Here is a 121,896-nt window from a genome sequence, read left to right on the forward strand (position 1 = left end):
ACAACTTCAAAGTGTTTTGATTTCCCGTGCCCATACTCCAATCTTGGTTAAAAGCACGGTCTTTAGCTGTCCTGGGGTCGACTTAATTAAAGCTATACGTTGAGATAAATCGTGCCACAATTTATGGTGCATTGACACTCGACCGTAAATTACTCCATAGACTTCATCTCTGAAACTAATTCGAATCTTTTGTTTGCAACACTATTTGTTTTTAATTGTATGTTCCTGTATAGCTTTACAGGTCGCTATCCGTTCTGCTTTCCGATTTAGTAACCCTTCCCCTACTGCCACCCCTCTTCCTGTAACTCATCTTTGTATACATGAATAAATAGTCAGTGCCATGTTAAAAGTCTTGTTCAGTCCGTGAATTACCTCAGTTTTGTTTGTATACATTTTTAAACGCATCGCGGATGACAAGAATTATCATTGTAGGCCCATTTCCTGATGATATACCATAGAGTTTCTACTCGGAAGCGACGTTGTTGGTTTCTTTCGGCCATGTTTATGAGATGAGGTTACTTTACCGCAGTCTAATGTGCCAATCCAGCAGTAAACACGTTTTCACCTTTCCCTCTCTTTTCTTGTTTTTTTCTCCACCCTTTGTTGATCTGGGAGATGACGTTATAGTTAGAACTAGTAAAATTATGCTCATACTGCAGAAAGCATTTCACAAACAAACTCAAACATGTTTAACCCCCTCGCTGAGATATTCATAAATATACGCAAACAAAAAATGAACAATTCCTTAATGTCTGGGATTATTGACCTCCCCTGACCTTTGTGTCAGATAACCTCATATTTAGTGTGTATATATATATATATATATATGCAATGGAGGTAAACGACAAAGGCAAATGAATATATATAAATGAAAACCGTAATGAGTTGGAAAATCAAGAACAGTGAAAAAACTTTCAGCCTCCACCGGGATTCGAACCACGGGCCTCCCGCTCTGTACGCGGACACCCTAACCACTAGGCTATGGACGCTGATTGTATGTCCAGAGGTTCGAAACCGGTAAGGAAGATCGTAATTCCACTGTAGGCGTTTGTCACCTATGTCGAACAATACTAGTTCTGTTTTTGGTGACATATTTTGCCCTACTCTAGAGATCAAACATGATGCTATCCAACTCGAAAATCATTTGTGATTCCTAAAGCCGGATCTCGAAAGAGATACTTTGAACAGACTAAATATGGAATATATATATATATATATATATATATATATATATATATATATATATATATATATATATATATATATATATATATATATATATATATATATATATATATATATATATATATATATATAGAGCAGACAGTAACAACTTCCCATACCTTTTTGGAAGCTCTCACGTTGAATCAACTTGACGGATTTTTGTGTCTGATATTTTCATTCTTGGTATATATATATAACTATATTTGATTATTGGCAAACTGGATTTGACCTTACGACCTCACTTTCTGCAAACATCTGTGGTAATCTGTCATTGGGTGCGAGACGTTTGTCATTGAGAAAGAAAAATATCAGATACTGTCTGAAGGTCAACGAGTATTGTTTGCAAATGTTTAAAGTTTTCAATTTCGCTCTATATATGTCCTCGATTCGTTAAACCTTCCATATCTTCTCATATATTTATCATGTGAATGATATGTTAGACAGACTTAAGTACAATTTAAAGACATTCCTTAAATCTCTCCAACACCCCCCCTCCCACACACCCCTGTTTGAAACTACATGGATCGAAGAGATAGCCACAGCTTCGCAGTCATGCATGGCGCCACGCATCTGTGCTTGTTTCAATAGATATGGAAATTTAATGTTTGTTAACCCGCATGTATGTTTAAGTTTGAAGCATATGTTTTATACTTTATGTTATAAACATCGAGCGTATTCGAATAACAAACCATACATGCATACATACGTACGTACGTTTGTACGTACAAACATACCCACACAACTTACATACATAGATACGTACACACATACTTACATACATACTATATTCTTATCTAAATGGCTGTATGGGATTCACTCGATGTTGTTATGCCACGTTTGCCATGCATGCCATGCTTCCTGATCAAATCCGCATTTTGCTCTGAATTGGATCTTGTGGTACCACAAACATTCTCGTCGAGAGCCAGTGGGTTGGGAAAATAACTATGCTACCGGGGCTACCTTCAATATACTTTTGCCGAGTATGTTATGGAAATCACAACAATTATTAATTCCATTTTTCCTGGCGGGCATCCTAATGCTCGCCCCCCCTACCCCCGACTCTCGTCAGGCCTGACCACAATACCGTTTACTTTGGAACCCTTGGAAAGAAATATATGGAATCTGACAACATAATCTGTTATGTTAGGTTCACAGGCTCGCACCAGCAATGGCAAATTTAGACATGAACGTCAAAGGTGTGCAGAGGAACAATTAAGCGAAGTGTTAAATATGTGGGACACAAAATGCCCTCTTTTAGAATGAAACAGTTGGTAACTCGCTTCATAATTATAGTTGCAACCAGTTTGATTGTAGCTTTATGCTAATCTCTTAGATAGACCGAGGGACATCGAATTATGTGTGAATATTACAATTGTTTGCTCTCCGCGGGAGAGACACCGAGGCCCCAACACAAAATACAGCTTCCTTTAAATTGAAGCCGAATAAAGCTCTGTCTGTCCTTCAACAGTCTATACCGTGACATATGTAGGAATGATTTTCAGGTATATTTTGTAACATAACTTTCTTGAGCATTTGAACTAGCAGCAATGGAATATTTACTCATCGCAGACTAGGTGCATTTGACAATACGATATCCATTTGTGTCAATATATCGTAAAGTTGACGGTCACATTTGATTGTACTAATGCTGTACAGCAGCCTATTGACATGGACTCTTCGCAGGATAGTTTGCTTTGGGAAAAAAGAAGAATTTCATATCTGACGATGAGATATTCTCTTCTCAATTAGTTTAGGAAGATGGTTGGATGGGTGTGAAAGGATGAGGGACAGCTGCCAATATATATCAACCCGACAATGCCTTCACCAGACGTGACTTATTTACAAGTCATTCATATATGTACTCATGCATGCCTATAGTGCATCGTTGCGTGTTATTATCCATGCAACACGTGCAGGAATGTGGAAATGATTTGAGTAAGCGTCATACTGGGACTGATTCTATTTCACTTTTATGGCTATGATGCACATCAAACACGCTATAGGTATCTTTGTGTATCTTGTTATATATGTAATGTCATCTGATATACAAAACTACATTTCCAATGCTGGCTCCAACTCCCCGACCCGTCATATACCGTCATAATACCGTCATTATACCGTCATCATATCGTCATGATACCGTCATGATGTGTAATTCCGTGTCGTGATCGTCATCACTCCTCCAACGCTCTTCCCCGATTTAATGATCCCTTGATGAAAAGGTGGTTATTTGTTTACATTTTTGTACAGGTTTACACCACAACATTGAAGTACCTTGTCTAGCGTCGATACGATGGGGGGAGAGAGGGAGCCGTCAGCCGTTGACGGGGGTTTTGGCTGGGTAGTCTTAACCGCATCATTTATCAACCAGGTTATACTACTTGGTAAGTTTGTTCTCGTACGTTCTCGAGAGACAAAATGTAAGCGAATGTGGGAAGATGTCAGTGGCGTAGGAAGGTACTGCTGAGTGGGGGGGGGGGCTGAAGTCTGATGGCCGGCCTGGGGGAGGGGTCTAAGGGGAGGGGGTGTCCCCCTCCCTTTTGGATTTTTTTGCATTTCCAGGTGGCCTCAGATGCAATTTGGTGCAATAAAGCACACTTCAACACTCACTCCATTTTGTAAAGAATTTTGCATTTTCACCTGGCCTTAGATGCAATTTGGTGCTCCAAATGAGATTTTCATCTCATTTGGAAATGAAAAAGGGGTTTTCTGACTTGCGGAGCGGGGGGCGGAATGATACTTCCGCCCCCCATATTTTTCACTGGGGGGGGGGGCGCCCCCCAGCCCCCGGTTCCTACGCCCTTGGAAGATGTGGATGACGGACAAAAGTAGTTGAGGACAGGAGGGATGGGGGGGGGGGAGCAAGAGGGATATATATATATATATATATCAACTCATTACGATTTTCATTTATATATATATAGATATATATATATATAGATATATATATAGATATATATATATATATATGTATATATGTATATATGTATGAATATATATATATATATATATATATATATATTTTTTTGTAATATCTGTTACAGTTACTGCAGTCCATCTCACTTTTATGGAATCCTAGACAAGTTTGCTGACCATTTTGTCGATTCTAACTATCCGCTCATTTGCTATTTGTTCTTTCATTGATATAACGTATGTATATGCTCCTTCTGGGTAATACACTTTCTTCTGTTTATGAATAATGATTTGACAGGTTACGTCAAGGCTGCTGGAGTGTTGTTTGTCGAGTGGCAGGAATACTTCCACGTAGGATCGAAGGAAGTCGGATGGGTTGGAATTATTCTAGCATTCTTTGGACCGGCAGCAGGTATGGCTATGTAAAAGCTTGAATGAATATTTGAATAATTAATAAGACCTGCCTATATATATGAGCGGCAATGGTTTCAGATAGCATATCAAAAAAGCTATATTGGCAATGAATACGATATTAAATCATTTTGCAAATACGGCAGGTTTCAAGTGATAATACGTGCAGTTATAGCATATCAGATATCTCCTCCATTTGGTCCACTCGCAGAACTGAAGCAACCATTAGTTTTCCAATGCATGATTGAGGCTATATAAAGGTTGTAATAATCTGGGTGTGGGCGCAGGGTGTCTCACCGGACCTTCTTTCTTTGGAAGTAAAAGATACTTTGAACTATTTTATGGGGCCGTGTCTCTTGTAGTTTGTAGGGAATTTCAACCATTTGAGTCCCCGATTTAGTTTACCGAATTCTACAAAAATGATAACACGTCGTTAGGATTTAAGTTTCCTACAACAACATCAACAACAAGAACAAATCAAGAAAATGGTCAAAAAGTGATAGCCACCAACTAAGGGCTAGATAGGCCTTACAAAAGGGAATACAGTTTGCTTCTAGAAAACGACAATTGCTGATTGCATGAGGAGACTAAGGTAGCGTTTAAGTACCATGTAAACATCATATTCAAAATGAACGATTGACCAAGTAGTTCAGAGTAAGAATTTGAGCAACTTAATTTACTTAATGATGAAATAGTCAGCTGATTATGTAGTGATTTATATAATCCATAAAGTCAAACTTAGTTCATTTACTCATGATACACTCTCCATTGACCCTTTAAATGATCTGTGTACTAAGGTACTGGATTACACATATCACTGATCAAAGTAGCGTTTTGCTTTCAATTTGTTGAAACATCCCTGTTTGTTGTTACAGAAAAAAATCCGTCTGTTATTTGTCAATTTATGCAATGCTGTACTTCCAAGACTTAATCTTCCTGATATGGTAAGAGTGACTGAAGGTAGCTCTTTCTTCTACGATATAAGTCGCTATGTTATTATGTCAGTTTAATAAACAATATCAATAGCAAGGTGGTAATCTTTCTTTGCTGTCACTCTAACAGGTTTAATAGCTGGCGGTCTAACCCCAAAGTTTGGCAGCCGACCGATTTCCGTGTCGGGTGGCGTCATCGTAGCAGTATCTATTGCGGTCACAGCTTTCTCAAAACAGCTCTGGCATGTTTACGTTCTTTCCATTACAACATGTAAGTATGTGTAAAAGTAAGTTGGCCTGACGTTTCGATCCTAGCAGGATCTTCTTCAAAGGCTATATGACAAGTAACAGTAACAGAAGAGACAAAAACACGCACAGAATACAGACAGGTTAATGAGCATGGTGAACAAATGATAAAAATGAAATGAAAAACTGAAACACAAGAATACAAATACAAATACAGAGTAGATAAGGAGGATCACCCGAAGGGATACAGTAACAGAGCAGCTGAAAATCAAAATAAAATAAAACTGTTAGCAAACTGCTTATCCACTAGAGAGCCTGTGTATAGGAGAATGTGTAAAAGTAACATGTAAGTATATACAACATCCCAAAGGCCCAATGTTGATGTTGACTAATCGGTGACCACATTATCGACAGTAATGATGTATCACATATCCCTTTACCTCTCATATAGGCTATGTAGTAGAGTGACCGTGAATATCATGGATAGGCTGATATTGATTTTTGCATATTGTGACCACATCCTTCTTCATGCGTTTCTCGCATATCATTGTTCCATAACGAAATGTATGTTTGTGATAAAATATTATGACAATGTTGTATATGTTGCAGCTGAATTTTGTGGCTACTTTGTCACCTATCATTGTTCCATAACGACATGTCAATGTTGTTGATTGTGTTTTGCGTTGATTGTAATGCTTTTGTGGCAACATATTGTCTTATTCTCTTCATAGCAGCATTTAAGTAACTCATGTATGTATGTATGTATATGTGATCTTCCCGCAAGCAGGAACTCGCGAAAGAAGCCATGGAGGCTTGTAGACTCGCAAGCTGACCGAAGCCAATCTCTCGGCACACATCCATTTAACGTCCATGTCGGGAAGTTGTTATTGAACAACACCCTTTGCCAGACGACACACATTGCTGTCGGCGGGGAATCGAACCGGGGATCTCATGACTGGGAGACGCCGGCGTTAACCACTAGGCTATACACTCCGCCTCATACATACACTCATACACTCATACACTCCGCCTCATACTACAGTGCTAACCTTAACGTTTATCTTGAAATTTCTGTGGCCATTTCAACTTTTGAATTTATCTCGCACATCTTTTCTTACCACAACACGACTGATTAAAATGGGAAGAAACAGGTGTCTACCAGTTTATTCTGACTCGCTTTTTGTCATAAATTAAAACTTTCACAAGTAAATTCCTTTATAAAATGTCAAATAAAGTCATAATGTGACATTTGCCCATGCATGTACCCTGGCCAGGGCACCTCTAACAACACTGCAAAGTACTGTTCCCTCTTATACTAAAGTTACTTACGAACCCTTCCATACTTTACCAATACATTAGCAGTTGAGCTTTGGATTAATACTTAAGTTACTTACGAACCCTTCTATACTTTGAACAATACCTTGAGAGTGACCGTTCCAATCCAAGCAGTTTTCTGTTACAGACACATTTAATTCCTTCCTTTTTCGCCTCGTTGTGTGTGTGTGTTTTGGTGTTTTTTCTTGGTTTATGCAGCTTCATAAAATGATCATCGTCAGCTCTAAGATTTGATTTTTCTATTCCATCATTTCAGCATTTGGTCTCGGCTTTGCCTTTCAACCGTCCATTACAGTAATTGGCTTCTACTTTAAGAAGAAGATCGGCATAGCCAACGGTGTCGCCTTCTCTGGAGTAGGTGCTGGTATTGTGGTGATGCCACCGTTGTTACAATTCCTCTGTACCACATTCAATTGGTCGGGAGCTCTTTTAATATGCGGAGCATTAATGTTAATCACTGTGTTACTTTCACTCACATACAGACCAACGGATAGAGAAAAGTACTTTATGTTGCTCAGTGGAAGGGAAAATCAAACTGATGAAACTGTTGAGAGTAAACGAGCGTGTTCATGTATATGCGGATTTATATCTAACCTCTGTAATAACTTAGGTCTGGACTTACTTTGGCGTTATCCGAGATTTGGTCTCCTGTCCCTGTCTTACTGTCTGGCGGGGTACGGATACTACGCATGCGTGGTCTTTCTATCATCTAGAGCTGTATACGATGCTGGCATACCTAAGCAAGATGCGTCATTCCTTGTATCGGCCATTGGTGTAGGGAGTACCATCGGTCGTGCCGGACACGGGTTTCTCATTCATGTCAAGCTGATCGGTATTAGCCAACTTTACATCTTGGCTGGGTTTGGGACTGCTATAAGCTGCTACCTTAACCCATTGGCAAACACTTTCCTTCCACTCCTGGCCTGTTCTTTTGCATTTGGTCTGTTCAGCGGGTCTATGCTAGCGGTGTCTCTGATGTGTGCCAGACAGTTTCTGCCAACAGCTAGTGTTTCAAGGAGCTTTGGCGTTCTCATTTTAACAAACGGCGTCGGCATTGTATTCGGCACATTTACAATGGGTAAGCACACAAATGCATTTGTTTCTAATTTGTTCATAGAAAATCCATTTTCTATCACTTGTGAGCAAATCACCGATGCAGCCTGTGCGCGCGAATGGCAAGCCGTTTGACTTTACAATCTCTATTTAAGGATATCAGCAAATGATTACAGATATCATTAAATCAGTTTATGATATCTGAAGTTCTTGTAATGATATCTTAAATGAATATACATATCACTAATTAGAGAAAAAGTGAAACGGCTTGCCATACGCGCGCTAGTGTGTGACGGTATTGTTGACAGACCTGATATTTGGTATATAGGTTCCCTACAATGAGTTAAATGAACATGAAAAAATGAATTAAGTAATCCTAGAAATTACATGAAAATGGTTCTCAGTAATGTATCCACAGAGAAAAATAATATTTCTACAAAGAAAAAGTTTCATTTCGATGAAATTCTAAAAAGATGGAATATTGAGAGCGAACCGCTGCAGTTATAGAACATTTCAAATGTATCACATCCCAAGATATAAATCACACCGAACTTTTGAACTACGCGTACCCTGATGACATCACAGACTACCCGCTGTGATCCACTGCAAAGGAGTGTCCTCTGGGAGCGCCATCACTCTAGATTTAATACTATTGTTAAGAAATGCGATACCTTCATCACTCAGTTTTACAGGTTGAAAGTAATATTTAGAAATAGATGCATTTCCAAATCTATACGTTTTTAGGCCTTGAAAGTTATTAACGAATTTCAGATGTTGAAAACTTAATGGATTGATATTTACATATGAAAATAACGTTAATTTGTTTCATGAAAAAATATTAATTATGTCTTCCTGTTACTGTTGTTTTTGTTACAGGTTACTTGAATGATATCTCTGGTAGCTACACCCTCTCATTCATCGCAGCAGGCGTTGGGTTTACTCTGGCTTCCCTTTTACCATTAATTGATGCAATTTATAGGGCCTGTTGCAAAAGAGATGAAGATAAAATTGCTGAGAAAGATGAAGAAAGGAATTATGACCAGGAGAATGAGGAGGAGGAGGCGGAGGCGGAAGAAGAGAAAGAATCATTGAAGAAGACGGAAACGTCGATAAAAGGCAGAGAGGAGATAACAACTTTGTTTGGAGTAGAAAGAAAGTTCATGGTGAAAGAGCCAGAGACGAGCGTATAATTCAAGATACAGGATTTTCATCTCTGTTTGATGTTTACCTCCTGTTTACGAGGCTTTATCCATGACTGATGTTGGGTGCCACGTTATCCATGACTGATGTTGGATGCCACTTTATCCATGACTGATGTTGGATGCCACTTTATCCATGACTGATGTGAGATGCCACTTTATCCATGACTGATGTGGGATGTCACTTTATCCATGACTGATGTGGGATGCCACTTTATCCATGACTGATGTGGGGTGCCACTTTATCCATGACTGATGTGGGATGCCACGTTAACCATGACTGATGTGGGATGCCACTTTATCCATGACTGATGTGGGATGCCACTTTATCCATGACAGATGTGGGATGCCACTTTATCCATGACTGAAGTTGGATGCCACTTTATCCATGACTGATGTTGGATGCCACTTTATCCATGACTGATGTGGGATGCCACTTTAACCATGACTGATGTTGGATGCCACTTTATCCATGACTGATGTGGGATGCCACTTTATCCATGACTGATGTTGGATGCCACTTTATCTATGACTGATGTGGGATGCCACTTTATCCATGACTGAAGTTGGATGCCACTTTATCCATGACTGATGTGGGATGCCACTTTATCCATGACTGATGTTGGATGCCACTTTATTCATGACTGATGTGGGATGCCACTTTATTCATGACTGATGTTGGGTGCCACTCTAACCATGGCTGATTTTGGATGGCACTTTATCGATGACAGCTGACAGTGAGGTCAGCAGCAGGTTTGCGCCAGTGATCTAATCACATGACTGTGGAGAACAACAACCGACAAATTCGATATTCATTCATTAATTATCAGTACTAATGCTCGTTTATCATTGTTACTGTCTGCACTGCCTCAATGGAACACAGGGTTTCCTATATTTGTTGTTATTGCGAAGAAACTGTTCGTCTTGCTGACTACTGTTAATAGTCAGTGAGCCTTATTTGTACTCTGAAGAGCTATTCTGAACACAACATTACACGACCAATCAATGGCCATGAAGCTTCGATAGTCTTCTGTCCAACATATATTTTGTTATGATCGTTTAGTACTGGTCTCTTATGGACGTATCAACGTAGTATATGCCCCTCCTTTCGATCGAACATCTGTAGCATTATTCTACGTAAAAACTTTGTGTATTCAATTTATTTTTCTTTATTCTCAGTGTGAAATTCAACAGTCAGACTAACGATAGGCGCAAACAGTTTATATTAAAATGTTTTTACATTCATTACGTGGACCTAACAGTAAATATCAATTTTCATTCTCTAATAGCCTATCTCTTTTTATCGGATGAGGATCTCGCTCTATGGTGTCTGTGAGATTTTTTTATTTCTTATAGGTAACACTAAGATAAACCAATCCAATCAATTCATATAGCAGTAACTGTTCGTTCCCAATAAAAAAACAACCCACCCAGGCGGCGGGTCCAGAATTTTTCAAAGAAAATGGGTGTGTTCCTGAGGTCGTTAGAGCCGACTTTTTTCCCCCTTAAAAAGTTAAATATTAGACGTGAAATACAGTTTACGAAAAGTCACGCAAGAGAGAACTTGGGGCACGAAAAACCAAACGATTGATCCGCTCTCAACCCCAGTCCCCTTGCATCGAGACTGTGACTGTGTGGTCATTGCCAGGTATGTATCACGATACCCCTACAAGGCGAACATAATGCTACACATAAGCTTAGCCAAATGGCCGTGAAGCGATTAGACGTGAAATTGTGCATACGGAGGCACATATATTTCATTTCATTTATTTATATATATTTTATTATTTTATGATATATATATTTATATATATGCTATAAACTAGATATATGATGAGGTGTACATTGAAAGTTGTGCTATATTTGCTACTCTTAAGTGTTTTTGTATCGCGCTGAAAAAAAAATAATGGGAGAGTGGAGGGTGTACACCCCACGCCTCCTGGATCTGCGCATGCTCATTTGTTTCTTCCATTTCATATCAAATAACATCTTGCTGTAATTGGGACCTAACGAAAAGTGTTTTCATTCCATAGATTGGACGCGTATAGAAAATTGTGAGTCAACCCCATACATACACATAAACATATTGAACGGATGAGGTTTTTTTCATTTAACTTCTTGTTCAATACTTGAATCAGAATGCTTTGTTATAATGTTAAGATTCTTATTGTATTCTCCAGAAAATACAATATTTGCTCAAAAAGAGTGGCATTTCTAATATAAATATCCTCTCCAGCTCTGAGCACAATGATGTTTTTACTGTACTGTTAATTTTATTTCTTATTTTTTTAAAAGGGAATTTTTTAAAGGAAAGATAGCGAGGCTTTGTAGACAAATGTGAATGATATTAATATAAAATATATTTAATAGTGATTTACATAAATAATATCTCAAGAATTTTCCTAGAAAAAAATGAAAAACATTTGTAAAATAGTCAAAACATACCAAAAAAATTATGAAACTAATATAAAAATGAAACAAACAATTTTACGTAAAAAGTTATGATTATTTTTTATAAATACCAATTACCATCATTATTAACCATAACCACACATCTTATATATTATGTAATAAAAATATCATGTTGAACTGTGCACACTTGTTGGTCCATTATCGAAGCGTTAAAGAAATTGGTTAACATTGAGTCATGTTATATTAATGTAGCTGTGATAAATCACGGAGTGATGTGATTGAATTTTGTGTGCACAATAGTTATTCTGTCTTACCTTATATATCTCTCACCATATTGGTGTTATAACAGAGTATAGCGGGTTACTTAACCATTGATAACAGTTATAGCTGGTTACTTGACCATTTTTAACAGAGTATAGCTGGTTACTTGACCATTGATAACAGAGTATAGCTGGTTACTTAACCATTTATAAAAGAGTATAGCTGGTTACTTGACCTTTGATAACAGAGTATAGCTGGTTACTTGACCATTGCTAGCAGAGTATAGCTGGTTACTTGACCATTGATAACAGAGTATAGCTGGTTACTTGACCATTGATAAAAGGTATAGCTGGTTACTTAACCATTGATAACAGAGTATAGCTGGTTACTTGACCATTGATAACAGAGCCTAGCTGGTTACTTTAACATTGATAACAGAGTATAGCTGGTTACTTGACCAAGTGATAACAGAGTATAGCTGGTTACTTGACCATTGATAACAGAGTATAGCTGGTTACTTGACCATTGATAAAAGGTATAGCTGGTAACTCGACCATTGCCAGCAGAGTATAGCTGGTTACTTGATCATTGATAACAGAGTATAGCTGGTTACTTGACCAAGTGATAACAGAGTATAGCTGGTTACTTGACCATTGATAACAGAGTATAGCTGGTTACTTGACCATTGATAAAAGGTATAGCTGGTTACTTAACCATTGATAACAGAGCCTAGCTGGTTACTTGACCATTGATAACAGAGCCTAGCTGGTTACTTTACCATTGATAACAGAGTATAGCTGGTTACTTGACCAAGTGATAACAGAGTATAGCTGGTTACTTGACCATTGATAACAGAGTATAGCTGGTTACTTGACCATTGATAAAAGGTATAGCTGGTAACTCGACCATTGCCAGCAGAGTATAGCTGGTTACTTGACCATTGATAACAGAGTATAGCTGGTTACTTGACCAAGTGATAACAGAGTATAGCTGGTTACTTGACCATTGATAACAGAGTATAGCTAGTTATATGACAATTGATAAGAGAGTATAGCTGGTTACTTGGCCATTGCTAGCAGAGTATAGCTGGTTACTTGACCATTGATAACAGAGTATAGCTGGTTACTTGACCAAGTGATAACAGAGTATAGCTGGTTACTTGATCATTGATAACAGAGTATAGCTGGTTATATGACAATTGATAACAGAGTATAGCTGGTTACTTGACCATTGCTAGCAGAGTATAGCTGGTTACTTGACCATTGATAACAGCACGTCATCAACATTCCACTGACAATCTGTTTCATGTTTTAGAAGGTAAGCTGTATAATATTTCTTTTGACCCGTTTCTTATAAACAGAGTAGGCTATATCCGACTATATGTGTGTGCGTTGGTATTTGCTTTAAACGTAACGTATCCTTTTATTCGACATTTTAATATTTTCCTTTTCACCAAAGAGGTTTAAACATGACCGTCAATAACTTGACCTGTTTTATGGCATTAACAACTGTTGTCCTGTTTCTTATTAACAGAGTAGAGTATACATCCGACTTTTGAATGTGTTGGTATTTACATTAAAACTAACGTATCATTTTATTCGACATTTTAATATTTTCCTTTCCACCAAAGAGGTCTAAACATGACCGTCAATAACTTGACCTGTTTATGGCATTAACAACTGTTGTCCCGTTTCTTATTAACAGAGTAGACTGTACATCCGACCATTGAATGTGTTGGTATTTGCATGAAAACTAACGTATCTTTCTAGTCGACATTTTAAGCAAGGGGGGAGGGGGGCGGGGGGCAATCAGTAGGTTTGGTGCTTCTTTCATAAATACGGAGTGCCTTTTTTGTGTCAAAAAAAGTACCGTTCTTCCACTTTTGAAATAAACAGTTCTCTTTTGTTGTGCTAAAAAAAGTGTTTTTTTGTCGTAACAAGATATACTTAAAGTATTCGTATTGTTGAAGAGGTAAACATTCAATTACTGTTATCATTGATACGGAAAATGTTGGAGTAACTTGTATTCTTTTGCCCCTCAAATCGAAGCCATGTTTTCGACCGTGTCTCATATGGGAAGGGTCACCTCCCTAAGACCGCTCTCCGGGACGACATAACATCTTAGCTCTCTAGCGCAAAAGTGGTTGTTGCTTTCCTGACCACGAGGGTGTTAGGGTATCATTTTACGTATGTATAATTCCATACAACTTCTACAGTGTGTCAAATAGAATTAAAATTAGTTCGTTCATATAAACTTTGTTTGTTTACATGCTAAGACTGAACTTAAGATTTAAGCCCAAATTAAGCCCAGCTTGCACCAGTTTTTCTACCCCGATAGTCAAAACCTAAGCATGGGCTTAAAGGTCTGCTGTATAGACCCCAACTATACAGCACGCTATCATGGAAAAGTTTCTAGAGATTACGTAATCGACCTGCCTTGGTCGTAAATTGACCTCTTTTTACCAATTAGTCTGCAACGCATGCCACATATTTTTCTTGTATTAGAGTCTTTGTGTGAACGCTGTATGATTAACTACACTGTAGACGTGAACATATTTCCACACAATGTTTACACAAAGAACCTAATGGTGTTAAGAAGCTATGCAGGCTAATTGTAGAGCCTGAGGTCGATTTACGACCGTGGCAGGTCGATTACGTAATCGCAAAACTTTCCTAGCTACAGCGTGCTATTTTTTTATTATTTTTTATTTTATTAATTGGAGCTAATAAAGCAGATCTTTAATACGTATATGCAGTAAAGATATTTGTATTGTTTACTATTTATTTGTGAATAGCACCACTTATTGTTTTTATTCAAACCATAAAGGTACAAATTAAATATTGATAAAAAGACAATGTTATCAGTACACGGTGTATTTCTTGTCACTTATATTTGTTAACACAATGACCCTTACATTGAACAGCTGAGGTACATCAGTCAAAACGACTGGGCTATTGTGTCAAACACACAGGTTATGTCAGTTCCTCAGCTGTGAAGTGAAAACTTACAGTAAGAGCTTTATAGTCTCAAATGACATGTTGTACGGCGCACTTCGAGTTTGTCAATGGCAAATTGCGTTGATTGTTATTCAAGGATACTCTGTTGGTTAATGTGAAGGCAAAAGAACATGTTTTGTGCGAGTTATTAGAATTTTTCAAAAACAATGGATTAACATTTAGGCCAGCACTGGGGAGCCGCATCGTCATCAACCAATAGCATTCCAAAGTCATATATATTTAAATCATGCATGGCGAATATCTTGATAACCGGAAAGTTATACAGAAACTTGGTATGCACTGAAATCATGTATCTTTTTTCTTGCACTATGACGTAATGAGTAAAACTCTGCCTAAAATGATATTCGCTTTTGCGTTTAAGTTGCATTACTCGTATGTGTTAGAATCTGTGACAGCTTCTACTCGATCGGTCGGTTAAAGAATTAACGAAAACAAAGAAATCGATTTGTTTACTTAATACCTTGCACCAAGAGGAATGATCTATCAGTATCAGGCATAAAGTTAAGGTCATTTACTTCTAAATGGAAAACTTAACCCTTCAATAAATTTGTATTTGGAGTAAACGGTAAATGAAGGGAGACGGGGATGGGGGGGGGGGGTAGGGGTGTTGTAATGAGGGTGGCGGGATGTGGTGGATAGCAAGAATACCGGTAACCAACAGTTGCGGTGTCATCCTAGTAAGAAGGAGATGTATGGGGTTTGCATATATATATAATTTATCATACCGTTCTCGAGCTGTGCGAGGTGATTCGGTACATCCCACTTATCGGAATTATATACATTGTAAGCCCCTCTTAACCCCCCCCCCCCCCCTTGACCCACGCACACACACATCCCAGCTGCTCCTTTCAAACCACAGTATAGCCAAGTCACTTGATTTGCAGACTATGATATTATGAGAACTTCACAACGATTTTTAGCATGGGGGTAGGAGCCGGGGGGGGGGTGGGCACGGGGGCACGAACCCCCACTTTTTTCCAAAATAGTAAATGTGACCTACTGGCAAATAAAATGTGCCCTTTGATGAAGAACTGTCTCTTTGGAAATCTTAAGCCTTTGTTAATTTTAATATTTTATTTTAATTATTTATTTATTTTTAGTCTGTAGGCTACATGCTATCTTTAAAATGGCATCCCATATCTTTTTGTAGCACGGTTAACAATAAACAATCTCAATAAATAGTATTGATAGCATACTATAGCACATTATATATATTTAAGTGATATGGCCAGTGTGTATCGGTTTATAGCATAACGAGTGGTGGTTATGGAATGAGAAAAGTGCCCTCTGATGTTGTGCCCCCCTACTTTTTGGAAGCTTCCTACCCCCTGATTTTTAGTTAGTATTAAAAGAAATGCTCTTCTTGATTCCAAGTTGGTCTGACTCCTTTAATTGTTTGGATTACAAAGTTGACAAGAAACAAAATAAAATGGTTTGTTCAACCATTTGTCTTGTATACATTTAAGAAAAAAAATCTTAATTGTTATAAATACAATATCACATTGACCTTGTCTGATATATATCTCTCTTTACATGAACATAGGCCCTATCTCTCTATTAATATTACTACTATGAGAAGTAAAACTTCTTTGATCATGAATATGTATAAATGAAGAATAAGAGTAAACAATGGAACAGTCACAAAGAAAGAACAATGAAACATGCAGTCACTATAGAATTGTTAACCTTGAAACACAGATTCACCACCATTGCACTTTATAGAGAGTTATAAAGTCAACTTTATCATACCTCTGACTAATATCTTTTCTTTTCCTTTTCTATAATGGGCTTTATACAGAAGAGGCAGTGGGTGCCACACATATTTAGTATACGGCCAACTTTCTCCACATGTTTTCACATCATTTTGCAAGAAACTTGTCAAACGTCAACAATTACGAAAATAATAATGAAATCAGCAGACATCGTTTATTTCCATCACGCTCCGTTTCCTGATTTCAACAACTTCCGTTATTTCACGGTTATAATTATAGCCTCACATATAACTGTCCAACCAGTATCAGTTAGTTGCCACGTCTATTATAAACGATAGTGATGGGTCATGCGGATTTAACGTTCAGTTTTAACACACGTTAGGTTGCACGAAACATATATATTATTATGAACGTTATACATAAGGGCTGCTCTCCGGCGCGATCAAGGTGAAGTTTAATTTAAAACCAACGTACCCGCACGACGGGTCAGTGCGTATATACAATCCACGAGTCGTATATATGCAGGCATGGTGGTTGATGACTAGTGCACCGACAGCGGCAGAGTGTAGATCACACTGCACCAAAGATAATACACTTTCGGAAAGAGTGTCACTCTCGTCAAAAATGTATCACGATCACGTGACTTATGGGGGAATCGCGCCCGCGTTCGGTTGGTAGGTAAAAGCTTTTTTTCTCGACGCTATCTATTGTAGCAACGAGAACATGACCAGTGTGAAAGTAATGGTATTTAGCCATTAATTGCAATCATTCAGGAAGAAAAACTGATATTTCGCTTTATCGATTCCCAAAAGATACACAGAGGTAATTCGGTAAATGGAATATTGTAATAATATCTAAACTTTTTAATTTTTTAATTTAAAAAAAGAGGAAATGAGACGTTAGAGAGGGTACGCCTGTACAGGCTGTAGGTCTATCTTAGGCCTACGCCTATGCAGCTAAGCCTTGGTAATATTGAAGCAAAAGTTACATAATGTAGCCTACCTATATCCAAGGACATAAGACTAGAGAAAGAGTGACCTATGGGGCCTGATTATCCTATTGCCCAAGTATATGCCTAGTCCGAGCAAGGCTGGAATCCTCTTGACTTAAGCCTATATAGGCTAGGGGATTAAACTTTGTAATTGGGGGGGGGGGGGGGGTGCATGGAATTAGATGGATGAAGTGACAAGCCCAGGCTTGCACTGATCGGAGACAAACCCTTTAAATTATTAAATCTCTCGAATATTATACAAACAACAATCTCAAAATGAAATACGACCCCGAAGAATTTCTAACCTGATAAAAAATGGCAAAATTAAAAGGCTACGAATGATGACAAGTGTAAGTTAAAGGTAGTCTGCATGTATTGGCCCCAAATTATATCATTCTATAATTGCTAGAAGTTTTCAAAAGTACTTTTCTGGAGGTCTTTACTCTCCTAGTTGTTCTCAGACATTATTTAAATGAACACATGGACTGCATGTCCCAGAGAAGTTAATTTCCTCCATGGATGGTAAAAAAAAAACAGTTTAAGAATTGTAACCACGATTGATCATATTTATAAATCTAGCATATTTGGGGCTAAAAACAGCATTCTTTTAATAGCTCAATTGAAGGATGTATAGGCTAGCTAGGAAATTGAACATGGCATTAACACTAATAAATAATTAGCTTATACTGAAGATTGAAAACTACAATGTACATATATCATGTACTGTCGCAGGATCTGAACCTCTCATGACACCAATGCAGTTAGTTCCAGTTCCCAAAAACTATTTCTTTTACAGCTCTGTTCTAGGCTTCTGTATACAAATATTGCATCCGGCAAGTAAGCAAACTGTCTCTTTTATGTCTAGGTGTGCACTGTGGGTCCAGATTTCAAGACGTGCAGAATTACAGACTTCAACAGCCGAATATCTAGACAGAACGCTCCGCATTTGTAGAAGCAGTGGGCTAAATATATACATATGTTACATATACAGGAATGTATAATTCGTGATAATTGTAACCAGCAACAATTAATGTATGTAAACATTCAGCTTATGTTCACTTTTGTATTAACATGAAAGGGGAATTTATTGTATTGCTGGTGAAGATCTTCACTGTTTCAGTTTTTATATTTTATTGTTGATGAAACATTCGGTCAACTGAAATATTGTATCCCCTTTTCCATTCTAACTTAAATAATAAATCTGCAAGCAACAGATCAGCCTTATCTGAATACCCAGCAATTAAAGGGTGTGAAGACTCGCGCACAAAGAAACGTCCCATGCCGGTAATCTGACCTAGTTTCGAATGAGGTGTAACAGAAGTGTTAGACAACACCATCGATCCCAGAAAATACACACACAGCTTGCTACCGTCGGTAATTAGACACTAGTGTACAGTCAATACATACAGCTACGGTCAATACCCACAACACAGTGTACATAGCAGCGATGGACATCTCAGGTCTAGATAAAAGATAACAAGGTATCACATTTCATTACTGTCTGCATTTTGTAGCGACAAGCAGAAAACGTCATTTGCAAGCAACGGAAAGTTAACCTTTTCAGAGCGCGGTACGCGGTTTGGGGCGAGTCTTCAATGCCTTTAATTCCGGATATCTCTAGTGTTTCATTACTAAATTGCTTGATAACATTTTGACATAAAAAGAAGATAGGTACTGTGTTTAATCATATTTTTATATTTATTTATGAAACTACAACCTGAAAGAAGAAGTTAGTGGACATCCTTAAACACTCTTCATTCATTGTGGACACATTTTATTATAACAGACTGAAGGCAATGGCGGACGATCGACATTAGTTACCAGGCTGAAATGTGTGCTATCATAACGGACAATAAGTCTCATACTTTCTCATACTCATACTCATACTTTCTGCTGATTCGTGAGAATTGCTGTGATAAATAAATAAATAAATGTGGCTTTTTGTCTAATTTGTTTTGTAATTTCAGTTTCACATCCTATCAAAAGTGAGAATAATGCAATTACTATAATTCCGTGCATTTGCTGCTCAACCTTGACAAACCCTATCACTTTTAAATTCATATCTTCTTGAATGACTCCGAACACAAAGAATGCAAAACTGCCATTATTTATGATCTAGAAGTACCCGAGACTGTTCTCTCATAATGACAATACCAGAGCCGTTGGAAATATGAGACACGGAGTGATTGGGAATCGATGATTCCATGACTCTATACCGATCAACACACATATCGTTGCACTGTCTCTTCAAATCAGTTACCCACCAACCGAGTGTGGGCGCTATTCCCTAATGTATCACGTAACTCTCGTTTAAGCGTTACATAGTAAATCAACAGAGTGACATATCTTTCCGAAGGTGAATTATCTTTGACTACACGCAAATCATTTGAGTGTGACCTAAAATATAGTGTTTGTCTATCAGATGTATTCCCTGACAATCCAGTGCGACTTAACCAAATATGACGGCTGAAGTACCGGCGGCTCCTGATGGTGGCTGGGGATGGATAGCCCTCGCAGCCTCGGTATCTAATGAAATTTTACTCGCAGGTAAGAACGTTATGCACGATACAACTTTTTGCTTGAATGTGTTTACGTACTGTTGGGTTAGACTATACTTAGTACTAAGATGCATGCATGTTTCCAACATATTATAGGCCAACCGAAAGCGGATTATGTGTTTGCTGAACGCCACGTTATTGCAATATTCAATATTTACTTATAAAATTAAACCAAATGCAACATGCGATTTCGTAGCCTATTGTATCTGAATGAGTGCGAAGCCACTGCAGCATACTTTCATCAGGTTGACAGCAGCATTACAGTTCACACGAATCGCATGTTTAGGCTATAGTTATAAATCCCGCGGAAACCATGCAGTTCTTTACGTTAGCTGTCTGATATGTCCGTTCGAGTTGAGGACAAAGTAGCTTGGTTGTATGTGCATCGGCTGAGCGAAAGAGAAATGGAAAGTGGAGACAAGAAATTAATATCTAATTTGCCTACATAAGCTGTGTATTTTGGGTCACATGCCTACTGAAGTTACTATATCAGACAGCAGCTGGGTGAGCAGTTCAACCATTTTATTCTATTCTAATATTTTTTGGTGAACTCAAGGGAATGTACGCGAAGACTGCAAAACCGAAACTCTTCGATAGCAAACCATGTCTATCCTTCTAATGGAAACCAGTATTGCCTAATTTGCATTTGACATATTATGCATATTAATAAATTTAGTAACGATGTTCCAAAATGCTTTTCATTTATCAAAAATAAATAAATAAAAGTCATTAAAAACTAGACCATAGAAGGCCTGGTTGGAGAAAATGTCCAAACTGAATCAGACCGATACAGAGTGCAGTGTATGAGGGATTGTAGCTAGGGGGGGGGGGGGGTTGGCCGGGGGGGGGGCGAAGTCGCGATAAAAGATAACTCTCATGTAAAGGGAGGGTCTGAGGGAATCTCTCCCCAAATGAAAGTTTGAACGTGAACTGGTGCATTTTGAAGAATATTCAAGGAAATTATTTCTACATGCAAAGTTGTGCTATAATGCATTTTTATTACAATGTGTTAGGGTGAGGGGTTTATGGGCCTATAATCCCCCATACTCAGTCCGCGCCTATGTTGGGTGGTTTTTAATTTAAGACGGTAACTAACAAATTAAATTACGTGTTGACAAAAGAAGTTATCATGGAAACTAAAAACCAATATAGTCCACGGTAGTGACCTTAACAATTTGAACATGAACGTAGTACAACAGCCTGGAGAAAGTTAGATACATTATAGCAGCACAAAGTCGGCCCCCGATATCTCCAGTATTTGTGTTATGAATTAATTTGAATTAACTTAGAAGACATATGAACAAAATTAAACAAACTGATAAATAGGCTATGTGTAAAATTTTGGAATGGGTTAAATCGCTCCATGTTTACCTTTTCACCGGTACCGTCATCAACATACTACTGCTGCATATGCATGTTTAACCACAGTGCAGATGTAATCGCTAAGACTATATTATATAGCCTACCATTAAATTTATATTTGTTTTTTAAGCATTATGACGGTAAAGTGTTTCGTTTACTCGACGCCACAAAAGCGCTAAATAATGACCTCATCTAAGACTCTAAGAGCTACTTGGCCATAATTTCGCTGTTATTATCACTTCAAAATGTCCAGAAGTATCTTGCAAGTGATACCGTATACGTGGATTAAATCGAATATATACACGATCTTGGTTAGAGGGGAAAACGTTGTCATTTCATGACAATATAGTATATGTGTTTAACATGCATCTATTTCATTACAAAATTACTTCTACATTGATCTAAATAGCATGCACCCTTTCAATTGAATTTTCCTTTACTGGTCGGCGACAAGATCATATCCGAGAATATGCGTGTAAGCCGCTCCTTCCGTTTCAAATATGGGGCTTCTCCATGGGTCAAAGGTCGGCAACATCTGTCTGATGAGCGTTTCCGTGAATTACACTGTGTAATATAAGAGTTGCAGCTTAAGTAGTTACTTCTCCGAGTGTTTTGTTTATGCATCCACTAGCAATTTTTGGAGGGAAAAAGTACTCATTACCGTTAGGGTCGACGGGTATTGCTTGTAAATGATTATTCCAATTCATGAAACTAAACAATGCAAACAACATAGATATGCAACTCAACGTTAAAATATCAGGCACTGTTATCTGGTCTGACCCTATGACCTGATGTAACTTTATAGACCTGCGCTAGCCCTCTATCTTGATTGTGAAATAAAGTAGACAAATAAACATTTTGTTTTTATACTGATGTTTGGAAATATTGAGTGGTTGTTTCCCTCCACAGGTTACGTGGAAGGTATGGGAGCTCTGTTCGTCGAGTGGCAGAAGTTCTTCGATGTCGGTGCCGCCGAAGTCGGATGGGTTGGAATTCTGACTGCACTGAATGGACCCTTTGGATGTAAGTGATGTAACTGTGTCATAAGAGGAAGCTCTATGAAAACCTCAAGTGGCGGACAAATTTCATACTTGGTACATTTACACCTCACATATTACAAGAAAAAGAACCCTAAATAATGTTCTTTGGTGGAGGTTAAAGGTCATTTGAGGTCAAAATGTGAAAACTTTGTAAACAATATATAATATCACAAGAAGATAATCTCTGACATATATCTCATATTTTGATGTGGATGTACCATACTGAATTGAATTTTGGTGGAGGTCGAAGGTCATTTGAGACCACCATGGGATAGAAGTGTGGAAACGCTGTAAACCCAATATCTCAAGAAGGAAATATTGGATGGATTTGAAACTTTGTATGTAGATGTGCCACATAAGCCCCGTGGTTTCAAATTGAAGTCAAAGGTCAGGTTAGGTCATCAGAGGTGTAAGTCTGAGTATGAAAGCCTTGTAAACGCGATATCTCAAGATGAGAAATCAAACTTGTACGTATCTCATAAGTCAGAAATCGTATGGGATGTCATATGTCATAAACATGATCCCTGTTATTTTCATTAGATGTCAAAGGTCATATGGTCTCAAATTTCGGCTGAATTTTAAACTACATCAGAATTTCTCGTAACATTTGATGGTGTTTAGTGGATTTCAATAGCCATTTCATGGCAGTGTGAAACAGAGAATGTTATGTCGAAATCTCGTATGCATCATACCTCTAGAAGGGATCCTTCAGATGTTAGATTCCTACAAGATGCAGCTAATTACGTCATTGAAAATTTGAAACCATGTATTTTGGGCAATTCTAGTTTGATTGATTTCTTTTAAGCCTTGGATGAAACTCTCCAGCTTAGAACTAATGCATAAGCTTAATTATGCATCGAAATCGATTTGTCTCCGCATATTCCCACTCTGATATATCACTGCAGGCTGTATCGTCATGATTTAACTGCACGTGTTGTGTGGAATACCTTCTTCTTACTGATTTCTCCCGAAGGCGATACTTTGTGATCAGCAAACTAAGAAAGAATAAACCGAGGTTTTGAGAAATTCTGAGAAATTCTGCCTTCATTGTTCGAGACTGGGGTCGAATTCTGCGTGTCTCGTTTGTTTATAATTACTTCATGTTGTCAACACGTTTTACTAGCGAAATGGTATTCACGGTGTCGAATGGGTCACAAAAACATTCATGCGGACATCACAGACGTGCATGGTTATGCTTGTTATCATTGTAAACATGAACTTAAAGTGACTGTATGGGGAAAGCGCAGAGGAAGTATTTAGTGATGGTATCAAAATTCAAGAAGTGCTTCATCGGTTAGTCTGTATTCACTATAGCAACAGTGCGGAGACTCAAAAGTCGATGCCTATGCATGGATACAATGGAACCAAGCTCCATCATAATTGTCAAAGAAGCGGTAAATGTGCGTATCATGTTTTTGGTTTGAGATTGTGGCCATATTGACATATCTGGCAATTGATGGGATCACAATATACATTTATATCTACTCAAGGAAGTAGGAACCGGAGGAGAGTGGGCACTGGGGGGGGGGGTGGGGAGGAGGGGACATGCCTTCAAAAAAGTGGAAGGCATGTGCCTTCCACTTTTTTTTCCTCCAAAATAGCAAATGTGCCCTACTGACAAATACAATGTGCCCCTTTGATGAAAAACTGTCTTTTGGATATATTAAGCATATCTTAAGCCTTTGTTAATTTTAATATTTTATTTTAATTACTTATTTTTAGTTTGTACATGATATTTTTTTTAAAACGGCATGCCATATCTTTTCGTAGCACGCAACAATTAATAATCTCAATAAATAGTATTCATAGCATACTAACACATCTAATCATATATATTTAAGTGATATGGCCGGCCTGTATCGGTTTATAGCATAACGAGTGGTGGTTGTGGAATGAGAAAGTGCCCCTCTGATGTTGTGCTCCCCCCCACTTTTGGAAGTTTCCTACCCCCTGTATCTCCTGTAAAGGGTGGGATGTATCGCCCGTTTACGAACGCGTCAACCTATTTACATATGTAATTGCTACATGTATATACGCAACGGTTAACGGAGTAATTCGCTTCAGGCGCTGTAATGGTATGTCATAGGCCTATACATTGTTTTTACAATGGCATGTTATAGGCCTATGCATGGTTTTGTTTTTGCAATGGTTTGTTATAGGCCTACATTGTTCGTTGTTGCAATGGTTTGTTATAGGCCTACATTGTTTGGTTTTTTATGTTTGTCTGTATTTGTTATTTTATAATTTCATTTCAGTGCAGTCTTTGTTACCAAAGTAATGTGTGTCAAGTGGAAGCTATTGCGAACCTGTGGTTGACTCTGTTTCAACACAATATGAAGTATTATACGGCTATATTTGTATACCATGCCAGGGTTCAAATAGAGTGCACGCGCGCTGATGCGTGAAGATGAACGACCAGCGTTTATTGAACTGGCTGAAGGGATTAATTAAAGGCTTTAGAAGGTCTTAACTGATAAACATAATATATATATAACCGGAGACAGTGTAGATGTGCCATTTGTGCGGCTGGGGTTGTAGTTTGCCTGTCGGAATCGAATGAGTTTGAAACTACAGTGCTGGTCATACAACACAGTGTCCTTTACTACCGTACCTTGTTGTCAAATCGTTCATTCATAGGTTTATGTAAATCGAACTAGTATCGGAAATAGCCATTGTCAGTGGTATGCGAAAGACACGCGGAGAGGGGTGGGGTTACCTCCAATTACTAGCAGTTGGTGAACATGATTCAGTCGGGGGTTCCTACATTCAGTCGGGGAGAATATTACGGATGTACTAGCCCCCTCTTTCAACCTCACAAGAAGTCAAAGAGTATTTACATGCACATCCTTTCGTTAAGAGCTTATTAAAGATCTTATTTATATATAGTCTTAATATGCCCTACAATGCACCATCTGACATCAAAACTTTCATATTTTATTGTCGATAATGTTCATTCATTAATGGCTGAAGTGAAGGTGATATCGTCTTCTGAATTCATTGTTTAAGCTTTTATAGAATCTGGCTAACAAAAAAACAAACAACACACAAACAAACAACAAACAAACAAACTCAAAGAAAGAAGAAGAAGAAGAACAAGAAAAAAGAAGAACTAACAGCACTCTTCCAAAAAGGCTGTGTATTAGACTAGATAATCCAGCCGCTTAGTTGATTTATGCTAGTCACGGACATGTTAAAACATGTCTTTTCTCAACTGAACTCAGCGGTTTAACATTGAGCTTTACAATGATGGAAGTTAACTCTAAATTTTCTTTGTATCATAGCATTTTTTTGGAGGGTTGTCTTTAAGTCTTTTATTTCACTCAACTCCATGAGTGACGTTTGGAGACAAAACAACAAAGACAGGCTGCTATGTTGACGGCAAAGCCATGTTGCTTCGTCTCTGCTCATTTGGTATTTAATATGATTAACAACTAATGTCGCGGATTGCATTGAAAGTTGTTTAATAGACGGCTCATTAGACATAAGGGTGTTCTGGTTGATATGTTCATGATGCAAACTAATATTGTTATTATGTTTTGCGCTTTGGTGTATATGTTACTTTACTGCAAAACCATAAATCCTTTGAACATTACGCACAGACAGCCTGTATAGACATGGGCTTCAATATCATAGAGTCCTTTCGGCGTTCCATAATGTGGGAGTGCCCAAGTTTACTCGAAGCGAAAGTATAAAGACCAGGTAACTGACAAGAAAAAACCTACAAATAAAGAAACGGAACTTGCTTATATACTTTGGTCGACAAGAATTGACTGATATATGCAATAAATTGCAGATATTCGTAAATGTAAGAGTAAAGCAATTCATTAAGCAGTGCGACGCATACCATTTTTGTTGTTGTTGAATAAAACAGCAATGAGGAAAAATCGCTTAGTTTGAAGGAGTGGTATTCATAATTATGTATGTATATGTGCATGGTTAATCATTTGTAATAGTTTCGTCAGGAAAAGAAATGCTGGTACGGATCTGCCGCGAAACATGTTCAGTTATTAATAAGCTATATGATTAGGAAGGGGCCTCTTCTGTATGTTTTTCTGTATGATGGGCTTTATGTACAATAGACCACCGTAGTGTTACTTCATATACTAATCTCGTGTATATGATATGATATTCTGCTCGGTCGAATATGTATGCACTTTCCTGTTGAATATGCGTCTACTTTCTTGTGAATCAGCCAGTTGGGACAATTTCCTAATGCTGATACCACTCTAAACTGTAGTCCAATATCCTGCTCTCAAAGCACTTGTATTAACAGTACAAACAGTTCCTAACCTTGATCTGATACAAACATGATATTCATACTGCTCGAACTGACAATACCAGTGCTCTGAAGCGGGTATACACTACAGTATAGAAAAAATTGTCCCAACTGGGTGTGTGAATTTGTGAACTCAGTAATACAGGAGACCGATATAGTGTAGCTACTATTCTGGTACTGTGTATTGTGGTGAGGCCTTATAGGAGCCAATTTTCAAATGAGCGTATTCAGTCCAAGACGAAGCGGTTAACTTAAAAATCGAATATTAGATAGTTTTGAGGTTGCTGAATAATATCAAATTGTCTTTGATTCTCGCCTTCGTTATCCATTTAACTATATGACCACATGCCTGTAAGTTTGCGAGTATGAATGGGGATGCACATTCAGTGTGTATAGTTAAAGCAAGGGCGGCGGAAGCACTTTTAATCTGGGGGGGGGGGCACCGACATCAAAGGGCACTTTGCAGAAATTTGATTGTACTGATGCAGCCTTATATTTAGCACCCTTTATAACTCTTATTGTACCGTACCTTATTTGCGTATACGCATCACTCCATCAACCCCCCCACACCCCCCTCAAGGAAAATATGCATACTAGCACTGCAATATCCAATGTGCAAATTGAGAAACAATGAACAAGTTTTCTTTTGAGACAAAATGAGGTGAAAATCATGCTAGTTGCTAATGAAGGAATCTTCCGAATTAGAGTTTATTTCTTGTTAATATCTTAACAAATTTGTTTCCATTCGAAATAGCTTTGAGTTTGACCAACAGAAATTCATTAAAAAGTCAGGGGCGTAGCCAGGATTTGCAAAGTTGTATGCACGACTATCTGAGCGGAGCGCCACCATCGGTTGGCGCGGAGCGTGCAAGAAAATTTTTGGTTTTACAAACCCCTCAGATGGCCGGAAACGGCCCTTCCCGAGTGTTCATGCTGGTTCCCTGACCTCTTGCTAACTTGAGACACCCCAATTTTTATGTAGAAAAAGGGCACATTTTCATCCTGAGGAAAAGTGGGGGGGGGCACGTGCCCCCTGTGCCCCCCGGTTCCGCCGCCCTTGAGTTAAAGTACTATGTCATTGTGATTATTCCACAGGTCTTATAGCTGGGGGTCTGACTAGCCGTTATGGGACCAGACCAATCGTCATAATAGGTGGACTCGTGTTCGCTGCTTTAATGTTAGCTGTGACTTTTAGCACAGAACTATGGCATATATATGTCTTGATCTTCGTCCAATGTAAGTATACTGCTCTGCATATTGGTAATGTCCAGTGAAGTGCCCTGAATGTTTCGAAAGGGAAGTGGGAGGGGGGGGGTGCAAATTCCATATTTCCCCACGGTGAGGGGCAGAGGTACGAACCTTTACTGACGGATCTAAAATTTTCGAATGTTGGGTGTGGTTGTGGGTTAGATGATAGATCCTTAATTAGGTCTATAATTTGGTCTGAACACAATGTGCACTAATGAATTTTGAAGGGAAAAAAAATTCCCCGACTGAACGTTATCCGCCGCGACTGATGATGGAGCTGGTCGCCCCTATGCGCACGTCACTGGTAACATGACGTGACCTCATTGAAACGCAGTCGACATTGTCTCATACCTATATAGTACTGCTGGGTTTCTGTTATGGGGATGTACTTTTTATGTTAATAGTTGCGCATGTATATAATACCAGTACGTACATACCCTATCTAATTCATACACCTATAGGTCCAACTTTGTCTTACTCTCCATCTCATGCTCTGTATATCATTTACACTTATTCCAAGATAATATGCTCATTAAAACTAAATTTTTTTTTTAACTATGACTTATTCTTTCTTATGTTTGACAGCATTTTTCACAGGCCTTGCCTTCCAACCTACCGTTACTGTTATTGGGTTTTACTTCCAAAATTGGCTTGCTTTTGCCAATGGTGTAACCTATTCTGGGGTAGGTATTGGTATTATCGTAATTCCATTGCTAGTGGAGACGCTGAGTTCCAGGTACACGTGGAAGGGAGCAATGAGGATCCTGTCGGCCATATCACTCTTAGTCTGTCTCAGCGGAGTTTTATTCCGACCGTCTGCCAAAGAATGTTATTTTTTACGCCAGAACAAAATATCCCGTAAAAACAGAAAGAACACGAGCGACCATGAAATGAACTTTGCCCGTAAATGTTACCATTTTGTGGTTTCTATTCCTAGATTTCTCGGTATGGACTTACTTTATGAGAAACCCCGATTTGCAACTGTGACAGCTTCTTGTTGTGTGATGGGATATGGTTATTACGCGTCGCTTGTATTCTTCGCATCTAAAGCTGTCTTCGAGGCGGGTCTCTCTAAATTCCAAGGTGCGTTACTTCTGTCCTTTATAGGCATCGGTAGCACCATAAGTAGAGCTACGCATGGGTTCCTCTTAGACTGTAACATTGTATCCGCTATGCCCCTCTATGCTTTAGCTTGTTTCATCAATGCAGCAACGGATTTTCTAAATCCATTCGCATTTTCGTTCTCATCGCTGACCGTCCTCGCTGTATCGTTTGGTTTATCCTCCGGCCTCATCTTCGCTGTTTCGATCATGTGTGTTCGGACTGTCCTAAATGAAGACCAGGTGGCTAAAGGATTTGGTGTGATTCTAATGTTTAATGGAATCGGTACTCTGATTGGATTATTCGTTATGGGTGAGTAAAAGCAATATTCATATATCTCCTTTTGGATGGACAAAATCACAAATTTTCAGAAGTACCTCCCGGTTTCGGTTCTTCACCAGGCACTGTCAAAAGAAATTGAAATGTGACTCAACTCAGATAAACATTGACTATGGGAAGTATTGCAGAGGAGAGAGGAGATTGGAATGTGTCTGTAGAACGTCTGTATTATTAAGGGTACACTACATGGATAGCAGTAACTGAAATGCGCGCCTCGTATTTATATTTCGCGAGACTATTTGCGCGTTTGTGTTTTACATAACAAACCTTATCGTCAATTCCCACGCAAGCCTAAGACACTAAATAAAATTACCACGAAAGTATAGCGACTTAAAAGCAAATCGAAAGCGCTTCGCAAATGAGGTATTTGGTTACAGTTTGAGCAAAGCAAAGTGATATGGTGTTCTGCACCTATGAAGATATATGTGCATTTGTCTGTGGATGTGGTCAGACGGAAATGCGTCATAGTTTTAGGACATGAAATGTGCGCGTATGTTTTGTCAGTTCTTCAAGATGTGTGATTATATTATAATGTGGCGTATCCATGATTTTATAAATTGGAAGGGGTGGTCATGTCATTGACGTCGACGCCCTGCATGTACGGGATCTGGGGGAATTCTCACCCAAAATTAAAATTGGATATCAAAATGAAATGTACTTTCTCATAACAGAAAAGAGTACTCTGCGATTTGTTTTCAGTAAAGATCGGGGAAATGTTTGCTCTGTGTTAAATGCGAGTTCAATGTCGAGTGACATCCCGACATCAGTTGCAGAGAACCAACTCAGCTGTACTTCTTTACTTTTTTGCTTCTTAATTTGCTTCTTATTTTATTTTGATAGGTTACTTGGAGAAAGCTACCGGCAGTTACAGCATTCCATTCATCGTGGCGGGATTTGCCCTGGTTTTATCGGGCGTGCTAATGGCGTGTGACTATGTTTATATGGTTTACTTTCATGAAAGCCGCAATGCCAAAAGACGTGACGAAACAACGAACGACCAATCAGATCACGTACAAGAAGAGGTCAATGAAAAGTTAACCACACCCACCCAGCCGGTAAACCAGATACAAATGAAAATGTTAGAGTCAGATATGGAATCCGAAAATGGAACGGAAAGAGAGGCAGTTGCGGTATGAGATATAACTGAAGGTTGCCAGGCAACCCAGGATAGGAGAAAGACATAAGTACAAAAAGGGATGAAGTAAATGGAGCCTGTTAGTGCCATGAGAATAATAATTATAAATTACGTATTTACAATTTAGTTGGTCATTAGGGATTGTTCGTTTGTTATAATGCATTATTAAGTTGCCCTTGCAATTACATACTTGTTATTTATTAAGAATTAACTATGTTCTATTCATTACGAACTATTAAGTTTTCTCACTAATAATTGTTATTGCTGTGGCACTTATAGGCAGAAGGTTACTACCTCATGATATCGTAGTGTACCAGCAGCCTGAGAGTGTTCACTACAATGTGTATAGTTTATGAAAAACTGTTTTTACTCTTTATATGTTGATTGGTTATATCAGCAATTTATTGTTGATATTATATAGCAGCTATTGATTTCATGATATCAATAATAAATGTTTGGTGATATCAACAATCAATTGGTGATACCAGCATTTATTTTAAATGATATCATCAAATCAATTAATGGTATCAGTATATAATTAATGATATCAGCTAAGTTATTGCTGATATAACCAATTTTACAAATGAAGAGTAAAATGGTTTCCATTCAAGCGAAGAACCGACGATGTGGATTTTTGAGGGAGTTGCTGTTTCTGGAACTGTCACGTGTTTCGACTTGGAAGTATGAAACTTGGCAATAAAAGTTCGCTGCATATAGGTACACACTGAAGCAGGCATCGTTAATAGTGGTAACGTAATATATGAAACAATTTAAAAAAAACGAACTTTATCAGTTATAACTTGTCAAACGACCAAGACATTGTGTGTGTTCCATAACAAATATGTTTATTCAATATTACTTGTATTTATACCGTGTACTTTTATCCTTGTTTAAACTATTTCCAAATTAGATATGTCAGAGATTTTATGCAAATCATGACAAGTTGTGTATCAACATATATTAGTATATTGTGATGCCGTTGGTCATCATATATGTCGCCCTCTATTCTCTAGACTACATGTCACTGTTTTTAGCCACATATGCTTTCCCTTTGACGGTGTCCTAAGTATTGCAGGTCACGTGACGTCTGCTCACCAGCTCAGGTGGATCAGATCTCGAGACAAGTGAATCAGTCTTTGCTCCCGTTCTGATCGTTCTGTTCGGTAGTAGCCCTGGCTCCGATCATTGTGGTCGTATTTGTATCTGTTTTGTATTCGTCTTTTATATACTTTTGTACGTATCGTTATAGGACTCTACTGCGGTATTGAGACCTCGTAACCATTTTCGTTTCTTTTTCTATTTGTCATTGAGGGCTTCGTGCCGATGTATTGTCCGCACCGTGGCTGATTGTATAATAATAGATTACGAAATCTACTCAGCGCTCCTTCTTTTACCCGTTTATCTATGTGCTATATTATTTGCGTGTACAGTCACAGCGAGATTTAAGGATCGTCGTTACTAACATACAACCATCCAAGCCGCATTTGTTTCCATACCACCACCAGTCCTCAGTAGGGAATATTTTGGCCCCCCCCCCCCCGGAATCTTATAGGCTGAGGTAGCGTTACAATATCTTTCTTTGAATTATTATTACTTTTTTGTACCGCAATACACATGTAAACATATATATGGCTTTGATATATTTATTTGCTTAGGAGACATATTTTACACACTCATGAAGCGTATGAAGGTTAATTGGTTTCCAGTTTTGCCGTCAAATAAAAAAAACTAAAGAAAAACTATAATATCTAAATCAATTCAAAGGTACTTTGTCTGAAAATTATGACTATCATTCTCAGACGTCGAGGAGTATTGTAAATACTAAACTGTCTCAGTGAATACAAATTGGTTTCATGGAGATAGCATATTTCTGGGTTATGTCGATGGCCATGTAATTACAAAGGTAAAGAAAAAGGTTTGTCTTGAAATTCAAGGTAAAGTAACTCGTGTGTGAGGGGGGGGGGGGGGAGGGGCGGGGGTTCCCCGTCCCGACTACGGGACTGGAAACAACCATATGCACAATCTCGATGATACATAACATGCGATTGGAAACCAGAGTAAAGCTTTCATTCAGGTGGGTGAAATGTTAGTCAGAGGAAATACACAACATACACATGTACTTCAGTTTTAAATAATTTGTTTTTATTGCCGATTTATTTACAGACTGATATAACATTATTTAATGCGTGTAGGCTTACTGAGCTGTTAACAATCACTGGTAAATAGGCTTATTGAGCTGGTAACAATCACCGGTTAATAGAGCGTGCAGGAGGACTAGGACGAGGTTTGTCCAGAACGATTCTTCTATATAGTTGGTTGATTTCCATTTCCATACAATCTTCGTGACGGCGCCCTCTAAAGTGACGTTTATTTAAAGTATACTGGCAAATGTGGAGTATGCCTAGCTGGTTTATGCTGATGCGATATGCAACCATTTCATACACTGTACACCCATCAGTATAAAGTCCAGTACTGTACCGTGGTTTTTTTTGCATGTAGCTGACTGTATGCTTCAGGTAACTTTTAAAGGAAAGCTATTGAGATGCCATCGCTGTGCACTCCTTGAAGGTAATTCCATGACGCAGGCTGTATGCTGAGACAAACCCAGTGATGACCAAGATACAGACGTACAGATCTACCACCACTAACTGCACTGAACTGTGTGTTCGCAACCGCGCCAATTGACCCAACTGACCTTTCGCGTCTAACTGGATCGACACGATTCTTCCATGATCTGCCAACATCGGTATATAGTTCACTGCATGTAGCTTTTCAATCATATTTATTTACTCCATTGGACTATCGGGAATCAGGTGCACGTACATGCAGGCCGCATTCTCTAAATATATCACACTTGATGACAACTTACAGGATTTGTAAAAAAAAATAACTCCTAACTCGTGCCATTTCAATTTCTTTTGTTAATAAGTTCTCTCCGCGATGTCTAGCCCTTTATTGTGATAGTTGAATGTAACATCTTATCTTCTTATCCTTCATCTCTCGTGTAATTCTTTAGAGTAACTGCCATTCACACGATATAAATTACTAACTTGACCTCATAATCACAGTTCGAAGAGGTATATCTATGTAGTTTAACATCGCTTTTAGTAGATGAAGGCGTCCAACCAATATTATGTGGGAATTAGAAACAACGTCTTTACCGGCGAACACAGGACAACAAGTATAGAAACGAAACGGTACAGGCTACCAAAACACACAATTACCGTATAAACATATACCAAACCTTTATAACAATAGAACATCAGGCTACCGAAACACACAATTACCGTATAAACATATACCAAGCCTTCCTAACATTAGAACATCTGGTTACCGAAATACACAATTACCGTAGAAACATATACCAAGCCTTCCTAACAGAACATCAGGCTAGTGAACCACACAATTTGCCTATAAACATATACCAAGCCTTCCTAACACTAGAACATCAGGCTACCGAAACACACAATATCTGTATAAGCATTTACCAAGCCTTCCTAACACTACAACATCAGCCGATGACAGACAACAAATACATGTATACAAACTCATGGCATCCATGGTCCATGGATAGAACGTAAATAACATACAAGACGAACCGGAAGCACAGGACGAACCGGAAGCACAGGACGAACCGGAAGCATAGGACGAACCGGAAGCATAGGACGAACCGGAAGCATAGGACGAACACAACATTGAGACTTTTCTTGATGGACGTTACACGACGAAAACTAATGGGACGTTTCCTTGAACAAAGACGAGAACGAGACATCCTAACATACTTCTATAGGTTACACAAGTGCGATTAGCACGCACAGTTTTTTCATAGGGCAGTAAAATCTTGTCAAACTCAAGCAAGAACTAAAAGAGTTGAACACAGCGGCTTCGACGCAGGTTTGTTTAGGGAAAACTTGCTTTCCACCTTGGCTGTTGAGTCGGTACAGTAAGTGAGGTCCGATTCGGAGTCCAAAGAGCAATTCCACAGCAAAATCTTGAAGAGCACTCGGCACAAGTCGTCCAATGGTTTAATACGTCTGAAAACTTTGGGATTCGCGTATGCAGTTAAAGGCAGTTACAAATTCTCATTCTTTCATATACGAATAAGGATCTCATTCTCGTTCATGGTGTGATGTTTGAATATTCATGCAGTAGTTTAGTACTATAGCGTACCGGGAAATCCACGGTTCCTTCCGTCATCCCACAACCAAGTCGAAAGTCTGGTTTAGGTACAGCAGGTAGATGGGTGTACTAGTTTTTGAGATGTATGGAATAAACACCGCCGTCCGTTTGGGTGCACGATATGTCTCTTTAGTCACAGCTCCTTCTATTGATGACATTGTTGTTATATACTCTATATACCAGTGATGCTTCCAACTCATTGGGCCTATTCTTGTTATAATTTAACATTTCATTTTAGGAATTGTTTTCACATTTTTAAGATAAATATTCATTTTGTCGGCTTTTTGTATATATATATATATAAATTGAAATAAGTATAAAAAGGAAGAAAATTTATTGTATGTTAGTTCCTCATCGCCTTGGCTTTCCTATCAGCAACTTGGATCGCAGCCAACCTGAGCAGCTCCCTCACCAGCTTCGATTTGCACTTGTTCATCTCACTAAGACCTTTAGAAGGGGGAAAAAAAATACATAAACACATATTGAATCTCAGTGGTATAATATACCACTGGCACGTTTAGTACGAACACAAGAAAATTAGCACGAGTATAAATTACTGGCACAAAGATCCAGGCCTGAGTATACCAGTACGAGATATAGTATGTTGTATATAGTATGTAGTAGTTTACACTATTATATACTCCTACTCACAATACACCCAAGGAGGAGTACAAGTTACCTCTAAAATATGACTTCCGTGGAATGCCTCACTACAAGATTAATGATGCCTCATTACAGATTAATGTATGTCGTCCAGTTACAGAGTTGTTGACAATTGACAATTCATAACCATGTGAATGTAAGAGACTGACTTCGGTCAGCTTTCGGCTTTGATAAGCCAATGAGGCTTCTTCGCGAGTTCCTGCTTGCAGGAGGATCTAAAATACATACATACATACAAGCCTATCATATACATGTAAGATTACTGTACAGTATACATACAGCATCCCGACCTGTGTATTTTCGTGTCAACAAAATGGTCCCATCATGTACTGAGTATGTCAGTGTTATAGTATACCTATATATAATTGAGAATCTCTTAGCTTAATCTCTCTGTTTATGCTATGAAGTCATCAATTAATATAGTGATAGTTATTATATATATGTAGGGTCCGTCACGCGTGATTTCAGCACAAGCTATTTAGGATTTTAATTGATTTTGAATGTTGATAACAACAACGGAAGTACGCTTATCCGTTATGTGTTTGAAGTATAGGCCTATATTATGTTTGCTTGTTAATACAAATAAACATGCTTTCCCAGGACTTGAGACTTGCAAATCATGTCAATAAATTATATACTGCAACAAATCACCAGAAGATTGATACTTGCATAGAAAGCAATTTATTAATGAGTATAATTAATTAACTTTAAAGGTAAATTCATGGCTAAAACATCGACATCGCGCCATCGCACGATTCGTATGGAAATAAGTCTGTAAACTCTAAAAAGGTTTGACAAATAATTTAAACAAAACAGTGAACTTATAAGTGGAAATATTTACTCAACTTAAATTGGATACAAATGTATCCAACTAAAGTAAAAGTAAAATTTCGCTGGTGTAACGAATTTTAATTGCCAAAAAGTGATACTGTACATTGGTCAAAGTTGCCTGCATTTTACATTTTCTTGAGCAAAACTTCATAAAATGTTGGTAGTATATATAAGTACCCATTGGTGGGCAAAATATTTGCCCAACCTTTTTAGTGTATATTCTTGTTACGGGGTCGTCGCCTTTCAACGTTCAAACTAAACAATTTGTTTGGCTACTCCGAAAGAAACCAAAAGTTTTTGTAAAGTCAGTAACTTTTAGATAAAGTGGACCGTCTTGTTACACCCATGCCCTTAGTCTTGGTCAAGACGTTCGTTCTATCGTCGAATTATAACACAACTGAGAGCGCCCTTCCACAAATCTGCCTGTCAGGGGAATTAGCCTTAAATGGAACCTGGTTTCGACAGATTTTCGAAAGATGATGTGAGGGCGCACTGATATTAATTGTAACAGGCAAAGTAGTAGCAGAATGCCAGGGTCTTGAACAAGACTGCAATGTGCTTGACTTAATTCCTATGAATACCGAGTTCGAATAAGTTACTACGAATTATTCCAATTTACCTTTTGGTGGAATCCATTTCTTCCCGAAGCTTCCAGGACCCAACTGATAGTGAGCACGGCAACCTGGCTTACACTGGTTAGGTGTGCAGGCTGAGAATGAAGATATTTAAACGAGGAAAGATAATTAATTAGATTGAATCTCTTTAATTCCCCATGAATACAGTTAATGTATAACAAATATAAACACAATATATAAAAAGGAATAGTTTTAGAAATTCACAATGGATAAAATAACAGTATTTATCATTCTCAACAACGTGGAAGTGGAGAAGACTTGAAGAAGGAATATCTTATCGCAGGCCATATAGACACGACAAAGAAGCGAGAGAAAATAAATATCAATTACAGAGAAAATGAGCAACACATTTCATAGATCGGAAATAAATCATATTGTTTATTTCACTAAGAAATTGTCACAATAGTGATTTTATAATAAAAAAAAGGTTTATATATGGCTGATAGTTTTTCTCATGTAATAACGTCAGAGTATATAACAAACGTTGCACCGCCATATATTATGAATAGGTAGACGTGGTTGACCCTTCCCTTGAGGTATAATGCGATATGTATGTTTCTATATAGCTGATAAACTTTCTCGTGTAAGGACTGCAGAGTATATAACAAAAGTTGACCTGCATATATTATGAATTGGTAGACGTGGTTGACCCTTCATTTGGGGTATAATGCGATATGAAGGTTTCTATATAGCTGATAGCTTTTCTCATGTAATAACGTCAGAGTATATAACAAACGTTGCACTGCATATATTATGAATAGGTAGACGTGGTTGACCCTTCCTTTGAGGATAATGCGATATGAATGTTTCTATATAGCTGATAAATTTTCTCATGTAATAACGTCAGAGTATATTACAAAGTTGCACTGCACATATTTATGAAGAGGTAAAGGTGGTTGACCCTACCTTTGGGGTGGGAGGGCGAGATATTTGACTGAGGAGATCCCGCCACCTCCCCCCCCCCCCCGCTGGTTATACTCCTGAGATTCATGCATATTAATACAACAATAATTAAGAACAATATGTAGGCTATATAGGGTTTAATGTTACATGCAATACCTTTAAATATTTGCTCTAGATTGAGAAGAAGAAAAAGAGATTATACAGCAGAACTTGTGAGAAACAGTTTTTGTCATTTTCACATTAGGCCTATGTAAAATTTATAACGAATGTTTACCGAATATTGACAGAGTTACGATATAATAATGAATTGTTTTATATTTCTATTTACTTTTAGGCTGATTTCTAAGTAGTTGTTGACAGTTTCTAATAAGGGCAACATGAGATTTCAAAAGTCATCCCGAAATTAATCTGCATTTATTGGTATCTTTATAATTACAAAGTGGCTATTCTTACGACTAGTCATAAGAATAATTTATATATACGCATGCGCAGTTGCTTTAACGTTGCTATTTTTACAACTAGGAGTACTATTTTTACGACTAGGAGTAACAATAATTTCCGATTAGGGTTAAGGTTAGGGTTAGGCTAGTGTTTAGGGTTAGGGTTACCCCTACTACATGCGCAGTTGCTTTATTTACTTTACTGCGCTTGAATTCGCCGATGTTGTAAGAATAATTTATAAATAATTGTTACGACTAGTTGTAAGAATAGCCACGGCCTTATGATTAATATAAGCAATTTAACCGTGAAGGGGATTATTTCAGATCCCTTCCATCTGTTGTATAAAAGATAACTTACGAGTCATTGAATCCTCTAACTTCTCAATGACGTAATTGAGTCCGTAGTAAATACCGATGCTGACTGCAAAGAACATGATTATGCTGATTTTTGCTCGCGTTGGAGATAGTATAGGCCTATACACTTGGAATGTGTTGTCTGAAACTGCAACTGAAGTGTTGTTTAGCGAAAACATATAGCTTATGTTTTCTTCAGCTATATTCCTTTGTTACGACAGAGACAAAGGCGTACGGAAAAGTATCGCGTACTTTTTCAATTGTCTAGATTTACATACTGGTAGAGATATGTCACAGCGATAAACGCAATCTTTGATATGGGCTGATCCTATGTTAATTTCTACTACGAACATATACTGTGAAAGCCATCCAATGTGTGCAGCTTTTATAAACGCGCGCGTCTATAAGTACATAAGTCAAGTAACAAAACGCACGAGTGCGTTCATATGGGTTTTCGATTCATGATCTGGTAACGCGCTTGCATGAGACCCACATGGACACTGTGGCTCAGTGATGTAACTGGGTGCTATGGATACGTAAATACATTTTATTTGTGTCTCATCGTCCTTGACGGTTATTGTACTTTGAGTTTTTCACAGCGCATGCGCAATAACGGAGATGTGCTGGTTAGTGCGCGTGAGATGTTAACTGTACTGTATTGATGCCTGCGGCGAGACACTTGTAGGTGAAGCAGACTGTGAACAGTCGTTGCATAACTCGCTCTTACGCGAAATTCAATATTGTATATACAACATTTACGACTTAAGAAAAACTTACTGTAAGCGGAGGCCTCTTAATAAGGCTCGGTATAGATGTTTATTATGCATTTCACGGTGATTTAAATTTTATACAGTCTGATATGCAGAAAGCCTGCAAGCTTAATCAACTTACAACTTCTCAGCTCCTAACTCATCGAAACCACACACAAATTTCATGATATACCTATCACCTATACAAAATGTAATTCGTAAACATTCCGCGAGGTAAATTTGACGATTCGGCAAAGAACTGTCAATGGTGCACTCTGGACCTCGAAGTTGTATATTGGGTTGCTAAGCTTTAGAGGGAGGTATTCCGAAACAGCAGAGTGAATCACATCCGTCATTTGGTTATGTGTTGATTTTGCTTATATCATTTAAATACAATACTCGGGTCAAGTTATTGCGCATTGTTTTCATGCATGAAGCCTTGAATTCAGCCCCCCCCCCAACCAAATATTTTTGTGAAAATTCGGGCAACATGCTGAGATTTTTTCGGGCACCTACTGAAAGAAAAATAAATTGCAATGTGTTTTCAATGGTTAAGCTTATATTATTATTATTATCATTATTATTGTAACGACTTTCCCAACAATTACAACCAATATGGAAGGGTAATAACACGGCAATCGATTGTATGTAATTGGCATGCGATGTAATAACCGATCATGCACGCCTAAATGATATGCGCATTAAAATTGAACGCGCTCGGTGCGCTAGAAAAATTTTGGTAATATTTTTCGGGCAAGTCGTTACAGCCCCCCCCCCCTCCCCCAATAAAATTGGGGTCCTACGCCTATGATATTGGGCAAAAACTGGGGGTTCCCCTCTCGTTTGAGAAGTGTTTGGCCTCTATAGATGTAATATGGTGCAATATTGATAGGTTATTGTCCAGGACTGGTTGTGTATTTGAATTATGCTTTCTGCAAAGAAGTGTTGCCAGATTTATTAAGCGACATTAAAAGTAACAAATGGATTTAATAAGAATTGTCACAAGTATGAAAGTATCTCAGTTGCCATGCAGTATTGCTGTGGCATAACCAACCAAATTATCGACCGAACTGTATAAAACAAAAGAAGCCAACTCAAGATCTGGGTAATTATTCTTTTTTGGGGGAAGGGGGTGGGAACAATAACGTGCCCCTCCCCCTGTAATCCCGCCTATAGGGTGGGACCGTTGAATTTGGTGTTTTAAGGGAACATCACACTAATTCCTCCAAATTTTACCGTAACAAAATGAATCATCTGTGGATTGAAATTTCAGTCTTTGGCTGTTTCTTTTTGTTTTTTTCAACAATAGGGCGTCTTTTAAGAAACAAAAGTGACTTTAATTACGAAAATGAAAACTTGTACTTTGAACCGAAAAATTCGCCCTTCTCATTGAAAATGAGCCCTGAAACTTTTCACAGTTTCAAAACGTGTTTACGTTGTATTAAAGCCACAGTGCGAAGTTTATCTCAGCATAAAACATAGGGCAGAATATAAGAACTTATATTCTGCGCTAGGCCTATATGGTATTAACTGTCCAATGGTAATGGTAAAAATCATGTTTAGTTGAATATCACTATGAAATCCTGTTAACTTCAAATTCACTGCAAAAATGGCAGCATCCTTGCGAGAAAGAGTGACAGAGCTAATTGCAAAGAAAGACGGCATAGAGGCAGAAATCAAGGAGCTGCAAGATGTACTGCAAACAGTAAGAAAATACAGATTTTTTAAGACTACATGTAGTTGGCATGACTTAACTGTAGTGACGCTCCTGTAAGATTTTCTTTGAATTTGTAATTATAGTCGTGAGTCAAACCTGGCTTACAGTTACACTTAAGTCTTGCTCTTGGTTCAATATAGTACTAGTTCTGCGAAACTTCGATTGCCTTGTCGTTCACAATCTAAGCGAATAAAAAAGAACAAGAAATGCTTAAGTTATACATACAGTTTATAAATATAATTAAATCTTCGTTTTACAGTAATTCACTAGAATTCACTGCTTCAGTGGAAATCATCAGTTGTAGTATGTACAGTACTTTAGGAGCTGCCTGAAGAATGGTACTGTAGTCTGTAGTGTAGGATGTGGCAATATTAATATTACATTAGAATTTAGGCTTATCAAGTATTTAATATCAGTGCATCGATTTAACCATTTACTTCTGTTTTGTATTTCTAGCAACAAAATGTTGGAATGGATGGACCACTCATCGATGTCGAAGGTTACCCAAGGAATGACATTGATGTGTACTCAGTGAGGACTGCTCGTCACAAAATAATATGTAAGTTTTGTCTTATAGGTCATCAACTTAACCTCCAAGTTTTAAATTCTGCTAAAAGTAGCTAGAAGGTTCCAAATTTATTGTTCTCATGCATTGGAGAGTGACAATTTGGACAAGATGTCTGCAGTGAGAGGAAATGCTTCAAGGTGGGCAGCAAAATACTTGTAATAGCTTGAACAAGATTCAAAATGACTTTGTAGCATTTACTCCATCAGCAATATGGAAAACTACATAACCTAATTTGTTCAGCTTAATGGAGTGGTTTCTCTCATATTGTACCTTAGCTAAAGTGAATATACTATATAATTGTATCCATGTATTTTAGATCCTCCTGCAAGCAGGAACTCACAAAGAAGCCACCATTGGCTTATCAAAGCCGCAAGCTGATCGAAGTCAGTCTCTTAGATTAATATGTAACGTCCATGATTATGAATTGTCAATTGTCAACAACTCTGTAACTGGACGACATACAGTAATCTTGGGGTGACTCGAACTCGGGACGTTATGATTGAAAGGCACCGGCGTTAACCACTGAGCTAACACTCATCAATTCGTGTCATAGAATTCAGTGACTGTATATTGTAGACAAAAAGTAGAATACAAAATCAGAGTAGCTCCATAAGTAGTGAGGAAAAACAACATTTACAGTAAAGATAGATTGGCAGGTAGTTATGGCAGAGACATTTCCCAGAGATACTTTCCATGTGTATTGAAAGAGGTCCTAGAAATCAACAGAAATATTGTTAGTGTTATTTAATCATGTACAGTAGTACATTTCAAACTATTTCAGTGTTTAAAATTATTGAAATGATACTATTTATGCTGATGCACTTGATTTTTTTATATCTTGGTATTAATAATATTTACAATAGTCAATGCAAAAGCTGTCTTTTTTCTTGTGCGATTTTCCTCATTCCTTTGGAGACTTATGTTTGTAATCATCATTGCAACTGCGTAAAATCTGCAACCCATTAATTTCATAATTCAATAATCTGTATGAATACCTAAAATAAATTCACAGTTTTCCCCTTGAGGCCAGATCACAAGATAAGATACAACATTATTAGGCTTTTATTATGCTAGCAGATAAACTGTTGGGTGTATGGTTACATGGATTGCCTTTTCTTTGTACAGGTTTACAGAATGATCATAAAGCTATTATGGCTGATATAGAGGTCGGTTTGCATGAGCTTCATGCAGTAGAGAGAACAACAGCTGGTGCCGCACAGGCTCACCAAAATGGATCTAAAGGAACAGAACTTCCACAAACATTTGCTTTAGTGGATTTGGTCTCCACATCTTCACCTGCAGAGAAAGCTGTAAGTGCATGCTATAGAGTAGAGCAGGGGTTCCCTAACTGGGGTGCATGAACCCCCAGGGGTGCGTGAGTCCATCCCAGGGGGTTCGTGAGACGTTTCTGAAAGTCAAAACTAGAGTACTTTTTGTTGAACTAAAATCTGATATATCATATAATTTAGTAATGTATAAAAGTTGGTCGTCATGAAAACAAAGCTGTGGGCACGCCTTGACGTCGGCCCTGACATGAGGGTAGGTGGCCCATCTCCAAGACAGCTCCGATGATCAAACGCCTCGTGGAGGAGCATCCATCTCATCGTGTGTGATGGGTGATCGATGCGTGATACAATTCGTGATCTGATCTTGAAGTTTCCAAATAAATGTTTCTTTATCTCTTGTTTTTTTTCATTACAATATTACACTATAAACTTGATCTTATACAAAGCACTGTTATGCGTATTATTGTATATTAATGACTCAGATCGTGTCTCGAAAAGTTGGGGATTCGTGGATAACTCTGACATCCACAGGGGGTTCGTGGGGGAATAAAGTTAGGGAAACCCTGGAGTAGAGGTTTGCAATCAATTGTCTGAGCGGGTCATAAGAGAGATATTATTTGGAGAAAAGGCCAGAGAGGACCAAATTCTTACTGCAACTAAATTAAGCAATATGCAGATAGGGTAATCAAGATAAAAGCATATTGTACCAGATTAATGCAAGATTGTGGACTGTTTATAATATACTTTTGTTGTGTGTCGGTTTGAAATCTTGTTAAGAATCATAGTATTTAAAGCTGCCAATTTTTGTTCTCTTTAATTTGCCTCAAACAGGTAGTATCACACTGATTTATTAAAGGAACCAATAAGATATTTAAGCTTTAAAATAGCACAAAAAAAAAACCCAATCAAAGAAGACATAAAGTTGGATGCTCACTGGGCAAAAACACTTTTTTGGAAGGTCTTTCTCAAGTACCCCCCCCCCCCCCCATACTGTATGTAACTGATGTTCAAATACAACAGATGAGTTAGGAAAAAGAGAAGGAAGGGAATATGTTACAAGCTAGGTCATTTTGCTTTTTATTACATTGACATTAGTTGGGAACTTCCTTACTATTTGAGCATGCAAGCAAAGTATTCACAGATATATATAAACAACTTGCTTTATGCAATGCATTGTTGTCGCAAACACATTTCCAAGCGTTTTGCCCTGAATAAAATTTCTCCTTTGATGTTTCTCCGAGAACTTTCTATGGTTAACTCTATTGTTTTCCATTCTTCTCTTTCAATGGCTTCAGGGTCTTCAGGTTGGAGACAGGATTGTTGAGTTTGGATCTGTAGCTGCAGACAACTTTAAATCGATGAGAGATATTGGTTCCTTGGTACAGCACAGTCAAGGAGTAAGTATAGCGGTATTGCAAGTTCATTTTGTAATTGGTAGAGCTGGTTAGTTTAGCCACTATAAGGTTAGTTTAGCCACCATATGGTTAGTTGAGCCATGATATGGTTAGTTTAGCCACTATATTGTTAGTTTAACCACTATATGGTAAGTTTAGCCACGATATGGTTAGTTCAGACACTACAGTATATGATTAGTTCAGATACTATATGGTTAGTTTAGCCACGACATGGTTAGTTCAGACTCTATGTCGTTAGTTTAACCACTATATGGTTAGTTCAGACACTATATGGTTAGTTTAGCCACTATATGGTTAGTTTAGCCACTATATAGTTCAGACACAAGTTGGTTAGTTGATACACTATATGGTTAGTTCAGACACTCTATGCTTAGTTTAGACACTATGTGGTTTGTTTAGACACTATGTAGTTCAGCCACTTTATGTATATGATTTATGTGAACTTTTATTCCTATGCTCATAATGTAATAAATCTTTAAATTTTAGATGTTTTCTGGAGGAATACAGTAATGAGGAAGTGGTTCTGGGATTTGAGATTATTCCAGGTTTGGTATTGCTCCAAATTGGATTTGGGAGTATCCCTTGCTTTGTTGTGATTGCATTTTGTATAAAGAAAGAGAGAGGTACAGGCATGACCAAATTTTATGTGAGCAAATGGAAAGATTCATCAGACAGCTTTTCATGTACATGAGAGTATTTTGTCAGTTTTCATTATTTTTACTGATTATTGACAGATGAGAGCTTAAATTGGCTGCTAGCTGGTAATCTTGAAAGCAGTTTGCAATTATTTACGTCATGTTGTTACATTTAACCTAGAAAGCTTTAATAGTTGAATAAGAGAAACAGAGAGATGGTTTCAGGTTATAACCTGAATAAAAAAAGTTTTGTCACTCAAAACCTGTTTTCTGTTCACAGAAGTCCATCCGAGTGGTTGTAGTCAGAGAGAGCCAAGTAACAGCCTTGTCACTTACTCCAAGTGTATGGGATGGTAGAGGGTTACTTGGGTAAGTGTTTATAATACTCTTTCATCTATAGATAACAAAATTATTTGTCAGATTAAGGAGCTACTATGGCTGGCATAGGAGATCTCTTTCTTGAATTACAGAGTATCGGATGGTTGAGGTCTCAGCGAGGGGGTTCATAAAATACTCCTTGAGCAGATTGTTCTCATCAAGAGATATAATCAGGTAGTTATTTTTACGAAGCTGACAAAAAGAGAGAAATAATATCAATTTGTAAGATGAAAGGAAGAGTTTTGCAGTATCACATCCTTAAGATACAGTACCTGTGAAAATTATGTTATAAGGTTTACAAAGGTATTCATCTCTTTAGTAAAATTGAAAAAAAAAAATGCTTTTGTGGGACCTAATCCTTACCTTCCAGAGCCAAGGAAGAATGACGTTTACAAGAGTAAGCTTATAAAGTCCCCTCAAAGTGTTTTTGTCAGTGCTTCTTATAATTGTCAGCTGTAGCGATGCCAAGTCAAATGGAACTTCAATATTTATCAGTAATTCCATATTTTTTGTAATTTGCCCTATTTCTGCATATGTTTTTAAGAATTGAAATTTCATAACGTACAATTATACTTGAATGTGTGTATTCCTATATATGTCTGTCAGTTTGTGACTAACCATTTCAATCTTCAGAACTTAATTCTATTAGTAATTATGATATAACGTTATTTTCTTGTCAATATTGTACTACATTTTAGTAAAATACTTCTTGCTACATTGCAGACTACATGGTTAACAACCCACTATTATAAATCTGTTCATTCCCAGGTGCAACATCACTCCACTCAGATGAAACTCCAAGCTGCAACTTCTAGAAGAGGAAGTCAGAGGGGCTCACTTCTGCCAGCTTCCCAGTTAAAAGATGACACAAATATTACACTATGACAAGTTGTTTCTTAGGCATTAACATTGTACAGAGTGTGCTGAAGTTGTGTTTATGGCACAGCCAATCTGCCAAGTTGGTTTAGGTCAAAATACTTTGAAATTGCAACCTTAGATATTCTCAGCATGGTTAAACCGACAACTGAGTTTGAATGGATTATTAATGTACTGGTAGTTATTTTCTGATTGAAGGCTTGTTATGTATAGAGCAGACCTGGTTTCATCTGTACAGAGGAACAACAAAATGTTGATGTTGGATCCAGTAGTAACAACAGATGACAATTACTCAACTTTGATGCTGTCGACACACAGCATTGCATCACAATGTATGAATGTGTTGAACTGTTGATTGGGTCTTGAAATTCTAAATGAATCAAACATTGTCTTAAATTGTGCTAGCACAACACAGAATTCATCAGAGTTTGACCATCATGTCCATAGGCATAGGAGCCCAATTTGATTTGGGGGGGGGGGGCTGTAATGACTTGCCCGAAAAATATAACCATTTTATATCATATAGGCATGCATCGATTAATGCATCGCATGCTAATTACATTGAAATGTTTTCCGTGTTTTTTACCCTTCCATATTGGTTATAATTATTGGGGAAGTTGTTACAATAATAATGATAATAATAATAATAAGTTTAACACTTGAAAAACACATTGCAAATTATTTTTCTTTCAGTAGGTGCCCGAAAAATTCTCAGCCCTTTTTCCCAAATTTTCACAAAATTTTTTTGTTGGGGGGAGGGGGGGCTGCAGCCCCCGCCTCCTACGCCTATGATGGCGACGTATGCAGGGTTTCCCCTGGGATTTCTTGTATGAGAGGCTGTAACGGGTTTGTGACACTGGATGGCGTGAGCATACCGGGGGGGAGGGTGTCTGGGGAATGGTCTGCCTGGAATATTTTATAAAAGTCTCAGTACGTGTTTGCCAAATTTAAGCTTCGACCTTTACAGCTTACTACACTAAAATCCGTGAAAATGACACCGTCTTATGCAATTTTCATATCAATATTCATGATTTTTATTAGGTTGTCTGTCGTTAAAATTTTGAGCTGAATAAAATTCGCCAGATTTATGAACGAGTTCGTAGATTCTACAAACTTCAATCATAATTTGCAAGCCCCGCCCAACAGATCATGCACCAATCAAATCTCTCTTTTTTGTTTACGACAGTTAGGCTTACTTTTACTTTGGTGGTTAGCCTATCCTAGGTCGCTTCTCTTGAACATTATCTCTCTCGGTCTTACCAATGTAGCTTGCGAATTGTGTCATTTCCTTCTATTGCAATGAATTAAACAGGTGTTTTCAGACGATTCCTCCATGGAATTGTAAAAGTGGATGATACGAGTATAGGACTGCGTTAAAATTTTGATCGGACTGCATGTGTAGACTATTTTGTTTACATTTGTGTAATGAACATGCTGTCATGGGCGGTCACAGTGATTTTACGGTAAATCTTTGAATATAATATTGAATTTTCTTTGGGAGTTTGTTTTCCGAAATTCATCAGCAAACACGTATTGAGACTATAAACACCGTAATGTCAATCAACCTAACAAATAAATTAGATAAAAATGCTATATTAAATAGGCAGAAGAACTTTTTATTTGCTGCTGTAATTTATTTAGTGTTCACAACCAATTTTTCAATGTCAGATGATGGCAACTTGGATTGCAATCATTTCATCTTTCATTCCCTCTCTGAAACAGTGGGGCGGTTTATATTTGTATTTGTTATACATAATGATTATCGGGGGAAACCCTGTGTATAGTCTGTTGGCATTTATGGTGTTTCCAAAATTCTGTATTTGTGTTTTAAAATTCCATAAAAAATAACAGTGAAAAGTCTACCACTGTTGTTCTGACATGGTGTGATTTTTACTATATTTACACTGTAATGCTGTAAAAGGACATCATCTCTAACAGATGTATAGAAACAGTATAAATACAAGTGACATAATTCAAGTCCATGTTCTTAATATCCATGTAGTTTATTTTTGTATTAAGGATATACAAGTGAGATTGCTGATTCATACATACAAATTTATGAAATTATCTTGAAATATACAAAAAAAGGAAACAAAATATTTTTTGTGGGTCAAGTGATGGCAGAGATGTTGCATTATTTGGAGGCTGGGGAAGGTAATTTTTTTTGGGGGGGGGGTGGGGGGTGGGTGGTGACTTAACTGATGTTATCCTTACTAAGAACTGTTCTTTGCAGTTTCACTTAAAGCTGGCTTCATAAGTACCTAAGAGTGTAAAACTTAAGAACTTGATCACTCTGTTTCTCTTTGCTGATCTTCAGCCCCCTCCCAGTCCCGTACACACCATTTCTGCTAAGTGCTGATTTAAGTGCACATGAAGCATGTCCCTTTAATCTGTTTTGTCAGTTCCATGAGATACAAACCAACACCATCTTCATTGCAACCATGTAGTCTTAATGAATGTATAAAAAGTATCGGGTGCTATGTAGGTAATTCACAACCATGGCATCAAGAGTATTTTAGTGAAACTAATTCCAAACAATAAACTTACTTTTGCTCGCAACTTTTGAAAAGATTCCATATTTATTCGTTCTGGGTTACACCAAGGTATTTATCATTTCACAGAATTTCTGTTACAGGGTAGCCTGTACTACACCAGTTTCATACAGTTGCATTGAAATATCTTTGATAAGGAGTTAACTCCTACAATTTATATGATAATTACAAATGTAAAAGTTTAAGGGCATTTAAAGTGACAATGAAACAAACGGGAACCACAATACATTCCTCACTAATTACTAATTTAATTTTTTTTTAAATTTAAGTTAATTTAAATTACTAATACAAATATGAACAAAGAACACATTATATTTGAAGGTTATCAGAGTGAAAATAAGCTCAGCATTCTGGGAATTACATCCAAACCCACAGTGCAAGAGCACCAACTTAAAGAAGACAGTAGAAGGCACCATCTTTTGTTCCTATAAACAACTTTCTTGCCAGCATCACCAAGATGGTTAATAGGATACTATAGATGCCTCTTGCCCAGTGCAGTAAATTGAAACAACGGTCTACTTTGCTGTGTCTGGAGGTGAATTTTAGTGGAGTGGCGCCCTCTGTCCTAAACGGTCAAGCCCAATCTACAAGTCCAGAGGTTTCTTGATTGGAAAACAACCAGGGCCCAAGTTCTCTTGACCTTTAGTGGTAATGAACATTCCTAGATTGTTGAATCAATGGTCTGCAAACTGCAATCCCATACACACCCTGTAAATGCTGATTTTAGTGCACATGAAGCATGTCCCTTTTATCTGTTTTGTCAGTTCCATGAGATACTAACCAACACCATCTTCATTGCAACCATGTAGTCTTAGTGAATGTATAATTAGTATTGGGTGCAATGTCGGTACCATGGCATCAAGAGTTGTTTAGTGAAACAAATTCCGAACGATAAACTTACTTTTGCTTGCAAATTTTGAAAAGATTCCATATTTATTCGTTGTTGGTTACACCAAGTCATTTATTATTTCACAGAATTTCTGTTAAAGGGCAGCCTGTACTACACCCGTTTCATACAGTTGCATTGAAATATCTTCGATAAGGAGTTAACTCCTACAATTGATATGATAATTACAAATGTAAAAGTTTAAGGACATTTAAAGATGGAAAAAAAAGGAATGGTGGTGACAATGAAACAAATGGGCACCACAATATATTCCCCACTGAAACTAATTAACAATAAGAACAAAAAACACATTATATTTGAAGGCTATCAGAGTGAAAATATGCTCAGCATTCTGGAAATTATATCGAAACACACAGAGCAAGAGCACCAACTTAAAAGAATACAGTAGAAGGCACCATCTTTTGTTCCTATAAACAACTTGCTTGCCAGCATCACCAAGAAGATGGTTAATAGGATACTAAAGATGCCTCTTGCCCAGTGCGGGCTACTTTGCAGTGTCTGGACGTGAATTTTAGTGGAGTGGTGCTCTCTGTCCAAAAATGGTCAAGACCAATCTACAAGTCCAGAGATACTTCATCAACAGAGCAGTGTTACCTCCATAGCACCACCACCACATAACACAGAGCCATACAACTCCAGCAATGGACCAATCAAATCAATGCTAACTGTTCCCCGGCAGCGGATATCTCGGTTGTCAATTATAATATATCCGATACTCTTCTATGCTTCTTTCACTCGCTGCTTTCATTTGCCTTCTCTCTGCCTGCATCGACTTCTAGTGACGGACAGTCCGGCTTCATCTGCTGGAGTAATGGTTCGAGGTCGCCTGCAAGGACTTGAACAACTGTAAAGCTACCAGACTTATGAGAGAGGTAAATATAGCCTTAACCAATAACAAAGGCCAGGAACCCAGGCCAACTGCAAATATCAGCAACCTGTCATAAAAAAAGGATAATAAGTTAGCAAAAGATATGGCTGATGTTGCAAAAAGTGTTACTAACAGATATGGTATGGTGAGTACCATTAATTATCATTTCACATGCTGTAGATTATCATGGATTCTTATAGGGACAATATTATCCAGCTGTAGTTAAGCCTGTACTCTCAATGGTGAGTTAAAATATTTGCTGGTTCACCACTGCACCTTCACAATGAATAGAATGGTGCCCTACAACCAATGAGGTTCTTGATTGGAAAACAACCAGATATCAAGTTCTCTTGACCATTAGTGGTAATGAACATTCCGAGATTGGTGAATCTACGATCTGCAAACTGCAGGATGCAATTGTTTGTCTCTGTTTTCTGTGTCCTTAATTATGGTGATGATTAATGATGGTGATGGTTAATGAGTGCTGTGGTACGGTACACTGTTGTGCATCAGACAGGGAGGTTAAGTGGTGGTTGCAAGACCTGAGTGAAAATTAATATTTCCCTTTGAGTAACTTACTCCATGACCAGAGGTTTATAACAGCTTAAGGCAAGGATTGCGACAACAATTGGTTGTATGGACTGGTAGAGGTCACGTCTGGTCCACAACCAAACCAGCGTAGCAGTGGCTAAATGTTGCATCTGTGGGAATCAGAGACCAGATATTACATTTACAGCAACTGGTTACACTTTTCATGATACCAAACAATACACAACCATCGTTACTAGCAAGGGCTCTCACCTAATTTTCTACGAGGGACCGGAGAAAAACAGGGTTGGAGAAATTGACCTGAGAGAACCAGGATCTCACAATACCTTGGTTACACAATTTGAATGGTACAGTAGGCATTATAGGGTGTTAAAGCCCAAGGCTTTTACAGCCTGCATTATCCCAGTAGAACAATTCTGTGGGTTGGGTTAAAATCTTTCACGGGTTGGACTTGGTCGCCTGTTGAAAAACCATGCAGAAGGGCAACTGTGTGTACTGTGACCTACGTATACAACATTAAAGTTTTAAAGTATTTCTTCTCATTTTAAAAGTTGCCATAATCAGCTACTTAATTAGTTTTTATCCATTACTACAAACCTTAGTTAGTTATCCTTAGTTACCTTAGTTAGTTAACTACAAACCTTAGTTAGTTATCCATTACTACAAACCTTAATTAGTTTTTATCCATTACTACAAACTACAAACATTACTACAGACCTTCAGCCTTTATTCTCGTATGCAAAGTAGAATAATAATCACTATGCATATGTTATGACAAGGTTGTAATCAATAGGCTACGGTATTGATAGTTATAAATTTATTTTGTTTTTGGTTGGAAAGATAAGGTACAGTCCTGTCAGGAGATGTACCAGTGAAATACAACCCACTTATACCGTGACATACAGTAGCTCAATTTCTTAGCACGCTGGAACAAAAACAGCGAGATGGAAACACGATCAGTTGCCTCAAGGAGCGTATAGCATACAAATGACATATCATGAATGGCCAGGCTCATACACCAACATACCAGAGAGGATGAAAGGGTATGGTTAACCCCAACATGTACTGTATAAATGTAGCAAACACACAGTTGAAATCTCATTTTGTCACATAGGTTTGCTCTGTCAATCTGAGTATACAGGTGGTCAGAGGAGCTAACACAGACAATCTGAGAGAAAAATACCCGGGCCTATAATTTCTATACTGTGTTTATATTATGTCTTTGAGGATCTGCATCTTCTGGTTTGTCTTTTAAGTTAGAAACCCTGGCCATGTCCCTCTCTTGCTGTTATCGAGACGAGGACTACAATTGACGGACTTACCAAATTCAGGTTTGATTCCAGGCTCATCTGGATGTACTTCCAGTCAAACTCTGTTCCTCTGGCACCCATCCAAAAGGGAACAAATCTTGTCATCACAAACTCAGCCGAGGCCCATCCCATACCCGCGATCAAGAATCTCAGCTCGCCCTTTGCCGGGGTGTTATTCAGGATAAAGTAGAACCCTATCAAATCTCCCAGGTCCACGGTTGTCTTCATGAACTCCTGAAGACGGACAAGAAAATCACAATGTCAGCAAAAATGAGATCAATGTAGACAATGTATATTTTTGGAGACAATATTCATTGCAATTCATGGTAAAACTGGGAAAAATGGAATAACTTTGAACACTTTCTTCTAAACATTAAAGATATTTCAATCAGCTGACAACGAATCTTGTTACCAAACTTGTCAAGGGAACTGTATGCACTGCTGATCAAACTTGTCAGTTCAGTTCATTTCCACTTGTGTAAAACAGCAAGGATGGAACCAGTATCGATAGTGTTTCAGTTTAGTTTCAGTTTATTTCTCCAAATCACCTCAGTGACGTATGAGAGACATTTACACAGTGCATTTCAATTATAATCCAGAGATTAACAAAATGACAAATAACATTTAACTTAAGAGCAGAGGGAGGAAAAAGAAAAGAATGACACAGGGTTCTATCAAGGATTTGTGCTGAATAGTTTGAGAGGTGAGAGAGAGAAGGAGGGGAGAGGGGGGGGGGGAGAAGACTTTGGAAAGTCTAAAAGTGAAACAAATATAGAGGAGAGCTGGAGATGCCAGATACTTGAGTTACAGGCAGCTCCCTTTCACGGAATTGTTTACCATCGATAAAGAAAAACAAAACAACGAGAGGAATAAGAAAGAAAAGATGAGTAAAAAAAAAATAAAGGAAAGAAATTATCGACAAATACTTGAGCCTAGATATTAAGGTTCAAATTCTATCAATGCAAAACAATCATACTCACGGCAACAAAATCTATATTTCCAGATGAGAAATCTGACGTTGGAAAGAATGTTGCGAGTAAAAGCATCTGGAAAAAAGAAAAAACATTTCAACAAGGAAGGTTATTACAAACAGGAATTAAAAAAACAATAATAAATAATAAATAAAAACATAAACAAAGAAACAATTCAACAATTTAAACAAAGCCTTTTATGTCTTTAAAGGAAAGTCCAGAGGTAAATTTATATTTGGAATGTGAACAATAACTTTGTTGATTTTTATTCATCTGTGACAATTTATTGTTCTATGATCAAGAGACATAAGATCAAGAAAACCATAAAGTTAGAAGGATAGTCCAGGTGAAATTTGTATTGACTGATGAAGAGGAAAGTATTCTTGGCACCCTATTGCAATTCCTATTAATTGTTGTCAGGGCAACAACATTTGCAGTTGACATGTATCAAAATAGAACTTGAAGCAAACAGGTGTGATGTCATAGGTGCACACTGACTGCAAAATGGCAGTGTGGTACAAACTATCACTATCTATGCAATGTAGGAAATTGCATGAGAATCTCATCACGATGCTTAGTATGTGTTCTGCATGTCTACGCACATGCTTTTTCAATCAGTAATGTTCTCTTGATTATATAGAACAATAGTGACAAAGATGGAAAAACAAAAATGATTCACATTTTTTTCACCCATCAACTAAGATATTGTTGGGCATTAACTTACCTTACACAACTGTGTAAAGAGATATATAGCACCAGCTTGAACACATTTCCAGAAGGCACTGTACTCTGCACTGTAAGAGAAAAAATTCCAAAAAAAAGTTTTCACCTCATACGTAGGATTTTGCCATGCATGGAATATAGGCACAATTTTTAATGTAATGGCAGCACCCCCACCCTGCTCTTTAAGTTACTTAGGCCTCTAACTTAGGCCCTAGCAATTTTGCGTGTAATATTACACAGTCATAGACTATTCTCTGAGCTTAAATTTCAACCCTAGCCTGAAATATGCTAAATTTTGCGGTTAATATTATAGGAGCTTATTGAGTTACACTCGAGTAGGCCATGCCTACGTAGGCCTAGCGTTAAGCTGCTATAGTGCAGGTCTGTGTAACTGTACGTTTAACATTTATATACATGATTTAGGCTACGCTCCGTAACGTAACGTTAGAACTTACAGTCCAGAACATCTGTACACAATAAGGTAAGGAACGTAGCCAAGAGCTATACAATTTCCAAAATGAAAAAGCGTCATTTTTTTGAAGATTCTGAAACTCCTGCGGTTCGATGTTATCTGCACGGCAATAGAGTTGTAATTTTTCCACTGACTCACAGCGACCTGTAACTACCACAATAATAGCATTACATTTACACTAGGCCTAGGCAAACGCTAATTTCAATGCCTGCGTTTGATGCTCATGGTACGAAACTGCCCGTGGTTCGTGGATCCAATGTATTATTCTAGCAAAATATGCTATACCAAATTGGTCAACAGCATTAACATGTAAGCAGAGTCTTCGTCGAGATATCTAAACACCTGCAAATATTCTCCAGGTAAATATCTGTAATTAAAGAAAGACATGTCACAAATATTAAAAATGGCTGAGATTATGGCTTCTCACTGACACTTTAATGTGACCATTGCTTCGTGAAATTCAATGTAATGTTGTTAGGTCATTATGTACGTAGCCTAACATGAAACCTATAACATTAGGCCTTATGTTACTGTCATTTGGCTTTATCAATCCTAGGCCTAAGTCAAGCCTAACTTTAGGTAAGCTAGGTCTAAATAATGTAATAATAATTCTTTTCCATTGCGACTAGAGCTCCAGAATAAAAGTAAATTCAAAAAGTTAGAACCTCAAAACCTTTGATTAATGCTCATTAGGTAATACAATTGTATAAATTTCCTTCAACATATTTATTCTATAAAAAAAGTGACATGGAATAACTTTTTAAAACTTATGAAGTTTCTGACATAATTGAAGTTTGTAATGTAAAAGTCTGTATTAATTGGGATATTGTTTTTAGTTAATCACAACATAAGACTTAGGATATAAATAAATGGAATAGAAAGCAACGTCTTCTGGGCCTATTAGCATCGGCAAAGTTGTAGAAATTAGGCCATAATTAGTTCAGCAGGATTATTGGCTACGTAGCCTAACATTCACTTAATACAGGTTAGGCTTGCCCTGCAGGCAGACACTATGCTCCATACTTTTTAAGTTAAGTCACCCCAGATAGATCCGTGACAGGAAAACCAAACAACGTAACTGATCCACTCTCAACTCCAGTACTGTGTGATGTGACAAGGTTACGTCAAATGTGTATAGCGAGTTCCTTGGAAATTAACAGCTCATGACATGAGTTGCATGAATACCTTATGTGATGTGACAATGTTATGTCAAATGTGTATAGGGGGTTCCTTGGAAATTTAACAGTTCATAAGGGGCATGAACACTTTATGCATGGTGAAAAGGAGGGATGGGATTGGTTTTTCTCTGCTACTGTGATGGCTCAGAAGCATAATTACTAGGGTTTGCCTGAAATGTTTCAATTTTAGCCATTTGCCAAAAACCCAGAAACAAGTCCAAGTAGCAAGTCTTTTGGCTAAAATCAAGTAGTTCTCATTAGCATTTTCCTCACTTACAAAGCATATTAGTTACTGTACATACAGACCTTTCAGAGCATTGGGATCATATTTAGCTGATAATAAGCAGTAAATACATTACTTACTCTGGGCATTGAAACCATGCTGATTCTCTGACTGACGATTCTGAAATCGACACATCTTTGTTTATGTTCTTATCAGAAAAGCTTCCTACTGGCAAACTGGAAAATCCAGTTGGCATTTAGCCAGTAGATAGCTCAAAATTGTTGAGGTCTTATGTTAAGCAGTTTCTAACTTAAGTTTTGATTTATAATGGTACAATAAAACCTGTTAAGAAGTATCTATAGTACAACAACATTATTGTATTCTGCCCTGGTCATATTGCCAATACCAAGACTCGTACCGTTATAGTATTTCACACCGATGTGACCATGACTCATTTCTGATGTTTACCTTGTGTAGACCTCTTGAGTGGAAGAGAGGATGGAGAAGTCACAGGAAACAAAGCTCGATAATGGAGGCAAGTCAGCTGGAACCATCTCTGGCTCAAACACAGCACCAGCTACCGAGAAAATGTCCTCGTCGAATACAAAGAAAGAATCAGAACGCCAGAAAACAACGAAAGAGCGTGATGAACAGGACACCTTCAGTCCTTGTGTGTTTGGTAAAACTAAATTATGGATACCTCAGGAATTGAAGAACAGTGTAAGTGAACTAGGAATAAAAAACAATACTGACCTTTTATGGAGTGGTAGTAAGGTTTGACAGTACTTTGTCACTAGCAGTACTTTAGCCTGAATTAAGACAAGCGTATGTTGATGATTTTGTTTTCAATTCAGAGTAATGCACATTCCTTCATCCATATCGTTTTTGTAGTTACAAGATTTTGCTAATTCTTAAGAGTAGTCATGGGTGCTTGTGACTTCATCTTGACATTGTGGTACAGAACAGTTCTTTCCTTAAATTATGGTACTCCTCAGAAGCAGGATAATGAACATGTTGCCGATGGTCCAAAGCAAAGATCAGATCGCCTAAGACTGCATTTTCAGTATCTAATTCTTTCAAACCATTTTCTCCTGTTATTACATTGAAATAGTAATTTCTAATATTTTTTGATTTACTTAGCCTGGTATCTTGCGTGAGATTGTCTCCATGAAGACATGGGAAGATGTTTTGACATCTGAGGAGAGAAGTGCTCTTAGTAAGCACTTACCAACATTCACAGAGAATAATGGTGAAGAGCAGAAGGAAACCCTAAGGTAAGAACATTTACCATCCACAGAGATAAGAGCCTTCAACTACATATGGTTTAAGAATTCAGATAAAAAAATAGTGGGCGCTATTCTAAAATACATAGCAACTATGAGTGATAGCATACTGTTAAATGTTAAACCCTATGCCCAGCCTTGGAAGTGTGGTCCTTTCCAAAAATCCCAATGTTTGAAACCCATAAACGTTAGCTCTTGGCGTATCACGATAAGTTAGAGGTATGAGCATCGACCTGAAACTGACATAATTCGTATATTATGCAATAGTCACGTATTGTTTTGGGTGTCCTTAAAAATAAAAAATGTTGTAAAAGCGTGGAACTTTTTCAGTTTTCAAAAAAGAAATCAGATTAAACCTGGAATTTGGTTTGATTGATTTTGTACTATGGTACTATGGTAGCTGCTTAACACCTCCCCCCACCCCCCCCCCCCCCCCAATGAACTACTTGTATACATTGCATAATAGTATTTGAAAACTCACAACTGAAATTTATTAGGATTTTTAATCAGTTTGTGCCAGTGAAAGAATGACAGCTCATGAAGGTAACATTTACTTATAGTCCAGAATAGTTTAAAGCTGAAACTAAACACAAAATAAATATCTGTAGCTGCACTATTCATTGACGTTGCTTTCAAATGAGTAGAGCCTATCTCTTCTTGAAAACTTCATAGCCTCCCCCCTACCATCCCCCCCTACCATCCCTCCCTCTGATGGGGGAGAATTGATTAAAAAAACAAAAACTATTTGGTCAGGTCATAATAATATGCCTTCAAAGTCTTTGATTTTATGCACCCCACAGGCGACTTTTCGAAGGTGAGAACTTTAGATATGGCAATCCATTAGAACAGTTTGAACAAGACCTGAGCATGGGACGGTTTGGTGTTGACAGTGTGGAGAAGCAAAGAGCCTGGCAGCGATTACAGAGAGAGGAATGCCAGCTACAGAATTCACACAGGTTGCAAACGATGTTACCAGAGGTCCTGATAAAGAGACAGGTAGGATGTACAGTAATAGCAATCTGCTTATCAAGTATTCTGTATCAAGTACCAAGTATTCTGCTTATCAAGTATTCTGTATCAAGTACCAAGTATTCTGCTTATCAAGTATTCTGTATCAAGTACCAAGTATTTTGCTTATCAAGTATTCTGTATCAAGTATCAAGTATTCTGCTTATCAAGTATTCTGTATCAAGTACCAAGTATTCTGCTTATCAAGTATTCTGTATCAAGTACCAAGTATTCTGCTTATCAAGTATTCTGTATCAAGTACCAAGTATTTTGCTTACCAAGTATTCTGTATCAAGTACCAAGTATTCTGCTTATCAAGTATTCTGTATCATGTATCAAGTATCAAGTATTCTGTATCAAGTATTCTGCTTTAGAAGTATCAAATGGAAGATTCAAAGGCCACCAGACCACCATGCTACCACCATGAAATAAGTCTGTGTTTAATCGTCTTGGAAGACGAAGGCAACCAAGTATACCTAATGGCTTCATGTCAGGTGGCTATCCTTCTGACAGTTTTAGAGTGTTTTGGAGTTGTTCTAGTCTCTAAATGCTATAACTTGCAATTTGAATACTATGTACAATCCCATTTGGGGAATTTTTTTTGAATGCAACTATTTCATTTGCTATGTTAGAACTATAATCATAACTAGTGATAAGCAATGTCTTTGTCTGATGGAGACTTTGGAGAGTGATTAAAAAATAACTCTTCTTAGTACAAGATAATGGATCTGGTGTGAATCATTCTGCTTTTGTTCCAGTTTATGAAATACAGCAAGTTATGTTAAATTTAAATATATATGAATAAATATTTAAGAAAAATCAAATATATATATGTATAAAATTGTGTATGAAATACTTCCATTTTTAGGAGCTGCTTGAGGTTGTACAGTTTACTTCACCATCAGAATACATCAAGAAACCTCAACAAGACCTCAGAAAGTCAAAGCTGGACAGCCAGGAAAAGGAAAAATATGAAATGTAAGGAATAAAGTCTTAACTCTCTTTTTGCAACTATTTATAGAAATATTTGATCGTTGAGAGCATTGTGGTCAGATGGGTAAAGGCAATGAACTTGATCTGAGGATGGCAGGTTTAAGCTTCACCCTATGGGACCTCCCCCCCCCAGGTGACATGTAGATGTGGTTCACTGGAGTGCCTGATGAGCAACTGTTTGAGTTATGTACACTTGGATTGGGGGAGGACAAGTTACCAATTACCAGGGGTTAACTGTTGCCTTTATACAAGACTTCAACTTTTTATACTTGTAGGTAATGGGGCCCCCCCCCCCCAAATAAATGACTTAAGCTGTACTATATAAGCATAAAAACTTAATATTATTACAAGATACTTTCATCACTCATTTTTTCTCATCATAATTGAAGCATTTTTTTAAGTGGCTATGACTGCCTCTGCCATGTGTCATTGTTTTAACCTGCAATGACACAAGTTACAAAAAAAAAAAAAAAAAAACATGAGTCAAAACAAAAGTGAATGTGTGATTTAAGGTTTGAATTAGTGATATGTTTCCCTGACAGGACAATTTATATCTGACTGAATTGTGTATCTAACTGATAACCTGATAACCTGGTAATCTGATAACCTGATAATGAATGAGAGATATTATGAATCCATGAAGATAGTCCTCATCAGATCTAGTATCAATCAGATCTGTCAAATACGATCTATACTTTCTGTACGTTGTTGAAACAAGATAACTACTCAGGTTTGTTTCATGTCTAGAGACTGCTCATGTTCAAAAAGTTCTATGACAAACAATTCATTGCATATATATATTAAGAAAAATGCTGCTAACTGTTTTTGTATTATTTTTAAGGCTTTTGGAAGATCTGAGTAAAGAATTAGGGGTGAGTATTTTGTTGTATTTTCTTGTCTAGTTAAAGCCAAAACTCATCGTCTGTAGATTGATTATTTCTAGTTAAACTACTTTAATTTACATTAAATTTTAATTTATACTATTTCATTACTTGACACAATTTCATTATACTTTCATTCATGTTGCTGCTACTGTTTCAGTTACATATTTGAAGACAGTGGCATGTGCAAAGAGGATAAAAGTTCGGTGGGGATTGTTCCAAATTCAAAAGTATTTATATTGGTGCTTAAAGCACCACCTTGCATTTTGACCAAATTTTATAGTCTAAATATGCCTTGGAATTCACCATTTGAAGTTTCAACTTTGATTGTTTTTGTGTGAAGGGGAGGGGGAGAAGGAAGGGGACCCCCAGAACATGTTCCATACACCCACAGCTAGGCCTATAAAGGTTCATGCCCCTAACAAAAACAGGCGGATATTTGTAATTTGGTCCCCCTCCCTCCTCCCCTTTCCCATTCAAAGGTTTTGCGCCAAATCTCATGTGGAACAACTGTTTCTATTCAATTAGAGAAAATAAATCTGTCGCCCAATAAATGTTTTGGGATACTCTCAGCAGATTTAAATAAGGAGTTTTAGAAGCAAATTGCTATATGATGGCACAGATGTAATGCAATTTCTTTTAAACAGAAATGTTAGAATTTAATTTTGTTTTTGTAAGAGACAAACTTAAGAGCTCTCAAAACTGTTACAAATTTGAATACTATATTATTTCAATGTAGTTATGCCTAATATCACTATCCTCTTCCTCGATTCAGGAATCTATGCTTTCAGACGAAGAAATGGAAAATGGTGAGTTGGAATGCTCTTTAAACCTTCTGATCTGTTTTATGGTTCCACTAAAAATCTATGTTTCGTCTCCTAGTTTTTGGAAGGGATTTAATGATTTAAAGACATTGAGCTATGAAGGTTGAGTTAAATTTGCTTGTGTTTTGCAGCTAGTAGTCTTTGTACAGTTAGTTACATTAAATTGTGGTGTGTACAACCTCCCCACCTCCACCTCTACCATGTTTACATACCTTGTTTCTTTCCATGTTAGTCTGTTTAGTATGTTGCAATAATGTAAAGGAAAGAAAAAAAAGAGTTATTTTGGATCAAGTAGATATCAGGGAATATTTTATCCAGTGTCATATTGCTAAAATGATATGCGAATGGTCAAGTTGCCAAGCAACTGCAATGACAAAAAACAGAAACCATAGCAACCGTACATAACATCCATGGCATGTTATAATAGACAAACTTCAGAGCCAGTCAAAGTTGCTACACAAACTTTGAACACTAAATTATTATTCACTGGGTGTATTTTTTATAAAAACAATTAGAGTTTGTACAGTTTTGATTTTTCTTTTTGTGTGTTTTGGGGGATTGTTGTTATAGGTTTATGCAGTGATGAGGAAGATGCCTTTCAGTTACCATGGGAGGACAGGTTCCACAGACTCTTTGACTCCCCATCGAAAATACCTCACTGTACTCTGACACGTAAACCCTCGAGTAGTGAAGTGAATGGTAAGTAGAAGTAAGATATGCAATTTAGTGAAAGTTACCCTCGAGTGAAGCATTGGTGGGCATCTTGTCTTATAAACTGTTACAGACGCTAGTCGTGGTCAGAATTGATTCATGCTTCTTTGGTTCTTTTCTTGTTTAATTTAATTTTTTCCTTCTTCTGGTTGTTTTTCACTAGCTTGATAAACCACAATTTTTTTTTTCTCTAGTTTCCATCATGTGTATTGACTATTGTGTATACAGTACTCCTGTATTGACTTTTACGTACATGTGAGAAATTTTGAATTGAAAAGCCGGTGTAAGTTTTAAGTGAACCAGTGCTACGGTCGAAATGAATGAAGTTCGTGGGGTTAGAAGCAATGAACCTAGCATCTGGAAAGTTCAAGCCTTGGTCTACTTAGGGTTTTCATCCAGGGGAAATCTGCAGTTTTCCCATCTGAAACAGTCCAAAGAATTTTAAAAACTATTCAAAATTGAGCTTTAACTGTAAATCAGATAGCTACCTGATGTGAAAATTGAGCTTTAACTGTAAATCAGATAGCTACCTGATGTGAAGTGTAATTAATTAGCCATACGGCTTCTCCCGTATGCACATGAGACTGTTTAGTGTTGTAAAGTAACTGCCCTCCAGGCCGGTTGGGTATTGGACCATATTCTTCTGTAATAGTGTAGAAATGTCTAGTGGTGAAATGAATGGTAGGTTGCTGTTAGTGACTAAGCTTCCAAAAAGTGGGGTGGGGGGAGGCTCAACATCAGAGGGGCACTTTCTCATTCCACAACCACCGCTGGTTATGCTATAAACTGATTTCACACCGGCCATATCACTTAAAGATATATGATGTGTTAGTATGCTATCAATACTATTATGGTGCATGTGAATATTAAAATAAAATATTATTTAGCAAAGGCTTAATATATCCAAAAGACAGTTCTTCATCAAAGGGGCACATTTCATTTGCCAGTAGGGCACATTTGCTATTTTGGCAAAAAGTGGGGGACACATGCCCCCCGGCTCCTACCCCCCTGGCTACAGGAACCTAATTACTGAAATTGAAAAACATCTCCTGTACTGGCCAAGAGATACCTAAGGCTGAGCAGTATTAGCATAGAGTGGGCTATTGCTACGAGCAACAGAATCATTGAATAATGTTGAACACATAGGTACCAAGCTGTCACTGTATTAATATATGTTGTGTTTAAGACATTGGGAATGATATTTACGAAAGGATGAGTTGATACTAGTTTATATCTCTGTCTCTCATCATCATTGTCATCATCATTGTCATCATCAGGTGCTGTTAAAGAGGAGAATCCTGTCAAGCCTGAGTTCAGTCTGGTAACAGAGGAGGATTACATGATGATGCTGGAGAGAATGCAGATTGTCAAAGAAGATGCAGTTGTAAGAGAATTTAAAGTCTGTTGTTTTTGTTGGGTGGTTATTTATTGTCAATCTAACCAGGCTATGTTGTATCCACACATAATAGGATACTACTAAATCTTAGCCCTGTATAGATAAGTGAGGTTATTACCTAAAATGCTTTTATTTTTGCTATTTCTTACCTGTTTAATACAACATTCTATCATTCATCTCCTCCATATTGATTGTAATATAATGTAGTATATTCCCGCATAAAAACTTAAGTTTTATGCCTACTGTATTGTCTATGTTTCTGGTGGAAGTTTGATGGACTACTGTATTGTCTATGTTTCTGGTGTAAGTTTGAAAGACTATGGTAACAGATTATGTTTTCGGGGTACTTTGTCTTTCCCATAAGGATTTTGGCCAGCATCAAATGAATAATGTGGCATATTGAACGTAAAATGCTGGTTTACTGAAAAAGCGATTCTTCACTTAATCTGTCAGGGATGAAGAGCACTCTATGCCAGATTATAATAAGACAGAAGTTTAAAATAAAACTAAAATAAAAATGAAAATAAAATAAAACTGTTAGCAAACTGCTTATCCACTAGAGAGCCTGTGTAAGAGAATGTGTAAAAGTAAGTTGGCCTGACGTTTCGATCCTAGTGGGATCTTCTTCAAAGGCTAAATGACAAGTAACAGTAACAGAAGGGACAAAAATAAAACTAAACAGGTGCAATATAAAAGGTAAGGGTGCTGCTTACTCTGGGACAAAAGATAAAATTTAATCCAATTATATCAGATATATGATGTATGTGATTCATTGATTTTCTCTCTCAGAATGTGAATCAGATTATTAGAAATATTTACAAGAATAGTTTTAGTTTTTGTTGATGGTTAAAGTATAATCGGCGTATGGATCAAACCAAAACAGTTTGCTATTTGAACCATAAAACTTGCTGTTGTGTTGGAAATGTTGTTTTTCATATTTATCGTTGTTGTCGCGTATTAATTTACATCTGCATTTGTGATGTAGGAACATTTGAATTATGGGGACGGATTCTGAACAAAAGTGTTACAAAGGAAACCAGACCTCATCCTAAAATTTCTTCCAAAAGTTTAGTTATATACTAGGATTAGAGCCTTTTTTTTAACTACATCCCTTTTTTCTTGTGTGTTTCTATTTACTTATCAACATTCCAATTTTATTGACCTATTTACTTATATTTTGGTTTCAGGATCATCCAGAGTTCATCTTTAGCCATATCACCCTCCGTGACATCATCAACAGGACCTATCCTGTTAAAATCAGATCTCAAGGTAACGGAACTATTCTCACATTTTTACAAATATAGCTGTACTGTTTTCTTTTTCCTATAGCTTGAAATAACTACCCTCCTCATGACTTTGGACATCATACTCATAGGAAAAATTGAAATAGAAATCTCAAAGACTCCTTTGTTCAGCATGCGATACATTGGCAAAACTAACGTTTCTACGATATCATGATTATCCGTTTCTTATCTCGCAGAGGAGGCCAACGCTCTGAAAAGAAAACGGAAGAAAGAGAAAGAGGAACTGAAATCGAAAAAGAAAAAGAAGACACCGACAACGAGTCCTAAGCCATCGACGCCTGTATCCGTTATCAGCTCGCAGGATTCTTTCCTAGGGATGGAAGTCCCCAGTTCACCAGAGTCTACCTCTATCAGTATCCAACAGGAACCAGTACCCGTTGTCATCAAACAGGAAGAGACACAACCTCCACCTCCTCCACCTCCTCCTCCACCTGCTGCTGCCGCTGTTGTTAATGTCACTAATGCTCTCCCTCAAGGGTAACAATCATACCTCCTCTTGTAGTCAGCTAACTTGGATCACTGCAACATGTGAATAATTTAGTGTTGATATTTGGTTTAGCAGTTTTAGAATGCTCTGAACTTTGTCTATAACACAAGGCATACCGTAAACAAATCCGCTATGTACATCTTTGTACCTGTATAGCAAATTTATTAGCTATACCGGTGAAATTATTCCCTGCTCGTAGATGTATTACTTTCGATCTTAGAAGTCTGAAATTATGAAGTTTGTTAGCTTCACTAGTTAAGTTTTTATTGCAGTCATAGTTGTTAAAGCCCAAAAGTTGACACCTTTTTGATATACTTGATATTGTATGTTATTAATACTATATTACTGTTTATTATTGACATATGAACACGTATCTGGGCTTCAAAATTGTCAGAATCATATTGAGTCTTTTAAATCACTACCTACTTCATTTCATTTGGGGAAAGAAAAAAAAAATTAGGGGGTGTCTTAGTTTGAAAAATAAATCTTTATTTTAGGTAAACTGATACATTTTGGTAAAAATTGACAGAAATCAACAAGTCAATGCTAAAAGGTTCTGTAAAGCAGGTTTCATGGTTTGACATTAAAACCAGTAAACTTACTTATCTTTGATTTTACCTCAGAGGTCTTTCTCTTGCGGGGATAATCAAACACGAACGCACTTTTAAAGTATTGATGACCACTTCAAATTAACAATATATACACTGTAATGTATGACATGAACTTTATTCCATTTTTTCACTTTTTTCCCCCAAATCCTGCCATTGGAATACAGGTTCCTTTCTGGTTTTATACATATCGAGCATTCCATATGTAATATGATAATATGTAAATATGTGAATATTGTTTTTACAGATCCCCTGAAGTACATAACAAAGTCCAGTACCAGGTACCTCATAGCTTCTTTGCTTTACTACGCAAGTACTTTAACATAGCCATGAATCACCAGCTATGGGTCAGCGAACTCCAGGAGAGGGTCAGCATCTGGGAGAAGTCTCCGGTCAGTGTCCTCTGCCCCTGGCGACCCTTGCAGTTGAGCTGGTCAAAGGTCGTTGAGAATACCCTGTACTTCCTGAGCCTTGAAGAACAGGGAAAAGTAGTCAGATATCTGGAAGAGGAAGATGCCTGGGTCTGGCCTGGTGAGTGCATCTTATGAGGTCAAAGGTCATGTAGATGCCAGGAGTCGGGATTGGGTGTTAAAGGGGTGTTTCATATAGAAATTCCACTGCAGGTTAAAAGTTAGCGTACAAACCACCACTCTTGAATCATAATTAAAGTAGTTTAATTATTTTGCACTCCCAATTCCGCTCTCATTTCTCCCCCTCCATTTTCTTCCCCTCCACCCTTTCTCTCCCCCTTCCCTCCCTCCCTATTCCCATCCCCTCTTTTCCTCCCCTATTCCCATTCCACTCCCCTCTCCTACCCCTATTCCACAAAATTGAATAGTATGTTCATCTGTTGTTTCTTTCATTGCAATATAACACTATGAACTTGATCTTTTATGAAGCACTGTTATGCATATTATAGTATAATAGTGACTCAGAAGTTGGGGGTTCGTGGACAACTCTGACATCCACAGGGGGTTCGTGGGGGGATAAAGTTTATAGGGAAACCCTGATTTAGAGCATAAAATGACTTGCATAGTGTTAGTAATAATCATGACTGCCTCATCCCACAGATCCGATGTCTGTCGCCAACGATCATTTGACGATGTTGTTCAAGCGTTGGCTTGACCTGATGCTACGGGTTCAGCCGGTGGTTTCTCCCATGGCTTGTAAGGATGGAACTCTGGTCATTCCAGAACCAAGAATGTGAGTCATTAAGAGTTTCATCACCACTTACCTTATTCATATTTTCCTTGTTATAATATTCTCCTGCCAGTATTTTTTAACCAAGACCATGGTTTCTTAATTTCAGCCATGTTAAGAATTAATATTTAAATCAGTGTAAATCTTCAGCAGGTATGATAATACTGCCACTTTGAACACTTGTATTATAGATTTATAGATAGAATGGTAAGTATTAAAGCAATGATTGTTAATTGGCTGCCAGATTTATTGAATGTAGAATATACTACTCAATACAAGTTGGAAATTGATTGACTAGGACAGCGCACAGGTTGTTTTCTCTGGGTGTCCATTAGTTATGACAGAGTCTTTTATTCTTATTTAAGGATTTTTTTGTTTTACCCAGATACTCTCATATCCTACATAGACCAGTCAACTTTATGAACTACATTGTGAAGTGATTTTAGTGTTGATATTGCACCAAGGATTTATAAATGAGTAGCAGTTCTTACTCCGTATTGATAATTATTACTGTCGTTATTGATACCAATAACTTAATTAACATTGCTACTTGTGTAGGTACACGGAGTACACGGTCAGAAGTAGAAGTATTGATAGAAGTATTGTTAATACAAGTATTGATAATAATTATTGTCGTTATCGTGTCACTGATACCAATAACTTAATTAACATTGCTACTTGTGTAGGTACACGGAGTACATGGTCAGAAGTAGAAGTATTGATAGAAGTATTGTTAATACAAGTATTGATAATAATTATTGTCGTTATTGATACCAATAACTTCATTAACATTGCTACTTATGTAGGTACACGGAGTAGACGGTCAGAAGTAGAAGTATTGATAGAAGTATTGTCAATACAAGTATTGATAATAATTATGATTGTCGTTATCCAGTAACTGATACCAATAACTTAATTAACATTTGCTACTTGTGTAGGTACACGGAGTACACCGTCAGAAGTAGCTCAGAAGAAGAGATCGGTCAGTTTCAGACACAGGTAAGTTGAAATAGCTGAAGGATACTTATTTTGGCCCAGTGAGTAAATTTCTAATATGCAAATGATTTGTTGTGGTAGTATGTTACAATGTAATTTTCAAAATGAATTGGAAGTTGATTTTCTTTTCTATGAATCAATTTTTCAAGACTGTCTTGTGTAAATCAATTACAGTTTAGAAAAAAAATTGAGTTAATGCCTGTCCAAGATGTGGGCTCCAGGAAAAAGAAGAAAAGAGAACGGGGAAAAAGTGTCGTAAATCTTGTTGAAGGGTCGTGAAATAGATATGTTTCTCTTGTTGAGCGTGAGCGACAGCGTGGTGGCCGATTGGCTACGGGGTTGGACTCGTGATCCAAGGATTGCTGGTTCGATTCCTGCCTAGTTCATTACGTTGTGTCCTTGGTCTTTATCTCACTTGCCTCTCTCCACCCTGGGGTTAAATGGGTACCTGTGAGGTAACTTGTCATTGGGCGCAGTATATAACTGCTACCGACTGGAGGGATTGTCTCTGGGACAGGTTATCATTGACCAGGGGTAATGTAATGTCTGTAAAGCGCTTTGAGACCTATCGCTGGTATAAAGTGCTATATAAAAAGCAAATATAAATATTATTGTTGGGGAGGGTGGTAAGGAAGTAGGCCTATGAGAACCCAACTCTCCATCAATATTTAAATGTTAAACCTGCCAAGTATCTGCTCAAGTTAGGACTGTTAGTGAATCAGATTAAGACATTATACAAGAAATATCTCACTGAATGAACAATTATGTATGCAACTCATAGTTATCTTCAAAGTTGTTTAAAAGTTGGTTGCCTGGTCACATGCAAAGAGCAAAACATTTTCTGCTGTTTTGGATAATGTAACTTGGCTGAAGTTTGCAAACTGAACTGTATTGTTGTGTGATTTCAGAGCTTAAAGACCAAAATTAGTGGTCATATTAAAGCTGTCTTAAACTTTCAAAAGGATACTAGCATCACAGAGCTGTTTCAACAACCACCCAAGTTTATAGCTGAAGAAACTTCTCCAAAATGGGCCCTTTTAATGTAAATCATTAAAAATTTGCATCAAATATGTAGACCTTAGCTTCTTCAAGCCCCTATCATTAGGAATGGAAAAACAGACATTTCATCCATATCATGTTTTTTTTAGTGGATGCATTTCTCGTCTTTACAGGAACTACAACGTTTTTCAGAGCCTCAAAAGCCATTTACTTACTGCCAACATGGTTACGAGTCTGTGGTAGGTCCTGTCAAGGGTATCACCCCCATGGACCCCTTACCTGCCTCCAAGGGCAGAGAACACTCTCTCCTGATATCAGATAGACCGTCATATGTTACCATCCTCTCCCTGGGTGAGATCATCATTTTGTTTTTCACATGATGTAATAATTTTCTAGTTTCTGTTTTATATGGTATATTTATTGCTTGTGAGTAGATTTTGCTACTTAGTAACATGATTAGTTCACAATGGTGTCATCAATGCCAAAGGTTCGTTTCATGTGATTTCCTATCCTGACGTTTCTTTGAGCATGTAATATCTTTCCGTTCTCTGTGAGAGAAAACACCAAATACTGTCACAATCAGGGATTCAGGGGGGTAGGAGCCGAGGGGGGGGCACTGGGGGCACGTGCCCCCCACTTTTTTCCAACATAGCAAATGTGTCCAACTGGCAAATAAAATGTGCCCCTTTGATGAAGAACTGTCTTTTGGATATCTTAAGCCTTTGTTAATTTTAAATGGAGTCACGTGCACCATAATAGTATTGATAGCATACTAACACATCATATATATTTAAATGATATGGCCGGTGTGTACCGGTTTATAGCATAACGAGTGGTGGTTGTGGAATGAGAAGTGCCCTCTGATGTTGTGCATGTGTTAGTGATAGTGTTAGTGTTAGCCTTGTGTTAGTGGTCATGTTTTCTATTGGTACTTTATCTGTGGACCTTTACAACGGCACCCTGTTCGTTATGCACTTGTAATACGTAATACACAACATGTTTCCCTTTCAGTGAGAGATGCAGTAGCGCGTCTGCCTAACGGTGAAGGGACAAAGCTAGAGATTTGTCATCTGTTGAAGGAGTCCCAGTACATCGCTCCAAATGCAGATGCCAACCTCCTGGCAGCAGTCAGCGGTGCTCTCGACAGACTTCACAACGAGAAAGACCCCAGCGTCAAGTTTGATGCTACTCGCAAGCTCTGGGTGTACCTACATCGTAACAGAACAATGAAAGACTTCGGTAAGCATTCCATTTAGGGATATGTATGTGTTTTATAGATTCTTTATGTTACCCTTGAGGGGTATCTGTTGCTCTATAGAATGGCTGGAACAAATTTGACCATTCCCTCACCCCCCAACCCCCACCCACACCCCCCACTCCCACCCCCAAAAAGGAAAAAAAAATCCCATTCAGGAAACACTGTGACTCTGCAATATTGTAAACCCCCACCCCCACCCCCACCCCACCCCCAAAAAGAAAAAAGATTCTCTCAGAAAGCACTGTGACTCTGCAATATTGTAAACCCCCCAACCCCACCCCCACCCCAAAAAGAAATTAAAAAAAAATCCCATTCAGAAAACACTGCGACTCTGCAATATTGTAATTTGGAATGTTTAACCCAAGAACAGTATCATCATTTCAATAAATAGTGAAAGCGACAGACAATCATGAGAGTTCAATGTGAGTTACAAACTTGTTAGAACTTTGTAAACTTTTATTATAGATTCCCATACATTGCTGGAATCACTTTGGCAGAGATGCATTGCCAAACATTATCAAAAGCTAGAAATTGTTTTCTGCCAGATCGTAAATTATGTTTGTCCTCTTCCCTGTTCTATCACGGTTATTCTTCTTACTCTTCGTATTTATTGTTGCACAACAGAACGCATTCAAATGGAACAGATCATGGCACTTCGAACCAAGAAGGCATCGAGTAAACCCAAACAGGTGAGCTGGTGACTTATATAATACATTCATACAGAATATTGTATTATTATTATTATTATCTGCAGGAATCAAGTCATTGTTTACAGTTGCATTTAAATAGATACCATAATAAATGTTCACTGTCTAGTTTTATTACTTGAGATATTTGTTTCTATGTCTCTTTCCAGGGCTCACAAATGAGAGTTGCACCTCTTGATTATTCTGCCGACCTTACTACGAGTGGTTCAGAATCTAGCAGTCCTTCTTTTGATCTGTCTAATCGGAGTTCTCCCGGAAACGCCAGGAGTCTTAGCCCTCGTGTTCTACCTCACAGTCCAAGGTCTAACATGACACTTGCTCAGACAGATGCCAAGGATCAAACGAGAAGCTTAGTAACTGGTATAAATACATCTCAGGCTTTGGATAGATCATTTAGTGGTATCACCCCTGGCACAGCCTTTCCAGATACCCATATTGATCCCAACATCTCTACTATACAGTCTCTGATCAGTGAATCTCTCATCAAGTCTCAATTGATGAAGAAGCCATATCAACGTTCTAAGACACCTCCCGCATCTCTAGGCAGACGCAACACATCTTCTGGCTCCGTGGCAAAGAGGGCTCAACTGTTATCTACTGGAGGGGTGCAACGTAGCATGTCCATACCTGCATCCTGGCCCCATCTGACCCAGTCTGCTGCTGGGGACTTGATTCACTCTGACGTACTGCTGTCACAAACTTCAGCAAAACCAACGGCCAGAAAGGATCATTCCAGGTCCCTGGATGCTGTCATGGGTAGTAAGAAAACTGATTTTGGGAGCAAAATGAAAGCCAACTCTCCACGGTCCAGCAGCAGCGAAAAGAAGAGTTCTCTCGGCGTTAAAAGTAAAACCAAAGGAGAGAAATCCAAGAGCTCTAAATCATCGAGCTCGGAGAAGAAATCGCCGACAGTACAACTGAAGAGTGGAGCGATCACAGTCACCTTGCCCTCGTCTGCCCTGAAAGGTCAAACAGTGCGAAGTATCTTAGCCAGTGCTGCGAGCATCACCAAAGGCAACACCACCACTCAGCAAGGAGAGGAGCAGTCCCATCCGACAGTCCAAGCAGTCAGGAAACGGCTTATGGCAGAGAAGAATCAGGGCTCTAAAACCAAACTGGTTAAACAACCCGAGGTGAAGTTACCCGGGCCGGACAGTTCAGACCAGGGTGGACACGCTCAACCCCAGAAGGTGGACCCAAAGAGGGCTGCAATACCTACCATCATACTAAGACCGACTACCTCATCGTACATTGGACAGACCACTGCAGTGAGTAAAGATGGCGCAGTATCTCCAGCACAGATATCTGCACAATCTCTGGCTCTAGTAGGAGCAAAGCCTTCTGGTGTCATAACGGGCATTGCCACTTCTCAAGTTCCAACTTCTAAGCAATTACCTTTATCCCTGGTGGTCTCTGGTGCCTCAAGTAAAGCCACTCCGTCTGTCAGCAAACCAACTCCTTATATCCAACAAGGCAACATCCCAATACCATCCCTAGCTCCAGGACAAAACATTATCTTACAAATGCCTGATGGATCAAAATTCATGACCAGTATCCCCGCCGGTGCAGCTACAGCAACTGCGACCATCTCGACTAAAAAGTCAACGGCTACCAAACTATCAAAACCAGGACCTGTTGGAAGTGGGGTCAACAAGGGTGCAGCCATTGGAGTTCTGCAACCAACCACTGTAGTCACAGCACATCAGAACAAGCACGTAACCACCCAGCAAGGAAGAATTCAAACCAGCACTGCTAGCTTTCACAATCCTTACGAATTCGATGACGACCAAGACCTTCCACGGCCAGTACTCGGAAAGTCGTTTTTAGCAACGAGCGGCATCATAAAGTCGCACGGCCAAAATAACCCAATCTTTACAGTAGCTGGTAATCCAAATCAGGTACAGAGAGTTCCTCTCAACCTTGCCACAAAACAGGGAAGTCCAGGCCGGAAGCAGGCAAACCTAGTAACCTCTGGTAGTCATGTGGGCAAGAGTACCTCTTTATCACTGACCCAAGCTGGGCTGGTGAGGGGTACACTTTCACCGACTGGACCCCTGAGGGGAACGATCATACAAACAGGACCGTTGAAAGGAGCTGCAATGCAGACTGGAATTTCCATGGGAGCAGTCTCACAGGCTAGTTTGTTGAAAGGAGTCGGACAGACCGGAATGATAAAAGGAGTGGTCTCACACCCTGGCATGTTGAAGGGTACAACCATGACACAGACTGGGTTATTAAAGGCAACAGTCTCACAACCCGCTATGGTGAAAGGATCGATCAATCCACAGACGAGACTAGTCAAGACGTCAGTCTCGCACTCTGGTCTGATGAAAGGAACGACGTCCTCACAAAGAGGGAACTTCAAGACTGCTGTCCTCCCGCAGTCTAATATGATAAAGGGAGTGATGACCTCTCAAAGCGGGAAGATGTCTGCCACACATAGTACACCACAGCAGGTCAATCTCAGCCGCACAATAACTGTGACTGCGGGAAACATAGTCAGCAATGCTCCGGGTCAAGGATCGCAGGTCAGATCCGGGTCGCTCGTCGCCAAACCTGCCAGTCAGGATACGTCAACCGGGTTCTCCAGAACCGATGAGAGGCAACAAGTTGTTGAGAGATGTAGCAGGATAACGGAGGCCAACCGAGATACGTCAGAGGTAAGAGAGCTTAAAGCTGGCAATAGGTACAGATTGGTAGATATACAACAAACACCTACATCTTTAAAGAACTCAGTGGAAAGGATTCCATCAAACACTCAAGCCACCGTTAGAACTGGACAGCTGATTAATAGAAACAATCCGAGAGGCTCTGCCGTCGTTCCTGCCGGGAGGATGTCTTATAGACCTCATTCGTCCCCCGGAATCCTCAGAAAGACCCAAGATCCCTCGCGGAAACTTCATGTGAACCGTCCCGCTATGAGAGTGACAAAATCAGTCAGTACCGGTGCAAGCAATCAGCAACAGACTGTTAAAGCAGAGATGAAGTTTTTATCCGGCGGTGGCGAAAACCAATCCGGGGACTTGTCGGTTACATCAGGCAAACCCACAGAGATGAAGACAACCCTTCAGCAAAATAGAACTTTCACTGATAAACCCAAGCAGCAGGATGATGTGAAGAAAACTACTGGCATAATGAGGAACAGCTTGATCCTCGGTAGCGACTCAACAATGGGTGAGATGGAGGGCAAAGCAAAGACTGCCAAATTAATAAAATCACAGGAGTTAGCTGAAGCCGTCTCAGGGGATATGTCAAAGCAAGGTGGCCAAGAACAAACATGAGTTATCTGTTAGAAGTCATTGAGAGAAAACAGGTAAATCAGTGTAGAAATCATTGAGAGGCCAGAAATATTATTCATGTGATTTACGGTTGTGATAGGAGTCGAAACCACAGTGAAATCTCAGATATTAGAGAATATTAGAGATACTAGAGAAGACTAGCGTTGCTGAATTTATACAAACCATGAAACCTAAAAACTTGTAATCGTTTGTTGACAAGCATGTATCCCAAACTGCCGAAAGATTTGCTGGAAAGGCTTTGCAAAGACTTGGAACTTTCTAAACATATATGCGGATTTTAATAGCTTTATTTCAGCTATGTAACCCCTTACTGTGTTTGGGGATATGTCAAAGCAAAGAACAGACAGAAGTAAATTTGTTAGAAATATGAATATTCTAGGGGATATGTCAAAGAAAGTTGACCAAGAGCAAACAGAGGTAAATCGGTGAGAAATCTAAGCCATTTTAGGGGATATGTCATAGCAAGATGAGCCAGAGCAGACATATGTTAGTCTGTTAGAAATCTGAAGCCATTTTAGGGGATATGTCATAGCAAGATGAGCCAGAGCAGACATATGTTAGTCTGTTAGAAATCTGAAGCTATTTTAGGGGATATGTCATAGCAAGATGAGCCAAAGCAGACATATGTTAGTCTGTTGGAAATGATTGAGGGGTATCGTGCCAGGAATAATTGTGTTATTATTATGTTGAAAGCAGTTGAAGCCATGTTGAAATCTCAGAAACTAACTGAAGCGGCACGGACTTGTCCAAGCATAGTCACTGTGGGAGATCCATATGGTTACAAATGTGAAAGATCTGTTGTCGAGTTGTTCACGGCTGAAAAACTAATTTGAAAAGCAGCAACATGGATACCAGATTTGGCTGCAAAATAATAAGATAAAACTTGAATGTGGCCTATTAAGCCTTTGCGGTTTGCATTAAAAGTGCCATTGCTGAGATAAGAACATGTTTATGTCAATGATATCATTGTATTGGATAAGTGCATGATGTAATGACTTGTGATGGCACACATGGGCAAGCTATCAAACTGTCTTTGTCATGGGTTTTGGTTTACTGCGATACATTTTGACGGAGATTGAGTTCTACATATAGCAAGTCTGAATCAGCAAAAAGTTGCTTGCCCGACTCTTTGCAGCCTCCTCTTTATGATATGAAGACTCTTCTAATAGTTGATATAGGTTTATTCAAACCATTGTTTTCTTTGACACTTTCACAACATACACAAAGTTCTCACTAATTAGTATTATTAGTATATTAAATCATGAATATTCAACAAATCAACTGTTTCCATCAATCAGTGCAATTGTTGCAAATCATTGACCTAATATGAATTTGGGAGTAAATTGTAATATGGTCAGTTACTTAGGTTCTTTTGTTATTGTTTGTGTGTCATGGGGAAGGGGGGGGGAGGGGATAGTGGAGGAGGGGAAGGGCTATTGTAACCTACATTATTCATGTCAAACCATATAGTATTCATTCACATATAATTGGATACTTATGATTTTAAGAATTCTGTGTGGATACAGCAATTTGCAGGCTTCTAACATCAGTTGTAAGCTAGTTTAACCCAATGTAGACTCTGCCGAGGGGTTATATATGTAGGTCTCCCAAAGGTGTATAATATGATACTTCCTATGAGATCAGACCGGTAGACTATCCAGCATGTCTCTGTAAGGTTTGCTAGAATGTCTGAGAAAATGTGCTAAAATGTCTGATAAATGTGAGATTTCAGGATATAAATTGTCACTCTTAATCTCCACCTTCCGGCCTTAAATGGCGAAAAAAATAACCCAGATTATTGTATGACTCAGTAGGTTAGGTTTTGTTGTGGAGCGATGTGGTTAACATTTCACTCAACCTGCGAGAAAGGTTGGTGTAGGGTGATAATGAGCATTCTAATAAATTGTACAGAGGGGATGTATCATTGTTAATGTATATATTGTTAATAGAGGTACTCTGTAAGTACATGAATTAGCATATATAGATTTGTGTACAGCCAAGAAGAATAAAGAGGTGAGGAGAATAAGTATCTACAACTTTTATCAGTTGAATCTTTTGATTTTCTTGTCCAGTGGCCAGCAGAATATTGACATTATTTGTCCCGTGTTCAACAGAATATTGATATTACCTTAGTAAGTGTCTTTGTGATATATTTGGGTTTAGTGTGACTTTTTTATAACCAGAAAGCCAGTGGGCTTATTGTGATTCCTTGCCAACTGAGATTATAATCCCAAGCTTTCGTCATTGTTGATTAAATTGATCAGCGGGTTCTTTCACTGACTGTGGACCTACCTAGTAAATATGTTAACTTACCATGTTTACAAGCTATTATTAGCAAATTAACTCAAGCCCTGCTCCCTAATAAATGTGTATAATATCACATTGAACATATATTATCATGTACCAGCTATCTACAAACACCTTCACACAAAGTATGATTCAATTCTGAAATGTTTACATTTGACCCTGTGACCTAATTAATATTCTTGAGATGAGCTCCAGAATCAATAGGGCTCTTCTACTCACTATGGCGCACCTACATACCAAGTATGACTTCAATCCAACTTCTATGGCAATTAAACTTAAGCCTGCCCCCTAATAAATATGCATAAATCAACTTGAACACATATTACCATGTACCCACTATCTACCAACACATTAATACAAAGAAGGAATAAATTCTGACTTTTTGTTGCAGAGTTATAAGCATTTGGAGATTTTCACATTTGACCGTGACCTCATTATTCATGAGATGTGAATCAAAATCAAAAGGGTCCTTCTACTCACTATGGAGCATATATGTATCAAGTATGACTTCAATCCAACTTCTCGTTGTTCAGTTACCGTGTTTACAAGCTATTTTATTGGAAGAAAGCCTAAGCCCCGCCCACTAATAAATATGCATATTGTAAACTTGAAATATGGAATATGTTAGTTACTTTCGTATATTTTGTCGCGATCGCCAGGTCTGACAAGCAGTGCGGGGGGTGGGGAAGGGTCTCCGAAAAGGGTCACGGGAAAGGGTCTCCGAACTTGCTCATGATACCCCTTTGGCCGACCAGTACCATACATCTTAGTAATCGTCCCTCAGTATTCGGCGATGATAAGAAAGATCTCATTTAAAGTGATCAGGAGTGTCAATACTGAATATAGTGCCATGGGTTGTGGGGGGGGGGGGGGGGCGCTCACCCCAGACATTTGCACGTACGGTGAACGTCACGCGCACGCGCACACACTACACGTATACGAAGGCCTGTTGAAAAGATGGCACGGTACTACTGTACTACTCTTAGTGAGACCGCATCTCGTATCAACTTGGAACAGAAAATCGACTTCTGTTGTGACCAGTACACCAAGTATTGCATAGCCTAAGCATCTTACTTGAAAATCAAAGATGTGCACTTTTATTATTAAAATTTGGGACGTTTATAAGCGAGATAGTAAGTAGTATTAATTCAGGTGCTATTGAGTATATTGGCTAGTTTAGTGTAACGATAGGCTAGGACGACAACGTACACTGTATACAACTAAACGGACCAATGTCAGCCAGAATATTAACACTAGGCTGCAGCTGCATTCGTAGTGAATACAGACTCTCATGAATGTGATGAAGCCTAACATTAACAATGCATGCTTGAAATGTTAATGTTGTTATTGGCAGGACATTACTAGTGGGGTAGCCTAACATTAACAATGCATGCTTGAAATGTTAATGTTGTTGTTATTGGCAGGACATTACTAGTGGGGTTCCACAAGGGTCTGTTTTGGGTCCCCTGTTGTTTGTTGCCTACATAAATGACATTGACGGAGATATTAATTGTGTACAGCTAAGAAGTTTCAGGGGCGGATGCAGGATTTGTGACAGGGGGGGTCAGACTGGCCCAGCCGCGCCTGAACGAAAGACTATCTAAGCGGAGCGCCACCATCGGTTGGCGCGGAGCGTACCAGAAATTTTTTGGCTTTACAAACCCCTCAGATGGCCGGAAATGGCACTTCCCGAGTATTCTAAGCTGCATGTACCTAGCCTGAATATATGGATCTCATGTCTGCAATTTCTCAATTGATGAGAAAAAAAAACAATCTATGAAATATGGTAATACATATCAGATGAGTTGAGATGATACAAATATCATAATGCCTTTAGCCTCCAATCCCCCTCCCGTTCTGTCACCACTGTTTGACGCAGGGCCGGATCCAGGATTCTGGAAGGGTGATGGGTTTGGCCTCCAGTGATCCTAGGGTCTAAGGGGAGTGGGTTTCCCTCTATCCATTGTGAAATTCTTGGATATTTAAGTACAACAGGGAACCCCCTTCAATTTAGCCATGCAAAGCACCTCGCTTTTTTTTTCTCTTTTTTTTTTTGGGCCAAGAGCAGAGGGGGGGGGTCCGGACCCCCTGGACCCACCCTCTGGATCCGCGCCTGAGTTTGCTGATGACACCAAACTGTATTCTTCTGACTGAGGTCTCTTTCAATAGCAATTCTGATTGAGATTGACAAATTTCAAATGCATTTGGATAACGATTTTTGATGGTCTCAGGGATGGCAAATGCTTTTTAATATTGATAAATGCAAGGCAATGCATATTGGTAGAAGTAACCAAAAGTATACCTACAATCTTAATGGTGAGGAGTTACAGGAGGTCTTTGTTGAAAGAGACCTAGGGGCCTAGGTATCTACATTGACTAATCTCTGCAACCTTCTAAACATTGTCTCGAAGCTGCTAAAAGAGGTAATATGGGTTTAGGTATGATCATTGCTTGCTTCATGACTGAGTGATACTGTTTTAGCTCATCACAGTGAGTGTGGATAGACTCAGTTCACAAATTACTGGCATCACTGGTAAATATTGTCATCTTCATCATCAGTGTAGTTTTTCATCCTAGAGTAACTGTGGTCATGAATCAGTTGATCTCTTTATAGATACTGGACTGGTTTATGTTTTTAGTTCTACCATGAGATATGCTCTCCTCCATCTGTATGCTCTGCCCCTCTTACATAATTGATCACATTGCTGTTTTCTTTGCATCTATTTCAGAGTCTGGAAACAGGGACTGTTTGAGCTCACCTTTAATATTGCAGCTTCCATCTTCCTGGTTATGGACTCTTCAGACACATTATTTGTTATGTGTATGGCAATGGTCCCTGTACTGACTATTGCAAGAAAATGTGGTACTATGTTTTGGATTGATCACCTTGAAAGCCTTATAGACTGCCTTTGCTTTTTGAGTGGAAGTCTCAAAACGAGTGGACCATAATGTTTGCTGCAGGTGCGTGTCTCAAGTATTTTGTTTAGCTTCCTGCTGTTAGTGTGGGATATTAGCAGAGAACCCTTTGCAGCATTTGGCATACATGGAAATGTGTACTTCTTGCCCCTGTTGCTTAGAAATAAATGCCTTGGGCAATGTGAATGATTTCCACTGTAGCATTTTGCAAGGCAGTCTAAACATGTTGATAAAGCTTTCACAACGTTGCAGTGGTCATATTTTTAGTGCTCTCCTGCAAGCAGTCACCTCTGCCTGTACATGGTAGGTCAACTCCTCTGCAAAGTGCTTTTGTATCAAGCGCTTCTTAGTCACAGTTTCTGCAGGAACATGTCAGAGAAGAATACTGCTTTAATAGTCAGTGCTCTGTGAGTGACTTGAGTAGGTGAACTTGATCTAACAGGTTCTCTGTTTAGAGTTCCTCCTGTCAAGGGTTACAAGTCTGACTTTTTATTGCTTTTTGCTATCATCTCAGTGAAGCTTGAACATATATGCAAATGTAAAGTTGATAGGAATTATTAAACCTATAATGCATTTATCCATATAATTATTATTATGATGAACCTCTGGATGTACATTATATCAAAAATAACACTATCACATTTCTGCTTTCCGTCTTGAGAGAGGGATGTATATTTGACAGTCTTTGTGCAATATTTTATGTCATATTTTCATGCCATGATGGCCTCCTTTATATATATATAACAAATGGAATAAGTATGAGTTAATTTTATATTAAACACATTTAACACTGAAGTATGAGTTATATTATATTACAGATGTAGAAAATTAAACTGACAAATGTGATGAATAGTTTCATCCTCTGCTGATTCTTGGCTTGGTCAAAAGTGGGACGAGAGAAACACAACAGATGTTTCTATAAATATAAAATTAACAGCTCACACCTCGTCTTCCTTGATTTTGCCCTCCTCAGCCAATCGACCCGAAAGCTCAAGTCTACGCCAAGTCTAAAGGAATTATCCAGAGGGAGTACCAAGACGAGGCTGTACTGTACATGGCCTACGTTCCCAATCCATTCACGTCGATGTCAGAGAGAGTAATCCTTGATTACAAGAAAGAGATTGCGGACAAAGCTGGTCAAGGTTTGTTCATCTCATTTTACAAGTCCTGTAGATAATTGTTTTTTTATCCGTTTTTTTTGGTGGGTGGGGTTGGGGGGGGGGGTCCAGGGGGTGGGCATATTGGTCTGATATGAGGAGTCACTGACACGGCTTGGGTCTATGACCTTTCAGCCCTTGTCCCCCCTTCCTTTCCCCTACCCCTCCCAAGTAAAGGGAATTGCCATGAAAGACAGATTTACACCCTACTTTAGATGTTATCAGTCTGCCTGTTTCACTCTTCAAGGAGAGTCAGAAAACCCATCTCCGTACGTTTCCTCCTCCGCAACACAGATTTGAATCTCTCCTCAGCAGTTCCATTCCTGGCTTAAATACATGCTACCCCCCTCCCCATCCCACCACATTAAAATCCTGCTCCTACCATCCCACTCCAATTCTGTTAAACTCCGCTATCATCCCACCCCCCCACCACCACTGCTACCTACTTACACCATCACCCTGGCTTATACCCTGCTCGTAGGCTGAAATAGAATGGTCTGTCGTCACACCTCTGGACGGTGGTGTTGACCCACTGTCAGTGGATGGATTACATCATCATCATCTCTCACTCATAGATCTACTTTTCTCTCCTCTTCCTCGCTACAGATGTGAAGGAGATTGAGCTGATCGTGCAAGCCGAGGAGACTGAAATGAAAGAAACCCAAGGAGGAGAGTGAGGATGGGGAGAAGATCAGAACAAAGAAAATTACAACCAAGACTGTGACCATTCACGGAGGTAATAGTCTGCCAGAGCTTACCACTTACGGCTGGTGGAGAGAGAGAGATGTTCAAGACACGGCTACATAACCTAGCTGTGGATTGTGATCTTACAATTCATTTTAGTCCTGTATTCTCCAGCTTCCTCTCTCTTAACCCAGCACAACACTCTTAAAACTTAAAAACAGTTGGCTATAGCATGTATGTGTGTATGTATGTTTGTAAGTTCTAAAGCCATGAGTGACCATACTATGGCCCAGTCAATACATCACATGCATAAATAGGTGCATTCTGTTGGGTTTGATACAGTCATGGTAGAATTTAATTATGATCTCGTCAATGTCTCTCTCTTGTACGATCGCAGTTTTCCATCCTACCTCCCTCTTTCTCTTCACAACTATTTCAGATCAACTGGGGACAGTAGAAACGACCACAGTCAGTATCGTGAACGGCGAGAAGGAAGACAACGATGACAGGGCACACTCCCCACCCCCGAGGGCAGTCAGAGCGTGGAAGGTTCCCCCTGGAAGGACTCGTCCCTCTCGCCGACCAAGAAGAAGAAGAAGTTCCGAACGCCATCATTCTTGTCAAAGAAGGCGGAGAGCTAGAGGAAGAATGGCTACTTTTAAAATGACGAGTCAAATTTCTTTTCATAAGTTTGTTCGTGTGGAAAGTTGGTTGTAAACGTTAGTAAGCAGTACTGTTAGAGTTCAACTGTCCGATGCTGTGAGAAGAAGAGGCGGCCAGCATATCTCCCAAGTACTGATCACAATAATCCTCCCTCCCCTCTCGTTATTACGATTTTTTTATATTGTTTTTCTCTCTTTGCAAGTGCTATGTTTGTAGACCCATCATAACAGCTACATTTAAGTCAAGTATATGCCTACTCCGTGATGCGAGAAGCTTCTCTCGAGTGTCCACGGCGACGGGAAATAGTCAGGGCAGAGGGCAACGGTATAAAAATGTCCAGATTTTTTTTTTTTTGGCATCCATTTCATAAGTTTATTGGGTTGTTGTTAAATAGTGAAATTAACTCTAGACTGGATCAGCATTATGTTCCAGGGGAAAGTTTCTCCCTCTCTTTATTTTTTTCCCCCCCCTTACTTTTCTCTTAAATTTTAGGCTAACAGGTTCGCAGAGCGTACACGGTCTATTTACTCCAGTCGCATAATGTAACTTTTTTGTATAGTACATAATATCAAGAATTCGTCGGAACAGATTTCAAGCATTGGAGTCGTTTCACTTTCCTCGGTTAGTATTTTGTGTAGATATGTATGAGAATGGCGCACATAAAGGCTCCTTCCTTCTTGTATGCCCAGGTTTCCGTAACCGGACCAAGTGTCGGTTCGGTTTGTGTATTTCCCTGAAATGTTATTCTCATATGTTCTTGTATTTTTTTTTTTTAACCTATCTGAATGTTTACATTGTTGTTAATATCATGCATATTGTGAAGAGAGAGTTTGTCTTTTGTTTCTGTTTTGAGGCCAGGTCACAGTGATAGAAATCATGATAACTACAGCTCTTTGACATATACAAACTGTCTTCACGATCGAGAGAAAGCCACCCGTTCCTAATCTTATTACATTGGAGCACAAACATCACTTTTTATACATACTTTTTCTTATTTTAGTCCTTGAACTTCAAAAACCCAGCCAAGATTTTTAAACCACATGAGAACTGCTGTTGTGAAAGTAGACATTAAAAATCGCTTTGCTGAAATATTTCTGTATATTCTCGGGGATCAAGGACTATCAGACTAGCGTTATGTTGTAACAAAACTCTCTTCATGACGAGAGAGGCATGTTTAGAAATAATTCTCAACATGCTGCAGTGCAAATTTCCAGTAACCAATGAAGCTAATATTTACTTGCGCAGCTCTGTTTATGTGCGGTTATCAGGAGCATCACATGGAAATAAGAATAGAAACACCCCCTAGCTAATTTATCATAAAGTTTGTAATTATTTTTTTTGTTTATTCTCTAAAATCACTAAAAACAAATTGCACAAGCATTTTTTGCCAGGAGTCTTAGCCAAACTCAATTTCTAGTACGCCATGCATGTACGATCGATGGAGATAGAAAATGATCTGGAATTGCTTTAATTTGTTAAGCAGAAGATGTTAAACATAGTAAACTAGCAGACACTGCTTTTTTCTAATGTCAATAAGAAACACTTTGAAACTGCCTGTAAGGTGTGCATTTGCTCTCATATAAACACATCGTGTTATGTTCACTTCACAGGCATGCTTCATTTTGTTTCCATATTTGAAGGATAGCTTTTTTTCCCCTTTTTCTTTTTTTCTATCGGCTTTGAATTCAGACCTACTTAAAACTTAGTTGTAGGAGTACCCTAGTAAGTGCAATTTTAATAGTATCGAAAACAAAATAAAAATAACGTAATTATCATATAGGTCTTTTTTTGATTTTCGCAGGTTTAACAAAAGAAAGAAAATGGCGAAAATTTCAGTAACAGCATCTGGTCAACAGAGGCCAATCTGTATGGAATGTGGTTTGTTTAGTAATGTAGTGTAGCGTAGCATGAATAAAACAATTAACCTTGATGAATGGATGAAGAATGAATGGGCTTTGTGAAATCTGGTATTTTGTAATAAAAGAAGGAAACAAACATTTCAAAGGGTATTTTGTTTTTCAAATATGACTGCATGTTGAATTTTTTTATGATTTTCCTTTGGATATGAGATGTTATCTTCATTTTGTACAACAAAGCCAAGCGTAAAATCTTGACTGTTTTTTTCTTCTTAATTCATAATAATTAAATGGCTAGACATGTAAAGAGTATGAATATATTCCTCATTCTTTGTGTTATTAGGTTACGACTTGGATGCATGTATTAATATTTAAAGTATTTCATTACGACTTGTATTCTTTATTATTGACATTACTAAGTTAGTTCTTAAATGTTGTTTCATCTATGTCATATATATAGAAATATGAAACCGTGTTCTGTTTTTTTTTCAAACTTTGAACACAGACAAAGCAGTGAAATATGGCGACCGGTTGTTAAAGTATGAAGTCTGTTAGCCCGCTGTTGACTCCTTATTTGTATCTAGTCTTGCTCTTGATTTATGAAAGGTGTAGCTATAATATTGATGCAGAATAATATTTGCCTGTAAACTTCAAATGCATTTCACAAGTTTAAAAAGCCAGCATGGGGTGTGTGAATAAACCTGTGGTTATGCATGCTGTGATTTGATTATAAGGGAATAGCTATCTTCAGACCATAAGGAAGTGTATTCCCGTGTACCTCTGGGCGGGTTCAGTGAGTGGGCTGTACCATTGTCCCGTGGATAAATGGAACTGTCGTACCAAGGGCCAAAAACTTGGCATTGTGTCCACATGGTAAACATGTACAACTTAACAATGAGCAGAGGCCACTCCAGGAACAGGTGCTCATGGGATATTGTTGTTATGGCTATGAATATTTATTAGCTGATGTTAGTGCAGTGCTAATGAATATTCATGAATTTGCATTGACATATCAAAGTATTCAGATCAACAGGAAGAGAGTAGCCAAGTAGAATACATCACATTTCATTCAACAACTTTCTATTTGTGAGGTTACCATGGTGATATGTTATAGCAATGACTCATTCTGCAGCCATTGTGTGTATGTCGGGGTGGTGCCTTATCAAGAGATTTGTAACAATAGCAGAGGTTGAAGGGAAATATTACAAATAGAAAGAGGCAGTATTTACAGACAAGTTTGGATCAACTGATGTTCATTACAGATGTACTGAAACTACAAGCACAATGAATATTCATGTCATATATCAAAATTAGCATGATTCCTTTGCCTGATTTTCCATGTTGTCGTCATGTGAGCATTCATGTTTATTTGGAGGGTTTTGCAGTCACCATGGGAACAGATACCCCACAGATTTTATAGTTCATGCATGTAGTTTGCTTAACTAAATTTTTTGGTAAAATAGATTCTTTGCACAGAAATATAAAAAACAGAATGAAAAAAAAAAAAAATGCTGGGAAGGTGAGGCGAGGTATAACTGCAAGGCTGTAAAATGATACAAAGTTCATGAAAAGTTTAAATTGAGATAAAAAGTTGAATGTATATCCTGTATGGTAGTTTATTAGTGTTATGTAACCAAATCTGAATATTGATGTACAGTAACAAACCTAAAAGTGCGGGTTATCGAAGAGCGAATGATGACGGTCAGAAAAGCTGTAAAGAAATTGCCATAGTATCAATCGTGACGTTGTATTTGTACAGCAAGATCACCCAGGTCGATCTGAAGTGTATTTTTTCCTTTCCAGAAAAGAGGGCTGTTTTGTAAAGTGGTTGGTTGGTTGGAAGAATAGACTTTGGATCAACTCTTACTCCCAGGCAGGGGAGTGACAGGGTCTTCTCTTTTCCAATATTTATAGTTTTTGGACAAAAGCTACTGTTACCCTAGCCTTTCTAAACTCGAAATTAATTTTCAATCAAAAATGGTTGGGGGGGGGGGAGTTAAAAATCTTGACACATATTGTTCCAGTAGAAACCAAACATAATAAAATAATGCATGGGGGAATGATTATGTATATACTGATATTTTTTTATGATTTTTTTTAGTCATTTGCATATGTTTCCTTTTCTTTTCTGTAAATAAAGAATGAACACATGTCTGCTGTTGTTAAAATTGTGGCTTGATCATTGCTTGTGGGATTGGAATGGCTTCTTTAGGTGCTTTAGTTAATACGCATTGTCCTGTACCACAGATAACACCCACGCCATGTCTTCGTGGTCGTAAGTAACCTCTATCGAGCTACAAAATGGGAGGGGACACCCCGACATTGGGACGTGTCGTCACGTTTTTTTTTGCAGAAGGGGTAAAGCGTTTCTATCACTGTACACAAAGCTCTGTACAATTTCCAATGCCCGTGCAATAACTTTGCAGGAACCACTGGTTTCTATTGTGTACTCATTGTCTCCATGGCAACTGCCTCTTTTTGTATGCAATTCACACATGTGGTTCTTTACACTTTTGCTTAATAGATGTGCAATATCGTGTCCCAAAAGAAGTGGAAAAATAAACAGGCAGTCCTGAAATTCCTTTTCTTTCCGTGTTTATTTTTTGTCTGTCTCTCTCTCATTTCTAGTGTGTAGAAGAAAAAACAGAGAGCGATTTGAGAACTTGTCTGGTCCTTACGAATGGAACTGGAAGTTGACCTCGCTTAACATCCCCACACATCGTATATATATCAGGATGTTATGAATAATCTGACAGACTAGTTTGGAAAAAAAAATTGTTTTGACAAGACAGGATATTGCAGTCGATATGAAAGCTAGATGATATTTTTCAATAATCGTTTTGCCCTTTGAAAGGCCTTGTACCTAAAACAGGTCTACTACACCTTTTAAACCCATTGAAACATTCTGTAATGTGTTTTGTAATGAATAATACAACACAGCTCACCCCGAGGCCCCCACCCTTTGCTAAACCAACTTTCAGTAGAACAATTTTGTCAAGAATTAGAACCTTATACACCAAAAAAAATTCAAGATGACAAACAAAGTTTTGATTTGACTGCTTTGTAATCACGTATCACTGGCAAAATGCGCCGAGCGCCCTCTTGCGGCCTCTTTTTTGGTCATTTTTCAACTTCAGAGGAACAATAGGAAACAGAAAAACTTTTAGGGGGAACAAAAGATTTGAAAACCTTTGTTCGTCCTAAAAGTTTTTCGGTTGTCTATTGTTCCTCTGAAGTTAAAAACTTACCAAAAATGAGGCCGCGAGAGGGCGCTCGACGCATTTTGATCTTTTGCGATTTCCTCCTTCCATTCTGAAGTTCAAATATTAGAAACGAACACTATGTCTCAACAGTTGCTGTGGCGCAGTGGGTAGTGCCTGTACCTGGAGTGCAAGACAAACTCAATGTCTAGGGTTCGAACCCCAGTTAGGGCAGTTTTCCTTTTACTATTCTTATACCTCTTTCCTTCCATTCTGAAGTTCAAATATTAGAAACGAGCTACATTTCTCAACAGGTACAGTGGCGCAGTGGGTAGTGCCTGTACCTGGAGTGCAAGACAAACTCAATGGCTGGGGTTCGAACCCCAGTTAGGGCAGTTTTCCTTTTACTATTCTGATACCTCTTTCCTTCCATTATGAACCTTAAATATTAGAAACGAGCTTTATTTCTCAACAGTTGCTGTGGCGCAGTGGTTAGTGCTCTGGACTGGGAGTGCAAGACAAACTCAATGTCTAGGGTTCGAACCCCAGTTAGGGCAGTTTTCCTTTTACTATTCTTATACCTCTTTCCTTCCATTATGAACCTTAAATATTAGAAACAAGCTTTATTTCTCAACAGTTGCTGTGGCGCAGTGGTTAGTGCTCTGGACTGGGAGTGTCAGGCAAACACACTGTCATGAGTTCAAGACCCAACCAGAGCCTTTTAATTTTCTGTTCTTTTGAGCAGGTGGAAGTATAAAGGTAAGAAACGAAGGTTATTTCATTGGGAACCAAAATGGTGTAATGGGTTGTTCTGTCTGCTTTGATTCTGAGCAGCATGGGTTCAAGCCCTGGGTGGGTGAGTGAGTGAATTCTGTAAAAGGAGTTCGCCGCCACTCCTCCCCCTGACAAGGTTCCCAAGCGGCATGCAAGTTGCCTCCCTCTATCTGACAAGGTTCCCAAGCGGCACCCGAGTTGGCTACTACCCCTCTCTCTGACAAGGTTCAGCGGAGAGGTCTCCTCTATTCCTGACAAGGTTCAGTGGGGGAATATACTTTAAAAAACACCTAAGTCCCAACAACTCGATCTTTAAATATTTGAAATGCATCCAACAGTAGCCTCTCACCTAATGGTCTAGTGGTAGACAACAAAAATAAGCATTACAAGGTCCCTGGTTCAATTTCAACTCATGCTCTTCTTTTTTATTCTTCCAGTGAAAGCACGAGTAAAAAAAAAAAAATCACCACCAATTTTTCACATTTTTGCAGCTTACAAGTAAAAAAAAAAAAAACCAAAAGTTGCCAATAAACTTGCCAATACACTATGTCCACTTAGTGCCAACAATATATTGCAACTATATCAAACCTCCCAAAGAGAAGAGTTTTAGCATTCTCTAGACAAGGGCAAAGAATTGTGATTTTCTTGCCATATAATTTGCACAAAATCCCACTTGACTATCTGACTGATGAAGAGTCAAGTGAGTTAACATTTGTTCAAGAAATTAAGTGAGAACCAGAAATGATCAGACATTTCAAACTCCCTAGACCACAACAAGTGTAGTGACTCACTCTTTGGACATCAACCTATTCAGTCAATGATAACGTTTTTACAGTACATAAGTTTTATGGCCAAAAATGGTTTAAAATCCAGAAAGAACAGTCCTCCTTTTAAGTGAAATATAGACCCATAGATGTTAAATATGTATGAGCAAATGGACATTACCTTTTACCTTTTTTTGAGCTAGCAAATCAGCTCTACCACCAACCTACCCCTTCAAAACACTAAAATATTTTTAATACCATAGCCATATAGTATATATAGACTACACAGAAGAAGGCAACTTTTCAAGACAGCCTGTTTACCCCCTTGAGACTCATCTAGTGGCAACTGCCAGGGATCACTTGAGGTGTGTTTTAGATCATCCAACACATGATTATCACTTCTGAAGCAGATATCATTTACCTGATTGACTGTTGTTCATTGTTCAAGGTTACTTCGGACCTATCTGTACTTTGAGCCACTTCACAAACTAAAACTAAAGTTGACTAAATTATGTTCACCAAAAGGAAATGATTGCATTATGCATTAGATTATCTTTTAGCATCATCACATGACCATCCTTAACGAAAACCTTTCATAATTTCCATCTGTAAATCTGAGAACATTTTCAACACGATACCCTTGAGAAGAGCACTTTTGAAAACATACAAGAGAGAAAAAAAACACTGGTATTTTCAGGTGCAGGGCAGAGATGGTCTTTCGATATTGCAGAAGTATTCAAGAATATGCATGAAATATAGATAGATTTCTCCAGAAAAAAGTTCTGCCAAAATGTTCCTTAAAATTTAGAACAGCAGTTTTTCAAGTGTTTTAAGTACAGCTTTCATAACAGTATTCTCCATTTTATCTCTTGCTATTTCAAGGAAAAAAAACTGCATAACCTTAGGGATTCAATATTTACACACATGGTCATACAAAAAAAAAGAAGTAGAAAAGCTTACATATATATATATATATATATATATATATATATATATATATATATATATATATATATATATATATAAATTTATATATAAATATATCTTTTAAGAAGCTGCAGCATCGGTGGCTCAAAAAGTTTGTGATCCTGAAAGTTTGAGACTGGCAGGACTATCTGGATCGAATCACTTTCCGATTCTTCTTCAACGTTAGTCATATTTCTAATCCCTTTGGAGGAAACTTCTATCGGCTTGTCTCTTTGGATTGATGAAGCGTTTGGCACGTCGCTACCAGAATTGGAACAAACTTTTCTGTCTTCTTCTGCCTTCAGGAGGTTATCGTCTGGTAAGCCTTTCCTGATCTGGTCCAATTAGACCGTACTTTACTCGGAGATGAGATGGAGGCTTTCATGTACATAATGAGACTAGAGAAGGGATCTGAATCGGCTACAGGGGCTTGGGAATCCAATTTATTGTCTCTGTCTGATGTTTCATCATCTTCCCAAATCACTTCCAAATTTAAGTCTTCTGGAGATCTCTCGGGGAGCTGTTCCATGGTGGACACCATACAGTAGGTGGTTCTGTCAAAAAAAAAAATGAAAGAACATTACTAGATAGGAATACACAAGCCATGTACACCAAAGTACTCCAGTGTAGATCATGCTTGTTACATTGAAGACTCGAATGAGTCGACGATAGCCAATAATTTTAAGGGCGAACACGGATTGCTTTGGGTGATGGGAGGGGGTGGGGGAGTAACACTTTCTTGGTGGGAGGGGGTCAGAGCCACAGACAGAGATGTAAGAACATTTAATGATTTACCTAACTAATGTTATGTCAGAAATGTCAAATATTTTTAAATTTTTTTATAACCCATCTACTAGTAAAATGTATAGTATTGTTGTATCAACTACAGTAGTTTCAAAATATTATAAAATGTAAAGAAAAAATGTAAAAATAAAGGAATATATTACAACATGAAGGCCAAAAGTATTTGAGTTACAATCGAAAGACATGAAGGAAAACTTAATAAAAAAGATGACTTTAGGAACAAACCTCAGTTAATTTGTTGTAAAAATGTTGAAAAACAGTGCTATCAGGCCAGACTTGGTTTTTTATGCCACTTTTAATTTGTACGGGACCGACCCTTTAGTTTGCCGAGGTTCATCGGTTTAGAGTGACAAGACTATTTAGTCTAATACTTTATCCATTTAGCTGAGTTCCTCAGATCCAACACAAAATCACAAAAGAGTTTTACCTGTCTCAAATGACATGATTACAGTGGTAGTACAAATTTGTCAACTTTTGGACAGATGGTGTTTAATTTTCATTCAATGGTTGCAAGGGTGTTGTTGTTTTATTATCAAGTTAAAGGAACATGCTTTCGTTGAGTGAGTTATTAGAATTTATGTAAAGCAATGGGTTAACATTAACATTAAAGCCTGTTCTAGAAGAGCTGATGACATCATCAAGTTAGCCTTTAAAGGAACATACTGGAGGTTTAGCATATTTTATCGGTGAATAGCTTGAAACTGGATCAGCAGTGTATGAGTATAAAATCTCCAATTAACCTTGTTCTGGTGGACTACGACATTATTGTTTCTAAAATTCAGCCTACAATTGTCATTTAGGTAGATACTGAAGAAGTGACGGATATGAAGTCATGCTGTCGAGGAAGGAAACATTTCTTTTACAATTTTATTAATTCTTATTCTCATTTCATTATCTGACAATAACACGAATGGAGAAATGTACTACATCTCAAACCTGCCCATAATCAGAAAGCAAAGCCAGAATATTAAAGTCGAGGGTGGAGTGGAGGCAATAAGTAAGTGTTTACTATCTTGAATACATGTGCTGAAAGTTTCTCCATTTTGTTTATCATTATATTGATGATAAAACTAGAGTTTCTGTTAATGGAAACAAAAAATGCCCAATATCTTTGCACTTGTGTAGCAACTCAGTCAATTTCATAGCAAGATTCTCTCGGATAAATAGAGCAACTGAGTTCGGAGTGGGTTTAGTTGTACTGGATATGTGTTTTGGTGGGGTTACAGACAAAATCTAAGAGATAGGGAATCTAGGTCCCACCCTTGGCTGCATCCAAAACAGCAAAATACTAAGTAACTGGGTGTTTATTCACAAATAATTTACAGGTCTTTAATTGAGATGGAGAACAACACACAATAACTGCAATGTACCTTAATATTCCACCAAGACCCACCTCTCCCATCCTCCCCGACCAATTCTCTCCTAGTCTCTTTATGTGTAGGGTTTCCAGAAAGATCTGCCCCGACCTGACGTTAATACTGTTACACCCTTTTCAAGATTTTGCTCTAAATACTTTTATATTTATATCTCTTGGATTATAGGAAAAAATTATCACTGCACAGAACAAAGCCTTATTTGTTAAAACAAACGTGACACAATGCAAATACAATTTAAGGGAACCCCCCCCCCCCAAAAAAAATGAAAAATCATATCGTTACAAGCAACTACTGTATTTTGGTCACCCACCACTCCTCCACTCACCCCCATCCCAAATCGACTTCTATTTACCTTCCCAATCCTTTACAACTTGAGATAGTTTAAAATGTCGTTACCAAGACACATAGTTACCATTCAACCAGTTACATTTATGGTAAGTGAACATTCAGTTTGGGATTATCCAATAACTTGTAAAGTACATTGCATTTACTTTTCCCAGTCAGTTTCTTATTTTTGAATTGTTTTACAAAAGAATAAAACATAGATAATATGTTGTCAGCTGACAAAACCTTGGTTCAAATTAAACATGTTTAGAGAGTGAAACTTACTTATGACTGGTTAAAATGTCCCTGTAACTATCGCTACCACTGGACTCCGTGTTCAGAGATGAGCCATGCTTGTACTCCGACTGAGCCGTATCTCCTAAATTTTCTATAGCGACCTTTGGTGGGGAGAATAAACTGCAGCGGAAGATGAGAGAAAAGAGAACCAACAATGTAGACAGACAGAGGGTGAAAGAAGAACAAACAAAACGCACTCGATGAACGTAAGAATATGTACGTCAGGAAGCAGGTCGATGGCAAAATACCTCTTGCGGTAATGAGCTTAAAAATCATCCATCACTGATAGCAACAACTGTGGTATGCCCTTCAACCCTTTCAATGCCTTATGTGCCCTCTTGATCATCCTAATGATCCTACAACTTTATCATCTACAGTAAGTCAGGGCTCTAAGACTGTCCAAAACTCCAGCAAAATTTTGCACCAAGAGCCAGTAAATATTGAGCAGCTGCGGGAAATGTTAAGGTTTTGATGTACAGTTTTATAAAAAACACTGAAAGAAAAGTTGCTCTTAAAAATTCTGTCAATTCTACATGTTTTTTCTCACTCTGGAAACCATGCCCCTTGGTGCCTTTTCACAAGTTTATGTAGATAACCTTGTTTTCCTACTAAAACTAGACCCTGCCATCTCAATAAAAATCAAAGACAATTTCTAATTCTCTCCCTCGAATAGTGGCTGTGCCCCTCCGGATTCCTAATGCAGTGGCGGCGGAACCGGGGGGGCTTGGGGGGGCTCAGCCCCCCCAATGAAAAAGTTGAGGGGGCAAATGCATGATAAGCCCCCCCAATATTTACCAAGGCTCCGAAACGTGCATCTGCCCATTTTTCAATGCATACTTGTCGATCTGTCCGATGCACACGTATATTATATAGGAGTAATAATTTTAGTAATTGCTGGGGACCCTCGGCTCGTCCCCTGGCTATAGACCACATTGTCACCCCAACCGCGTCTTCACGCCCCGTGAAAAGTGGAAGCAGTGAGTGTGAGTACCAGTAAGCGTAACACAACTTCGTCTTAGGCCAATAACTTGCCTCATTTCAGCCAGTTCTCCAACATCCCCTTACTTAGTGGCGGAGCGTCCATATATACAGTCAGGGGCGGATGCCCCCCCCCCCTGACAGACTCAAATGGACTGCTGGCGCCCTTTTCAGCTTTTCACTATACTTTTTACTTATTCGCTATTATTGACTATTTTATTGCGCTCTCATATACCTATTGACATATGTCATATTCTGTTGGTGTAATTTTCCGACAAAATGGCGACGACACCTGTTTATTCTTCGTTTATCTGCAAATTAGCAAGGCCCGGAAAGGGTCATTTCCTGCAATCTAGGGAGTATCTTTACTCAAAATTTTTCTGTACTCTCCGCGCCAACCTGTGGTGGCGCTCCGCTTAGATAGTGTCGAAAGCGCCCCTACAGACCATTCTTGCCCCCCCCGATCAATACCCTTAGCTCCGCCACTGCCCTTACTACACTCAAAAACGTCTTTGCGAGTACACTACGAGTATAATAGCTACTCTCTTAAAACACCATCGAATATACAAATTACAATGTTTTTACAGACTTTTACGTGCAATCTGAGAAATTGCAGACTTGAGACCCATATTTTAGGGCTAGGTATTCGCAGCATAAAAAACACGGGAAGTGCCGTTTCCGGCCATCTGGAGGTTTGAAATAACCCAAAATTTTCTTGTACGCTCCGCGCCAACCGGTGGTGGCGCTCCGCTTAGATAGTCTCCACAAATTAGCCCCCCCAATAATTTTTCCGTTCCGCCGCGCCTGTCCTAATGAGAATACATAAATAAACTGGGTACTTAGGTAAAAACTGTAATTGCTGATTCAAGGCACCATACTGCATTAAATGAAAGCTGTCAATATATAAATATCTCTGCATTCCTACCCTGTTGGTTTCTGTTACATCATATTGTTGCTCCATATACTGATACTGTAAATATACTTCTTATTATCGACTTTTGTTTTCCAAAATATTCTATTTTGATTATTCTCGTGTGCAATTACTCCACCGCAATGTAGCAGTGTGGTCTAACAGTTGAATGTTAAATGGATTCCAGAGGGGGGAGAGAGGTAGGGATTTGGGCCAGGTACAAAACGAGCGTTAGCAGCTAGCTCCAGACGGCACCAGGAGCGTCCACTCAAATTTTATAAACTTGCTTTTATCTACCTATTGCTGATGGCAGGGGATATCCACACAAATCCAGGCCTAAACTACAAGTACCCCTGCGGGCTGTGCAGTAAACCAGTCCGAATCAACCAACGTGGTATCCAGTGTGACAACTGCAATATATGGTACCATATTAAGTGTACTGATGTATCTGTTGCCACTTACGACCGACTTTCCGGAACTGACGAGGATTGGTTGTGTAATCAGTGCCAAGTGCCATTCCAGTTTGCAGATTCCTTCTTTGACTCAGATCAGTCATTATCTGACACTAGCCTGGACTCCGCTTCCACTGATACAGCTACTAGCACCAACATTACCAACGGTAATCCCTTCGATATTGACCTACCAAGGGGACTCAAAATCTGCCATTTGAACATTCAGGGAATCCGCTCATCTTATGATACCCTGAAACTGAGTATGGCTAGTAAGCCATTTGATGTCATCACACTATCAGAGACTAACCTGAATGATAGTGTACCGGATGAAAGCATAACCCTACCTGGCTTCACCTGTGAACGGAAAGATGGTACCACCTCCAAATCTCATGGTATAGAGACATTCATCTCCAACACTTTGGTGGGACGTAGACGTCTGGACCTTGAGGTAGACCACCTCGATTGTCTATGGACTGAAATTATTTTACCGAAGACCAGACCAATTTTGATTGGCTCGGTGTATCGGTCTCCCAACTCAGATTTTGTTTACCTGAATGACATATTGAACAATATATCAAATGCATTGGATTGTAATTATGAAACTTTGATTTTAGGTGATTTCAATTTAGATCTTCTTCCCACTTGCAAGAAAGGTCTTACTAAGGATATGCATGATTATACACGTCGGAATGAACTCAGTCAAATGATTTCCGAGCCCACCCGTGTGACTCTTCACTCACGAACCCTCTTAGATCACATTTATGTGAACCGTAAAAATTATGTCACTCAGTCAGGAGTGATACCCACTGGTCTGAGTGATCATAGGCTGATTTATGCTGTTAGAAGGGCTAACAAACCCAAACATATTCCCAGAAAGATCACTACTAGATCTTTCAAACGGTTCCATCAGGAAGCTTTTATTGATGATATCTCTAAAATCCCATTTTCCTGTATTGAAGGTCTGGATGATATTGACCTCATGTGGTATACTTGGAAAACTCTCTTTAATGAAGTGTCTGATGCCCATGCACCTCTGAAAACTGTGACTGTTAAAGGTGAGCACACTCCCTGGGTCACTGATGAGTTCATCTCGATGACCTGGGAGAGGGATCACCTGAAGAAAGAAACATGGTTCACTGGACACTTGGGCCAGATACAAAAAATGTAGAAACAAACTCAATAATCTGGCTTCCCAACTAAAATGTGAGTACTTCAAAACCAAAATTGAGGACACTAAAAATGACTCCTCTAAATTATGGTCTACCCTTAAAGAAGCAATGCATAGTAGCAAACACCATAACATTGCTAGCATAGTTGATAATGGTATTGTTGTTAATGACAAGTGTGAAATTGCTAATGTCTTCAACAATTTTTTCGCTAACATTGGAAGTGAGCTAGCTAGTAAATTCGATTCTAGACCCCACACTCCTTCCACAAATGATACTTTATGTAATTTCCGGTTCCAGACAGTTAGCATTGACTCGATTGAGAAGCAACTAAAGGGCCTGTCTGCCGGGAAAGCCACTGGCCTTGACAACATAAGTGCTTGTTTGTTGAGGCTATCTGCCTCCCATATTGCTCCTTCTCTTACTTATATCATCAACTTCTCACTCTCTCATGGGGTTTTCCCTTCTGACTGGAAGACTGCCAAGGTCTCACCAGTTTTCAAAGATGGGACACGCAGTCAGGTCGACAATTATAGACCTATTTCAGTTCTGCCAGTTGTGTCAAAAATCTTGGAAAGAGTTGTTCATGATCAACTGTATCAGTATCTAACTAGTAACAAGATCCTTAACAAATGGCAATCAGGCTTCAGACCTGGTTACTCCACTACTACGGCTCTCAGCTATGTGGTTGATGATATTTTGTCAAACATGGACGGTGCCTGTGGAAGAAAGAACTACACTGGCATCTTGTTCCTTGACTTTAAAAAAGCTTTTGATACAGTTGATCATGACATCTTGCTTGACAAACTTCGGTCATATGGAGTTGTTGACTCTGCATTGGATTGGTTCGGCTCTTATCTTGCGGGCAGATACCAAATTGTTCAGATTGAGAACCAGTATTCAGATATGATGGGAATTGCATTTGGCGTTCCACAGGGATCTATCATTTGGGCCATTACTATTCTCTATATACATAAATGATCTTCCATCTGCCACAAGTGAAAGCCAGGCAATTTTATATGCAGATGACACAGCTGTTATTTATAGCTCTGAGAAAATATGTGAAATACAGCAGGTTCTCTCTACTGATCTTATTCTGATTGGCAAGTGGCTGGTCAAAAACAAATTGACTTTGAATGTAAAAAAGACCAAAAGTATGCTTTTTGGCACACCAACCATGATGAAGAGAGCTGACCCTCTCATTCTCCATTATGACTCACATGATATAGAACAGGTTCATGTTTTTAGGTACCTTGGGGTGCTTTTGGACAGTACCTTAACTTTCAAAGACCATTTATCTATGATTTGCAAGAAAATATCCTGCCGTCTTGGGATACTTGGGAGGGTTAAGAAGTATCTTCCACACAAATACAGGATTATGGTGTACAATAGTTTGATAAGCCGCCACTTTGATTATGCTAGTTGTACCTGGTCTAACACCTGTGCCAAGTATAAAAAATGTCTGGTATCTCTGCAAGGAAGAGCTGGTCGGATTATTCTAGATCTTCCTAGGACTGCACCTACAGCTGATGTTCTCTCAGCTCTATCCTGGATCCCTATAGAGCAAAGATGGAATTATCACCGTCAGGTTTTTATGCATAAAATCCACATAGCAGCTGCTCCTGACTATCTCTGTGACAAGTATGCCCATGTCTCCTCGAGTGAATCTGCCACAAGAGCTTCTACCTCTGGTGGTTTCTGCCTTCCACATTCCAACACTATTTGGGGGAGACGTCGTCAAACTTGCCATGGGGTTAATCAATGGAATGCACTGCCTCGGCATATTCGTATGTGCAATAACACTGATACCTTTAAAAATAAACTAAAATGTGCAATTAGAAATGGCCTGGCTTTCTGGAATCTTTGAAATCGAATTAGATTTTTATTTTTATATTTTTATATTTTTTTATATTTTTATATTTTATATTTTTATATCTATATTCTGTATTTATATATGTGTTCTGTTTGTTATATTTTGTATGTTTTATATGTGCAGGGATCCTGGGGAGAACACTGGTTTACCAGTGACAGGACCCCTGGTTACGAATAAAGTTAATAAAAAAAATAAAATAAAATAATAAAAAAAGTGACAGGACTCACAGGAGTAAGGATTGGGGAGTACAACAATTACAGCCCATCATATATGGAGGGACTACGCCAACCTGCGGAAAGAAATATGATAATTTGTCCAGACGAAGGACAGATTTATCCAAAAGAAAATTAAGTTAAAATATTGAATAAGTATGTGATCAAGCCTTCCTTTTCCCACTCCTTTTCCTCTTTTTTTCACTCCAAAACTTTTCAACCAGAAGCTCTGAACAAGAAATGGAAATAGCAATAATTTTGAGATAAATGTGTTAATTACTATTAAAACTTAACGATTAATTACCTTCCTCTTGGTAATGCTTTTCATCAGAACGAAAAGCCTTTGCTGTGTTCTTCCATTTTATAGAGGTATGATAATACCTCTGCTGGACTTGCCGGCTATGCGTCATATGGTTGGCAAGACCAAACAGAGTTGTGGGATTCTCCTCGTACGCCTGAAAAGGGAGCATATCGAAAGATACGTTATTGAAATAAATGATGAACAATGAAGATAAATTCCTACATATTAATCTGTTCTAAGTCGGACATACCAGTAAACAACCATCAACCATGAACAATCTAAACCGTTAAAAGTAAGCACACAAAGTTCAAACTTGAACTGGCATTGCCATCACGTAACTTGAACTTTAATACAGGTGCATAACACAAACCAGTAAAGAGCACCAATTCTGCGAACAACATAATAACAGAGTCGATGAGTAAATCGTAAACACGTAAGAAACTAACAACACATTGAGTTGGCCCAGCCGTACACTATTCATACAAACAATTATCTCCCCCCAGTTACACGAACACCTGGCCAGATCACCTGGCATACAAATTAAAGGCTAGATATTATTATTACCGATTGTAGCTATTCCTGACTTGCATAACAGCAATCTACCTCTCTCTATTCACTAAGGAATATTATCTCGATTCTTCAATTACAATTTATGAGAGCAAATCGCAATCCACCCGTTGGCAGCGTACCGTGCCTTTATCTGATTATATGAATGGTGGCGCTCTTCTAAATTACATTTCGCCGCTACACCCTGGTTCCTCTCCTCCGCTTCCTCTCTCCACTCCTCGTCCTCCGCCTGCTCCTCCTGCTTCTCCTCCTCATCGTCCGAGGAGTCCACGTACTTTCTCTTTTGAGTTCGGCGAGGAACATCGGGTCGGGACCGGCTCGGCCCGGCTTCGCTTGGAGTTTCCACCTTCTCCTGTTCCTCCTCCTCATTCTCCAGTACGGGTACCGCATCCATGGCATCCGTGTCTTTAAGGTAAAAAGAGAGAAAAATTTAAGGAAGGGCACTATGGTTCCTTTCTTGTAAGGAATGTTTACAAGGGGAGCAGCACTGTCCTAAAATTCATAGGCGTACGGGACCATTTCAGTTTGAGGGGGGGGGGGAGAACTTTTTGTGCCCGAAAGTTCCCGTGACACTATCTAAGCGGAGCGCCACCATCGGTTGGCGCGTAGCGTACAAGAAAATTTTTGCCAAACAATGCCTCTCAGATTGCCGGAAACGGCACTTCTGAGGCCTTGCAAGTTGCATCTAAACATTCTTTATTTTATAATCTCACGTTTTAGAAATTTACACTTCCCCAAAAATTTGGTAAATTAGAAGAAGAAAAACAGGTAACATCACTTTGAAGGGAAAAAATGGGACAGTATATTTTTTAAGCTCCTATTTAGTTACCTTATTTATTATTTTTACACAGGACTCAGCTATCTCCAGGAAAACATACATTGTTCGACGACACGTAGGCGGGATAATGTCGCCAGGCGCGTAGCCAAGAGTGGGGGGGGGGGGGGCGAAGGGGGCAGCCGCCCCCCCTTGAGCATATGTTTTACAATTTTTTTTAAGGTTTTTATGATATCGCTAGTATTTTCAAAAGAGAAAATGCTAAGATGCAACTAACAAGGCTTGGGAAGTGCCATTTCCGGCGATCTGGGAGGCATTTACAGCCAAAATTTTCTTGTACGCTTCGCGCCAACTATGGTGGCGCTACGCTTAGATAGTTTGCAATGCAGAATCTACAGTTTCGCCCCTCCCTTGGCAAATTCCTGGCTACGCGCCTGAATGTCGCTGTGTCGGGTGAGACTGCAATTTGTCTCACCAAGAAAGTATAAAATATAACAAAGAATATGATAAACCTGCACCCCCCCACCATCCATGAAAAAGAAAATGTTTCTTATAAACACTCATGTTAGGGATGTCCAGGTCAAGGGCGGCGGAAGCACTTTTAATCTAGGGGGGGGGGGCACCGACATCAAAGGGCACTTTGCAGAAATTCGATTGCACTGATGCAGCCTTATATTTATACCCTTTATAACTCTTATTGCATTATCTTATTTGTGTATACACATCACTCCATCATCGCCCACCCCCCCCCCGAATTGTCGGGCAAAAATTTGAAAAAGATTCGGGCAAGCTACCGAATATTTATATATATATATATATATACATATATATATATACATATATATATATATATATACATATAATATATATATTTCCAGAGGACAAGAAATTTGGGCAAATGTCCTGAAAAATTCGGGCAGCCTAAGAGGAAAAAATATATATATATATATATATATATTTTTTTTTTCCAAGAAATTCGGGCAAAAGCCACCCCGCCTCGTACGCCTATGCTAAAATTGTTATGTGGTCCGATGTACACAGACACTATTTTGCAAAAATATCACAAATCCACCGTTGTTCCTTTTGAGAACTTGTTGAGGACCAGGTGTCTGGTATGAGCAAGAGAGAACTGTACTTATTAAGAATTTTAACAAAACCATACAAAACCTTCATTTCTAATAACTTAGCACACACAGGTTGCAGAGGAGTCAACTTAAGGACAATTTAGATCGGAATATGCCCTCGAAAATTCAAAGAATCGACTTGAAAGAGACCATAGAGGTCACTGGAGGTCAACCTGAGGTCAAAGGTCACCCAGATGCGAGCCGACTCTTGGATTACAATAGCGTAACTCCCAACCTTGACGGACATTTTGTTCTCATGTTATTACAATTTATGAGAGCAAATCGCAATCCACCCGTTGGCAGCGTACCGTGCCTTTATCTGATTATATGAATATATATATATATATATATTATTATTATTGTGTGAAATACTAGTTTTGACCACTAATTGACCTTTGCTGACCTTGGATCACATGGCCGTTATGTTTGGAAACGATCCCTTACCCCATTTACAACTATTCCCAAAATATCAACAAGGCCGGACCCTGCCAATAGTAGTTTCACAAGTTATTGCCAAACACAACACATTTTGACCCACAATTGACCTTTGGTGAACTTGGATCACATAACGGTTATTTTTGAAAACGTGCCCCAATCTAATTCACAAATTGTCCTAATATATCAGCCATGTCAGACTTCGTGACTAGAAGTTGTTGCAAAAATTAGCATAGTTGGCAGTTTTTGCACATAAGAAACCTTGAATGTACGACCATCCTCACTGTACTTATTAAAAAAAAAGAAAACCTTGACCTCTGATTAACTTTGCACAAGAAGGTCGCACAGGGATCAACCATGGACAATTTTGATCGGAAGGTACCTTTGAGATCCGATTATGGCCCCCAAAATTCAAATAACCAAAGAAACTGATATAGGTAAGCGGAGGTCAAAGGTCACCTAGATGCGGGTCGACTACTGGGTTACAATAGCATAACTCCCAACCTTGACGGACATTTTGTTCTCAAGTTATTGCAAAAATACTAGTTTTTGACCCCTAATTGACCTTTGTTGACCTTCGGTCACAGGACCGTTATGTTTGGAAACGATACCTTACCCCATTCACAACTAATCCCAAAATATCAACCATGTCGGACCCTGTCAATGTAGTTAATGGGAGTTATTGCTGTTTTTAATATTTTGGTTTTGGCCTCTTACTGACCTTTGGTGACCTTCACAGGCACCAAAACCAATAAGGATCTTCCTCTCACTATGGGTTATCCACCCACCAAGTTTGATCATGATCGGTCATTCCCTTGTTGAGTTATCGTGTATACAAGCCTAAGCATACACACACACACATGTTTGTATTACATTCCAACCGAGGACCCCATTGTATTTTCCATTGTTCAAATCCACGTACCCTAACCTTAACACTACCCCATACAATAGAATTCTTCCGAGGACGTGGTGATTCTTTAGAAATCACAACCGAGGACCTGAAATTCTTTTGTTCAAGTCCTCGGTCAGAATACAAAACAAACAAACGCACGCACGCACACACACAATACACACGCAATCACCATCGCGTAGATTCCTTGAACCTTCCGGCAAGGAATCAAAAAGTACTTGCTTGAACATTGGGGTTTCAGAAGTAAAAAAAAAACATAACAATTGAGACAAAAATTGAACTTTTTCTGCAAATTGTAAGATATTAGTGAAACTCAACTTTGGGTTTTAATGTCATGAATTAGGTATTCCAATTGTCAAATCGAATCTTGAGTTTGATCCTATTTAAAGAAGAGACACGATACTACAGTACACATAATAACCCTGTATAAATAATGAAAGGTAGAACTAATTTATGATTCTCAGAGTTTATTGAGACAAGATTGCACATACAAAAGCAATATAAAACGTCTTTATACTAAAGATTGTAAATTAATATCATCACTACTTGTTTTTTTTAAATTATGTTGTCAGCAAATTTTCTCACAAACAAGATTCAAAAAGCATTTAGCTTCCTTAATAAAAAGAGGTCATTTCTCATGTGGTGAGTGAGAGCTTATGTAAAAATATACAAATTTAAAATATACCTCCAAAACTCTACAGCCATCCTCTAATCAACGAAAATAAAGCCCTGCAAGGATACATGAAACATTTATAGCAATGAGTATTGTGTTCGAGTTTTAGCACGTTCATATTCATGGAAAATCTCAAAAAATACTGTCTTCTACCAGAGTAGAGTTTTGTTACCTATAACCTGTGTATAACCTATTCCAAGATCACAAGGAGGAGGAGGAGGCTCAATCTAGAATAGGTATACATACCTTTGGTGAACTAAAAGAACTAATTATGAAGGGAAATCTCCTTAAGAATGGCAAATAAATAAAGGAATTTTAACAAATGTATGTGTGAGGCAAAAGTAAGTACTTTCATGTGGAAATAACAAAGACAAAGGTTCGGGTGGATACTTTTTAAGAAAAAGTCGCCCAGGAATGAACCTGGGCACGAAACCAAACCAAACCGACTGATCCTCTCTCAACCCCAGTCCCCTTGCATCGGGACCGTGACTGTGTGATCATCGTCAGGTGTGCATCAACATTCCCCTCGAAAGGGAACAGAAACTACACATGATCTAAGCCAAAAGGCCGAGAAGCGGTTTGGGGTGAATTGTGGAGAGGCATCCACCATCTAATCCTCTGTGGTGATGTGATTTTACAGAACACCTGTTATGTTTACATGGTCATACATGCTTAAACATTTGAAAGCTACTTTACAAAGTAATTATTCTTTTCCGTGGGGCAATGAATACTCTAACACTCTCCTTCACTTATTGAGAATAGTCTGAAGGCTCCACTTCTAATGGAGTAGTTTAAATAATGATAACCGTCCCCATGGAAACATAAATACTCTGGTGACAACATTAACATACTTTACTAACAACAATCTTTCAGACTTCACTCAAGATATACACCATTTTAATCTTTGACATGAATTCAATCATGCTATCTAAACTACAATATTCTTTACTTCATGTTGTTGGAGAAAAAAAAACTAAACACATGATATTAACACCTAGTTGGGATAGTTTTTTTCTATTTTGTAGTGTCATGTCCCACTTCAGAGCACGAGTACGGGATATGAATATCATGTTTCTATCAGATCAAGGTTAGGAACTATTTGAACAGACAATACCAGTGCTTTGAGAGCATGATATTGGAGAACAGTTTAGGTCAGTATTAGCATTAGGAAATTGTCCCAACTGGCTGCATATTAACGATACAGACATGAATATTCAGTAGTTGGCACAATTCTGATGATGACACAGATTGATCTGAAGTGTTCCAGTTGTGATTTTACGATTAGCCATAGCTCTTTACACTACTTGACTAATCTACATCCTCTAGTCTATAAGTAATTAAGATACTTCAAAATATTTACCCAAGTTGCCAATGACTGAAACCATACCAAAGCATGCAACAGTACTCAACCATTCCGGGGTTCAATAGAAATACGGTGCCGTTAATGAAATTTGTCAACATAATTTGGAAGCGCACAACTAAAAGCATGTGTTGCACTATACAACATGTATTTGATTCAGATGCGAGAATCGAGCAAAAGAATCTCAACAATGATAAGAAACATTCAGTATACCAAACGGCAAAAACTTGGCAAAATAATTCAAATTTGTGGAGAAAGTTCAGACAATACATTACAGAAGTGTGATTAAACTGTACAGTTCTTTTGTCTGGTTTGGGTGGTGTTCAATAAAGGGTACAATTCCTAATAATCTCTGAAATATGACAAAAAACACCAATGTTATGCCTGAATATGTCTGTTCCATTGGCACAAACAGGGACATTGCTAGGGTCTCTTGACTGCAGGGGGAGGGAAGGGTGGGGGAGAGTGGTGTATAATCCTAATATTGCAACAAGAATCGTAATGTTTCAACTATGTGGTTCACAGGGAGGGGTGCCGTACTGCAAGTTAGTAGAATTGTTGGTGACCAAACTGACCATAAGTATGTTATTCAGTTTACAACAGTAGTATGATGTGCATAATTATTGGTTATCTCATATTGGAGTAACATGAAGAACATACATTAAGAGTGTACATTAGTAAGGCAAGAAACAATGCAGAACATGAAATTTTGTCCACAAACCAAGAGGAAGGCTTAACAAGTGAGATGGCAAAACCATAAACATTTTACAAAAAACAATCATTGAAATTCCAATGTCTACATTTTCAGGAGCAATAACACGAGTGGGTTGTCAATTCTTTGTATCTTAAATATGCTATACCTGAAACTTAGTAATATGCTATAAATCAAACACCAATTGCCCTTATGCAGTAAAGTTTAAAGTTTGTAGTATTTTCAACTTTATTACGGGTAGTACAAGGAGTTAAAAACAAGATTTTTGGTTAAATTGTGAGTTCCAACTTTTGTCACATCTCATAATAATGTAGCCTAAAATTAGAAATAGCATAATATTATTGACTCAGAAATCAGAATTATCCTGTCAGGAGTGCAAGCAGCTAAAATTATTTTAAGAGATGTTTGCATAGATAAAACTTTCCAACTTATGTTTTTGACCACCAATTTTCCAACTATTGAACATTCAAGCCAATTATGGGGGTGGGGGGGGAACACCAATTTAAGAGATGTTTGCATAGATAAAACTTTCTAACTTATGTTTTTGACCACTGATTTTCCAACTATTGAACATTCCAATTATCGGGGGAGGGGGGTGGGGTTGGTGAGATATCCCCACACCCCGTGTAGCTTTAGTGTTAATGTCATTAGTTGAAGACAAAGAGCATCCACTAGTATTAATGCCACTGTCAACAATTAAAAGGAAAATAGCAAATTTGTTGTTAGGGAGGTAAATGTCTAATGACAAATACTGTAGTATATTTGGAATCAGGAAGAACCTACAAGTACATCTTGCTCAATTTTCTTCCATCAAAATTGTTCCTCATTTGTCTTACAATATGAATGGCAAATAAGTGAGTCCAAGTGACATGATCCAAAAACAAATTTATGCATCCTGATAAATCTGTACAATGCCCCATCCCATTTTTGTTGCCCCACCCTCGCCCCCTCCATAGTCCAGCCCCACTTTTAAGAAGATATGAAATCATAAAACTAAAGTATGTTACCAATAATAGGGGGGGGGATTAGTAATAAATTATTCATAGTAAAGTTGATTTTGAATTTAATTGATCAATGAAGTTTGGAATCAAGCATTTCTAAGAGATTTAGTGTAATAGAATACAGATCAAAGATTACTGAGTACTTAGCCAACCTTTTACGAGATGGATTTGTTTCATAGTAATGATTTCCTTCTCTTTTCCTTGTCTTACCATCCACCAGTGATACATAACTCCTCTTTCAGAGTTTGATGGCAACTATACAAAGATTTGATCTCACATCTGATCCAATGATCCCACTGATGTAAATCACTGATCCCAAATCTGATCCTCTGTGGGGATCGTTTCCTCCACCTGAAATTTTACGACATCCGCCGTCGCATCGTTGATTTTTGCCATCCGTTGCTGTGATTGGTCGGCTAGAGTCACATGATATTGCACTGATCTCCTGATGGCATTCCTGGGATCTTTGGGAGTCCTCTTTCATCGAATTGCAGACCAGTCGATGGCTACAAAAGTGAAAAAGGAAAACAATAACTATAAGATGTCAGGAATGGTCAAGCTGGGATGAGATCAGTAGTTAATGTGGCTTTTTTCCTTTACTATCTCCATTGTTGGTTGCCACCAAATGTAATAAACTAGCAATTTAAAGTATTGGTCAACACAAGATTGCAACCCATGAAGAGTAAATAACACTCACATCTATTGTAAAATGTATTATTAATATGAAGAGTAAGCAAATCCAATTGTTTTAACATTTTCATCACTCAGACATAACTTTCATGTTAATATTAATCATTAAACAAACACTGAATATTCTTCGAAAGTTTCTTGATTTTTTGATGTACCTGTCTTGTCGAGTCAAGAACTTACTGCCTTGTAATACAAGTTTACGATGAAGCGGTATGAAAAATATAAAAATTCTACATTAATGATGAAAAGGAGTAAATATAATTACCATGTCACCAACAATCTCTTTTGGTGGTTCCCCATAACTCTCCATCTGGGATAAAAAAAAGAAGGTATATTTGAAATGATCAAATATAATAATACACAGTTAAGTAACATTGATAGGTTTTAATAACTTGTTGTATTTCATTTATTAAACAACATATCATCCAAATACCAGAATTGAGATCTGTCCGATTTTCCACATCTTAAAGATATCATGCAACCAGCTTAGCATCAAACATTCACCCATACAAACACACACTACAAACATACATACAAACACCCATACAAACATACACCCATACAAAGACATCCAACACAACAATCTGATTGCAGGTGGCATACTCCTATTACAGTCTTTATTCATCCGCTAAATTGTTCTCCTATCTCAGGAAAAGTGCCAAAAAGCAGCAGGAGAACATCTTTATTGACCTGTTATCAATCATGATCTAGTTTTTTGGTGGCTTGCATGTTGAAGAGCATGAATGAAAGTACATGTGGTGAGAAAATTGGTTCAATTGAGGCAATTTTAGACCCCTTTAGGCTTCCCAGGAGCAGCGTACGAAAATTGTTTACTACTGAGTGAAGTGGTTTGTTTACAAGTGACGAAAAAGCCCGGCTCTGAAAGCAAAAAATCTACACGATCATGATACGGAAAGTTGATGGTGCCATGAAAGGCCAACTCGTCAGCTATCCGGTGATGGGTAGCGTTTAGCTAGTGAGAACCTCTATCTAGACTTGGAGACCACATTACTTTGTGATTTAGTGTGTAAGTAAATGGGGCTTTTAATGGGCGTATGCTTCCTTAGAGTAGTAGCGACTCCATTTCCCAGCAGTATGGTCACTTAGGAGCACCTCCTGCAAAGGCTAACATAATCATTCTCATCAAGAAAATGTGTCACAGACAGAGCATTGTCTCCTTAGTCAGTTAGTCTTATATAACGTTTTAGACAAAATATAAACATATGGGAACAGTAGATAATCTTTGGGGTAACTGTAGATATAAAAGTGGGAATGGCAAAAATGTAATGTTGCTTCTTTCTTGTCTCATTTGTAAACTGTTCTTTACTCCTGTCTTTCATTCTTGCTGGATGACAGATGTTTTCCGGTAACTCACTTTTCAATAAGGTCAAGCATGCTGCCATTAGACTATAACAATAACTATATTGTGTGATGTGGCTGTTGGGGTGGTAAGGGTTAGGAGGTGGGGTTAAGAGGTGGGGGGGAGCACAGACGTTATATTGTCTGAGGTGAGAGCTCCCACGTTTGCTCATAATTGCATTTTTTTTTTACTGTGCAGTCTCTGATACCATTTGTAAAGAAATATCGTAGCCTGTGTAAAGTGATTTGCCTCCTTACAAAGAAATCACATGTACTGTAGTAAACTTTTACAACAAGATGTGTACTGTACAGCAGTCATAAACTGAGCCATTAACCACCTGTAGACTATTAATTTAAATCCCTAATTGTTTGGTAAATAACAAAGTTCATCAACTGGTAACTGAAGTTATAGCTTACGTGAAAGCCCCTATCTATTATCTGGTGAAACCACAGCCAAGGGAACGGGCTTGGCAGAATCGATCCACAGCAAAAAAGCAGAAAGCAATCCAAAGCAATTTTGATGGGTATGATTGTGGGATGATTACATCAATATAAACATGTACAATGTCATAGTAACTTAATTAACTACCCCGGTTGTCATAGTAACTTAATTAATTACCTCGGTTATTTATGACTCCACCATTGTACAGTCTGCTTGGTACATATATACATATTTACATAAAATAAGAAATGATCTTGTTTCATGATCACTAATGACCATTGGCCTCAACCAAGAACAATAAGACTATTGCACCCAACTACCTGGCAGCCTTGTGTCAAATGTGAGATATGATCAAGTTTCAATTCTTGATATGTGTTCACTATGTGTTCACGTTTTGACTTTCTGCAGACCTGAGATAACATATTTTGACCATATAATAATGACCATATAGTAATTTTATGCAAAGTGTGAAAACCAAACCTTGGTGTTTGTATGGTGTCTCTAATAGTTTCATATTTTGGCTTTGTTATACCAGCCCAACGACATGAGCCCTGTTATACCAGCAAAACAGCATGAACCCTGTTATACCAACCCAACAGCATGAGTCCTGTTATACCAGCCCAACAACACGAGCCTATTACACCAGCCCAACAACATGAGCCCTGTTATACCAGCCCCACAACATAAGCCATGTTATACCAGCCCAGCAACAAGAGCCCTGTTATACAAGCCCAACAACATAGGCAATGCTATACCAGCCCAGCAACATCAGCCCTGATACATCAGCCCAACAACATGAGCCCTGTTATACCAGCCCAACAGCATGTGCCCTGTTATACCAGCCCAACAACATTAACCCTGTTATACCAGCCCAACAACATGAGCCCTGTTATACCAGCCCAGCGACATGAGCCCTGTTATACCAGCCCAACAACATAAGCCCTGTTATACCAGCCCAACAACATGAGCCCTGTTATACCAGCCCAGCAACACAGGCCCTATTACACCAGCCCAACAACATGAGCCCTGTTATATCAGCCCAACAACAGTAACCCTGTTATACCAGCCCAACAACATGAGCCCTGTTTTTCAAGCCCAACAACATGAGCCCTGTTATACCAGCCCAACAACATAAGCCCTGTTATACCAGCCCAACAGCATGAGGCCTGTTATACCAGCCCAGCGACACAAGCCCTATTACACCAGCCCAACAACATGAGCCATGTTATACCAGCTCAACAACTTGAGCCCTGTGATACCAGCCCAAAAACATGAGCCCTGTAATACCAGCCCAACAACATGAGCCCTGTTATGCCAGCCCAATAAAATGATACCAGCCCAACAGCATGAGCCCTGTTATACCAACCCAACAGCATGAGTCCTGTTATACCAGCCCATCAACACGAGCCTATTACACCAGCCCAACAACATGAGCCCTGTTGTACCAGCCCAACAACATAAGCCATGTTATTAGCCCAGCAACAAGAGCCCTCTTATACAAGCTCAACAACATAAGCAATGTTATACCAGCCCAGCAACATGAGCCCTGTTACACCAGCCCAACAACATGAGTCTGTTATACCAGCCCAGCGACACAAGCCCTATTACACCAGCCCAACAACATGAGCCCTGTTATACCAGCCCAGCAACATGGGCCCTATTACACCAGCCCAACAACATGAGCCCTGTTATACCAGCCAAACAACATTAACCCTGATATACCAGCCCAACAACATGAGCCCTGTTATACAAGCCCAACAACATGAGCCCTGTTATACCAGCCCAACAACATAAGCCCTGTTATACCAGCCCAACAGCATAAGCCCTGTTATACCAGCCCAACAGCATAAGCCCTGTTATACCAGCCCAACAACACAAGCCCTGTTATACCAGCCCAACAACACAAGCCCTGTTATACCATCCCAGCCACATGAGCCATGTTATTGCACTATGAGAACATCAAACCTACACAGCTCACCTCTTGTATAAGGTTCATAATCTTCATAATCCTGTCCTTCTTCACTTGTGGTGGATCTGAATCACTTTCTTCTTCATACTGTTGACATACTCTATACATGGTACCTTGCTGCTTGCAGTACCTCTCATAATCACTCTCAGAGAGCTTGCCCTTGTTCTCCTCCAACCATTGTGGGTACTGTAAGACGAGACGAGGATAAAATGTAACAACAAAGGACAGTGACGACATTAACAGGATAGATCTAGGTCTAGGACTAGGTCTAGGACTCTATGTTATCACTTGTTACAGCACTTGTTACTCACCTTATCGGTGACCTCTTTTAATGATGGGTATAAAACATCTTTGGAGAGCAGGTTTTCCATCATATTCTGTACCATTGGCAGCAGGACATCATCACCACCTTCCATGTTCAAATTCTCAAAAGCTTTCATGATATCTTCTTGAGGTATATTTCCATCCTGACAAATAAAAAGGAAATAATGTTGAAACTTTTGGAAGGTTTCTTCTTCCTGTTTTTAGAAGTTGACAGATCCTTAACTTGGTGAAGACTGACAATTGTCTTCAAAGAAACAGAAGAGTAAAATAGGACAAGATATAACACAAGAACTGCTGGCAAGAGAGCGGTTCTCATTTTTCATGATATATGGTTAAAATATGAACTGTCAAAATTAAATATAAAAAAATATAAATATATGAATTTAATTTAGTAAAAAAAATATATAAAAAAATATATATATATAAAAAATATATAAATTAAATTTAAACAAAAGAATAAAATATTAAAAAAACAAAAGAATGTGTACTTTAACATCTTTAGCACTCTCTGCAAGTTTATGCATCGTGTCCCCTAAAGTCTTGGCGAGATCCTCACCCTCTCCGGCGGTTTGTCCTGATGGGCGGGGTGGTGGCTGGGGAGGAGGAGAAGGAAATGCTGTCCTTGGAGGCTCTGAGGCGGCAGCACCTAGGTAGGATAACAGAAATATGTAAAAATGTGAGTACAGTAGCATCAAGGTTCTGTTCAATTCTGTATGTACCTTCCAGGGTATATATTGAACACTCATTTGTCAAAAATGAGAAATATTTCATAGTTTACTTCACTTGCTTACTGTGGATTTCATTTCAGGTAATACCATAGGAGTGTTAGCTCAGTGGTTAACGCTGGTGCCTTCCAATCATAAGGTCCCGAGTTTGAGTAACTCCAAGATTAATGTATGTCGTCCAGTTACAGAGTTGTTGACAATTGACAATTCATAATCATGGACGTTAAATATGAATGTAAGAGACTGACTTCGGTCAGCTTGCAGCTTTGATAAGCCAATGATAGCTTCTTCGCGAGTTCCTGCTTGCAGGAGGATCTAAAATACATACATACCAGAGGCTACAGTGTAGCTAGTTAAAAGAGACGGGGTGTTTTATGTTAAGCTATGTCTGATGTAGCTGAATTTGTAGTTCTGTATAAAATTCTGCACCCAAGGTTTAAAATACTTCTAGTCTCTCTCTCTCAGAAACCACAAATTTGCTTTGTCGCTGAAGGTCACTGAAGTGTATAGGAACAGTTTCCTATTTATCATGCTATAATTTGTCCAGGCTGAACAATTGCAATAGCTGTTGGCCTGTTAATCAGTAAAATGATTTAATTACTGTATTCATATATTAGTGGTATCTGCTTGAACAGTACCTGCTCCCATCATGCACTGCTGTTTATCAGTGAAAGGTCTCATTTACTATATATTCATACATTAATCGTATCTGCTTGAACAATACCTCCTCCCATCATGTTTTGCATCATTTGGTCCATCTCGTTCTTGAGTTCGGGATCTTGAGATATTTGCTCAAATCCACTCATCAGTCCTGCAAATGCATCATTCATACCAGAGAACATCTGTTGAGCTTCTGGGTTGTTGAAGACTGCATTGAAGAATGCTTCCTGATCTGCTGGTAACGGTGGCAACTACGAAAATTGGCAAAAGACCGAAAGAAAACTAGAAGTAATGAGGAGGAAGAGAAAGTCAGCTGGGAACATTGGATTTGAAGTTTAACTGAAACTCAGAATAACCAGATGACCTTTTTAAATGTTATTCTACATATATCTACTGTACAGTAGTGAGTTTACGCTATGGTCATAGCACTCCTCTGTATTAACAAGTTTAACTGCTCACTACTAGCTAAAGTAAACGTACCCACACTGCTATATCAAATCTATTGACTTAAAACAAGACATAAATGTAAATCTATCTAAGTCTGTCAAGACCAAAGGGAGGCTTGCATGGAAGTTCTTCTCTTCTCATCTTAACATGATCTCCTAAATAGAGGCAGGGCTAATAAAACACAACTCTATGACATAAAAGATGGTGCCACGGGCAAGCCTACCCTGCTTGGTACTGGCTGTGTAGATAGAAATTAGAGACGCACAACAGTCAGAACAGTATGCTGTAATAACTCAGCCACTTGTTTTATAACCGATGGATGTGACAACAGTCAGAACAGTATGCTGTAATAATGCAGCCACTTGTTTTATAACCGATGGATCTGTGACAACAGTCAGAACAGTATGCTGTAAAAACTCAGCCACTTGTTTTATAACCGATGGATGTGACAACAGTCAGAACAGTATGCTGTAATAACTCAGCAACTTTACATAGTTAAACATTTTACTTAAGTATGAAACACAAATTGCCAGTAGACCATTTACACCATTCCTTTGACCTTTCACTGCTGTATAAACCAACTGTGTGAACTTCCAACATTTGGTTGATGTCTTAGTAAATGAATGAGAATGGATTCATAACACTTTGGGTCCCAGTACTTAAAGGTCTGGGGCAGGGTTGTCCAACCTACGGCCCGCGGGCCACAGTCCGGCCCGCCGCAGGGTTGTGTCCGGCCCGCCAGAGATGCTGTACGGTGCGAAATTTTAGTGAGCAGATTTATTGATAACAATTTGAAGCTATATAATCAATCATTCGAACCTTCTGGGTCCAAAAAACTGCATACAGGTCAGTTTGTGTGACACTCTCAGCGGAGGGGGGGGGTCGGCTGTACTTTATTCATCTGTTTTATTAGGAAGGAAAATAAAATCAGTGCGCTCCGCGCGCATTGCTCACATTTTGTTGCCTTGGGCTTCGGGCAAAATATCAAGCGTAGGGTTCATTTAGCCCCTCCTTCATCATAATCATTCCATGTGGCCCTCCTCTGCAAAGGTTGGACAACCCTGGTCTAGGGACACCCACGAGTAACATTGTCCTATCACTCTAATAGCACTTAGAACCCTTAGAAAATAGCTGCAACTCCCATCAAAATCCATCAAAGATTGACCATTTTACAAGTCATTTCTTAATTCATAGTTTTTTATTTATGAATAAACATTAGCTTACTATGCACATTGATGATGTATAGGGAGTGACTGCCTAAATTTCTCTTATGTTACAGTATTCCTTTGCTTTTACAACCTTTGTTACCTTCGACACTGGTCACAGGTTTGTGGCTTATGATGACTATTTTGAAATATTTTATTGTCTTCTTTGAAAAGAGGAACATGATTCAAGTGATATGTGAGCTTGTAATTAGGGGCTAATTTACTAAGCTCTACAATAAGAAATTTTGATGAGTGCAATGCTCCATGTTATAGTTTGCACACATATTTAATGAGTTTTCCAGATTTATCAAAACTTCCAATGTGTATATATTGTGTTAAGGAAATGAGCAATTTGAATAATTTAAAAAATGTAAAAGTACTGCATATGGGGCAAATACTGTAGGCTAGGTGTCCATAGTACTTTAACGAGACTCCAAAGTTGTATGAATTCTTGAGTCAACCAACCTTACTTTGTACCTGAGATGAAGTACTGAAAGAACAATGTGTTATGATGATAATGTAATCAAATACGTAGGACAAGTATTTACCTTCAAATATTTTACAGTCTAATGTATATATAATAATATAACAATGTTACCTCTGGATTAATTTGACCCATTTCCTGTTCTGGTTCTGTCTTTCTCTGTGGAGCTTCTTGATCTACAGGATCCACAGAACTTGACTGGTATTTGTCAAAGTCTCCAAGAGCATCTAAAATGAGAAAATAAAGACATGATAACAGTCAATGGATTAAATTAATGAAATTAAATTTAAGACCTTAGCATTGAATTAAACCATTAGCATCAACCCATATGTCACTTCTCCCACACCAATAAGATCCCTAATTTCTTTGAAGGATTGTCAGCAAACATTCCAACAATGTTGCGTGTAAATTACAAACTGATCGCAAACACTATGCTTGCATTTCATGCCTCATCAGAATGAAACATGTGCACATAATCTGCTCTGCTTTGTCTAGAAACTACCAGGTGTGTGCTAAACATAGCTCTGAACTGGCTGCTGGAAAATACTGTAGCAACAAAGGTTTAACACTGTAATTATCCTAAAGTGTTTCTGTGTAAAAGTAAGTTGGCCTGACATTTTGAACCTAGCAGGATCTTCTTCAAAGGCTAAATGACTAGTAACAGTAACAGAAGGGACAAAAACACGCACAGAATACAGACATGTTAATGAGCATCGTAAGGGGATTAGTAGAAAAGGGATGGAGAGAAGAAAGAAAGAAACCAACAGTCTTTCTCACGGTTTTACTACGGTATGCATATTCTGACTGATCCTGCTGTTCAACAGAATAACATACTTTTATACAGAAACTTACGTTTATGTGGAATTGGCGCACCATGTACAGTAAGTCTAACTGTATTTGTTTCAATACAACATTGAGCCTCAATTGAATCCTGCCAAAAAGATTGCTGAGCTGTGTCATTTTCAATATAAAAGTGGCCTAATTTGATCAAAACCACATAATTTATGGCTTAATAAAGGAATACTGTACACATGATCACCACTGACATACAACCTTTTAAGTTGTCCCCAAATTTGACAACTCCTAAGATAAAACAACTTTAGAAAGGCTTAATTTGAGAAATTCCTTTTCAGATGAGCGAGACAAGAAAGTGACTAGTTAATGATTGATTCTGATATCCACTAGTAGGCATAAAGTTACTATATGAAGGCTTGATAGGCCTAAGCTAGATTGGTTTAGCTCTAGCATGTAGACACTATTTTAATTAGGCATATAGGTTAGGGGATCCTAAACTTTAGTAGGGTATGGGGTTCTATTTCTCACAGGGGATGAATTGGTAGAATTAGAGAATACCCCAGCTGTCCGAAGGTCTCTCTTTTGAGTGTCATTTGTAGAGTTTCAGTCAAATTGTTGAACTTCCCCGTTGTGACTCCAACCCCACTGAAAAAGGATTCATCCGCTAACATTTATGATGCGAGTTATTATACTTCTCCAATATGACTCTGACTCCAAAAAAAAATATCCTTCCCCTAATAATTATGAATTCAGACTCCAGAAAAAACGCCTGTATTGTTAGGATGTTGTCTTTCTCGAAAGCATTTATGAAGTGATGTAGGTCAATCTTATAATTATTTCAGCAATAAATACCCTATCTGGACGATAAAGTGTGTTTTTCACTAGCCTTTATGAGGTTATAAAAATATATCCTGAAATAATTTCCCCACTTTCATTCCACTAAAAAATACCATTTTGGGAGTTGTCAGTGTTTATGAATATATTTCTAATATCTAATGATTCCCAACCACAGCAAAATATAAGCTGTTAGAAAAATGCTGTGTATTCTGTTACTACTCAGACGAGTTTCTGCCAACGGACGAAATTAGGAACCAATGCTTCTTACTATATAAATAAGGCCTAATTAGTAGCTGGGCAATTCCAGGCCAGAGGAGACAAATTCATCAAAACTAAAATTAAGCAACTGCTATGGAAATTGGTATCAAATTGAAGCTAAAAGTGTGAATTTTTCAGATATGTGTTTTATTTCCCCATGCTCTTAACATAAACTACCCAAAATTAGGGATTATGTAAAAATAGGCGATTTTAGAAAAAAAATCAACACTAAAATTAGCTTAAAAAATTAATCCCCACAAATCAGTCCTGTAACAATAAAAGTGGTGACTTTAAATACTGATGGATAGTATGAGACTATGGCTAAGTGTATCAAGCCATTTTAGGTGGTTTACATGTTGTCATGCATCAGTGAACACACATAAATGTTGATTTGCTGAAAAAGTGTCACACTGTAACCGAAAAATGCCATTTTTTCTTAATATTTCCAAAAATTGGAATTGTAATCAACTGATTGTTTTTCTCAAAATCAACTGTGTAGGCACTTATTAAATGCACATGATAGTTTTACTGTAGTACCCTCTGGGTGGGAATAATGGGAAAATGAAATGTGTCACACTGTAACTTTTTGGTTACAGTGTGACATTTTTTTGGTTACAGTGTGACAGCAACAGTGTGTTTCTATAGGGGAAACCAGCATTCAATTTAGAACCTTTCCTCTATTACATCTGTGACATGAAGTATACACCTGGGTCCCCATTAGGCTTGGTTGGCATGGTGATATTGGTTTATTGAAAGCTCAGTCCTAGATAATTCTTGCTGCTATTATAGAGAATCACTAAAACTTCACTATCATCCAGCAAGATGAGATCCAGAGTGCACACTGGGTCCATTCACAAGTTACACTGTTCACTGCATAATTGTGATGCAAATACTGTGCAGTCTTATGTTATGGTGAGTGATGACCTGTTGCATGGGAAGTTTGCCGTTGCCACATTCCTGGATAAGATCATCAACGATGTCATGATACAGTGCCCCAATCTGAAGTCACTGTCATTCCTCTCAGACGGAGTGGCCAGCCAGTTCAAACAACGGTATCTCTTCGTGTATCACCCACTTCAGAGAGACATATGAGTTCAAACATCATGGAACTTTTTACCATAAGCCATGGCAAGGGTGTGGTCAATGGGATCGGTGGTCAAGTAAAGCCAAGGGCGTAGGAACCTGGGGGGGGGTTGGGGGGCACCAGCCCCCCAGTGAAGAATATAGACCCCTTAGACCCCTCCCCTAGAGCGGCCATCAGTCTTCAGCCCCCCCCCCCACACTCAAAAGTACCTTCCTACTCCACTGAGTGAAGCGGTTAGTGTGAACAGCCATGAGAACGGGAGCACATGTGCATGAAGCTTAGTCATTTGTGGAGGTAGCAGCAGCTAAGGGGAAGTCAATAAAAGTGATCTTTGTCCCTTCCCAACAAGTAGAGGATGCTAAGGAAGCTTTGGATAACCGATGGGCAGATGTCAGTCCACTACCAACAACCCATACTACCCACATTGTCATCCCAGTCAGGAAACATGTGCTTTGCCATGCCATGTATGCAGGAAGAGGAGAGTACCACATGAGTTCGCTGAAGTCAGATGTGGAGTTGACCGATTCCGATCATGCATTTGCTCGAGCCTATGTCAATGGAGAAGAGAGGGAAAAGCAACCACCTGAACCATTGGACAACAGCGATGTACTCAACGGTGACAAACTACCCACCAGTAGTGATCATTCTGAGATCACTCCACAATCAATCAAGCTCGGGGACTTTGTGTTGGTTGAGTATATGGGAGCAAAGAAGACCTCTGGCAGATTTGCCTATGTTGCTCAAGTTCAAGAAGAACATGTGGATGATGGTGTGGTAGAGTTTTGTGTCACCCACTTGCACAAATATGACAGCAAGGGATTGATCTTTGTTGCTAAGGAATGTACGGATAAGCATGGATGGGTAGCTAATTCCCAAATCACAAGGAAATTGCCGTCACCCACAATGGATAACCGTGAGAGATATCACTTCCAGAACCCTATTCATGAGGCCAACTGAACAGAGATCGTCCTGTCTTGAATTTGCATACAAACAATATGCAAGTGTAACCTGTAATTCCTAGTTCATGAGACCGTAATGGGATCACTTACAGACGTTATAATATCAGAATGATTGGTCTATACTGATTAAAATTATTTTAATTAGATTAAAATTAATATCAAAATTAATACTATTTTCAGGAAATTTGAAAGCTTCTAATCAGATTATAACACTAGCAGTTCCTTCTTTATTGACACATTTTCATTTTATCTTTCAATTTTATTATTACCTACTCACACTTGTTTCTAGGGAACATATAACTTGATGTTACATGCTTTTGTGACATACATCTTGTGTTGCAACGTTTTGTCACACTGTAACCGTCACACTGTAACCATGCATTGATATAGTTATGATATAGTATTTCAGGTTTAAATGGTCAGTCTGTCAATTTGCTCATATCACATGATAGTTAAGACTATGTTGGATAAAATGTATGTATTTCCAATTGGGGTACACTTTTAATTTCAGAGGGTTTTAAGGAAGGGTATTTGGGTGAAAAACCTAGGTATTTTTCATGTCACACTGTAACCGAAGCATATTTTTATTAATATTCAAAAATTGACATTGAAATCTCCAAAAAATTATGCATGTTTCAAAAGTTAATTGTTGCCCCTTTTGCACTGATAACCTATTCTGAAGATATCCATTCAATATTCTGAGAAAAACCAAATTGAAATGACTAAATGTGTATTTTTTGTCACACTGTAACCGTGGAATTGCCCAGCTGCGACCAGTCTATTTACTTAGGCATAGGTTTAAGTTTTCGTGGAACCGGTACCAAAGCGTTTCTTCTACAACGCCTATACCTCTTTTATGTAAACACCGCAGTGGCCTCGGCCTATAATTGTTCCATTAATTTCAACATACCGTCCAAAATCGAATCAAGTTCATCTTTCGTCGCCTTTGTTTCATTGCCAAGATCTTTAGATGATTCACCAATTTGAGTCTTCACCTCCTCTGATTTTTCGGAATTATCAGCGATATCCATGGCTAAGACGGTTGAGAGTTCAGTGTTTTGTGCTATGACTTTGGAGTATTGCAAGGGTTAAAATACATACGGCAATGTGGTACATTACGCAATCAGGATGGTAGAAGTTAAAACCTACACAGTATACACAGGAAGTTACATAGAAGCTACACAGAAATTATTTCTATGGGTGCTACACCATAGAAATTCAAACGAGGCTTTGAGTTGAATATCCACCAGCATGGGCGGCGATCATGGGGGGAGGGGGGGGGGGACGGGGGGGGGGACATGTCCCCCAATATTTTAGGTGGGGGATATAGTATCTAATATCCCCCCAATATTTGGTGGCATAGTTTTTGTTAAGCATATGTTTTGTATTTTTTTATGATATCGCTAGTAATTTCAAAATAGAAAATGCTTAGATGCAACTTACAAGGCCTGGGAAGTGCCATTTCCAGCGATCTAGGAGGCATTTTCGTCGAAAATTTTCTTTTGCGCTTCGCGACAACATATGGTAGCGCTACAATTAGAAAGTTTGGGTACAGGCTCTGCCCCTCCCTTGGCAAATTCCTCGCAAGGCGCCTCTCTAACCGTGTCACAATTTGTTACTATATATGACCGAAAATAGTTTTTTACTTTTTTTCTCTCGAAATGAATAGCTAGACGGACTGCATCCGTAATGAAATTTGGTTTGCATCTTGTGTATGAGTGTAAGTACGATCAATCATATATATGATCCACATCGATATGGGTTCACTGGGTTTCCATTTGGCATGTTTCCTAAGATTTCTAACCGCAGGTGCGTAGCCAAGGGGGGGGGGCGAAGGTTGGAGACCGCCCTCCCCCTAGAGCATATTTTTTGGGTATTTTCTATGATATCGAAGTTTTATAGTAGCCGTTATAAGAGGTTTTAATATTTGTACACCAATAATTTAACTGTGTCTGAATTTCGAAAATTCCTTGGCCAACATTCTTCATCATACTTCCCTCTACTCCTGCAATTTTGACCGGTCTATTAGGGGTTGAGGGTTTTTTTCTGTATTGGTTGTCCATAGATGAAATTTTGTGCAACATTATGGGTATGTTTTGAAGTGAATTTGTTATTCAAATTTTGAACAAATAATGGGCTTAAAACCTTGAAAAGTGGGGCTGACGGGTATTGTGGGGCGTTACGAAGAATTACCTACAAAAGCAATGATCCACAGGAGATGCAATGAGGTCGAACATGATGTGTGACTGGTGACAATCTTGAAAACTTATGAATGAAAACAAAAAAAAAATTAGGAAGAACTTGGTTCTCAGGCAAAAGTGTACATCTGGTTGGTCGTTTTCAAGCCCGAGAAGAGCCATTTCCGGTGATCTGGGGGGCTATCAAAACCAGAAATTTTCTTGTACGCTGCGCGCCAACCAATGGTGGCGCTCCGCTTTGATAGTAATTCACCTGCATCCAAGCAAATGCCCCCCCCCAATATTTGAATAGATCGCCGCCCCTGTCCACCAGTACTTTCTGGTTTCGATGATAATCGTAATCTTTGTAGTCATGCAGCTCAGGAGGACGAGTGTGTGTGACTCCTTGCTTGTAAACACGAAATCTCAAGAAGGGAAGCTTGGACCAATCTCATATTTGGTGTGTAGGAGTACACATTGAGTACAAGAAGCCTATTTTTTTTTTTTGGGGGGGGGGGGTCAAAGGCATTTGGGGTCACCAGGGGTCGAAATGTGAAAACCTTGTAAAACGTCTTGAGAAGGAAAGCTTGGACCAATCTCACATTTAGTATGTAGTTGCGACCCCTTGAGTTTAACGAAGGATAATAGGCAATAATAATAATAATAATAGTAGTCATAATAATAATAATAAAAATAACACTACTAATGATGATAATAATAATAATAATAATAATAATAATAATAATAATAATAATAATAATAATAATAATAATAATAATAATAATAATAATAATAATAATAATAATAATAATAATAATAATAATAACAATAATAATAAGAATAATAAGAATAATAACAATCAGAATAAGAATAAGAATAGTAAGGAAAATAGGTTAAAAGTAGACGAACAACAATAAAGAATACAATCGTTTACAATTGCATAAATTAATCAAATAGAACATGACGATATATTACGAAACATCAAAAAATAGTTAAAGTCCTGAATATAACGTTTGTAAGGATCGAGTTGTCATTTATACAATCCTTAGATAATTTGTTCACTCCTTAGCAGCAACATAAGAAAATGTTTTGTTATGATACTGAGTATTGCCGCCTTCTAAGAATAAATAAATTATTACTTGTGGTAGACCTTGGGGAGTGGTAATGTATATCATTCGGGTGACATAACAAGGTACTAGTGTAGCCAGATCATATATAGACTTATACACCATTGTGGCCCCAAACTCTGGAACATTTCCCTACCATGGAGAGTTTGTAAAGCGTCTTAAACACTCACTTATTCACGAGCTACCCTCATTGGACCTTGTAATGTTTTTTGATCCTTTCGTGTATCTTTTAGTTTTAGTTCTATTGCTATTATACTTACTCTGTGTATTGTAAAGCGCATGAGATCGTCGGGTATAATGCTCTACATCAGGAGTTCCCTAACTGGGCAGTGCATGAACCCACAATGGGTGCGTGAGTCCATCCCAAGGGGGTTCGTGAGACGTTTCTGAAAGTCAAAACTACAGTTCTTTTTGTTGAATTAAAATTTGATATATCATATAATTTATTAATGTACAAACTTAGTCGTACCTATCGACAAACTCTTTTCGCTTGTCATACGCATATGTCGCCAAAATATATAGTACCGTACCGTGCATATGATAAATAACTGAATTATGAAACAGAAACAGACAATTGATCTTTTACGAAGCACTGTTATGCGTATTATAGTATAATACTGACTCAGATCGTGACTCGAAAAGTTGGGGGTTCGTGGACAACTCTGACATCCACAAGGGGTTCGAGTGGGGGGGGGGAAGTTAGGGAAACCATGCTC

General features: G+C 38.4%; 9 protein-coding genes and 1 long non-coding RNA gene across 13 annotated transcripts in view; 6 read left to right on the forward strand and 4 right to left on the reverse strand.

Moving 5' to 3' along the window:
- Nucleotides 1-10,589, forward strand: part of LOC139977010 (monocarboxylate transporter 13-like) — a 12,276-nt gene extending 1,687 nt beyond the window's left edge. Inside the window, exons 2-6 of the mRNA XM_071985951.1 lie at nt 3,475-3,608; nt 4,436-4,549; nt 5,611-5,751; nt 7,318-8,139; nt 8,991-10,589. Coding sequence (XP_071842052.1) covers nt 3,518-3,608; nt 4,436-4,549; nt 5,611-5,751; nt 7,318-8,139; nt 8,991-9,304 — 1,482 coding nt within the window. The 5' untranslated portion in view covers nt 3,475-3,517 and the 3' untranslated portion in view covers nt 9,305-10,589. The remainder of the gene's footprint in view (nt 1-3,474; nt 3,609-4,435; nt 4,550-5,610; nt 5,752-7,317; nt 8,140-8,990) is intronic.
- A 9,435-nt stretch (nt 10,590-20,024) lies between these two features.
- On the forward strand, nt 20,025-32,143 carry LOC139977011 (monocarboxylate transporter 13-like). 2 transcript variants are annotated; one of them, XM_071985952.1, is made up of 5 exons: nt 20,025-20,253; nt 22,536-22,649; nt 28,038-28,178; nt 28,776-29,603; nt 30,471-32,143. In XM_071985952.1, exons 1-5 carry the CDS (start codon nt 20,166-20,168, stop codon nt 30,764-30,766), a joined length of 1,467 nt encoding a protein of 488 aa, XP_071842053.1. In that variant the 5' UTR covers nt 20,025-20,165; the 3' UTR covers nt 30,767-32,143. The 2 variants fall into 2 exon arrangements, with proteins under 2 accessions (XP_071842053.1, XP_071842054.1); XM_071985953.1 differs by lacking the exon at nt 20,025-20,253 and adding an exon at nt 20,508-20,768.
- A 2,856-nt stretch (nt 32,144-34,999) lies between these two features.
- On the reverse strand, nt 35,000-39,100 carry LOC139977012 (uncharacterized). Its single transcript, XM_071985955.1, has 3 exons — nt 38,775-39,100; nt 37,058-37,147; nt 35,000-35,391 (listed from the first exon to the last, which is right to left on the reverse strand). The coding sequence occupies exons 1-3, from the start codon at nt 38,947-38,949 to the stop codon at nt 35,288-35,290; spliced, it is 369 nt and encodes a 122-aa protein (XP_071842056.1). The 5' UTR covers nt 38,950-39,100; the 3' UTR covers nt 35,000-35,287.
- Nucleotides 39,101-40,992: 1,892 nt separating this feature from the next.
- On the forward strand, nt 40,993-46,929 carry LOC139977144 (26S proteasome non-ATPase regulatory subunit 9-like). The gene is made up of 6 exons (XM_071986254.1): nt 40,993-41,224; nt 41,693-41,795; nt 42,930-43,114; nt 44,386-44,487; nt 45,421-45,509; nt 46,287-46,929. The coding sequence occupies exons 1-6, from the start codon at nt 41,129-41,131 to the stop codon at nt 46,309-46,311; spliced, it is 600 nt and encodes a 199-aa protein (XP_071842355.1). The 5' UTR covers nt 40,993-41,128; the 3' UTR covers nt 46,312-46,929.
- Nucleotides 46,930-48,372: 1,443 nt separating this feature from the next.
- Nucleotides 48,373-54,957, reverse strand: LOC139976742 (BOS complex subunit TMEM147-like). Its single transcript, XM_071985460.1, has 6 exons — nt 54,730-54,957; nt 54,276-54,345; nt 53,561-53,626; nt 52,593-52,814; nt 51,301-51,422; nt 48,373-50,788 (listed from the first exon to the last, which is right to left on the reverse strand). Exons 1-6 carry the CDS (start codon nt 54,804-54,806, stop codon nt 50,650-50,652), a joined length of 696 nt encoding a protein of 231 aa, XP_071841561.1. The 5' UTR covers nt 54,807-54,957; the 3' UTR covers nt 48,373-50,649.
- A 1-nt stretch (nt 54,958) lies between these two features.
- On the forward strand, nt 54,959-76,130 carry LOC139976741 (uncharacterized). Its single transcript, XM_071985459.1, has 18 exons — nt 54,959-55,105; nt 56,625-56,867; nt 57,288-57,421; nt 58,231-58,426; nt 59,307-59,416; nt 60,273-60,303; nt 61,088-61,121; nt 61,707-61,835; nt 63,125-63,231; nt 64,431-64,512; nt 64,724-65,024; nt 65,890-66,173; nt 66,713-66,845; nt 67,781-67,841; nt 69,011-69,188; nt 69,849-70,076; nt 70,720-70,784; nt 70,952-76,130. The coding sequence occupies exons 2-18, from the start codon at nt 56,646-56,648 to the stop codon at nt 74,081-74,083; spliced, it is 5,427 nt and encodes a 1,808-aa protein (XP_071841560.1). The 5' UTR covers nt 54,959-55,105; nt 56,625-56,645; the 3' UTR covers nt 74,084-76,130.
- A 1,223-nt stretch (nt 76,131-77,353) lies between these two features.
- LOC139976743 (uncharacterized) lies at nt 77,354-86,269 on the forward strand. The gene is made up of 5 exons (XR_011796242.1): nt 77,354-77,541; nt 79,138-79,369; nt 80,298-80,466; nt 81,088-81,217; nt 81,605-86,269. It is a non-coding gene; the product is annotated as an uncharacterized lncRNA (long non-coding RNA).
- A 3,184-nt stretch (nt 86,270-89,453) lies between these two features.
- Nucleotides 89,454-98,791, reverse strand: LOC139976744 (uncharacterized). 3 transcript variants are annotated; one of them, XM_071985461.1, is made up of 5 exons: nt 98,646-98,791; nt 98,085-98,235; nt 97,796-97,857; nt 92,178-92,309; nt 89,454-89,942 (listed from the first exon to the last, which is right to left on the reverse strand). In XM_071985461.1, exons 2-5 carry the CDS (start codon nt 98,106-98,108, stop codon nt 89,690-89,692), a joined length of 471 nt encoding a protein of 156 aa, XP_071841562.1. In that variant the 5' UTR covers nt 98,109-98,235; nt 98,646-98,791; the 3' UTR covers nt 89,454-89,689. The 3 variants fall into 3 exon arrangements, 2 of the variants coding, with proteins under 2 accessions (XP_071841562.1, XP_071841563.1); XM_071985462.1 differs by lacking the exon at nt 98,646-98,791 and adding an exon at nt 98,332-98,484; XR_011796243.1 differs by lacking the exon at nt 97,796-97,857.
- Nucleotides 92,316-97,789, forward strand: LOC139976745 (uncharacterized). The gene has a single exon (XM_071985463.1). It carries the CDS (start codon nt 94,384-94,386, stop codon nt 95,695-95,697), a length of 1,314 nt encoding a protein of 437 aa, XP_071841564.1. The 5' UTR covers nt 92,316-94,383; the 3' UTR covers nt 95,698-97,789.
- Nucleotides 98,792-102,342: 3,551 nt separating the features above from the next.
- LOC139977398 (peroxisomal biogenesis factor 19-like) lies at nt 102,343-118,980 on the reverse strand. The gene is made up of 8 exons (XM_071986694.1): nt 118,787-118,980; nt 114,058-114,170; nt 111,872-112,058; nt 110,911-111,068; nt 110,410-110,565; nt 110,108-110,284; nt 106,594-106,638; nt 102,343-106,144 (listed from the first exon to the last, which is right to left on the reverse strand). Exons 1-8 carry the CDS (start codon nt 118,905-118,907, stop codon nt 106,061-106,063), a joined length of 1,041 nt encoding a protein of 346 aa, XP_071842795.1. The 5' UTR covers nt 118,908-118,980; the 3' UTR covers nt 102,343-106,060.
- Nucleotides 118,981-121,896: the final 2,916 nt, after the last annotated feature.

Source organism: Apostichopus japonicus, chromosome 12, assembly GCF_037975245.1.
Source record: "Apostichopus japonicus isolate 1M-3 chromosome 12, ASM3797524v1, whole genome shotgun sequence".
Lineage (NCBI taxonomy): Eukaryota > Metazoa > Echinodermata > Holothuroidea > Aspidochirotida > Stichopodidae > Apostichopus > Apostichopus japonicus.

Bases quoted from the DNA above. Each gene is read 5' to 3' on its own strand.
- LOC139977011 (XM_071985952.1), top strand. From the start codon at position 20,166: ATGACGGCTGAAGTACCGGCGGCTCCTGATGGTGGCTGGGGATGGATA. The intron at 20,254-22,535 runs GTAAGAACGTTA...TTCCCTCCACAG, and splicing joins TAATGAAATTTTACTCGCAG to GTTACGTGGAAGGTATGGGA. The intron at 28,179-28,775 runs GTAAGTATACTG...TATGTTTGACAG, and splicing joins TGTCTTGATCTTCGTCCAAT to CATTTTTCACAGGCCTTGCC.
- LOC139977012 (XM_071985955.1), bottom strand. From the start codon at position 38,949: ATGTTTTCGCTAAACAACACTTCAGTTGCAGTTTCAGACAACACATTC. The intron at 37,148-38,774 runs GTAAGTTATCTT...CTTCATTCTCAG, and splicing joins GTTAGAGGATTCAATGACTC to CCTGCACACCTAACCAGTGT. The intron at 35,392-37,057 runs GTAAATTGGAAT...CCCCTTCTAAAG, and splicing joins GAAATGGATTCCACCAAAAG to GTCTTAGTGAGATGAACAAG.
- LOC139977144 (XM_071986254.1), top strand. From the start codon at position 41,129: ATGGCAGCATCCTTGCGAGAAAGAGTGACAGAGCTAATTGCAAAGAAA. The intron at 41,796-42,929 runs GTAAGTTTTGTC...TTCTTTGTACAG, and splicing joins TGCTCGTCACAAAATAATAT to GTTTACAGAATGATCATAAA. The intron at 45,510-46,286 runs GTAAGTGTTTAT...GTTCATTCCCAG, and splicing joins GATGGTAGAGGGTTACTTGG to GTGCAACATCACTCCACTCA.
- LOC139976742 (XM_071985460.1), bottom strand. From the start codon at position 54,806: ATGACGCTTTTTCATTTTGGAAATTGTATAGCTCTTGGCTACGTTCCT. The intron at 53,627-54,275 runs GTAAGTTAATGC...TCTTTTTTCCAG, and splicing joins TCTTTACACAGTTGTGTAAG to ATGCTTTTACTCGCAACATT. The intron at 50,789-51,300 runs GTAAGTTACTCA...TTTTTATGACAG, and splicing joins TATAAACCTCTGGTCATGGA to GTTGCTGATATTTGCAGTTG.
- LOC139976741 (XM_071985459.1), top strand. From the start codon at position 56,646: ATGGAGAAGTCACAGGAAACAAAGCTCGATAATGGAGGCAAGTCAGCT. The intron at 56,868-57,287 runs GTAAGTGAACTA...TGATTTACTTAG, and splicing joins CTCAGGAATTGAAGAACAGT to CCTGGTATCTTGCGTGAGAT. The intron at 66,846-67,780 runs GTGAGTCATTAA...CTACTTGTGTAG, and splicing joins GTCATTCCAGAACCAAGAAT to GTACACGGAGTACACCGTCA.
- LOC139976745 (XM_071985463.1), top strand. From the start codon at position 94,384: ATGGCAGGGGATATCCACACAAATCCAGGCCTAAACTACAAGTACCCC.
- LOC139976744 (XM_071985461.1), bottom strand. From the start codon at position 98,108: ATGAAAAGCATTACCAAGAGGAAG. The intron at 92,310-97,795 runs GTGAGTCCTGTC...CTTCCGCTGCAG, and splicing joins ACTCCCCAATCCTTACTCCT to TTTATTCTCCCCACCAAAGG. The intron at 89,943-92,177 runs GTAAGTTTCACT...TTTTTTTGACAG, and splicing joins GACATTTTAACCAGTCATAA to AACCACCTACTGTATGGTGT.
- LOC139977398 (XM_071986694.1), bottom strand. From the start codon at position 118,907: ATGGATATCGCTGATAATTCCGAAAAATCAGAGGAGGTGAAGACTCAA. The intron at 111,069-111,871 runs GTATTGTTCAAG...TATCCTACCTAG, and splicing joins GCAAAACATGATGGGAGGAG to GTGCTGCCGCCTCAGAGCCT. The intron at 110,566-110,910 runs GTACACATTCTT...TTTATTTGTCAG, and splicing joins AGAGTGCTAAAGATGTTAAA to GATGGAAATATACCTCAAGA.